At 36.7% G+C, this 123,629-nt stretch overlaps 17 protein-coding genes across 34 annotated transcripts; 4 read left to right on the top strand and 13 right to left on the bottom strand.

The window, feature by feature from the left end:
* Positions 1-8,507: 8,507 nt before the first annotated feature.
* LOC100245804 (ferredoxin-thioredoxin reductase catalytic chain, chloroplastic) lies at positions 8,508-14,871 on the top strand. The gene is made up of 6 exons (XM_002280617.5): positions 8,508-8,828; positions 9,734-9,846; positions 12,771-12,820; positions 12,969-13,040; positions 14,272-14,332; positions 14,735-14,871. Exons 1-6 carry the CDS (start codon positions 8,732-8,734, stop codon positions 14,777-14,779), a joined length of 438 nt encoding a protein of 145 aa, XP_002280653.1. The 5' UTR covers positions 8,508-8,731; the 3' UTR covers positions 14,780-14,871.
* A 1,413-nt stretch (positions 14,872-16,284) lies between these two features.
* Positions 16,285-22,111, top strand: LOC100250700 (uncharacterized). 2 transcript variants are annotated; one of them, XM_019224881.2, is made up of 9 exons: positions 16,285-16,485; positions 16,625-16,980; positions 17,905-18,035; positions 19,042-19,073; positions 19,173-19,524; positions 19,603-19,708; positions 20,797-20,877; positions 21,146-21,208; positions 21,769-22,111. In XM_019224881.2, the coding sequence occupies exons 2-9, from the start codon at positions 16,936-16,938 to the stop codon at positions 21,826-21,828; spliced, it is 870 nt and encodes a 289-aa protein (XP_019080426.1). In that variant the 5' UTR covers positions 16,285-16,485; positions 16,625-16,935; the 3' UTR covers positions 21,829-22,111. The 2 variants fall into 2 exon arrangements, with proteins under 2 accessions (XP_019080426.1, XP_002280628.1); XM_002280592.5 differs by having other exon boundaries at positions 16,287-16,485; positions 19,173-19,708.
* Positions 22,112-22,375: 264 nt separating this feature from the next.
* Positions 22,376-25,284, bottom strand: LOC100245574 (zinc finger AN1 domain-containing stress-associated protein 12). 2 transcript variants are annotated; one of them, XM_010662668.3, is made up of 4 exons: positions 25,238-25,284; positions 25,093-25,157; positions 23,071-23,195; positions 22,376-22,951 (listed from the first exon to the last, which is right to left on the bottom strand). In XM_010662668.3, the coding sequence occupies exons 3-4, from the start codon at positions 23,173-23,175 to the stop codon at positions 22,487-22,489; spliced, it is 570 nt and encodes a 189-aa protein (XP_010660970.1). In that variant the 5' UTR covers positions 23,176-23,195; positions 25,093-25,157; positions 25,238-25,284; the 3' UTR covers positions 22,376-22,486. The 2 variants fall into 2 exon arrangements, with proteins under 2 accessions (XP_010660970.1, XP_059598884.1); XM_059742901.1 differs by lacking the exons at positions 25,093-25,157; positions 25,238-25,284 and adding an exon at positions 24,055-25,049.
* Positions 24,693-27,906, top strand: LOC100255877 (U-box domain-containing protein 40). 3 transcript variants are annotated; one of them, XM_019224880.2, is made up of 2 exons: positions 24,693-24,772; positions 25,850-27,906. In XM_019224880.2, exon 2 carries the CDS (start codon positions 25,906-25,908, stop codon positions 27,547-27,549), a length of 1,644 nt encoding a protein of 547 aa, XP_019080425.1. In that variant the 5' UTR covers positions 24,693-24,772; positions 25,850-25,905; the 3' UTR covers positions 27,550-27,906. The 3 variants fall into 3 exon arrangements, with proteins under 3 accessions (XP_019080425.1, XP_019080424.1, XP_002280597.2); XM_019224879.1 differs by lacking the exon at positions 24,693-24,772 and adding an exon at positions 25,107-25,201; XM_002280561.5 differs by lacking the exon at positions 24,693-24,772 and adding an exon at positions 25,585-25,671.
* A 4,144-nt stretch (positions 27,907-32,050) lies between these two features.
* On the top strand, positions 32,051-33,394 carry LOC100852925 (uncharacterized). Its single transcript, XM_059742900.1, has one exon. It carries the CDS (start codon positions 32,215-32,217, stop codon positions 33,082-33,084), a length of 870 nt encoding a protein of 289 aa, XP_059598883.1. The 5' UTR covers positions 32,051-32,214; the 3' UTR covers positions 33,085-33,394.
* A 28-nt stretch (positions 33,395-33,422) lies between these two features.
* LOC100261249 (peroxidase 31) lies at positions 33,423-35,029 on the bottom strand. Its single transcript, NM_001405848.1, has one exon. The coding sequence runs from the start codon at positions 34,784-34,786 to the stop codon at positions 33,815-33,817; it is 972 nt and encodes a 323-aa protein (NP_001392777.1). The 5' UTR covers positions 34,787-35,029; the 3' UTR covers positions 33,423-33,814.
* A 2,786-nt stretch (positions 35,030-37,815) lies between these two features.
* LOC104881677 (senescence-associated carboxylesterase 101) lies at positions 37,816-41,137 on the bottom strand. Its single transcript, XM_059742415.1, has 4 exons — positions 40,965-41,137; positions 40,706-40,745; positions 40,268-40,601; positions 37,816-39,944 (listed from the first exon to the last, which is right to left on the bottom strand). Exons 2-4 carry the CDS (start codon positions 40,735-40,737, stop codon positions 39,312-39,314), a joined length of 999 nt encoding a protein of 332 aa, XP_059598398.1. The 5' UTR covers positions 40,738-40,745; positions 40,965-41,137; the 3' UTR covers positions 37,816-39,311.
* A 1,305-nt stretch (positions 41,138-42,442) lies between these two features.
* On the bottom strand, positions 42,443-44,908 carry LOC104881678 (senescence-associated carboxylesterase 101). The gene is made up of 3 exons (XM_010662660.3): positions 44,638-44,908; positions 43,485-44,531; positions 42,443-43,344 (listed from the first exon to the last, which is right to left on the bottom strand). The coding sequence occupies exons 2-3, from the start codon at positions 43,989-43,991 to the stop codon at positions 42,529-42,531; spliced, it is 1,323 nt and encodes a 440-aa protein (XP_010660962.1). The 5' UTR covers positions 43,992-44,531; positions 44,638-44,908; the 3' UTR covers positions 42,443-42,528.
* An 820-nt stretch (positions 44,909-45,728) lies between these two features.
* On the bottom strand, positions 45,729-53,719 carry LOC100266391 (senescence-associated carboxylesterase 101). Of its 5 annotated transcripts, none has more exons than XM_010662664.3 (5): positions 53,682-53,698; positions 53,423-53,462; positions 52,985-53,318; positions 46,892-47,443; positions 45,729-46,745 (listed from the first exon to the last, which is right to left on the bottom strand). In XM_010662664.3, exons 2-5 carry the CDS (start codon positions 53,452-53,454, stop codon positions 45,930-45,932), a joined length of 1,734 nt encoding a protein of 577 aa, XP_010660966.1. In that variant the 5' UTR covers positions 53,455-53,462; positions 53,682-53,698; the 3' UTR covers positions 45,729-45,929. The 5 variants fall into 5 exon arrangements, with proteins under 5 accessions (XP_010660966.1, XP_010660963.1, XP_010660964.1 ...); XM_010662661.3 differs by lacking the exons at positions 52,985-53,318; positions 53,423-53,462; positions 53,682-53,698 and adding exons at positions 47,767-48,100; positions 48,205-48,244; positions 50,117-50,720; XM_010662662.3 differs by lacking the exons at positions 52,985-53,318; positions 53,423-53,462; positions 53,682-53,698 and adding exons at positions 47,767-48,100; positions 48,205-48,244; positions 48,463-48,576.
* Positions 53,720-54,382: 663 nt separating this feature from the next.
* LOC100244055 (senescence-associated carboxylesterase 101) lies at positions 54,383-58,784 on the bottom strand. Its single transcript, XM_019224878.2, has 4 exons — positions 58,701-58,784; positions 56,393-56,659; positions 55,518-56,069; positions 54,383-55,375 (listed from the first exon to the last, which is right to left on the bottom strand). Exons 1-4 carry the CDS (start codon positions 58,782-58,784, stop codon positions 54,572-54,574), a joined length of 1,707 nt encoding a protein of 568 aa, XP_019080423.2. The 3' UTR covers positions 54,383-54,571.
* Positions 58,595-62,890, bottom strand: LOC100249226 (senescence-associated carboxylesterase 101). The gene is made up of 6 exons (XM_059742742.1): positions 62,778-62,890; positions 62,592-62,647; positions 61,306-61,384; positions 60,693-61,026; positions 59,905-60,453; positions 58,595-59,764 (listed from the first exon to the last, which is right to left on the bottom strand). Exons 1-6 carry the CDS (start codon positions 62,888-62,890, stop codon positions 58,949-58,951), a joined length of 1,947 nt encoding a protein of 648 aa, XP_059598725.1. The 3' UTR covers positions 58,595-58,948.
* LOC100254323 (uncharacterized) lies at positions 62,657-83,721 on the bottom strand. Of its 2 annotated transcripts, XM_003633787.4 has the most exons (18): positions 82,997-83,721; positions 82,417-82,608; positions 82,111-82,266; positions 79,922-80,215; positions 72,672-72,889; positions 72,494-72,568; positions 72,250-72,316; positions 71,518-71,843; positions 68,433-68,666; positions 68,147-68,334; positions 67,263-67,404; positions 67,058-67,166; positions 66,164-66,266; positions 65,864-66,053; positions 64,645-64,743; positions 64,500-64,558; positions 64,057-64,162; positions 62,657-63,110 (listed from the first exon to the last, which is right to left on the bottom strand). In XM_003633787.4, the coding sequence occupies exons 1-18, from the start codon at positions 83,232-83,234 to the stop codon at positions 62,946-62,948; spliced, it is 2,961 nt and encodes a 986-aa protein (XP_003633835.1). In that variant the 5' UTR covers positions 83,235-83,721; the 3' UTR covers positions 62,657-62,945. The 2 variants fall into 2 exon arrangements, with proteins under 2 accessions (XP_003633835.1, XP_010660969.1); XM_010662667.2 differs by lacking the exon at positions 82,997-83,721 and having other exon boundaries at positions 79,922-80,226; positions 82,106-82,266; positions 82,417-82,552.
* Positions 83,722-83,819: 98 nt separating this feature from the next.
* On the bottom strand, positions 83,820-86,568 carry LOC100259439 (gibberellin-regulated protein 14). The gene is made up of 4 exons (XM_002280183.4): positions 86,434-86,568; positions 86,306-86,338; positions 85,772-86,192; positions 83,820-85,666 (listed from the first exon to the last, which is right to left on the bottom strand). The coding sequence occupies exons 1-4, from the start codon at positions 86,488-86,490 to the stop codon at positions 85,482-85,484; spliced, it is 696 nt and encodes a 231-aa protein (XP_002280219.1). The 5' UTR covers positions 86,491-86,568; the 3' UTR covers positions 83,820-85,481.
* A 2,336-nt stretch (positions 86,569-88,904) lies between these two features.
* LOC100264617 (uncharacterized) lies at positions 88,905-91,250 on the bottom strand. The gene is made up of 4 exons (XM_002275240.5): positions 90,816-91,250; positions 90,212-90,265; positions 89,529-89,588; positions 88,905-89,223 (listed from the first exon to the last, which is right to left on the bottom strand). The coding sequence occupies exons 1-4, from the start codon at positions 91,245-91,247 to the stop codon at positions 89,095-89,097; spliced, it is 675 nt and encodes a 224-aa protein (XP_002275276.3). The 5' UTR covers positions 91,248-91,250; the 3' UTR covers positions 88,905-89,094.
* Positions 91,251-91,986: 736 nt separating this feature from the next.
* On the bottom strand, positions 91,987-112,182 carry LOC100242330 (uncharacterized). Of its 7 annotated transcripts, none has more exons than XM_010662654.3 (10): positions 111,982-112,162; positions 111,410-111,540; positions 104,446-104,604; positions 103,906-103,986; positions 103,254-103,352; positions 102,329-102,421; positions 102,094-102,237; positions 100,093-100,200; positions 92,363-92,414; positions 91,987-92,277 (listed from the first exon to the last, which is right to left on the bottom strand). In XM_010662654.3, the coding sequence occupies exons 2-10, from the start codon at positions 111,506-111,508 to the stop codon at positions 92,246-92,248; spliced, it is 867 nt and encodes a 288-aa protein (XP_010660956.1). In that variant the 5' UTR covers positions 111,509-111,540; positions 111,982-112,162; the 3' UTR covers positions 91,987-92,245. The 7 variants fall into 7 exon arrangements, with proteins under 7 accessions (XP_010660956.1, XP_002280233.2, XP_010660957.1 ...); XM_002280197.5 differs by having other exon boundaries at positions 103,254-103,349; XM_010662655.3 differs by lacking the exon at positions 100,093-100,200 and having other exon boundaries at positions 111,982-112,182.
* Positions 112,183-112,798: 616 nt separating this feature from the next.
* LOC100247466 (ankyrin repeat domain-containing protein EMB506, chloroplastic-like) lies at positions 112,799-117,644 on the bottom strand. 2 transcript variants are annotated; one of them, XM_002275198.3, is made up of 8 exons: positions 117,522-117,644; positions 116,501-116,908; positions 114,877-114,956; positions 114,596-114,694; positions 114,417-114,515; positions 114,225-114,323; positions 114,047-114,145; positions 112,799-113,334 (listed from the first exon to the last, which is right to left on the bottom strand). In XM_002275198.3, exons 2-8 carry the CDS (start codon positions 116,886-116,888, stop codon positions 113,230-113,232), a joined length of 969 nt encoding a protein of 322 aa, XP_002275234.1. In that variant the 5' UTR covers positions 116,889-116,908; positions 117,522-117,644; the 3' UTR covers positions 112,799-113,229. The 2 variants fall into 2 exon arrangements, with proteins under 2 accessions (XP_002275234.1, XP_010660955.1); XM_010662653.3 differs by lacking the exon at positions 117,522-117,644 and adding an exon at positions 117,312-117,491.
* A 1,094-nt stretch (positions 117,645-118,738) lies between these two features.
* LOC100266457 (multifunctional methyltransferase subunit TRM112 homolog A) lies at positions 118,739-120,455 on the bottom strand. Of its 2 annotated transcripts, none has more exons than XM_002280133.5 (2): positions 120,303-120,455; positions 118,739-119,379 (listed from the first exon to the last, which is right to left on the bottom strand). In XM_002280133.5, exon 2 carries the CDS (start codon positions 119,368-119,370, stop codon positions 119,002-119,004), a length of 369 nt encoding a protein of 122 aa, XP_002280169.1. In that variant the 5' UTR covers positions 119,371-119,379; positions 120,303-120,455; the 3' UTR covers positions 118,739-119,001. The 2 variants fall into 2 exon arrangements, with proteins under 2 accessions (XP_002280169.1, XP_059598748.1); XM_059742765.1 differs by having other exon boundaries at positions 118,739-119,618; positions 120,303-120,454.
* Between the last annotated feature and the right edge of the window lie 3,174 nt (positions 120,456-123,629).

Below are 123,629 nucleotides of genomic sequence, written 5' to 3'. Positions count from 1 at the left end.
GCATGTGGAATCTCAATAGCATGTGGGTTGGGCAACATTTTGGGTGACCCGCAAAATTGTCATAGAAATTGTTTTCTGAATATAAGAATTCAGTGTTTGACTCTATGGCAATGCTGAATTCATCTTTCCCCATATGTGCTTGTTCCAAAAAGTCCCGCTAATGAAAGTAATTTGGTAGGCTTTCCTCGGAAAATTTGAACGTGAGAGTAATTTCCTTTGGTGGGTCCACAATTTTCATTTGAATTGCTTTCCATGCTTTGTCAAACTGAAACTTCCAAGTCTCAAATCATTCTGACATGACAACACAAATACAAAAAGTGTTGTCGTTGATTTTGTAAAATGATTTGTCTAAGCATGCTGGCAGCCCCAACTGATTGAATTTGATCTATGTATGAACACAGAGAACTCAAGTTTGACCTGTGGACAACACCGGCCATTTAAAAATATTTTTCATTTTATTTATTGTTTGTTTGAAAAACTATTCTCCAAAATTATTTTTAAAAACGTTTTCTCAAGTAAAAGTTTTTGAAATATTTTTAAAAAATAAATTTTGTATGTAATTTTTTATTTTCATTTATTCTTTACATTTATCTTATTATTTTATAAAACAATTATCAAAAAACAAATGAAAATAACTCAAATATATTTTAAAAAATACCTTATTTTCTACTTTTTTTTTTTTAAGACAATTTATTTACTATTATTATTTTTTAATTATTAAACATGTTTGTATATTTTTTCTCAAAAACAATAATTTATTTTTAATTTGTTTTTCATGTTTTTTGTTTTCTTCTTTTTAAAATCAAAATTTTCTATATAAAAAATAAAACTCTTACATAAAAACATATAAATTAATCCTGTATCATTAAAAATCACTTAAAAAAAATTTAAACAATTATTAAAATCATTACTTTCTTAATATAGAAACTTAAAAATTCTTAATATCTTATATACCTATTAATATTTTTTTTATTTATAAAATTTAAATCAAGTAATTTGCAATTTCATACTATTTTTACAATAAAATCAAATAATTTAATTTTTTTAATTGCCTTTTTTCTTTCTTTAATGATTTTTCACGAGTCAAAGAGATTCGGAGAGATGGTAAAGGTACTTCTGAGGTGCCCAGACAGACTGACCACCACGTACTTAATGGGTTCGAATTGAGATGAGATCACGTCCACTAGATAATGAGCAGGAATTGGGCAAAATGTTGAAAAGGTTGTAGTGCCCAAAAATAGGCTTCATTTATGGCGTCCAATTTATTCTCATTGAAGATTGGAATTAATCACATATTAGATTCGATGAGTATATATTTTAGATTTTATTACTTTATATGTTGAAGCCTATGGAGTTGTTTTATACTTTACTTATATTATTTTATAATTTACTTTTATTTATAAATTTGTTATATTTTATATCGGATATGAGAAAAAGTATCTGATATCATCGACCGATATTCATGTTAGCTTCTTTTAGTTACAAAGATATGAATTTTTTAGAGTCAGGGTCCAAATAATATCTAGATGAGGTTTTTATATTATTAAAATAAAATTTGAGTAAATATGAATTTTTATAAATTGAAGGTAGAAGAAGGCAAGGAGTTTGGTGCATAGTGGTTGGAGGGAGAGGACAAAAAGAAATTATTTACTTTAGCAGATGTGGGGGGTGCAGAGGCAATGAGGCCAAAGTTAGATACCGATACAAAGGCTGAGGGCAGCAGCAGCCCAGCACCTGCAGAGGGAGACCCTTGTGCAGCTGCAGCGCTGCAGCCGAGAGAGGGCTCCATCTTATCACAAGGCGTTATGATTGTGGTCGGCCTGGCCTTTTGGCCTTTTTCTTAGGAAGAAAAGAGAAGCTCCCGCAACTCTTTTTCTCTCTATTGTCTATACATATTACTACTCTCAAATTAATCAATCAACCCTCTCTCTCTCTCTGGTGTGCCACTACAATAAGAACAAAAGTAAAGGCTACACAGCCAACCCTTAAAAGTTCAATGTTTCGCTGTGCACAGCACTTCCATGCCTCTTAGACTTTTACTTCCTAAACACCCACTTTCTCATCTGCTGCTATTCCTTGGGAAATTGGTGAGAAAAAGGAGGATGAGCAAATGCTTCCATGGCCCTCATTGCATGGGAGCAAGTCTTCTCTCCTCTCTATTTTCAACCTTAAACCTTCAACCTTACTTTATTGCATTTAGGAATGATAACGGGACGGGTTCGGGACGAGTCGCCCTCATCCCCACCCCGCCCCCTTTGTTCAAAATAATTCCTATCATCATCCCATTTAAATAATTAAACAGGACTTGGACGGGACGAGTATGATAAATTCTAATACCCGTCCCGTCCTGTTCGGTTTAATTTTTTTTTAAAAAAAATACTTTTAAAAGTTTTAATTATATTAAAATAAATATATTTTATAAATAATTAAATAATTATATTTTTTATAACTTATTTTATTATTATCTATATATTAAAAATAGTAAAATAAAAATTTTAATTTAATTTAATTTAATTTTAAAATTAAATTTATATATAATTGGAGTGGGGTGGGGCGGGACTGGGCAATACCCAAATCTGTCCCGGATTTAAAAAAAAATCTCAAACTTGTCTCAAATCCGTTTATTAAAATTGAACCATGTCTCATTAGGGATGGGACGGGACGGGACAGGACGGATACCCAAAAAAACCTATCCCATTGTCATCTCTAATTGCACTCTTTAGTTTCCATTACATAAATCAAATATTTACCCACAAATTCAAATTAGCAGGTAACAAGAGCCCAATGATGCAACCCGACATGCAGCAGATAAGAGCACATTTTGGAAGCTATGTTTATTTTTTCAAATTCTTACATATACTTTATTATAGACAAAAAAATTATAATTTTTTATGACAACATTACCAAACAAGGCTTCACTTGCTGTGTAACGTTGGGTCACCTATTTGGATTTAACGTTGACATCCATACTAGACTCCCATGTTACAGATTGTTCCTTGCATGTGTTTCAGCAGGGCTGCAAAGTGATTGGATAGTAAATAAAGTCTTTTTTGGCGAAGTTAATTCTTACCCTACAAGAAAGAATATATAAAGAAGAAAAATCTCATGAATCTACCGGACAAAATTTGGCATAGATGAAGAAAATGAAAAAATGCTATGGAGATGGGGGCAGTAGGGATGCTGTGGTATGTTGGTAACGGTAAGCAATGACTCAAGAGAAGGGCAAAAAGTCTATGAGTTGATCACTGTTGTGTGTTAGAACTTAGAAATTAGGATGCAAATTATTCAAGATTTCACATGGATGAGTCGATGACTTGAGCTTTTAGCGGCACGCGCTGTGAAGTTGGGGTTGGAAGTAGATAACAGTGAGTACCAAATCCATATTTTAATGTAAAGATAGTCTTGGGGTTTTTTATGTATTCGGGAATGATGATGATGAGTGATAATTCTCTCTCTCTCCCTCTCTCTCTCTCTCTGAAAACTTGAAACTCCTTCCTTTCTTTCAACGCCAGCAGAGCCCAAAAGCAATCATCATGTCGTCCCTCTCTCACCACCTTACCTTCTCAGTCGCCATCATTGCTCCCACGACGCTACCATCTCCTCCACCACCACCGTCATCATCACAGACCACCCATCATCATTATCTGCGACAACAGAGGGGAAAGAACAAAAAGAAAGAGAAAGAAAGATGGGCATGTGTTGGGTGAAGAAGCAGAAGATGAAGTAGAAGTAGGAGAAGGGAAGGGAAACCCCCCTACACCTTTCACTTCCGTGGCTTCCCTTTTGGGTTTTGAGTGAAGGGTCTTTCTCCTTTTCAACGCTTCGAAAATCACTTCTTTTGGGGAATCAAGCATCTTGGTCCGATCATTTGTTACTTCTCAGCCTTTTGCCTACATGGGTTTTTCTTTTTATCGTTTTCTCTTTACATAAACATCATAGATCTCTCTAGTTATATAAGGGTTTTTGATGGTTTTGTTTTTTGGGTATGCTTTTGGGTTATCAAAGATGAGATGGCTAAGAAAAAAAAGCCACTGTAATGGAACAGCTCTCCTTCTCTGATCCTTCTCTCTCTCTTTCAGAATTTTCTTGCCTGCTTTTGTGTCGTTTTCCTTGTTTGTTTCCATACTGTGTTGGTGCAAGTTCACTGCTAATTTGGAGGCTTATGGATCTAAAGCTTCATACTTGTGATATGAAAATAGATGTTGTATATCCTTGGAGATCATGAACAATCTTTTATTTTGCTGGGTTTTCTACGCTTCGATTGTTGAGACATATCTTAACTGCATGCCTTTATCAAGCAGATCTGTACTATACCACATCTGTATGGCTAGGGTTTTGCTGTTCTCTTGGGTTGGATTTGCTTGCTTACCATCTATCAGATCATATGATTCTATGCAGGAAATGGATTCTAACACAGAAGCTTTCATCTCTATGACTCTTGATATGTTTATTTTGAACTTGAGCTAGGCTCATCAGACAATCTCCCATTAACATGAGTAGTTTCTTCTTCCACTAACCCAAACACCGAGTGCCCAGACTGGTTATCTCATGAAATAATAATATTAATGGTAATAACAATAATTAATGTTCTGATAATGATGATTGTGTCTGCCAATAACATCATCACCAAGAAATCCTCCAAAATTCTCCTCTAATTTTATTTTATTTTTTTATGCCAGTGTACTGTGTTGTAATCCCAATATGCATGCAAGCTAGCAAACATTGATTTTAGGCTTTTTGCAGTTCAATATGACCAGTACAAGTGCCTGTATTCACACCCACAAATGGGGTTTTTGAGAAAAAACAATTTGGAAGAGAGCTTTGGGTTTCTTTTTGGCCAGGAAGATGCATACTACACCAGAAACAAATGTATGGTTCTTTGCATCCTGGCTTAAGATCTAACAAATCGAATTTTTTTTTCTCTCTTTAATATTGTTGCAGCTATTCTGAGCATTCTTAAGTGATTGCAAATCTCCAAGGAAATTAAGATCAATATGCTGAGGATGAAATTAAAGGAGAAGATGAAGTCTGTGAGCTTATACTTTCTATTTACTGGGGATCCGTAAGATCTAATCATGACACCTTTAGAAGATTCACCTTTTGCTTGGCATATTAGAAGTACTTTTTTTTCTTAAGTTCTTGCTTTTTGAGAGTTGAAATCATGACAAAGCAATTTCAAAATGCTAAACCCAGAAAGGACCTTAGTGTAGTTGGGTTATCTCCGAGTTATATCAGAACTAAGCTAATGTTCATGATTATTGGCTTTATCAATGAGCTGTTCCACCATGATTTTTTTACACCAGAAACTCCATCTGAACTAGCAATTTTTTGACTGCAGTCCTCTTCATAAAGCATTGTCTTTATCCTCCAAATACTGGGAAAGGAATTGATGATACCGACTGTATTGTTCTAAGTTGATGGTTCACCTAGAGTATATACATTACACAGTGATAGAGAAAAGGGGCGGTTCAACATGAAATGAACCTTGGCCTAAAATTTTCACATGTATAAGGAAGGGAGATGCAGTTAAATAAGGTAGAGAGTTGTTAATGGGCATATATACCTTTTAGCCTTTGGGGAATTTGTTGAGCTTTTTAGAATTTGAATTTTAGTTTTTACTTTTCCCTTCACCTTTCATACTATTTTCTAACATTTTCATAGCTATGAAACTTAAAAAATGAGGGTCCAATCCTCTATGATTGGTAGCTAAACCAATTTTATTGAATTGATCTATATTTTCATAGCTAAACCAATTGGCAGCTATGAAACATTTTGATCATAACATTGTCAAGAAACCAATCAAAATCCTCATCGAATCATTTAGAAAGTTTTTAATAAAAATGGTATGAGCAGAAAAGCAAGCTCGGAAGTCAAGGAGGCAGAAGGATTTGTAGGGCTATGGAAATCTGTTGATACGGAAAAACAAGTTCCAAACTGGTTAAAAACTGGGGTAATATGTAGCTAGGTTATGGTTAAATTTTCATCCACAGAGCTTAAAAACTCACCTTCGGAACCATATTTTCAAGGGGTTCATTCATTGGCTTCTTTGGTGTCAGCCACGTATGGGCAGCTCAATGCACCAATGGCTTGGTTTGTTATCATAGGAAAACACCATATAGGTCATGGAAGATTTCTTACTAGCACTGCAAAATTTAATTAAGGGTCAGGTTTGGTTTTTGTTAAGCTCATCAAATTATAATTAATAAGGTTTTTTTATCCTTGAAGAAATGAGGTGTTATTACAAGATTTTCCCCATTCAAAGCGGACACAATGTTCTTATTGTATTCTACAAAAAGCTTAAAACCTCACCTTAAGAACCATGTTTTCAAGGGGTTCACTCACTAGCTTCTTTGGTGTCAACCCATATGGCAGCTCAATGCACCAATGGCCTAGTTTGTCTATTATTGGAAAACATCATGTAGGTGATGAAAAATTTCTTATAAGGACTATAGAATTTAATTAGGGGTTAGACTTGGTTTTTGTTAAGCTCATCAAATTATAATTAATAAGGTTTTTTTTTTAATCTTTTGGAGAAAAACGATGTTATTATAATATTTTTCTCTATTCATACATATACAACATCCTTATCGTGTTTCACAAAAAACTCATCTTAAGAATCATGTTTTCAAGGGTTCACTCATAGCTTATTTGGTGTGAGCCCATATGGTAGCTTAATGCACTAATGACATGGTTTTGGTTAAGCTCATTAAATTATAATTAATAAATATACATATTTTTATTCTATGGAGAAAACGGATATTATTATAAGATTTTCCCTTATTCATACAGATACAATATCCTTGTTCTGTTCTATAGAAAGTTTAAAAACTTACATTGAGAACCATATTTTCAAGGGGTTCACTTATTGACTTCTTTAGTGTCAACTCATATGACAGCTCAATGCACCAATGATCTGATCGATTTGTCAATTATCAAAAAACACCAAATAGGTGATGGAGGATTTCTTATGAGCATTATAAAATTTAATTAGGAGTTAGGTTTGGTTTTTGTTAAGCTCATCAAATTATAATCAACAAAGTTTTTTTCTTTTATCATCTAGATAAAAGGGATGTTATTACAAGGTTTTTCCCTATTCATGCAGACATAACATTCTTGTTGTGTTCTATGGGATTATGAGAGATCAAAATCATTTGGATATTATTCATTTTGAGTTTAAAAGATTTTCACAGCTTTAAAACATATTTACTTAGTTAAAAAAAACATATATATATATATATATATATATAATATTATAAACTTTTTCTTCTATTCAATGTAATACATCACACCAACTTCGGTCGAAGCCAGATGTACACAATTAAGGCTTGGAAATTGACTTCAACTTATCACAATAGATCTTTAGAATGCGTTTTACCATGTGGCTAGGCAAACTCTAGAGATTTTGAGTTAATTTTCATGGCTCTAATTCCCACCCTTTCCTTTAATAATACCCACTTGTCCTTTTTAAATTTTTTATCATCCAAGACTAGCACGCCACCCTCTTCTGTAATATAAGACTGTTCATTCCTGAATCTACAACTCATTAGCATCTAAACCAACTGCTCATTCTAACCCAAAAAGATCATTGATGGCTTACTTGCTTACTCTTTTCTTTAATTATTTCAAAGTCAGGTTAGATCCAAATCTTGTCTGAAAATTATTGCACTTTTTTTATACTCTTTTTCAACCACAAATCTCACAAGAACCAAGGTCAAGCCTCCTAAGATCTCATGTTCATAGAATATTGGATATGAAATGTGTATTTTAAAATATCATTTTTAAAGATATAGTATATCCTTCAATATTATAAGGTAATATGTTATATTATGTTAATATTTAACTTGTAAAATGAAGAAAAAAATGAAATGGAAGATATATTATTTTTCAATATTTGATATTTATTTAAAACATAAATTATATTGTATTTCAATATTTGTTATTAAAAAATATGAAATTTCTTTTATATTTAATAATATTCATGATTAAAATATTTAAATTTTATATTATGTGATTTAATTTATAAAAATAATTCATTTAAATTAAATAATACATATTAGTATTATTCTATAATATATTTTATAAATAGTTTTTAAATTCCTTTTTAACCAAAAATTTAATTTTTATATAATTTTTTTTTATTTTATAAAATAAGTAATATAAAAAAATAAAAATCAATAAAAAGATAAATTTACAAAATGTCAATTTTCAATCGAAGTTTCAATAAAAAAATAAAAACTCAATTACCAATTGTAGTTTTATTTTTGAATTGAAATCTTAATTGATAATTACGATTTTATTTTTGAACTGAAACCTTAATTATTAATTGAAGTCTTATTTTTGTGGGATGAATATAAAATTTAGAAGGGCTTTTGTGAAGGACTATTTTGACCAAAAATTCAAATGAGCAACTACTATAACTAATAGTCTCACTCTCCCACAAAGGCTGAAAGTTAGTTCTTGGGTTTACCATGAGTTTAGATATTCCTTTTCAAGTCCAATTCAAAGGTGGGTTTAGTTGGTTGAGATGAGGCCCGACCCGGGTAAATCGGGTGGCTAGCCGAGTGGTTCAGTAAATTTCTCCCAGAAATCGCCGATATTTTAAACGAGTGGCGGGCAGGGCTTTAAAATAATAAATAATAAATATCAGAAATTAAGAAATTGAAAATAAAAGGAGTTTCTCACAGAAACAGAGGTTTTCCGCAGTTTGGGTGTTCCAGGAATCGGTTTCAGAATGAGTCTTCAGGCGTCTTCTTCCTATGCCTTTGGCATTTCTTCGTTCGTATCTCCTCCCAGACGTGTCCGCCACGTCCCTGAAATCCGAGCCAAAGGTGACAGCAGCTCTCCTTACCTTTTCCCCTTTTTTTTTGGATTGTAGGATTTGAATTCGCAACCCTAAAGTTCAGCTGCTGAATTTCAGTTTTTGTTTTTGAATTTAATGCCTTTTTGGGATTTTGTTTCTGGGGTTTTCATTTAAACATTTTGGATTTGTTTCCTATGTGGGGCCTTTCACATTGCAATTTTCTTTTCTTTGCTTTTCTCTTTTGGCTTATTTTTGTGAGGATTGATTGATGATTATACAGTTTAAACATGAGGGTGGGAGCGGAGACAAGTTTTGCTGTTGGAATAGTAAGATACTGCTAGTGGGACAAAATTTGTGTGAGAATTTCACGGTTGATGTAGGAAGTTCTTCAATTTGGCTCTTAGAGAAACTGAAACTGAAAATTAATAAAAATAGTCATAGTAATGATCGATGGGTGCATTTTAGGATTGGTTTCTGGGGAAAATGATATAAAATATAGTGAGCTAATGTTTTGTGCAATTAGTGGTTCTTTTTTTATTATATTTATGTCTTCTTTAACGAGATGATTTGTTTTGAAAATGAAAGAATTATAGGAATCGTAATTGAAGTTTTATGTATATATATTGGAAGACTACTCTGTTTCAGCTATAAATGTATCATATGGCACACTGAAATAAACACAGGAGATTTTTACTAGCATGTTGCAAATCAATTTTATACTTGTCAGTTCGGACGAGATTACTTGAGTTTTACAGCCTGTACATGGCGACTTAAGCTTCTTCTGCTTTGCGGAGTTTTTATTTTTTTGGATGTTTTGGTTGTTAAGATTGCATCTTATATTTTTTATTTTATTGCAACACTCTTGTTTTTCTCCTCTTCAGTTATAGGGATAATTGTTACATAAATTTAAGAGCCTGTTGTTTGTTCTTTCAGTGGAACCATCGGATAAGTCTGTTGAGATAATGAGGAAATTCTCAGAGCAATACGCTCGTAAGTCAGGAACATATTTCTGTGTTGATAAAGGAGTCACTTCTGTTGTCATTAAGGTATCCATCTTACTTTGCAGTATGAAACCGTGGTTAATAATATGCTTGTTATTAGCTTACTAGCCTGTCAATTCTGTTTTCAGTCTTTTTGAAGAAATTCTTAGCAGATAAGGTATCTTCAAACTTGAGGCATGGCTGAGATTGAGGAGTTGTTTAATGATTGAATGTAGTATTCTGCTGTGTAACCATTGGAATCATCACCTGTGAATATCTATGTTGTTTTTTATTAACATTTCTTTCATGGCTGTAATTACTATAATGTATATATATAGCTAGATTCTCTTGACAATATGGTCAAATTTCAATAATGAATGTCATGTCCATGCATGTAGGTGCCTGATTTCTTCTATTTTAAGATATGGGGACTAGACAAAGTTGGTTTCTAGATACACATTTGCACTCTATGCCTATACTTGAGTCTAGGCATACTTTTATTATTTTCGAGAAAATTAAGGGGAATAATCTTCTTTGGCAGGATGTTTGGAAGCTCCCACCTATTCATTAGCATCATGCCTTGTTTGTTGTGGTGGTATTTAGGGAACCTCTTTAGCCAAAACCATCCAGTGAATTAGTCATGGGCTTTTGGTCTGACATTTTCTTTTCGCTAGAGAAGAATGTGAAATACTTTAAAAGAAAGGGATGGGCTTAGGCGTGTGCCATTTGCAGGGGTAAATGAGTGTGGAGAAATGTCTTCTTTTTGAGAGGATCCAAAAGAATAGGATTGAAATGGTATATATGTAATGAATTTTAAGGAGGTTTAAAAATGAGGGAAACATTGGAATGATCTAGTGGCCTATGGGCAAGGCCATCCAAAGTGACCTGGTGTTTGTGGTTAGAAGGTCAAGCCACCTCACATCATGTTAATAGAAAGGTAGTGTTATGTGTGATGCAAGGTACTAATATGTCACATTTATATGGGGGATGGAGTTTTAGCATCCATAGTGACTCTTCCTAAAATATGAAGCATGACTCTTTTTGTGTTCTAGTTTTGCTCAAACTAGCTTGCTTCTTATAGTTGAGGGTTTATTTAAAAAAAAAATATCTTCCTCATTTTCTTCATTCTAGTTATATTAGTTGTCATATACCTGAAAAAAACAATGTGAAGTAGATTGTGTATGCATGGAACTGTTGCACCTTGGTGGTGGGCTTAGCCATCCCACCATTGAGCTCTTGAGATAGGTTGAGGGCCTTAGTTTGGCAGATGGAATTGGAGGCTCGTCGGGGTAGGATATATTGTGTATGCATCAAACCCATTTCAACTAGATTGAGAAGGGAGGGAGGGGAATGTCACCATTGAGGGACTCACTGTCATCTAGTGCCACATGGCACTGTGAGCATAAAGATGTTGGTACAAGAGTTGGTTGACACAAATTTGTGGAGGCCTCGCATTAGTTGAGCCTCACTAACCAATGAGGTTCAACATTGTACCTCTATATAAAAGGTACAAAGGTTTATTTATGAGGAGAACAAGAAGAGGAGGACTAAGACCTTTCTTAGTTTAAGATCCCCAAGAGCTCATTTGCAAGGGTCCCTTTGAAGTGCTCCTTATTGCTCCATCCCTAACTCTGTAACCCCCCTAGTCTTCTCCACTTCCCCCTCAAGCCTCAACACCTCACTATTTGTGGCTTACCTCCTATCCCACTAAGAACCCACCATTAACTCTTTCAAACTTGTTATGAGTTCAAAGCATATCAGCCTATTTCCAATATCTTAGTAGCTCAATATTATTAGCCTCACAAAAAGATAGTGTTATTTGCAAAACAGTAAATGCAAGACATGCAACTCTTCTCCCCCCTCCAGCTTCTACCATAAACACACATAATAAGCCTCCCTGCATAGGTTTAGAGATTCGGCAACTGAAACGCTCCATAACAAGGATAAACGGATAAGGGAAAGACAATACCCCTACCTTAAACATCTAGAGCACTGTACAGGTGCCATTTACTAGAACAGACATTTTCACTAAAGAAATGAAAATTGGATCCACATTAACTATCTCAGCCCCAAACCCGTTTTTCCCTGATCAATAGAAGGAATCTCCAATTTATGTCATCATAAGCTTTTTTCTATATACAGCTTGCACGGTAAACCAAACCTAGAGGTTTTTTTTTTTTTTTTTCCTTTTTTCACTTTAGATAGATTTGGCAGTATGCTGTCTTTCTTTCTTGGTTTTTATTTCTTCTCCTTTATTTATTTATTTTTTAATCAATTTCCACTCTAAGATAAAACTTTTGAAATCTGAAGGTGCAGCACTGAAGCTCTATCAAATATTTTATTACATGTAGTTAGAGTATGCATGTCTAATTCCTAAGCATCTAAGTATGAACAAAATTGATCAAGAAATGAGAATTTAGAAAGTATAATAGCATATTAGCATCAAGTTTGTTCTTTCAATTCAGTGAGATTCTAACATCAAATTGGCATGGTGGACGGTGGGAGCTTTTCATATATTTATCATATCTGCATGGTCATGGTAATGGACTGATTGATCATTATATGCTTCTCAATGAACCACTTGCTGAATTTATGTACTTGACATTGCTAATTTCTTATTTCTAAAAACTCATAGCAAAGGATCATAGATCTTACATGTTCTCTATTGATGAAGTCCATGCATTTTTGTAATTGACTTTGCCTGACTGTTCTCCTGGATGGTGAAACTCAATCTTGCTTGCAAAGGATCATAAATCATTAGCTCTATTGGTGAATGCTCCTCCATGCATTTGAGTAATCGACTCTGCTAAAGTTTTGATTCCTACTTGATAACAATGCACATGATGGAACATAAATTATGTCTAAAGCATTTTTTTTCCTGAAATCTGATTACATAATGTTAGAAATGGGTTCTTTCCTTATTCCTAATTTTATTGACATTCATTAGATGTCATTCAAGGGTAACTTATACTCACCTTGGATGGAAACAGGGATTGGCTGATCACAAAGATTCATTAGGTGCACCGCTTTGTCCTTGTAGGTAAATATTTCTTGTGATCTATTTTTCACCCAAATTTCTTGCCTTCATTTAAACTTGTATTTAAATTCCAAAATGGTGAATAGAATCAAGTATATTTCTATATTCATCTTTTCTCTAGTTTTCTAAGCTTTCATCCATTGTATTTCAGGCATTATGATGACAAAGCAGCTGAGGCAGGGCAGGGCTTTTGGAACTGTCCATGCGTTCCCATGAGGGAGAGGTAGATATATCCTTATTTGATGAAGTGAATGCAATATTATTGTAGATAGTGCACAAATTTTTCTTGGATGATGAGCATGGTCAAGGTTCCCTTTTCAGTGTGAGGATAAGTGAAGAATATCATGAAGTTGTTTGTCATGCAGTTTCTTCGTTTCATTGCTAGTTTCTAGATTATGCCATACTGACTTGCAAAACTAGAAGTAGCAATCTTGACTCAAGATTGTTGTTATTGTGTTGTTGAGACAAAAATTATATGGTGTATGTTCATCATAGCATGTTACCTTCTACATCATTGGGTGCTATGGACAAACTGTGTGTTTTGCACCTTCAGGAAAAGCATAGTTCTCCTTTTTATTGATGTCTATGCAACCAGCTGAACCTTGGAATGCTAAGATTATGCAGGACAGGCTTGGCAACAAAAAGGAACTTGAATTTGTCATTGTTAATTGTAGGGACTTCATAGCTGCAAAGGTGGGGGCCTTCAATGAACTAGTATGACTATGTAGTTATATGGTTTAGTTTGAGGATGTGATGGCGGCTTGATGAAAGCTAAAAAGAATATGGGTTTAGGTAGAAAAAGAAAACAGATTGGCTTATGATTTTATGGTACATGTGGCCCTAAATACATTAAACCATGCGGTGGGATGCCTATGATTGAACTGTAAGGATGAAGATTTGCTGACTAGAGTTTTCTTGTGAAAATCCTTGATGAACCCTTAAAGCTAAGTTCTCAGAAGTAAAAAGCAAGGAAGCCAGACTATCAATCATTAGGATTTCTGATTTCTGTAAATTGTTGTGTGTAAAACTAAAATGAAAACAAGGGAACCTGTGAGTCACAGAACTCAGGATACTTCAGTACTATTTAGGGCTACAAGGAACGTTGTTGCTTGTCCTGTCTGGATGTGTTACAAAACTTATTTCATGTTGGTATAATGCCCTTGACTGAAATAATAGAAGTGATATATGCTGCTGAGGTGGGTTTGGATGAGGTACTAATGTAGAATACATGTGAAGAATGCTTAATCTGTTCCCAAAATGGAAGATGAATGTTTGGTGGGTCTGAGTGTGGCTTCATAATTACAATATTGTTAAACTCATTTGAATCTTTGTATGTGAAGTTTGAGTTTTTTTTTCTTGTTTGCTAAATCATCTATTTTCCTCTTCATTAATTGCAATATCATTTTTATTCAATACGCGGATTCATGTTTCAATTATCATATTGTTTTTGGCAGGAAGGAGTGCCACTGCATGCTTTTTCTCACTCCTGATAATGATTTTGCTGGCCAGGATCAGGTAACTCCATAGCCCATTTTCTCATTTTAGCATATTTACTTAAAAAAATTTATGAATAAAATTGAACGAAAAGTTAGCATCACAATTTAGTAGAGATCTTATGCACTCCCACTGTCATTCTACTTCATGATATGATGTTGCATAATCTCATATTTATGGAATGGTTTCTCGTCATCAAGAAGTCATGAACTTGGGAAGTGATGTAGTTCTATGCGCGTCCCATGTATGAATAATGGATTAGAGAGAACTGAACCTCCCTGTTGTTTATGTGCATATATTTTGTTGAAGAAAAACCTACCAAATCCTTGCAACTGATCTACTGCATCAATATTCCATGTTGTTGTTGAAGTTTTACTGTGGTTTTCCCACTACTTACAAGTGCAATGTTCTCTGGCTTTGCAGACCATCTCCTTGGAAGAAATCAGAGAATCAACCGCAAATATGTAATGCTTAGTGTATTGAATTCTCACCTCTTTTAACAATCACCACTTGTATGTATGTTCATATGCTATGAGGAACCGATTCTGGTTTTTCTCCTACATTCTACATTTTCTCTCTTTCCTTCATTCCTCATTTGCTCAGAGCTCCTGTCATGGATCCCCAATAATACCTTTGGAAATGGCAAATAACCACACGATCTGCACAGCTTCTACATATCCTCTGGAAAGGAATGCAATAGTCAGACCCCATCAATGAAATGTATACTAATTTGACTTGATTCTCTCTCAAACCTCCCAGAGAAGAACCAGCAAATTTTTTAGCAGTGTTTTCGAATTCAAGGTAGCTGAAGCCATGCAAGGCCTCTGTGGAATGCCTGAGTCAAAGTAGAGGTAGCTGAAACTGTGTTTGAAGCTTGTGATTTTGGTAGTTGCAACAATCAATTTTGCAATGGTTCTGGATTTAGAACATTTGTTGTCAAATTCTCATTATGTTTTGCGAAGTAAAAATTACATCATCTCTTACATCATCAGATTCAGCAGAATATATATATATATATATATATATATATATATATATATATATATATATATATACCAGAGTGCATTTATTATAATTTATGCCAGAAAAATAAAATGAAAGAAATAAATCTTACCTTTTATATGAGATATGAGAAAAAATGCCGAAAAAAAAAAATCTTCCTACTTTTGATGAGAAAAGTTCAAAGAACGAGTTGTTTTCAAAAACAATTTTCTATTTTTGTTTTCAAAAACAATTTTCTATTTTTTGAAACGTAAAATCAAGAAAACATTTTTGATAATCTTTTATGTTCTTAAGAAATATAAAATACAGTGTTTTCAAATAATGTATTTTAGTTATTTTTTATTGTTTTCACTTATTTTTTAAGGACTGTTTTAAAAAATAATTATATAAATATATGTAATGAAAATACTATATATAAAAATTACTTTTAAAACATATTTCAAAATATTTAAAATAGGTAAAATAAAATAAAATAATTTAAGTTTCCAATTAGACTTTTATTCTATAAAGCATAAAAAAAAAAAAACAATTTCAAAAACATTTTTTTAAAACTGTTTTAAAAATTTTTTGGATGTACCTCATTTTTTTTGCTTTTAAAATTAAAAACTTTTCTATAAAATTATAACATCTTATCCTATCATTTTAAAAAAATTTAAAATCCGTGGAAGTAAAAAAAAAAGAAAAGAAAAGATATTTTAATATTTTTAATTAGTTTTTAAAACCCTTATTTATTACTATAACTCTCCCATCACAATTTCTATATCTTATATAAAATTAATACTATTTTTTATTCTAAAACCAAAAAATAGAAAATATATCCCATTTTTTAAAAAGAAATATTTTTATTAACATTAAAATAAGGAAAAAAAATTGTAAACCTTAATTTCTCAGAAATTTTCTCACTCTTTCCTTTGCATGTAAGTTTGGGAAACAAAGTCACCTCTAAAATTTTGCTTAGGCCGCGGTTTCAACTTTCAACACTTCTAATCAAATTCTTTTCCCTGCAACTTTCAAAGAAAAAGAAGTCTTTCATGAATCATTCCAGCCGTTTCCACCACCAAGACCTTTCTTCTCCTCCAAGACTCCTTCCATATTTCCTTTTTTTCATAACCAAAAACACACTTAGCACTACGTTTGGTTTATGAAAAGAATCAAAAGAAAGAAAAAAGATAGTAAGAAAATTAAATTTTTAATTATATATATATATATATTTTCTTTCCCTCGATTTTTTTTCCTCGTATTCTTCGTAGCCAAACACAAACAAATTCAGAGATGATATCATTTTTAATCAGATATTATTTTGGAGTCTAGGAAGGGGGAGTGATATGATGTCATATTCAGACATGGGCTCCTCGGAGGCATTTTGACGGAGTTGAGAGACCTGAGAGGCGGAGAGCGCGTAGCGCGTGGCGCGTGGCGCGTGCTAAAGAAAAAAGAGGCGTGACCCGGAGCCCACAAGGAAGCCGACGCTGTTCTGCTCCTGCATCATTTCCGTAGCTAGGGTTTCAGCTACTTTTCCAAGGCGGTAACCCTGTGATTTTCTCCCCCAATTTTCATTCCTTCCATACATATAATACTAGATTCTCTCTCTTTCCCCCGGATCGAGTTGGGTCTGAGGAGAAATGTCGAAGCCTCAGGTCACCATAACCCTTGGCCGCACTGGACAGGTACATTCTCTCTGGATTTTTTTTTTTTTTTTTTTTTTTGTGATTCTTTTTCCGTCTGTTTGGTTTGGTTGTCGAGAAAGCTCAGGGGGAAGAAATGAGTCGAAGATAAAATTTTGAAATCTACTGGTTATTCTTTTTCTGATTTCGGTTTTAGGTTCCGTTGGGTGGGGAGATTTGTTTTGGTCAGGCTCCAGAAGAGGGAAATTTCTGAGATTCGGAAATTTGTGTGTTTCTTTTCTTTTTGTGGTCCTGTATTTTGCTATCAATTCTAAGGTGAATTTAGTCTTCAGTTTGGTAGGGTTAGGGTTTCGTTGATGGAGCATTTTAGTTTGGTTAGCTAAGTTTGCGGTTAAGTGCACGGTTGTAAATAGTTTTTAGTTTCTGTTTGTTTTTTCTTTGCTTCTCTGCAGCAAAACTGAGCATTCAATATTCTCAGATCAGTTAAGAGTTTTTTTTTTTTTTTCATTTGGGGTTGGGATTTTGGTGAAGGGGCCAATTTGGAACCACTTGTTTTAGACATCTAATTATTCACATAATCGATGGTTGTGTGATTTGAGTCTGCAAATCAGGCAATTTCGCCATAATGCTACTCTATATCATGCTGTGTCTGTTTTGAAATCATTCCTGGTCCTTCGAGCTGAAGTTTCACATAAGTACCTTATTTTCTGGCTTCAATACATTTTTAGCAGCTTTGTTTGGTTGCTGACATGTGAGGGGTAAAAAAACAGAAAAGAAAAAGAACCCAATCACTGTATTTTCTGCTGTTCTGGTCTGTAAAATTAAAAAATCAACTCAACTACCATTTTTCTTTGGAGCAGGGTTAAAAATGATCAGAAACCCAATTTATTTATTTTCTTTTTCTCAGTTGTATCAACAACCAGAGTATAAAATAAGTGTGCATTTGTATTCTTTTTCAATTTTTAGAAAGTGGTAAAGAGGGGAGGAGCAATATCTGATGATGTTGATGATGATCGGAAAATGTCTGGAAGCAAACGGTCAATAAGAGATAGATTGGGGAGTAATGTGGATTCTTCCTCGTTGTCAATGAGTAAGAGGTGCGTTCTTCTGTTTGTCAGAAGTAGCTTAATTTAAATAATGTAATTTTGGTGCTCTAATAGTTGATCATACTTCATAATTCTGATATATGCATTCTCATTTTCATTGAACATTATTGGATATTGAAGCAGATTTACAATTTCTGGATCGTGGAACATTTAGGGGTGTAACTTGGACGAGTTGGCCCAACACGCCCCAACCTGGACACAATCCAACATTTGGGCGGCTTTAGACAATTATTTTTAATATTTGGGTTGAGCTTGGGTTAGATTTTTTAAACCCAAACTCAATTTGGGTTTGGGCTTAGGTCAAGGTTCGGACAACCCAAGCCCAACCGAAACTTGATTTAATGTTTTTATAATATTTATAATGCATATTATCTTATATAATAATATTCATTTTTTAATATTTTAAGAAAAAAATATCAAATTATATTACATTGTATATATTTTTATTTTTTTAGGAAATATATAAATTTACGTTTATTTTTTGTTGCTATCTTGAATATGGTCCTATTTACTATTTAAATTTCATATAAATATACAGAAAAATGTTTTAAAAAATATCATGGATGAATTTTGAATTATGTAATCCAACCAACCTGATCAACCAGAGTCTTAACTTGAAAAACCTAAATTCAACATGAGTTTAGAAAAATGAGGTTGGGTTGAGCTTGGGTTAAGTAGCTTGGTTTAGAGGTTGGGTAGGGTTGAACTTGGGTTGATTGTTTCTTAATTTGAATTGCATTTGGGTTAGTCATTAACCCGATCAACCCACCCAAGTTGCAGCCCTAGGAACATTATGAGATTTTAATCTATGCATTTTTAGTTTTGGAACACATCTAAGCTTTGTAAATAAAATCTAACACAGAAATCTCTTTTCTTTCAAACAGAAGTAAATGTTTTTGATTGTGGTATCCTTAATGTGAGTGTTCTTTTTGTTTGTAATTGGTAGTCACAAGATGTTCTTTGATTTGATATTGATGGGTTGAATACCATTTTCCAGACACCGAGGGGATGAAGGCACGCGGAGTGCAGGTAAGGCTGGAGTGGATTTTAAAAGCTGTAGTTATGTTTTATAGATTTTTTCCCTTATGTGCTTTGCTAACATTGACTTTGGCAACTTAATAACTGAAGATTTCCATGCTGGTCCAAATGACCTCCGATTTACATTGATGCGCAAGAAACAATCTAGGCAAACAAGGGGTGATGTTGAAGTGCATGAAAGGATGGACTTGCGTGAGAACCTGTCAAGAACAGTTCGGCCTGCAGCAAACAATAAAATGATGCAGCAAAGGTCTGAACCAAATGGAAGCAGTCTTTTGAGACGGACTCCCCGTGTCGGAAGCGCAGATGATTTGCTCCAGGTGGACTCTTTGGGAAGATCTTACTCTTCTTGGAGCAGGGATGGATTCAGATCTAGATCACCAGAAAGAATTTTCAAAAGTTCTAGGGGGCTGTCACCACCAAGGAATATCGATAAACTGAGGCAAGTTTCATCAGTGAGAGCAATTGATGCTTCAAGAACTGGACGGTTTTTGAGTAGTAATGTTCTTGATCCTCCTAGATCGACAGGCTCAGCCCCACTTACAATGAAAGCAACCCTTGAAACTACAAAGGCAGCCACTCGACTTCCACTAGCAGGTGGCGCCATGCCGAAAAACTCATATATGGTACTAGTATTTTCCTTTTGTTAACTAAAACTTTTTTTGGGCTCAACAATCACGTTGGCTTACTGCTAATACAGCAGGCTGATAGGGACAATATTTGTTCACATTTATTGGTTTGGTTTAGAAATTATACTTATCAGGTTTTGATATATCAGACACAAGCAATGCTAATGATTTGAATGGAATTGTCATTTAAACGACACTCCTCTAGTTTATGCTACACCATTTTGGTACTTTTTATACATGTTTATGCTTGTGTCATACTTAATTGAAAATGGATTCTTCTTTTTCCAGTTTTATGATCTTGATAAACATTGGATCAGATGATTTTCTATATAGGATCGATAATTAACATTGGGTCCAATCTAAGAGATCTGCATGTGGAAACTAGGTTAATAGATTAATCATTGGTATTGACGCAACTTTTTCTTTTTTTCTTTATTTTTTTTGATAGGCATTTGACACTACTTTTTCTTTTGGAGGACAGATTTCATGGAATTACCTGTTTTTGTTGATTTCCAAGACAGTATCTCTCATCTTAGATACATCTGATGTTGGGTTTTGCACTGATGCTTAAATGAGGCGTGGCCTAATATAATTCCAAATGTTATTGTACTTTTTGGCACTAGTTCTTTACATCTTGCATGCTGTATACTTATGGATGATGAATTGTTAAGGTGTTTATGAATTTTCTGTTTGTCTGTCAAAACTGAAACTAATATGGTTTGCAACTTGGCTCAGTGAGGATTAAGTATGAATGTTAGCCTGGTAGCACTTTGGCCTGGTGTTTTTCCTTTTTTTTTTTTTTTTTTTCCATTTTTCTTTTTTGATAGGCAATTTGGTCTAGTTATGTTAAGATGACATTGTTTACTTCCCTGTTAAGTTGATTAAAATCAGCTGGATTTTTAGCTTAGACTAATTCCTTTGTTGCTTTTCATCTTTAGATGATCTAAATCATACCTATAATTGACGAATAGATGGAACTCTTAATATGCCAGTATGATGTCTGTGGTTGTAATATTTTTGTTTTGAAATGTTACCTTTGAGCCTCTTTATTCTTCTTTTCGTCATGTCTTTTTTGCTTATTACAGGGTAATGAACCTGTAAATGTCAGTAGCTTGTTGCATTCACTTGGTTTGGAGAAATATGTCATTAATTTTCAAGCTGAGGAGGTAAGTAATTTGCTTCTTTTGTCAGATGTCCGAAAAAGATGATGATTGGAGATGAATCTTCCATAGTAGGATTTAGATGCCTCTCTTATGGGGGTTTCATTTGAATAAAATATAAGCTGCCATTTCTGGACAAATGGAAGAGCACATAGTATCTGCTCTAGTGTTTATTCTTTAATATTCATGATGTAGCAAAGCTCCCTAGAAATATAAATATACCATCTTTTCCTTATTGTCAGTGGATTTAGGAAATGTTTCACAAAATTTGCAGGTGGATATGACTGCTTTGAAGCAGATGGGGGACAATGACCTTAAAGAGATGGGAATTCCAATGGTATTTTCATTTCTGAATATTTCTACTGTTCTATGAAACTATTATCATCCCTTTTTTTTTTTCTGGTTTATCCTTTTTCCCATTGTGAATATAAATTTTATTGCCGAGCTGGTGTATTTCATCTGTCCACAGTATCATGTGTCTCATGCAACTATCTAATTGTCAATTGAATATGCATTCATTGTCTATTTAAGTGTCATTTGAGCATTATGAAGGCCTGAAATTAAGCAATAGGCTCCTTTGTGGGAAGCAAATGTGGTCCAAGCTTTTGAATTTCATTTTCTCTTCCTGAAAGCCATGTGCGGACAGTGGCAACTGCTATGTTAGCTGCTTATCATTACTCTAATCTTGTATATCTTCCCCATCCATCTATCATGAAGTGGTGAGGTATCATTCTCATTATTAGTATATGTATCAGTTTGAATTGCCACACTGCACTGCATGCATGACTTCCTGCCAGCTTGGTACCATGAAATGCTAGGATATTACAAGTTAATACATAGTTTTTCCCTTGGGGACGAGTTGGGTATCTGCTGCTTACAGGGCTGTTTGATTTGCAGGGTCCAAGAAAGAAGATTCTTCTTGCTCTCTTGTCACGTTCTAGACGACAACCCCCATGACTCCATAACTCAGCTGCATTTGTAAAGAGCTACTTTTTCTTGTGTCTGTACTCTTGAGAGAAGTCTGATCCAAAAATTGGAATGGGTGTATTCCTTTTTGAAGTTAGGGTTTAAAAGGGATTGGATGTTGTATCAATTGAAAATTTCTGTCCTTACAAAAATTCAATTGCTTTGAGAAATTAATGCTGACAAGAATGTATGTGAATTGATTATTTGGAACAAGGTGAAAAACAAACGAGGCATTGAATTGTAGCTTTGTAAAAGATCATTTCATTGTTGTCCACGGCTCATGATTCACATATTTTATTTGGTCTCCATAGCCCATGCTCTACTGTTGAATATACTTCCTCTACCTCCCACTTGGTGAAAGGAAGAGAGAAAATTGCCTGGATCCCAGGTGCATGAATGCAAAATGCATGTAAATTCAGTCTGCGGTTGAATCTGGATGATTCATTTTGTACATGTCTTTGGTTTCTGAAAATTTTCATCTATATGATAAGTGTCAGATTCTAATGGGGCCTTTCATATAGTGCAGTTGCTTACCATATAATACCATAAACCTTCATCTTGTTGAATTCAACATTGGTTCCAATATAACATCTGGTGGTAACAATGCATATAAATTATAATCAACAAAATGTACAAATCATATAAAATCTCAACACGCTTTGACAGGATGACTGGTACCAGGTGGGGACACCGTCCGCCCACCATTCTTGGCGCAATCGTTCCCAATCCTAGCCCCCAACGCCGCCAAGAACTTGTCGCTCCACCGCTCTTTAGCCCCCGTTGTCGAGGATGGCAACCGTTGCTTGCAAGCATGTTCAATGGGGAACCGATGCTTGAGGCAGAAGTTGAGTTGACAAGTTTTGCAGGTACTTGTATTTGAGAAGGTGAGTACCTCCTTGCACCTCCGAACTGGGCAAATTGGCTTCTTTTTCTTTGACGGGTCGCAGTCCCCTGACTTCTCATGCCTCTCTAACATGGCCTTCTCTTCTTTTTCATCTCGCCCTGTGGTTTCGATCGATGTCGAACAGGTTTCGCACACCACCACCTTCCTGCTGTTGGGTTCTGGTTTGGGGCACTCGTGGGACTTGTATGTTCTGTGTTCTAAGCAAAACACCTGCATATAATGTATTCCCATGCATGCGATTTCATTCAATAACCAATTAGGCATCCAAACTTAAACCCTCAGATTTTCTCAGCAACCAAACGAGAATAATATGGAAAGGAAACAAATACCTGGTGACACCCATCACATTTGAACGGCAGAAAATCGAGTTGATTGCAATCTGAACGTTGACAGTGTCTTCCAAGATCTGGAAAAGCCTCTGTTCCTTCTCCCATCTCTCTCCTTGTTTTTCAGTCTGAATAATGAATGAAAATATTCATCCATTAGCTACGTAAGTTTATATGGGTTTGGGGTTTCTTGGCGCCGAAGCCAAGGCCCAATCCTGACTCTTCTCGAAACTTCCATCTGTTTCTCAGCCAACCCTCGGACGGTAGCCAAGCAACGGGTCAAATTTGTGGGCCAATATTCAATCCACACAAATTGCGCCCATAACGCATGGACCTGGGCCCTGCACTCTCTAGGCCCAACTTTGTGCGGGCCCTTATATGTAAAAGTGGGGAATCCAATTCCCTCTGTCTACAAAGTAGGAGAGACCCCACATATAATAAGATTTAAAAATAACAAAGTAAATCAAGGAGGCCCACAAAACTTAAACCTTAAAAAAAAGAAAAAGAAAAGGTGTTCACACGTGAAACAGTGTGAACGCACATTTCGTTCATTTGCTGCGTGATATTCTATATATATAAACCTTCAAATCACCACTTTTCATCATAGCCCGTGATAGAAATGAAGATAAGAAGGATTGAACTCAAATTTCAAACCTTCAATCGTGTTCACAATAGAAGACTATTACCAACAAGAGACCAGTAAAACTTACCTTCAATCATATTCATGATAGAAGAGTATGGTTGAGAAGCAACCAAGTCCACAATAAAAGACACAACTTGATGGCCATAAACCAACCCATTCAGTACATGGCAAACATAAGGTATATGCCAAAAGTTATTAATATTCCTTCAACTCTTTCAAAAAGTTCCAAGGAAAACAAAAATTATAATTATTGCTTTATATATTTAAAAGAAAGAAAAGAAAAGAAAAGAGAAAAATCAGAGTGTGAACATAAAGTATTTATAGGCTGAAAGATCAACACCCACTTGTGAATGAAGCTGACATTTTACGGTGTCCAAATCATCCCTGCTGCCCACTGAGTTCCATGGCAGTATCTGCCATTATGATGTCAGTATGCTTTAAGGAGTAGAATAGAATGTGAGGACTGAGGAGTGAGGCCTCCAACTGAAGGGCAGGTTTAGGGAAAGAGAATCACTTTTGTGAAAGAAAAGGTAGGTATCAGCCAGCCTAGAAAAACCCACAAAAGATAATGTCCATTCTAAAAGATCCCTTAACCACTAAGCAAACTGTTGCAGCTAAAAAATTTCACTTTAGTCTTTATCATAATTTTCTCACTTTAGGTGGTAATTAAATGCTTTTTTTTTTAATCTTTATTTACATTCAATCATTGATTCCTATTGATTAAATATACGAATTTTTTTTGTTTTTTTTTTTAAATTTTAAATTTTCTCTCTTTTTCAATTTCCTTTTTCTTTTTATATTCAAGTTCTATCCTCTCCACTTATTTTGTGCAACAAAATTTCCATAAAACTCTATCTACTCATCTTCTATAAATGTGATATTCTAATCACAAAAAAATTAAATAATAAATAATAAATAATAAATAATAAATCCCATTCTGGTTAATGTCTCTTTACATGTATGCAATTTACTAAGTTTGTCGTTGAAGTTCAATTTAATGGCTACCCAATTCTTTTGCTGCCATTCATCTATGGAGAAATGGATCTCTCTCTTGGATTAAATGTATGTTTCTTTTATTATCATTTTTCCTTCCTAGGGTTTTTACGATGTTTCCTCCTGGTTTTGTTTTCTGCAACTCATCTGTGATGGTATCTTTCACCTTGCATGTCCATTGCAGGGTGGTCAGACCCATTCTTCCACTCAAAATTTTAGGAAAAAGGGACAACTAATTGCCTCTGTTCTTTGAACTTTTAGAATCAACAGGGTCTCTTTATGAGATTGATTGGTCCAGAGCCTGCAGACAAAGCCACATACCCTCCACATAATAAAAAGCCTCTTTTTCAAATCACTGAATGAAACCTTTATTGATCATAAGAAAATACCTTTTTCTCCATGAAGAATTCGGCACGTCTATGCCAGTATGCCAATTCTCATCAAGCAGCTCCCCCTGAACGTAGAAATTCTTCCTCAGTCATTTACCATAAATAACAAGTGAGTACAGCATTAACCCATTAAAGAAATGCATACCAAAATGGAGATGAGGTCTTATGAATGGGGATTTGGGGATTTGGGCATTTGGGGCTCACCCATCCTCCAGTGGGTTGCAAAAACCCAATTTTGCGGTTATCAATGATTGCTTCATGATCATTCCTCTGAACTGATCAATATTTGTGGACTCGTTTTCACCTTTTAACTGTTTCAATTTGTCTCATTCTCTCACAATTGAGTGATTTGATTATGGCCATCAAATAAAAGGAAATCGCTTTTGAATAGAGTTCTTCATTTTAACTTTTTAAGAACAATTTAGGGTTTTTTTCTAAACTAAATTATTGGAGATATAATAATAATAATTGTAAAGAACGTCATCAAGGTGACGAGAATGATGGAGCAGTGAGGGGGGCAGTGAATTGATCTGAGATAATTGCAAAAGGGCCAATGCCAAAGGAGGAAAAGAGGGAGTGGTTGGTTCCCCAGATTGTCAGGGCTTCTTTTTCGTTGGCTGATTTTTTCCCGAAAGTAGAACTGAATCCAAATCTCTTTTGGACTCAAATGAACTAAAACCCTATTTCTCCGCTTTGCTTATCCTCTTTTGACATGGGCTACAGCAACGTTCACCATGACCCTTTTTTTCTGTTTCAGGGACTACAACTATACTGCTTCTGTTATGATAGTTGGGAGAGTTTTTCAGTGAAGTTATGGAGTTTCAGGAGGCTTTGTTGAGGTATTTGAATAAACCAGAGGAGGGGAAAGGGGTTTGTGGAAAGGAAGGTCGTAAGGAGATGGGTAATGGGAAGCAGAGGTGGAGGGTGTTTTACAAGTCGTCTTCTTCTTCCAATGCGTCAAAACGCCAGTCCAAGGAACCGCCCAAGGAGTTTCTGTGTCCCATTTCTGGGTCTCTAATGGCTGACCCAGTTATCGTCTCTTCCGGCCAGACGTTCGAGCGTGCCTGCGTTCAGGTCTGTAAAGCTTTAGGGTTTAACCCCACTCTCTCCGAGGGTTCTTCGCCTGATTTCTCCACAATCATTCCCAACCTCGCCATACAATCCACCATTCTAAGCTGGTGCGACAAGTGTTCCGTGGACCGACCCAAGCCACTCGACTTCGACTCTGCAGAGAAGGTCGTCCGTACACTTATGGCGTCCCAGAAAGCAGAGAACAAAAGCGAGGATTCGGACAAGGAGTTGATCAAAGCGGTTGGAGAGACTCCTCCTGTTTTGAAGTTCGCTCACGCCATCACTGACTTGAATCGCCGTTCCACTCACTTCTACTCAAGCTCGCAGGAATCGGTGACCACCACCGGTTCGACTCCGCCTCTGCCCCTTGCGACTCGGCCGAGTTGCTATTCTTCTTCATCCTCTTCCGAGATTGAAACCCTAAACCCCGATTCGCCGGAGGAGGACGAAGGCATCATCGCGAAGCTCAAGAGCCCTCAGGTTTTCGAGCAAGAAGAAGCTTTGGTTTCACTGAGAAAGATCACCAGAACCGGCGAAGAAACTAGGGTTTCTCTCTGCAGTCCTCGACTGCTCTCAATGCTACGATCGTTGATCATCTCGAGATACTCCGGAATTCAGGTGAACGCAGTAGCAGTTCTGGTGAACCTCTCCCTAGAGAAAATCAACAAGGTGAAAATCGTACGATCAGGGATCGTTCCACCGTTGATCGACGTCTTGAAGGGGGGATTCCCTGAAGCGCAGGACCACGCTGCCGGTGCACTCTTCAGCTTAGCTCTAGAAGACGCCAACAAAACCGCCATCGGAGTTTTAGGCGCGTTGCCGCCGCTTCTCCACACTCTTCGGTCTGAGAGTGAGCGAGCTCGGAACGACTCAGCACTCGCTCTCTATCATCTCTCACTCGTTCAGAGCAATCGAACCAAATTGGTGAAACTTGGGGCAGTTCAGATCCTTATGGGCATGGTGAATTCGGGTCATTTATGGAGTCGGGCCCTGCTGGTGCTCTGTAACTTGGCTGCTTGCCCAGATGGGAGGACAGCTATGCTGGATGCGGGTGCAGTGGAGTGTTTGGTGGGGTTGTTGAGGGGGAATGAGTTGGACTCCGACTCAATTCGGGAGAGTTGCCTGGCAGCGCTATATGCACTGAGCTTTGGTGGGTCGAGGTTCAAGGGGCTGGCGAAAGAGGCAGGGGCTATGGAGACATTGATGAGGGTGGAGAAAATAGGGAGTGAGCGGGCGAGAGAGAAGGCCAAGAAGATCCTGGAGATAATGAGGGAGAAAACCGAGGAAGGTCTGGACTGGGAGGCATTGCTTGATTCAGGGTTGGTGAGTCGAACAAGGTATTGGCCACTACAGGACAGGTCCAGTGTGAACTCATCCGAGTTCTAAGATCAGTGGTTGGGATTTTTGGTTCTTTTGTGGATTTGGGGTTGTAATTATTTTTTCCAGGTTGTAAGTATTGGTGGTGCCCTTTGTTTGTGTTTTTGCGCTCCAGTAGTTGATGATGAAGGTGCAAATAAGAGCTTCCAAGAGTTGGCCAGTGTGGAAAATTACTGTTCAACCGGTGGCTCATCTGCTGCCTGCTTTGCTCGGTATGTGGAAGATGTTTATATGTTTTTGTCTTTAGCATTGTATTACACAGCGAGACAGTTTTGTTCCTCACAGACTAAGATTAACCATTACTGTGAAAGAATTTAATTTAATTGCTCCAATTTTCATATTGGTATGAAAATGTTTGTTCTGTCATCTCTTTGTTGATGTTTTCTTCCTTATGTTAACAGCTGAACAATATGACATTAGGAAGATTTTTATAGTGAAGTAGAAGGGAAAACATGAAATTTGGAAGAAGTTAGGCTGAAGTTTTAAGAAATGAAAGCCATTTTTTGTTGTTTCAGGGGAATTTGGATATGACTTGCTCTGTTTTCCAGTTTGTTCTCTTAGCATAGGAAAAATCCTCAGTGGTCAATAGTTTGTGTCATCCCTGATAAGGCAAATAAAAACATCAACAACAAATTACGTTCTTGTTGAGTGTAGTGTAAATGTTGAATGTGGCAAGTTGAGTTGAAGTTGTGGAGTAGATGATGGGAAACAGATTGAGGGTGAAGATCTCAGCTTCAAAACCTAGGATGGGAAAACCATTGATCCAAAAAAAATTGGGAGGAAATTTGAAGTAGTATTGATCTAGCACCTTATTTCTTTCATTAGGGTACACATTTACTGCCGAGGACCCAACTTCCATTGTCATCAGACTAGTTTTTCTTTTCTTTTTCCTGTATTTTTTTTGGGTTTCTTGATAATATATGATTCCAATCAATCTTTAAGATGACAATAAAACTAAGCAAGACCTACTAAACAGGTTCAGAAAAAGAAAGATGAAAAGAGAGGGGGGAAGGAAAACTAAATAGTCCTCTTGCAATATAGAAAATATTGGATTATCCGGTAGCAAGATAAAGTCAAATATTCTTTTCGATAGGCAAACAAGTGTATATAAGAAGTGTCAATCCAAAAAGAGGGGGGCGTATCTGACGTACATGGGAGGTATGCAAAAAGATGCCTAAACACCAGGAAAAAAACAATTGACCTCATACATGCACACAATCGCACACACTCCCCCTATCTAGCACTTGACCAATCGGTGAATTCTAAAAAGGATACAATGTCATCTTGAATATGTTGATTAGTCCATTGGAATAGGGTACAAATAAAGGAGTCTTTTATTGGTTGATTTGAACATTGAATTCTATCAAAGGATCTTCAATTTTCTTTTTGCCAAACTATCAGAAAACAAGCAAAGAGGAGTTGTCCTCCAATTCTTCCTTCTATTTTTGCTCATGAAACCCCTGTGTGATCTCTTTAGCAAATGTTTCATAGAAGAAGGGATGAATCGAAGAGAAAGCAAAAAATGCCAAAGCCCCTTGGCTTTTGACAATGGATAAGCATGCAGTTTGTTGATTCTTCTGAACTCTTACATAAACAACAATGATTACCCAACAACCATTCTCTTCTCTTAAGCTGATCTAAGGTCAGCATCCTTTCCCACATAGCCTCCCTCCCAAGTAAAAATACCCACTTTTAAAGGGGCGCAAGAGCACTATACTACCTTCAAGGGAAAAGACACACCCCTCCATTCGACTCCAAGATAGAATAGAAGGATTTCACTAAGAATTCCCACTATTGTTAGCCTTCCAAATCAGCTTATCTTCATCCTCAGTGGACTCCAAGTTAATCAGCTTATCTTCGTCCTCAGTGGACTCCAAGTTACCATTAACAGCATGTCAAAAGTCACAAGGTGGTCTGGAAGTTGTTTAATTTTAATATCCATCAATATGAGGAACTTTGTTGGTACTTGGGTGCCTTTCTTGAAGGAATACTTATCAGGAAATAGGATGAAAGAAGATCATCTTAAAACTCTCAATTATCATGCAGAAGAGCAAACTAAAACAGAATTCACAAAAATCAAAATCTTTGCTCGACTTCCCCTAGTGATTTAAACTTTGATTAGTATCAATTTGTTAAACATTTCAAAATAGTTTTACTGGATATTTCCTGGGCCATGGTTGGAATAAATATAAAGAGTTACATCTTAGAGGTTTTGAGCCTTAAGATGGTTAAACCATAAACGAGAAAGCAAAACCATAAATGAGAACTGCTTTGAAGATAATAATTGTAGGATTTTTATTACATGTTTAGTTATATCAACAATGAGATAGATTATAGCTGAAAATTTTGATGTACATCTTATGCTTCATGTTGCACTTTTAGAGAATGTTTTCCCTTTTTCTTCTTTTACTTCAATGGAGGAGATTGATTATACCGTAAAACTGGTTGGATAAGGATCAATTCTTTGCCTGGAAGATCTCAGGTGTTGGCTACAAGGAGAGGTCACATGTTAGGATTTGTTGGTTGATAAGGCCTAACTCAGCATGTTCCATTTGTTTGGGCCTTTCGTCATATTGATTGGATTCTTATCCGAAGGAAATCATATGATGCTGGGAGTTCTTATTGATTCTCAGCATCATTTTGATTGTGATCATGGGATGGTAGTTTTGGTGTTTCTTTGTTTTATTTGATTAACTGAATATAATCAGCATCTTTTTGGTCTTATTTTTATCAAGTATTTACTACTTGCTTGGCTTATGCAAATCGAGCCTTCTTAAAAACTATGATGCAGAAAAAAGGGGAGGTGGTGCAGTTATCTTGTCCAAGATGCAATGTTTCCATCAATATGTGTGGTCGTTTGATATATAAGCGATGATATCTCAATGAACTTCATTGATTGTCAATCATCAGATTTTGAAGCTGTGGGATCTATTTGCGATTTGAGTTGAATGACTGAAAGGGAGTAAACCAAGATGTATATGTTGGACTATTTTGATTTCTAGCTTCCCTAAGTTTTGTGGCTTTGAAGAATTGTTTTAGAACTTGGTTCTATCAAAAAAAAAAGTATTGTTTTAGAACTTGGTTAAGCCAAAATAGATAACTGTTGAATTAGGTAGAATTTAAAAATCTTGGAACTTAGACAGGGGTGTCTTTATGAATCATGATATCATCACATGGTTTAAAGAGAGAATCGCTAAAGCTCAGTGGAGACAATAACTTCTGTGGAAGCACAGACAACCAAGAGAACTTAAACAAGGACACAGAAAGCCAAATTCAATGGGGATGTGAATCAAGGTCCTAAATGATACTAGTGGCTGACCTCCAAAGATTTGGGGTGTCGTGCCTTCCTCTTCTTGAAGTTGTTAAAACTTTGGCCTTAGGCCAATTTTTTATGCACCCAAGAGCTGAGATCTATTAGATTGACTTCCAAAGGTGGAATGGAGAACGTAGGCTTGAGTGTTAAAAAGGTTGAAATCAAAGAGACTCCCTAGTCATAGATGAAAGGAAGGAAGAACCTCTGAGTTAAGGCATGTTAGAATTTATCACTGTACTTTCCTGGGCATTTCTTGAGGCACTCATTTCTGGCAAAGTCTAGAGCAATCCTTGTTGTCTCAAGAGCTATGTGGCACCAGATATGTGGAAGAAGGCCACCGATGGAAAATTTAATTTGCAGGCAACGCAGTGGAGTAGTTGTCCATAGCATGCCAATTTGTTCCAATAGTTGGCTCCAATGAGGACATCCCGCATAATCTTGGCTTTCTAATTTTATAATGTAAACTGAGGACTCAATTCAACTGTAAGTATATGCTTTTGGATGTAAAATATAGCTCTACCTTGTCTCAGTTGGAAGATATGCTCAGATCTATGAGGAGACCCTGATCAGTATATATGCTTACATCAGTCCCACTCCAAATATTCCCTTGTCTAGCCCCTATTTCTGTCTTGTTTCCTTTGCCCTTTTTCCTTCTAGTGACAGGATCAAGATCCAAAGTTTTCTAAAGCTCGTTTGTAAAAAATCTGGTGGAGCTGTAGTTACAAAGGAGCTTTACTCAGTGCCAGATAACCCACCAATATTACACAACATTATCAATGCTGTGTGAAAGCGTTTATGGTTAATGGGACGCAATATATTCTTTTTTCCTTTTGTTGGTTCTCTTTCGGTTCTTAGGTATTCTCCCCACCGCAACTGGGGCTGGGGCTCAAACACAATTCACACTATTGTGTGATACCCAATATTCCTTCCTCAGTACTTGGAACCATGGAACAATGTTCCATGTGAAATTTGAGTCTCTCTTCGTGCACCTGCAATTCGAACTTATAACCTCACAGAAACATTGTATCAATCCATTAGAATGTCTGGTTTTTCACTTATCTCGTGTCCTATACTTATTTGTTGCTATGAAGATAAGAGTGGAGAATGATGCAATCGAATATGGTGAGAGATTTGTGGCAAAGTTCGAGATCTTACATTCAGTGGATTGCATTCCCACATTGTTTGACCTTTGTCAAATGCTATGTCATTTCCCCCTTTGTCAAGTATGGAATATGTGTTTTTATTTGACAAATCGCACGTAAAAAGACATTAATCCATTACCCGTGTTATCAGCCATCATCGGATTCCTTTGTGATCAGGTCCATAGGGGATCATATACAGTATGTAAAAGTTGGCCTTCAATGTCTGGATCACACGGCTGCTTCTTTAATCTGACTTCTTTATTCCTTAAATTGTGTCCAATACGTCATTGCCTTTGCCATTATTCTAGTGATAACCCTGTTTCAAGTGGAAGTGCTCCACTGGATAGGAACAAACTCACTATAAAAATGGAGGCAGCCGCATTGTTTCTCCAAGATATAGCAATACTCCCAGAGATGGAAACAGGTGTGCTGGAGCATAGCCTTGCTGCTTCCAATCCTTTTTCTTCTAGTTTTGGAGATGAGGGTTTCTACTCTAAAGCCCTAATCAAAGGGAAGAAACTCAGATTGTTTGGCTTTGACGTGAATCCATGTGCAAATGATGGAAAGCGTTCAGTGGAGTCAGAGGAAGGAGATGAAAGTTTGAGTTCCTCTAACACACCTTCACCTTGGAAGGAGAAAACTCTCCAGGGAAAGAGTTCAACAAAGTTGCTGAAAGAGAGGAGGTACGCTTGCCAGTACTGTCGCAAAGAGTTTGCAAACTCGCAAGCGCTGGGAGGCCATCAGAATGCCCACAAAAAGGAGAGAGTGAAGAAGAAAAGAATGCAACTTGAGGCAAGACGGGCAAGCATCAACCAATATCTTCAGTCTTTCCAATCCCATCCAAGGTTTACCGAGCCCTCTTTCAGCATTCCAGAGTACAGCGTATGCGAGTCTCCCAATACCCTCAACCTCATCCATCACCAAACATATCTCAGTGACCCCCATGATCTGGATTCATTTGGCCAACAAGTATATGTTCCATTCCAACATGGAGATATGTTAGGCTGGGCAGATGGAAGCAAGTGTTCCAGGGCCATGCCTGGTGTAATAAAGCCATTACCTTTGCGCATTTCCAGGCAAAGATTGTAAAGATAAGATTCAGACTAGGCCGCCTAGTGACATAAACAAAATATGCAGCCTCTCCTGAAAATGGGTTGCATCATATGTAGACAAAAATGAAATTATTTCTCTGGTGTTTCCAATTCTAAAAGAGAGGAGGTTGGTGGATCCAACAATAGCAATTAACCCCATGTGTAAAGAACTTCCGGAGAAAGTTTTTCTTCCTAATTATATGCTAGCTGTAAAGACTGAATACTGATTACACAAAGAAAGAGACAAAATCCAAGTCACCAGCATACTAATTTATGATCAATAAACTAGAGTCATATTCCAGAGAGGAAAGCATCTTTCCCTTTCCTTTGTTCATTATCATATTCTTGAGTTGCCCAATTAACTACAGAAAACACTCAGCCCAATGATTAATATAATCAAACGATCAAAGATGAACCACTCTTAGTTATTACCACTATCAATACAAACACCATGAGACCAGAGAAGGCTGACCAACATCACTATCGCTAACAATGGCAAAACCCTAAGGAGAAAAGTTTAAACCCAGAACCCCAATATGAATAAACATGTATATTGAGCACAAAATCATGGTGATACAAGCATGTATAAATACTATCTCATATTCTCAACAACAACAAAAAAAAAAAGAATTCAAATGAAACCACCCCCTCACCATCAATTCACCTTGATTGATCATCACTACGGTGGGAGTTTGTAATGCAAAAAAAAAAAAAAAAACCTTAAAAACCTAGTTTAAGGCATCACACCTGCGTCGAATCTCTCCTCTTCGCCCGGTCTTGATCCCATAAAGGCCAAGCTTCTCCATAGCTCGACCAAATGCCTCAAAGAAGGCGCTTTGATTCTTGGCATACAAATCCGTAAACTGCCTCGTCCTCGGATCGGTAGCCATGGTATGGTCCGTCGCCAATAGCCCCAAACCCTTGGGCAGATTCTGGAAATACATGTTATCGAACTTGTTGGGAGTCATTATATCGTTGAACACCGACAATGTAGGATTCTTCTGGTAATCGCTGCAAGCTTTTCTCAACCCCTCTGCGAATCTAGGGTTGTAGCTCGGATTGGACTGGGAACTGCGGCTGTAATTGTAGATCCCGCTGCTGAATTCTTTACAATGCGAGAACCCAATCGTGTGGGCACCACTCAGCGCCACCATTTCTTGAACCGAGAACCCTCTCACAGCGAAAATCGAAATTATCTGAGAAATGGACATCGTGGGTCTTGGAAGGTTACCTTCAACCCTGTTCGCCCGGGAGACCAGCCCATCTCTTCTCCCCAGCGGGACCTTGTAGAAGGGACCTCCCACCATGGTGACGAGATCGCGGGTAGCGACGGCGAGAATGTCGGCACAGGAGACCACACCGGGGCAAGCGAGCTCGAGGGCGGTCTTGGCGCGGACAACGACGTCGAAGCCGTCGCCGGGGAGGGAGAGGTTCATGTCGGCATCGCGCTCGGCCTCGTTGAAGGGGGTCGAGGAGACAAGAACGGAAGCATCGCAGCCCTCAATGAAGCAGTCGTGGAAGAAGAGGCGGAGAGTGGCCGCAGCCGTGGTGGGGCTGGTGATTTGCTTGTTGGTGATGGTATCCTGCATGATCTGACTGAATCTTGGGCATGATTTTTGGTAGTAGTTGACACTCAACCTGGACTCCGAAGGGTTCACTAATCCCAGAAAGAATAGTAGAGAAAAGAGGATCAATGCCATTGTTTCTCAGAGCTCAAAGCTCAGAGACCTGAGCAGATAAATACAAAAATAAAAAAAAAAGCCAGTGGTAGTGGCAGCAATGGAGAGTGTGTGGGCTCTTACTCAGAAGCCTTCACCGCTAACTCCACTAGTTTTCGCTCAGTTTTGCGTCAAATAAGGATCTTACATGTTACACCATTAACATTTTTATTATTTTTAATTATTTTTTTAAAAATAAATTAGATCGATTTCAGTGGCAAGTTGATTTCAATGCCGTAAAATAAATAATCACAGTAATTAAAACGTTACGGGGGTGTGCACCCACTCTCTTAGCAGGAGTACGGGTCGATGCAGGAACTCCACGTGACTCAAATAATTGAGGGAGGGTGCATGGGCCTTAATGTCGATAGATCTGATTTTTAGTGGTGGTCTTTTTTAAAAATTTTAAAATTAAAAATTTTGCCGTCATTTTCGAAGATGCAATGAGGGAAACCGGGACGCCTCCGGCGAGACGATTCCGATTCCGATAATAGTGTCGGCGGCGGGAGAGGGGTGGGAGGGGTGCAGGCTGTGCAGTTGCACTGCCAGTATGGTGTGTGGCCCACCAGCAGGGACGGTTCAGATTCGTGGGCATTCCAGCTCTGATTTTAGGGATACGGACCCACTCGGAGCAGAAGAAATGATAAAGTGAAGTGATAAATTACACGCGCTATCTCTCCACCCCATCACCGATTCACCACCACCGTCAATCACGCGACACAACCTGCCGGGAAAAAAAAAATAGTTTTGTTTTATTTAAGTAATTTTTCAATTATTTACCCACTTGAAGTCATATTATATTTTGTACAAGTGCATAATTGCCTTTAATTTTGCACAAAGTTACAAAATAATATAATATTATTCATTATGAGGGTATAAAATAATATATTTATAACTAATTATATTTATATTGAGTGTATTGCCAAATATTTTAATAAAATTATCAAAATATATTTTTATATCAAATTAAAGACATCAATTATTTAATTTTATATATTACTATTATTTAAATAATGAGATCAATTAAAATTAAATATTTTTATTACATCACTTACATATTTTTAATCAATATAAAATCAAAATAATATAATATTTTATTTAAAAAAATTAAAATTAAATATATATATATAAAATTAAAGTTAAAGCGGTTGGTGACTACAGCTTTGACTGTTTTTAAAAATAGTCAAAGTCGTAGTCACCAACTACGGTTTTAAACTTAAAGTTAAAACCATGGTTGGTGACTACGGTTTTTATTATTTTTAAAATGTAAAATCGTAGTTACCAACTATGGTTTTATAACATGGTAATTTATGTGACACCAACACATTAGATTGGACATTATTTTGAAAATGGGGTAATTTATGGATTTTTTTTTTAAAACAAAGCTCAGGAAAATGTAGGTATTGTTATTATAAGAAAGAAATGAGGGAAGGTGCGCATACCTGCATGTGCTTGGTGGTCCCATGTTAATAGTCCACATCTACGTTGACACTTCCTCAGCCTCTGCCTCTCCCAGCTGGAAAGAAAACTTTTTTTTCTTTTTTGTTGGGTGTGGGGACGAACATGATGGCGTTTCTTTGACAGCTGATTTTGCATTTGGGTAATGGCCTAATGGGTATATGCAAAGCTTTGCCTACTTTGTTCATGTGGGGCAATCGCCTGTTCATTTCTATGGATTGTGACCGGATATTTAAGACAAGCGTGCTGATGAACAGTGGCCAGGGCCAGGGCCAGGTCCATAGGGTCTTAAAGCACTACTTTTCATTTCGAGTCTGTTAAGCATAAACCTTTTGCCCCAGCTCTCAATTCTGAATCCTTATTTTAGAACAATCTGAAATGGGATTTGAGAAATTCCGACACTGTAAGTATCTATGCCATACCTCTCCATACTTCATGAAGCTCCTATAGCAAGTATCTATGACTTCTTCCAACTCTTTCCACCGTTTCATGAAGCTGCTCGGGTGGGGGTCGACACTGCATAGCTTCCAATCAGTTCAATTATATAAATAAATCCTCAAACTTAACCAGATCACTCCATGATGATTCTTTCCCTTCAGGAGTAGGTTCTGAGCTCTGAGAGCAATTTGCATGAGAAGACAAAGTCCCCTTCTCCTCTTCATTGCATCATTGCTCCAATAGCATGTAATGTTTAGATCCTCCATTGGTTATGTAGTTTCTTCCACCCTCAATGTGGTAGGCAGCATTGTCAAGTGGTTCAATTTGAATTTGAATTGATATGCAAAAAGATAAGAGATATATTTTTGAAACTTAAAACCTTAGTTTTGAATTTGAATTGGTCTTAAAACTTAAATTTGATCTTAGGTTAACTTTGATCCTAAACCCTACATTGTATAATACTCTTTCCTACAATAGGTTTGATGCTAAGTTATGAAATTCTCTAAATTGTTATTTATTTATTTTTAAATATATATATTTTTTATATTTTTGTCACTATTTATTTAAACAGGGTTTCAATTACCATATGTAATAATTAATCTTATGTATTGACTTGGATATGCTCATTAGCAAGAGTAGTTAGTTGAATGTACTTCATCATCTAGAATGAGTGTAGTCTCTTGTATACGCTTATTGGACCTTAAAAGGTGTAAATGGCGAAATGATTGAACAATTTGAATTCATGCACAAAGGGCTTGTGGCACAAGTTACATTAAGGGACCATGGTGTACAAGAGGACCGTGGTAACAAGGAAGACGTGACACAAAGGATGTGATTTAGATTTAGGCAATTGCCTTGATGCTGGCGTGTATCAAAAGAGTCATGTGCAAAGATAAAGGCATGTGTAGAAAAGAAAAGCCATGCATACAGTAGACACATGTATCACGACAGCACGAAAATATGACTTGATAAATTATTGGAAAGTGTTTCAAATTCGTATTCCTCTTAGTAAAAAAATATTGTATTGGATATTCACATATCAAGTAATACCTGCAGTGCATATTTCTAGTTCTGAGGATCTTAGCTGAAATTCGTGCTCAGCTTAACTTAAGATATCATGACAAATGGTTGATGATTTGCAAATAATGATAACAGGAAATTCCAATCATGGATGAGTCCAATGACCTTTCTATAATTGATCAGGGAAAATCTGGATAATGTCCCATGGGTCCATACCTCTCACAAACAGGCAGTGAGCAGTTATAGGCAGTAAAATTGAAAAATGTAACAGAATGAGAAGCTGATTTCATTTCCATAAAAGCCGATGTAAGAGTATAAAAAATGCTCATCTTTCAGGAAGGAAGGCAATTTGACTCTGGTGCTGAAATCCCAATTTCAAATGACCTACAATGCTTTCCTAGAGGATGGTAGAACAGATCTGGTCTGAATGTCTCTTGTGTATATGTTTGTGAGGGCAAAAAGCAATAGCACAAACACAACTTGTGCGCTATCGGAATTAATGTAATACATGGTGGCAGTGAAACTCACCATTGGAAAAGCATATTAGAGCGATTGGCCGGGGCTCAACTGCGAGGCACGTTAGCTTGAGCATCACCTCTAATATGAGGAGTTGGGACAAACCACAAATGAACTTCTTTGGTCATTGTTGAGTAGCAAGTCCTTGGAATCTAATCACCTTTTTCATACTCAAGATCGACGATGTTAGTTTGTGTGCAATGCTGAACATGTTCTGAGTCGGAAGGAGCACACCACTTCAATTAAAATAGTCTCCATCAAGGGTCCTATATATGGTCTCATCATTTATCTTTCCTGATTTCTTCGAGATGATCTATATATTTTATCTTTTTCATTAGGTACCATTTTTTTTTTTGAAATTGAATAATTCCATTCTACTTTATCTTATAAAAAATTTATGTGAAAATTTGTTAGCCACTACAATATATATATGATATTTGTTGAATTGGCTGATAAGGAAAATAGAAAAACTCATCATAATGTGTAATTTATGACAAAATTTTTTTTATCACAAGAGTAAAAATTGTAGCCTGTTGAGAATAAAAATATTTATAAATATTATATTTTGTTATTAACAATTAAGTCATTGGTAATAAAATTGATATTACTAAAAAAAACACAATTTATGATTCAAAATATTATCATAAAAGTTCACAAAGTAGTGTCATTCATTCCTTACAATAAAAGTTGTAAACATTTAGATTATGTTTGGTTGCAAGAAAATTTGGAATAAAATAAGAAAATATAAGGAAAAGAAAAAAATTAAAATTAATAAAGCCTTACTCATTTAGATTTTTTTTTTCATTTATAAAAAAATAAAATTAAGTTTACAAACATGTTTAGACAATGTTTTTCTATTTTCATTTTTTAGAAAATTGAGTTTAAAAAAAAAAAGAAAAAAAGAAAGAAAGAAAGAAGTGAAAACACTAATATTATATTTTCAAAATTTGCCAAAATTTTCTTAAAAAAAAGAAGTGAAAACGATTTTTAAAAAATTTAGAAACAAAAAGGAAAATAAAATGGCATTAAAAAATGAGTCTAGTTATGGAAGATCCCAAAGAACAAGAAGGTAAATCTAAATAGGGCAGTTGTTGCAGTATTTAATGAGGTGTAAACCATGTTCCATAACATCATTAGATGGGAGAAAGCTGTTTACCTTTGTTTCATTAAATCCAATATTTGTCTCAAGTTCCATGATGATCCCAGCTGCAAATGGATTTGCAAACCTTTCACCCACCTGCGGAAGTCCCTTGCAGATTGCCCTCTCCTTGAGGTTTCTTAAAATCTTCCTGTAATCAACATCCCGCAATCCTCTGGCAACCTCTGATGATATGACTTTCAGCAATTCCAAAATTAAATCAGAGTTGTCAAAACAAGCACAACCAAGTTCAGAGCACAAGAGATATGTCCCAAAGGGCTTGTAACCAGTAGTTTGTGAATGGGAGGATGTGGGAGGAGATCTGTCGGATGGGAGGAAGAGTCCGGGGACTAGATCTTGGTTGGACACTACATGCAAGAAGAAAGAATTCCAATTGGAGTGTTGGAGGCCAAAGTCGCCTATGAGGGGTGAACCAAAGGTGATACAAATGGGGCGGCATTTGGGTTTTGATAAATTGATGACTTCTAACAGGCATAAGGTGAAGAGAGAAGCAACGGATCCTCCCATCGAGTACCCAGTGATGATTAATCGACCTTCAATCACAGTCAACTGCAAAACAGGTAACCATATGAAATCCATGTCAGAATAATCCCATTAATCTCACTTCTAAACTTTCCCTTTTTAGCAACAAGATACATATAAGCTGATCTAAAAACAGATACCAACACCAGTTCTACTGTCTTCCTATTAAGAGTTGAATCACAACCGATCAATGGGTAATGCGATGATGCAGCGCAGATGGATATGTGTAACGTCTTCTTCTTCTTCAGGTAGTTTGACTCTATGAGAGAGATCTCATGGTCAAGCTGTTTCATGTCTCACAATTGTTAACAAAAAGGAAACGAAAATAAAAACAACTATCATATTTTGACCTGAGTTTTTAGTCCAGAGAGATGATCGTGGAGAGAGGTAAAGAGGGTTAATGCAGCTCTGTTAATGGAGACGGACTTGTATTCTTCGGTGCAGAGGAAGTCAAAGAGAGGAGAGGGAACTAAATCTCCTTGTCCAGGAAGAGGGTTTTGAGTGCAGTCAGGTGAAGAGACAAAAGCTACAATTGTGCACTTGGGAGATGGATAAAAAACTCTGTATTGAACGGGGGAAGGCAAGGCTGTTTGGTCTCTTTGAAGCTCAAGAATTTTAGTCAAAGCAGAGTCGATTAGATTGGAGGTCACAATTAAATTTCCCAGTTTTCTTGCAGAGCTAAACCTGCAATCAAAGACCCAACAGAAAATGGAGAAATTAAAGCAAGAACTAAGCAATGATTCGATTCAAGGATTGAAAAAAAAAAGAGCAGAGAAATTGATTCATACAAAGGAACTTGATTCATCCTCCTTCCTCCCATGGAGATGCCTAGCCACAATGCAACAAGAACAAGACCAAAAACAATATTATATAGGAGGATGAAGGGAATTCAGATAACTTGTAATTGTTAAAGAAAGACTACAAAATCCAGTCTAAGAGCAAAGATTCTTCCTCGGTTCTCACACGGTATGATGACAACGATTAAGACTTGAGTATGTGATTTCTTAATTCAGGAAGCAGTGCTGGAAATTTCATTGCAATACTCACCTACCTACTTCATACCCCACTTGCTCATACTACACCAACTATGGCTACAAGGCTGTTCCTAGTTTTGTGACTATGTTTATCGGCTCATGAAGATTTTCTTAGGCACATGTATTGGGCCACTATCTTTTGGGTGTTTCTCAACCCAAATTCTGGCATTATTTGGTTTTTTTTTTTTTTTTTTTAAGATTTGTTTTTCTTAAATGTACACCACAAGAGAAAAAATGATAAAAAAATAAAAATAAAAATTAAGGTTTGTTTTTCTCAGCAAAACTCAAAGGTGATTACCATGGTTTACCAACCTTTTGGAAAATCTCTCATGGTATGGTCTCTTCATACTCTCTTTGTTCTTTGTGTTTCTAAGATTATGAATTTCCATCTCAAATATTGATATATATTTCCTTTAGTTTTCAAGATAAAAGAAACCGATGAGGAAGAAATTTTCTTTGTAATTTTCTTTTTTCCATTTAATTGGTTTAAGAGATATATTTTTGAAATTTAAAACCTTAGTTTTGAATGTGAATTGGTCTTAAGACTTAAATTTGATCTTAGGTTAACTTTGATCCTAAACCCTACATTGTATAATACTCTTTCCTACAATAGGTTTGATGCTAAGTTATGAAATTCTCTAAATTATTATTTATTTATTTTTAAATATATATATTTTTTATATTTGTGTCACTATTTATTTAAACAGGGTTTCAATTATCATATGTAATAATTAATCTTATGTATTCACTTGGATATGCTCATTAGCAAGAGTAGTTAGTTGAAGGTCTACAAATTGAATATGAATTGGAGTATATTAGGGAATCCTTGCCTTCAATGTTGTTAGCAAAACCTCGTATTCATAACTCAACTACTTCATCGTCAAAAGAAAAGCATCAATTTAATCCATATATTTTACCGGAGTCGCTCTTCCATCGAGACCATAATATTCATTAACCTTTCTTTAGGTGAAGTCATCACTCACGGTACCAAATGCTCTAACTATTTTTCTTTTTCCTTTTACATTTTCACACATATATAAAAGTCAAATACTATATTTTTATATTTTTACAAAGTACGAGACTTTTGTACTAAATATACAAGACATTTACACTAATTGTATAAGTTTGTCCATTGTAAATATATTTGTATGTTTTTCTTCGTTTTCTTCATTTGTTTTTTATATCAAACTATCCAAAATATTGCTTGTATACAAACATAAATGTTGAATATAATTTTTTTTGGTATTTTCACACGTAATGTATAAGACATTTACAATAATTGTACAATGTTTAATGTTCAGATCTTCCCTCGGTTATGTTGTTTCTTACACCCTCCCTGAAGTAGGCAACAATGTCAAGTGGTTCAACCATTGATCCTTCCTTCCGAAGCTTCCTCTCTACTTGTTCCACCATGGCTTCCCAGTATACTCTTGAGGTTTCCTCTCAAAAAATTCAATTTGTAATGTCTCTTTTAACCCCTGGTTTCTAAAGTTGTCATAAAAAGGTCACGCTCTTTCTAGTTTTATCTATTGAATGCTCACAATACAATAAACACAATACACAAACTGGATTGCCCTCTAACCATACAGTCTATAACTACGGTCCTTCATAAAGTTGATCAATGGTGACCCATAGAAATTATTGGAAGCATCTATGTAGTCCTCATACACTCCCCACCATTTCATGAAGCTGCTTTCCCCCAAGAAAATCTCAGGGGACACTGCATAGTTTCCAATCTGTTCCATTACATACTCCCCAAACTTAACCAGATTATCCCATGATGATTTTCTCTGCTCAAGAGTAGAGTTTGCACTCTTGAGCGATTCGCATGACAAGAGAGCCTCCTCCACATGTGCCCAAAACAAAGAATCCTCAGTTAGGATACCAGACACCTTTAGTTTCTTGGAATCGAGCTTATCTCTGGATGGGGGCTTCACATCTTCCTCATACCATTGCTGCAACAGCTTGTAATGAGGAGATCTTCCATTGTTTATGTAGTCTGTTCTACCCTCTCTGTAGAAGGCAGCAATGTCCAGTGGTTCAACCATTCTTCTATAAGTTGTCCCTGGATAGAGCCAACTGGTTCGAAATGATGCTCCTTCCTTCTGGGGCTTCCTCTGTACTTGTGCAACCATGTCTTTCCAGTATATTGTGAGGTGTCCCCTATACTGTTCAATTTTAATGTCCCTTTTTAACCCCTGGTTTTTGAAGCAGTCGTAGTAACCCTTGTTCAGATCTTTTGATTTCTTCTTATACCATTCTAGCTGGGCCATGTGTATTTTTATGTCATTCAGTTTCTTGGCATCAGAAGCTTTATTTTTGTGGGCTAGGATTCTGGCTTCCGCTCCCAGTATCCTTATCACAGTGTTGATATCAATGTTGTGCCGCAACAGCTGCCATGGATTTAAAAAATGAGAAGTTATAGAAGAACCCAAAGAACCGGAAGGCAAATCTAAATAGGGCAGTTGTTGCAGGTTTTGGTGAAGTTGAGTGTAAACCATGCTACATCATTAATTGGGAGAAAGCTGTTTACCTTTGTTTGATCAAATCCAATTATCTCAAGGTCCATGATGATCCCAGCTGACAAGGGATCTGCAAACCTTTCACCCACCTGCTGAAGTCCCTTGAAGATTGCCCTCTCCTTGAGGTTTATTAAAATCTTCCTGTAATCAACATCCCGCAATCCTCCGGCAACCTCTGATGATATGACTTTCAGCAATTCCAAAATTAAATCAGGGTTGTCAAAACAAGCACAACCAAGTTCAGAGCACAAGAGATATGTCCCAAAGGGCTTGTAACCAGTAGTTTGTGAATGGGAGGATGTGGGAGGAGATCTGCCGGATGGGAGGAAGAGTCCGGGGACTAGATCTTGGTTGGACACTACATGCAAGAAGAAAGAATTCCAATTGGAGTGTTGGAAGCCAAAGTCGCCTATGAGGGGTGAACCAAATGTGATGCAAATGGGGCGGCATTTGGGTTTTGATATATTAATGACTTCTAGCAGGCATAAGGTGAAGAGAGAAGCAACGGATCCTCCCATCGAGTGCCCAGTGATGATTAATCGACCTTCAATCACAGTCAAGTGCAAAACAAGCAACGGTGTGAAATCTGTCAGAAAAATGCCACTATTCTCACTTGTAAACTTTCCTTTTATCCACAAGATATATATATATATATATATATATACGTGTCTCACAATTGTTAACGAAAAGTTAACGTAAATTAAAACAAGTATCAGATTTTGACCTCATCTATTAGTCCAGAGAGATGATCGTAGAGAGAGGTAAAGAGGGTTAATGCGGCTCCGTTAATGGAGACGGAAGGGTATTCTTCGGTGCAGAGGAAGTCAAAGAGAGGAGAGGGAACTAAATCTCCTTGTCCAGGAAGAGGGTTTTGAGTGCAGTCAGGTGAAGAGACAAAAGCTACAATTGTGCACTTGGGAGATGGATAAAAAACTCTGTATTGAACGGGGGAAGGCAAGGCTGTTTGGTCTCTTTGAAGCTCAAGAATTTTAGTCAAAGCAGAGTCGATTAGATTGGAGGTCACAATTAAATTTCCCAGTTCTCGCGCAGAGCTAAACCTGCAATCAAAGACCCAACATAAAATGGAGAAATTAAGCAAGAACTAAGCAATGATTCGATCCAAAGATTAAAAAGGAAAAAAAAAACAGTAAAATTGATGCATACAAAGGAACTTGGTTCATCCTCCTTCCTTCCATGGAGATGCGTAGTCACAAAGCAACAAGAACAAGACCAAAAACAATGGTGTGGGAGGATGAAGGGAATTCAGATGCCTTATAATTGTTAAAGAAGGACTACAAAAGCTCGTCAACGAGCGAAGATGCTTCCCCGGTTCTCACCCAGCATGGCGTTGACGACCAAATCTTGGGTATGCGATTTGTTCGTTCAGGAAGCAGTACTGGAAATTCCATTGCAATTCTCAGCTACTTCCTTCGCAGTACACATGCTCATACTAAACCAACCACGGATACAAGATTGTTCCTAGTCTTAGCTTAGGCCCATGAGGATTTTCTTAAGCCCATATATTGGACTACTCTCTCTTGGGTGGTTCTAAACCCAAACACTGGCGTCTATGGTCTCTCTCTCTCTTCTTTTTTTTTTTTTTTCGGGATTTTTGATGAAGAAACTAGTTAGGAATTGCATTCTCATTCTCATTTCAAAATTTGAAGAAGTTTTCTTTTTAGTTTTTTACATTTAATTGGTTTAAGAGATCTAGTCTCCAAACTTAAAAACTGCAAATTGGTTTTAAAACTCAGATTCAAGTCGACTTTGATTATAAACCTTAAATTTTACATGTTCATCTTCGTAATAGATTTGACATTAGATTATGAAATTCTCTTGGAAGGGTTTCTTTTGTTTTATTTATTTTATTCAATCATTTTAGAAATTCTATGTTGACGTGCATGGCAATAGTAGATTTACATGTTAAGAATGTTTCTATGAATAGTCTAAATTCTGATGGATGTGTTGTAAGATGGTTTCTAAAGCTGTCATAATAACCCATTGTGCTCATCTTTTGATTTCTTTTTTGTACCATTCTAGCTGGAACATATCTAGTTTTATGTCATTCAAGCTTAGAAGGAATTTTTCAATGGGAAGTTGTTGCCAATTTTGGTGGAGTTGAATCTACCCAGCTGTGGAAGTAAACAAACATGTCCTTTTTTTCCCTTGCTTTAAAAGGAACAGACTCTTTGAAGTCTTATTTGATTTTCTTGTTTACATTTATTTGTTTAGGATATGAATAAAACACAATGTAATGGAACAAAAATGAAAGTGCATCCCAGCAACATCATAATATTCATTTCTTAAGAAAAAACTGAGGAAAAGAAGGAAGAAAATAGTGCTGAGAATATGGGCAGCAACTAGAAGAAAAAAAGGAAAAAGGTCACACTCTTTCTAGTTCTATCCATTGAATGCTCACAAAACAATACACACAACACACAAACTGGATTACCCCTCTAACGATACTCTGTATAACTACCGTTCTTCATAAAGCTGATCAATGGTGACCTATGGGAATTACTGCGAGCATATATGTAGCCCTCATACAGTCCCCACCATTTCATGAAGCTGCTTTCCCCCAAGAAAATCTCAGGGGACACTGCATAGTTGTTAATCTGTTCCATTACATACTCCTCGAACTTAACCAGATTATCCCATGATGATTTTTCCTGCTCAAGAGTACAGTTTTCACTCTTAAGCAATTCGCATGACAAGATAGCCTCCTCCACATGTGCCCAAAAGCAAGAATCCTCAGTTAGGATACCAGACACCTTTTGCTTCTTGGAATCAAGCTTATCCTTAGAGGGGGGTTTCACATCTTCCTCATACCATTGCTGCAACAGCTTGTAATGAAGAGATCTTTCATTCTTCATGTAGTCTGTTCCACCCTCTACGTAGAAGGCAGCAATGTCCAGTGGTTCAACCATTCTTCTATAAACCGTCCCTGCATAGAGCCAACGGGTTCGAAATGTTGCTCCTTCCTTCTGGGGCTTCCTCTGTACTTGTGCAACCATGTCTTTCCAGTATAATGTGAGGTGTCCCCCATACTGTTCAATTTTAATGTCCCTTTTTGACCCCTGGTTTTTGAAGCAGTCGTAGTAACCCTTGTTCAGATCTTTTGATTTCTTCTTATACCATTCTAGCCCGGCCATGTCTTTTTTTTTGTGATTCAGAATCTTGGCATCGAAAGCTTTATTTTTTTTGGTTGGGTTTCTGGCTTCCTCTTCCATTGTGCTTATCACAGTCTCGATATCAATGTTATGCTGCAGCAGCTGCCATGAAATTAAAAAATGAGTCTAGTTATGGAAGATCCCAAAGAACAAGACGGCAAATCTAAATAGGGCAGTTGTTGCAGTATTTGGTGAAGTGTAAACCATGTTTCATAACATCATTAGATGGGAGAAAGCTAGCTGTTTACCTTTGTTTGATCAAATCCAATTATCTCAAGGTCCATGATGATCCCAGCTGTAAAAGGATCTGCAAACCTTTCACCCACCTGCTGAAGTCCCTTGCAGATTGCCCTCTCCTTGAGGTTTCTTAAAATCTCCCCATAATCAACATCCTGCAATCCTCCGGCAACCTCGGATGATCTGACTTTCAGCAATCCCAAAATTAAATCAGGCTTTTCCAAACAAGCACAACCAAGTTCAGAGCACAAGAGATATGTCCCAAAGGGCTTGTAACCGGTAGTTTGTGAATGGGAGGATGTGGGCGTAGATCTGCCTCTGCCAGATGGGAGGAAGAGACCGGGGACTGGGTCTTGGTTAGACACTACATGCAGGAAGAAAGAATTCCATATGGAGTGTTGGAGGCCAAAGCCGCCGATGAGGGGTGAACCAAAGGTGATACAAAAGGGGCGGCAGTTGGGTTTTAATAAATTTCCATCTAGCAGGCATAAGGTGAAGAGAGAAGCAACGGATCCTCCCAGGGAGTGCCCAGTGATGATTAATTGACCTTCAATCTGAGTCAACTGCAAAACAGGTAACCATATGGAATCCATGTCAGAATAATCCCATTAATCTCACTTCTAAACTTACCTTTTTTAGAAACAAGATACATATAAGCTGATCTAAAAACAGATACCAACACCAGTTCTACTGTCTTCCTATTAAGAGTTGAATCACAACCGATCAATGGGTAATGCGATGATGCAACGCAGATGGATATGTGTAACGTCTTCTTCTTCTTCAGGTAGTTTGACTCTATGAGAGAGATCTCATGGTCAAGCTGTTTCATGTCTCACAATTGTTAACAAAAAGGAAACGAAAATAAAAACAACTATCATATTTTGACCTGAGTTTTTAGTCCAGAGAGATGATCGTGGAAAGAGGTAAAGAGGGTTAATGCAGCTCTGTTAATGGAGACGGACTTGTATTCTTCGGTGCAGAGGAAGTCAAAGAGAGGAGACGGAACTAAATCTCCTTGTCCAGGAAGAGGGTTTTGAGTGCAGTCAGGTGAAGAGACAAAAGCTACAATTGTGCACTTGGGAGATGGATAAAAAACTCTGTATTGAACGGAGGAAAGCAAGGCTGTTTGGTCTCTTTGAAGCTCAAGAATTTTAGTCAAAGCAGAGTCGATTAGATTGGAGGTCACCATTAAATTTCCCAGTTCTCTTGCAGAGCTAAACCTGCAGTCAAAGACCCAACAGAAAATGGAGAAATTAAAGCAAGAACTAAGCAATGATTCGATTCACGGATTGAAAAGAAAAAGAGCAGAGAAATTGATTCATACAAAGGAACTTGATTCATCCTCCTTCCTTCCATGGAGATGCCTAGCCACAATGCAACAAGAACAAGACCAAAAACAATATTATATAGGAGGATGAAGGGAATTCAGATAACTTGTAATTGTTAAAGAAAGACTACAAAAGCCACTCTACGAGCAAAGATTCTTCCCGGTTCTCACACGGTACGACGACGACGACTAAGACTTGGGTATGTGATTTCTTAATTCAGGAAGCAGTGCTGGAAATTTCATTGCAATACTCACCTACCTACTTCATACCCCACTTGCTCATACTACACCAACTATGGCTACAAGGCTGTTACTAGTTTTGTGACTATGTTTATCGGCTCATGAAGATTTTCTTAGGCACATGTATTGGGCCACTATCTTTTGGGTGTTTCTCAACCCAAATTCTGGCATTATTTGGTTTTTTTTTTTTTTTTTTTAAGATTTGTTTTTCTTAAATGTACACCACAAGAGAAAAAATGATAAAAAAATAAAAATAAAAATTAAGGTTTGTTTTTCTCAGCAAAACTCAAAGGTGATTACCATGGTTTACCAACCTTTTGGAAAATCTCTCATGGTATGGTCTCTTCATACTCTCTTTGTTCTTTGTGTTTCTAAGATTATGAATTTCCATCTCAAATATTGATATATATTTCCTTTAGTTTTCAAGATAAAAGAAACCGATGAGGAAGAAATTTTCTTTGTAATTTTCTTTTTTCTATTTAATTGGTTTAAGAGATATATTTTTGAAACTTAAAACCTTAGTTTTGAATTTGAATTGGTCTTAAAACTTAAAATTGATCTTAGGTTAACTTTGATCCTAAACCCTACATTGTATAATACTCTTTCCTACAATAGGTTTGATACTAAGTTATGAAATTCTCTAAATTGTTATTTATTTATTTTTAAATATATATATTTTTTATATTTGTGTCACTATTTATTTAAACAGGGTTTCAATTACCATATGTAATAATTAATCTTATGTATTGACTTGGATATGCTCATTAGCAAGAGTAGTTAGTTGAATGTACTTTATCATCTAGAATGAGTGTAGTCTCTTGTATACGCTTATTGGACCTTAAAAGGTGTAAATGGCGAAATGATTGAACAATTTGAATTCATGCACAAAGGGCTTGTGGCACAAGTTACATTAAGGGACCATGGTGTACAAGAGGACCGTGGTAACAAGGAAGACGTGACACAAAGGATGTGATTTAGATTTAGGCAATTGCCTTGATGCTGGCGTGTATCAAAAGAGTCATGTGCAAAGATAAAGGCATGTGTAGAAAAGAAAAGCCATGCATACAGTAGACACATGTATCACGACAGCACGAAAATATGACTTGATAAATTATTGGAAAGTGTTTCAAATTCGTATTCCTCTTAGTAAAAAAATATTGTATTGGATATTCACATATCAAGTAATACCTGCAGTGCATATTTCTAGTTCTGAGGATCTTAGCTGAAATTCGTGCTCAGCTTAACTTAAGATATCATGACAAATGGTTGATGATTTGCAAATAATGATAACAGGAAATTCCAATCATGGATGAGTCCAATGACCTCTCTATAATTGATCAGGGAAAATCTGGATAATGTCTCACAAACAGGCAGTGAGCAGTTATAGGCAGCAAAATTGAAAAATGTAACAGAATGAGAAGCTGATTTCATTTCCATAAAAGCCGATGTAAGAGTATAAAAAATGCTCATCTTTCAGGAAGGAAGGCAATTTGACTCTGGTGCTGAAATCCCAATTTCAAATGACCTACAATGCTTTCCTAGAGGATGGTAGAACAGATCTGGTCTGAATGTCTCTTGTGTATATGTTTGTGAGGGCAAAAAGCAATAGCACAAACACAACTTGTGCGCTATCGGAATTAATGTAATACATGGTGGCAGTGAAACTCACCATTGGAAAAGCATATTAGACCGATTGGCCGGGGCTCAACTGCGAGGCACGTTAGCTTGAGCATCACCTCTAATATGAGGAGTTGGGACAAACGACAACCTTGGAATCTAATCACCTTTTTCATACTCAAGATCGACGATGTTAGTTTGTGTGCAATGCTGAACATGTTCTGAGTCGGAAGGAGCACACCACTTCAATTAAAATAGTCTCCATCAAGGGTCCTATATATGGTCTCATCATTTATCTTTCCTGATTTCTTCGAGATGATCTATATATTTTATCTTTTTCATTAGGTACCATTTTTTTTTTTTTTGAAATTGAATAATTCCATTCTACTTTATCTTATAAAAAATTTATGTGAAAATTTGTTAGCCATTACAATATATATGATATTTGTTGAATTGGCTGATAAGGAAAATAGAAAAACTCATCATAATGTGTAATTTATGACAAAATTTTTTTTATCACAAGAGTAAAAATTGTAGCCTGTTGAGAATAAAAATATTTATAAATATTATATTTTGTTATTAACAATTAAGTCATTGGTAATAAAATTGATATTACTAAAAAAAACACAATTTATGATTCAAAATATTATCATAAAAGTTCACAAAGTAGTGTCATTCATTCCTTACAATAAAAGTTGTAAACATTTAGATTATGTTTGGTTGCAAGAAAATTTGGAATAAAATAAGAAAATATAAGGAAAAGAAAAAAATTAAAATTAATAAAGCCTTACTCATTTAGATTTTTTTTTTCATTTATAAAAAAATAAAATTAAGTTTACAAACATGTTTAGACAATGTTTTTCTATTTTCATTTTTTAGAAAATTGAGTTTAAAAAAAAAAAGAAAAAAAAAAAAAAGAAAGAAGTGAAAACACTAATATTATATTTTCAAAATTTGCCAAAATTTTCTTAAAAAAAAGAAGTGAAAACGATTTTTTAAAAATTTAGAAACAAAAAGGAAAATAAAATGGCATTAAAAAATGAGTCATGGAAGATCCCAAAGAACAAAAAGGTAAATCCAAGTAAGAAAATGCGCCGAAAAATCGTGTATCGAAGGGTTTCGACACTATATTTTGGTATTTATCGCGAGAAATCGGCGATTTATTGGTGATTTGGCGATAAATCAGTGATTTTTCTCCGATATATCGTGTAGTCAATGCGGGTCAACGAAAGTCAGAGTCGCTACAGTGATGCTACAGTGCACGTGCTACAATGCCTCACATTGGGGTTCACTCGCTTACCACTTGGGCTAAGTTGTCCTTTAATATATAATATGCAACAACTATATATATACTTAAATTCATTATATAAAGAAAATATAAGAATATTTTAAAGAGTAAATTAATTATAATTAATTTATAATTAAATGCAAAGTCTTTTAATTAATTACCAAAAATTAAAAAATTATATAATTTTCTTCATAATGTTTTTAATATCATTAATAATTAATTAAATATTAAAAAATTATATATATATATATATATATCATTATTTATTTTATATTGTTTAATACAATTGAATTAAATGGATCATATTTTAATACTAATATATATTTTAAAATTAGACATATTATAATCAGATATCATAATATTAGGTGTAATTTAATAATAAATGTACACTTATAAAATTCATATTTTTATCGACGCATACGATATTATTATCAAATATGATAAATCATGTTATACATATATCAAAATTTTCAATAAAATAACTTTAAAATGTCTATTATACTTTTAATTATATTATTATGAGATTTTCTTATATTTTCATGAGTTTTTAACAATTTTAAGCTTGCCGATATTTTTTTTCAAAATATCTACCGATATATCTCCGATATATCCGATATATCCGTAAAATCGAAATACTGATATATCCGTGATTACTGATATTTTCATCATTGCCCTAAATCTAAATAGGGCAGTTGTTGCAGTATTTAATGATGTGTAAACCATGTTCCATAACATCAGTAGATGGGAGAAAGCTGTTTACCTTTGTTTCATTAAATCCAATCGTCTCAAGTTCCATGATGATCCCAGCTGAAAATGGATTTGCAAACCTTTCACCCACCTGCGGAAGTCCCTTGCAGATTGCCCTCTCCTTGAGGTTTCTTAAAATCTTCCTGTAATCAACATCCCGCAATCCTCTGGCAACCTCTGATGATATGACTTTCAGCAATTCCAAAATTAAATCAGAGTTGTCAAAACAAGCACAACCAAGTTCAGAGCACAAGAGATATGTCCCAAAGGGCTTGTAACCAGTAGTTTGTGAATGGGAGGATGTGGGAGGAGATCTGTCGGATGGGAGGAAGAGTCCGGGGACTAGATCTTGGTTGGACACTACATGCAAGAAGAAAGAATTCCAATTGGAGTGTTGGAGGCCAAAGTCGCCTATGAGGGGTGAACCAAAGGTGATACAAATGGGGCGGCATTTGGGTTTTGATAAATTGATGACTTCTAACAGGCATAAGGTGAAGAGAGAAGCAACGGATCCTCCCATCGAGTACCCAGTAATGATTAATCGACCTTCAATCACAGTCAACTGCAAAACAGGTAACCATATGAAATCCATGTCAGAATAATCCCATTAATCTCACTTCTAAACATTCCCTTTTTAGCAACAAGATACATATAAGCTGATCTAAAAACAGATACCAACACCAGTTCTACTGTCTTCCTATTAAGAGTTGAATCACAACCGATCAATGGGTAATGCGATGATGCAGCGCAGATGGATATGTGTAACGTCTTCTTCTTCTTCAGGTAGTTTGACTCTATGAGAGAGATCTCATGGTCAAGCTGTTTCATGTCTCCCAATTGTTAACAAAAAGGAAACGAAAATAAAAACAACTATCATATTTTGACCTGAGTTTTTAGTCCAGAGAGATGATCGTGGAGAGAGGTAAAGAGGGTTAATGCAGCTCTGTTAATGGAGACGGACTTGTATTCTTCGGTGCAGAGGAAGTCAAAGAGAGGAGAGGGAACTAAATCTCCTTGTCCAGGAAGAGGGTTTTGAGTGCAGTCAGGTGAAGAGACAAAAGCTACAATTGTGCAGTTGGGAGATGGATAAAAAACTCTGTATTGAACGGGGGAAGGCAAGGCTGTTTGGTCTCTTTGAAGCTCAAGAATTTTAGTCAAAGCAGAGTCGATTAGATTGGAGGTCACAATTAAATTTCCCAGTTTTCTTGCAGAGCTAAACCTGCAATCAAAGACCCAACAGAAAATGGAGAAATTAAAGCAAGAACTAAGCAATGATTCGATTCAAGGATTGAAAAAAAAAAGAGCAGAGAAATTGATTCATACAAAGGAACTTGATTCATCCTCCTTCCTCCCATGGAGATGCCTAGCCACAATGCAACAAGAACAAGACCAAAAACAATATTATATAGGAGGATGAAGGGAATTCAGATAACTTGTAATTGTTAAAGAAAGACTACAAAATCCAGTCTAAGAGCAAAGATTCTTCCTCGGTTCTCACACGGTATGATGACAACGATTAAGACTTGAGTATGTGATTTCTTAATTCAGGAAGCAGTGCTGGAAATTTCATTGCAATACTCACCTACCTACTTCATACCCCACTTGCTCATACTACACCAACTATGGCCACAAGGCTGTTACTAGTTTTGTGACTACTTCATATTGGGCCACTATCTTTTGGGTGTTTCTCAACCCAAATTCTGGCATTATTTGGTTTTATTTTCTTAAATTATTGGAAGACAAAGTCCCCTTCTCTTCATTGCATCATTGCTCTAATAGCGTGTAATGTTTACATCCTCCATTGGTTATGTAGTTTCTTCCACCCTCTCTGTGGTAGGCAGCAATGTCAAGTGGTTCAACCATCTTTCTATAATTCGTTCCTGTACAGAGCCAGAGGGTTTGCAAAGCTGCCCTTCCTGGTGAGGCTTCCTCTTTACTTGTTCTACAATGTCTTCCCCTCGGTTCCATTTTAATGTCTCTTTTACACCCCAGGTTTCTAAAGCTGTCATAATAACCCATTGTGCTCATCTTTTGATTTCTTTCTTGTACCATTCTAGCTGGAACATATCTAGTTTTATGTCATTCAAGCTTAAAAGGAATTTTTCAATGGGAAGTTGTTGCCAATTTTGGTGGAGTTGAATCTACCCAGCTGTGGAAGTAAACAAACATGTCCTTTTTTTCCCTTGCTTTAAAAGGAACAGACTCTTTGAAGTCTCATTTGATTTTCTTGTTTACATTTATTTGTTTAGGATATGAATAAAACACAATGTAATGGAACAAAAATGAAAGTGCATCCCGGCAACATCATAATATTCATTTCTTAACAAAAAAACTGAGGAAAAGAAGGAAGAAAATAGTGCTGAGAATATGGGCAGCAACTGAAAAAAAAAAGGAAAAGGTCACACTCTTTCTAGTTCTATCCATTGAATGCTCACAAAACAATACACACAACACACAAACTGGATTACCCCTCTATCCATATTGTCTATAACTACGATTCTTCATAAAGCTGATCAATGGCGAGCTATGGGAATTACTGCGAGTATCTATGTAGCCCTCATACAGTCCCCTCCATTTCATGAAGCTGCTTTTCTCCAAGAAAATCTCAGGGGACACTGCATAGTTGTCAATCTGTTCCATTACATACTCCTCGAACTTAACCAGATTATCCCATGATGATTTTCCCTCCTCAAGATTACAGTTTTCACTCTTGAGCAATTCGCATGACAAGATAGCCTCCTCCACATGTGCCCAAAAGCAAGAATCCTCAGTTAGGATACTGGACACCTTTTGCTTCTTGGAATCAAGCTTATCTCTAGAGGGGGGTTTCACATCTTCCTCATACCATTCCTGCAACAGCTTGTAATGTGCAGATCTTTTATTCATGTAGTCTTTTCTACCCTCTCTGTAGAAGGCAGCAATGTCCAGTGGTTCAACCATTCTTCTATAAACCGTCCCTGCATAGAGCCAACGGGTTCGAAATGTTGCTCCTTCCTTATGAGGCTTCCTCTGTATTTGTGCAACCATGCCTTCCCAGTACCCTGTGAGGTTTACCCTAAACTGTTCAACGTGGATGTCCCTTTTAGACCCCTGGTTTTTGAAGCAATCGTAGTAACCCATGTTCGAATTCTTCTTATACAATTCTAGCCGGGTCATGTCTATTTTTATTTCATTCAGTTTCTTGGCATCGGAAGCTTTATTTTTCTGGGTTAGGTTTCTTGCTTCCGCTTCCATTGCGCTTATCACAGTCTCGATATCAATGTTATGCTGCAGCAGCTGCCATGAAATTAAAAAATGAGTCTAGTTATGGAAAATCCCAAAGAACAAGAAGGTAAATCTAAATAGGGCAGTTGTTGCAGTATTTAATGAGGTGTAAACCATGTTCCATAACATCATTAGATGGGAGAAAGCTGTTTACCTTTGTTTGATTAAATCCAATTGTCTCAAGTTCCATGATGATCCCAGCTGAAAATGGATTTGCAAACCTTTCACCCACCTGCGGAAGTCCCTTGCAGATTGCCCTCTCCTTGAGGTTTCTTAAAATCTCCCCATAATCAACATCCTGCAATCCTCCGGCAACCTCTGATGATATGACTTTCAGCAATTCCAAAATTAAATCAGGGTTGTCAAAACAAGCACAACCAAGTTCAGAGCACAAGAGATATGTCCCAAAGGGCTTGTAACCGGTAGTTTGTGAATGGGAGGATGTGGGCGTAGATCTGCCTCTGCCAGATGGGAGGAAGAGACCGGGGACTGGGTCTTGGTTAGACACTACATGCAGGAAGAAAGAATTCCATATGGAGTGTTGGAGGCCAAAGCCGCCGACGAGGGGTGAACCAAAGGTGATACAAAAGGGGCGGCATTTGGGTTTTAATAAATTTTCATCTAGCAGGCATAAGGTGAAGAGAGAAGCAACGGCTCCTCCCAGGGAGTGCCCAGTGATGATTAATTGACCTTCAATCACAGTCAACTGCAAAACAGGTAACCATATGAAATCCATGTCAGAATAATCCCATTAATCTCACTTCTAAACATTCCCTTTTTAGCAACAAGATACATATAAGCTGATCTAAAAACAGATACCAACACCAGTTCTACTGTCTTCCTATTAAGAGTTGAATCACAACCGATCAATGGGTAATGCGATGATGCAACGCAGATGGATATGTGTAACGTCTTCTTCTTCTTCAGGTAGTTTGACTCTATGAGAGAGATCTCATGGTCAAGCTGTTTCATGTCTCACAATTGTTAACAAAAAGGAAACGAAAATAAAAACAACTATCATATTTTGACCTGAGTTTTTAGTCCAGAGAGATGATCGTGGAGAGAGGTAAAGAGGGTTAATGCAGCTCTGTTAATGGAGACGGACTTGTATTCTTCGGTGCAGAGGAAGTCAAAGAGAGGAGAGGGAACTAAATCTCCTTGTCCAGGAAGAGGGTTTTGAGTGCAGTCAGGTGAAGAGACAAAAGCTACAATTGTGCAGTTGGGAGATGGATAAAAAAACTCTGTATTGAACGGGGGAAAGCAAGGCTGTTTGGTCTCTTTGAAGCTCAAGAATTTTAGTCAAAGCAGAGTCGATTAGATTGGAGGTCACAATTAAATTTCCCAGTTCTCTTGCAGAGCTAAACCTGCAATCAAAGACCCAACAGAAAATGGAGAAATTAAAGCAAGAACTAAGCAATGATTCGATTCAAGGATTGAAAAAAAAAAAGAGCAGAGAAATTGATTCATACAAAGGAACTTGATTCATCCTCCTTCCTTCCATGGAGATGCCTAGCCACAATGCAACAAGAACAAGACCAAAACAATATTATATAGGAGGATGAAGGGAATTCAGATAACTTGTAATTGTTAAAGAAAGACTACAAAAGCCAGTCTACGAGCAAAGATTCTTCCCGGTTCTCACACGGTACGACGACGACGACGACTAAGACTTGGGTATGTGATTTCTTAATTCAGGAAGCAGTGCTGGAAATTTCATTGCAATACTCACCTACCTACTTCATACCCCACTTGCTCATACTACACCAACTATGGCTACAAGGCTGTTACTAGTTTTGTGACTATGTTTATCGGCTCATGAAGATTTTCTTAGGCACATGTATTGGGCCACTATCTTTTGGGTGTTTCTCAACCCAAATTCTGGCATTATTTGGTTTGTGTTTTTTTTTTTTTTTGAGATTTGTTTTTCTTAAATGTACACCACACAAGAGAAAAAATGATAAAAAAATAAAAATAAATAAGGTTTGTTTTTCTCAGCAAGACTCAAAGGTGATTACCATGGTTTACCAACCTTTCGGAAAATCTCTCATGGTATGGTCTCTTCATACTCTCTTTGTTCTTTGTGTTTCTAAGGTGGTGTTTGTTTTTTTACTTAATTCTAAATAGAACCTTAATACTTAATAGTATTAAATATTAAGATGTTTGTTTTTGTAGTATTTTATTTCTATTAAGTATTAAAAAGTAAAAAAAACCATTGTGTTATTTTTTCTATTTAGAAAAAACCACATATTTTGGTTTTTTCTATTTAGTAAAAAGTTTATTATAAGTCATGAAAAAGTAAAAAAAAAAAAAAACCTAAATTCTAAAACTAAATAGTTTTCAGCAAAAAGCCAAAAAAACAAACACCACCTAAGATTATGAATTTCCATCTCAAATATTGATATATATTTCCTTTAGTTTTCAAGATAAAAGAAACTGATGAGGGAGAAATTTTCTTTGTAATTTTCTTTTTTCCATTTAATTGGTTTAAGAAATATATTTTTGAAACTTAAAACCTTAGTTTTGAATGTGAATTGATCTTAAAACTTAAATTTGATCTTAGGTTGACTTGGATCCTAAACCCTACATTGTATAATACTCTTTCTTACAATAGGTTTGATGCTAAGTTATGAAATTCTCTAAATTGTTATTTATTTTTTTAAAAATATATATATTTTTTATATATGTGTCATTATTTATTTAAATAGGGTTTCAATTATCATACGTAATACTTAATCTTAATTAATCTTATGTATTGACTTGGATATGCTCGTTAGCAAGAGTAGTTAGTTGAAGGTCTACAAATTGAATATGAATTGGAGTATATTAGGGAATCCTTGCCTTCAATGCTGTTAGCAAAACCTCGTATTCATAACTCAACTACTTCATCGTCAAAAGAAAAGCATCAATTTAATCCATATATTTTACCGGAGTCGCTCTTCCATCGAGACCATAATATTCATTAACCTTTCTTTAGGTGAAGTCATCACTCACGGTACCAAATGCTCTAACTATTTTTCTTTTTCTTTTTACATTTTCACACATATATAAAAGTCAAATACTATATTTTTATATTTTTACAAAGTACGAGACATTTGTACTAAATATACAAGACATTTATACTAATTGTATAAGTTTGTCCATTGTAAATATATTTGTATGTTTTTCTTCATTTTCTTCATTTGTTTTTTATATCAAACTATCCAAAATATTGCTTGTATACAAACATAAATGTTGAATATAATTTTTTTTGGTATTTTCACACGTAATGTATAAGACATTTATAATAATTGGACAACGTTTAACGTTCAGATCTTCCCTCGGTTATGTTGTTTCTTACACCCTCCCTGTAGTAGGCAACAATGTCAAGTGGTTCAACCATTGCTCCTTCCTTCTGAGGCTTCCTCTCTACTTGTTCCACCATGGCTTCCCAGTATACTCTTGAGGTTTCCTCTCAAAAACTTCAGTTTGTAATGTCTCTTTTAACCCCTGGTTTCTAAAGTTGTCATAAAAAGGTCACGCTCTTTCTAGTTTTATCTATTGAATGCTCACAATACAATAAACACAATACACAAACTGGATTGCCCTCTAACCATACAGTCTATAACTACGGTTCTTCATAAAGCTGATCAATGGTGACCCATAGGAATTATTGGAAGCATCTATGTAGTCCTCATACACTCCCCACCATTTCATGAAGCTGCTTTCCCCCAAGAAAATCTCAGGGGACACTGCATAGTTTCCAATCTGTTCCATTACATACTCCCCAAACTTAACCAGATTATCCCATGATGATTTTCTCTGCTCAAGAGTAGAGTTTGCACTCTTGAGCGATTCGCATGACAAGAGAGCCTCCTCCACATGTGCCCAAAACAAAGAATCCTCAGTTAGGATACCAGACACCTTTAGTTTCTTGGAATCGAGCTTATCTCTGGATGGGGGCTTCACATCTTCCTCATACCATTGCTGCAACAGCTTGTAATGAGGAGATCTTCCATTGTTTATGTAGTCTGTTCTACCCTCTCTGTAGAAGGCAGCAATGTCCAGTGGTTCAACCATTCTTCTATAAGTTGTCCCTGGATAGAGCCAACTGGTTCGAAATGATGCTCCTTCCTTCTGGGGCTTCCTCTGTACTTGTGCAACCATGTCTTTCCAGTATATTGTGAGGTGTCCCCTATACTGTTCAATTTTAATGTCCCTTTTTGACCCCTGGTTTTTGAAGCAGTCGTAGTAACCCTTGTTCAGATCTTTTGATTTCTTCTTATACCATTCTAGCTGGGCCATGTGTATTTTTATGTCATTCAGTTTCTTGGCATCAGAAGCTTTATTTTTGTGGGCTAGGATTCTGGCTTCCACTCCCAGTATCCTTATCACAGTGTTGATATCAATGTTGTGCCGCAACAGCTGCCATGAATTTAAAAAATGAGAAGTTATAGAAGAACCCAAAGAACAGGAAGGCAAATCTAAATAGGGCAGTTGTTGCAGGTTTTGGTGAAGTTGAGTGTAAACCATACTACATCATTAATTGGGAGAAAGCTGTTTACCTTTGTTTGATCAAATCCAATTATCTCAAGGTCCATGACGATCCCAGCTGACAAGGGATCTGCAAACCTTTCACCCACCTGCTGAAGTCCCTTGAAGATTGCCCTCTCCTTGAGGTTTATTAAAATCTTCCTGTAATCAACATCCCGCAATCCTCCGGCAACCTCTGATGATATGACTTTCAGCAATTCCAAAATTAAATCAGGGTTGTCAAAACAAGCACAACCAAGTTCAGAGCACAAGAGATATGTCCCAAAGGGCTTGTAACCAGTAGTTTGTGAATGGGAGGATGTGGGAGGAGATCTGCCGGATGGGAGGAAGAGTCCGGGGACTAGATCTTGGTTGGACACTACATGCAAGAAGAAAGAATTCCAATTGGAGTGTTGGAGGCCAAAGTCGCCTATGAGGGGTGAACCAAAGGTGATGCAAATGGGGCGGCATTTGGGTTTTGATATATTAATGACTTCTAGCAGGCATAAGGTGAAGAGAGAAGCAACGGATCCTCCCATCGAGTGCCCAGTGATGATTAATCGACCTTCAATCACAGTCAACTGCAAAACAAGCAACGGTGTGAAATCTGTCAGAAAAATGCCACTATTCTCACTTGTAAACTTTCCTTTTATCCACAAGATATATATATATATATATATATATATATATAAGTTGATCTAAAAACAGATACCAACACGGGTTTTGACTCCATGAGGGAGATCTCATGGTCAAGCTGTTTCGTGTCTCACAATTGTTAACGAAAAGTTAACGTAAATTAAAACAAGTATCAGATTTTGACCTCATCTATTAGTCCAGAGAGATGATCGTAGAGAGAGGTAAAGAGGGTTAATGCGGCTCCGTTAATGGAGACGGAAGGGTATTCTTCGGTGCAGAGGAAGTCAAAGAGAGGAGAGGGAACTAAATCTCCTTGTCCAGGAAGAGGGTTTTGAGTGCAGTCAGGTGAAGAGACAAAAGCTACAATTGTGCACTTGGGAGATGGATAAAAAACTCTGTATTGAACGGGGGAAGGCAAGGCTGTTTGGTCTCTTTGAAGCTCAAGAATTTTAGTCAAAGCAGAGTCGATTAGATTGGAGGTCACAATTAAATTTCCCAGTTCTCGCGCAGAGCTAAACCTGCAATCAAAGACCCACCATAAAATGGAGAAATTAAGCAAGAACTAAGCAATGATTCGATCCAAAGATTAAAAAGGAAAAAAAAAACAGTAAAATTGATGCATACAAAGGAACTTGGTTCATCCTCCTTCCTTCCATGGAGATGCGTAGTCACAAAGCAACAAGAATAAGACCAAAAACAATGGTGTGGGAGGATGAAGGGAATTCAGATGCCTTATAATTGTTAAAGAAAGACTACAAAAGCTCGTCAACGAGCGAAGATGCTTCCCCGGTTCTCACCCAGCATGGCGTTGACGACCAAGTCTTGGGTATGCGTTTTGTTCGTTCAGGAAGCAATACTGGAAATTCCATTGCAATTCTCAGCTACTTCCTTCGCAGTACACATGCTCATACTAAACCAACCACGGATACAAGATTGTTCCTAGTCTTAGCCCATGAGGATTTTCTTAAGCCCATATATTGGACTACTCTCCCTTGGGTGGTTCTAAACCCAAACACTGGCGTCTATGGTCTCTCTCTCTCTCTTTTTTTTTTTTTTTTTTTTGGGGATTTTTGATGAAGAAACTAGTTAGGAATTGCATTCTCATTTTCATTTCAAAAATTGAAGTTTTCTTTGTAGTTTTTTACATTTAATTGGTTTAAGAGATCTAGTCTCCAAACTTAAAAACTGCAAATTGGTTTTAAAACTCAGATTCAAGTCGACTTTGATTATAAACCTTAAATTTTATGATGTTCATCTTCGTAGTAGATTTGACATTAGATTATGAAATTCTCTTGGGAGGGTTTCTTTTGTTTTATTTATTTTATCCAAAAATTTTAGAAATTCTATGTTGACGTGCATGGCAATAGTAGATTTACATGTTAAGAATGTTTCTATGAATAGTCTAAATTCTGATGGATGTGTTGTAAGATGGTTAAGCTCCAATGTGATGGCTAGGGCCTCTTATAGGGGTCGGGATGAGTTAAGGCTCTGATTTTTTGTATCGGCTCAAGAAGTAAGCCAAGGTTGTGTGTGTTAGGGATTTGGAGCTAGTGAAAACTTTCATGCCACTTATGTAGGCAAAAGCTTCAATTCTAACATACTTGGTACAAAACACAAAGATAAAATCAATCTCACACATAAAGGGATACGAGTCTTCAACATGGTTCCTTTCATTAGAATGTACTTCATCATCTAGAATGAGTGTAGTCTCTTGTATACGCTTGTTGGACCTCAAAAGGTATAAATGGCGAAATGATTGAACAGTTTGAATTCATGCACAAAGGGCTTGTGGCACAAGTTACATTAAGGGACCATGGTGTACAAGAGGGACCGTGGTACACAAGGAAGACGTGACACAAAGGATGTGATTTAGATTTAGGCAATTGCCTTGATGCTGGCGTGTATCAAAAGAGTCATGTGCAAAGATAAAGGCATGTGTAGAAAAGAAAAGCCATGCATACAGTAGACACATGTATCACGACAACACAAAAATATGACTTGATAAATTATTGGAAAGTGTTTCAAATTCGTATTCCTCTTAGTAAAAAAATATCGTATTGGATATTCACATATCAAGTAATACCTGCAGTGCATATTTCTAGTTCTGAGGATCTTAGCTGAAAATCTTGCTCAGCTGAACTTAAGATATCATGACAAATGGTTGATGATTTGCAAATAATGATAACAGGAAATTCCAATCATGGATGAGTCCAATGACCTTTCTATAATTGATCAGGGAAAATCTGGATAATGTCCCATGGGTCCATACCTCTCACAAACAGCCAGTGAGCAGTTATAGGCAGTAAAATTGAAATATGTAACAGAATGAGAAGCTGATTTCATTTCCATAAAAGCCGATGTAAGAGTATAAAAAATGCTCATCTTTCAGGAAGGAAGGCAATTTGACTTTGGTGCTGAAATCCCAATTTCAAATGACCTACAATGCTTTCCTAGAGGATGGTAGAACAGATCTGGTCTGAATGTCTCTTGTGTATATGTTTGTGAGGGCAAAAAGCAATAGCACAAACACAACTTGTGCGCTAACGATTCCAAAATGGCTGATGCTGTTACCAATTTCCATCCAGCTTCCCGTATTTCGAACCTGTTACCCATCATAATGTTATCAGCAAGCTTTCAGAAACATGTAATAAGATGCATGTGTTCATATTTCCACTCAGCTAACCCCAAACCAACCAGTCAATAATCCTATTGCCAACTATTTGGTGGCAGCTTTAGGAATCAAAGCATGATCCACAAAGGCTAAAGACTCTTTTATGACCCAAACATCCCACTTCCCAAAAAATATGAGAAATAAAAATTACAAGCTTGATTTCTGATATTCACTTGTATTTACAAGAAACTTTGGTGGAACAATGTTATAATGGCTGATCTAAACCCACACAATAAGTGGACGATTTGGTGAGTTTGCACCATAAAAATAGTTGTTTTTTAGATTTCAGTAGGTTTGAGTTGAGATGACCCCAGAGAATGCTACTGGCATTCTTTGGAAACCACAGCCACATGCTAGATTCCCTCAAACTTGAATGAAATCTCTGTTAAAAGGAAAGAGGATTTGTTTGCAAGATTATTTTGGGCCAAAAAAAATTAGAGAAGCACCATTTTGTTTGATGCCATCAAATTCAAAAAGGTGAGCTTGCTTTAAAATTGGAAGAGCCTGTGAGATTTTTGTAGAAGCAAAATGAAATATTTAAAAGAATAGACTTTGCCGAGGAAGTGAATACAAGGCCATATAACATACTCATGCAAAAAAACAAGTGTCAATCAAACACATTTGGGTTTTCACAACAAAAAGAATATGCAGAACAATCACACGCTTATAGATACAAAGAATGAAGATTTCACATCTTTTAACCACAATTGTTGAAAACTAGGTCAGTTTATCTATGTGAGCTATAAAATGGAACTGTTGCAAAGCCCTTTTAGTATGATTGGGAAAAGGAACCATGAGACCAAGGTTTCATTCAAATTAAGGAAGAAATAAGAATGCAGAGAAATAAAAGTACCCATGGAGAATACAGTGAACTTACCAGGAAGAAGAAGTGGATAGTCATCACATCTGAAAATAGTATAACGAGGAAATAGCATCCCAACCGTGGAATTTGAATTAGTTTGGTTATTGCACTAAACACGCATCTGCATTCAAATTTACCACATGGAAAATATGAAAACTGCTATTTTTAAATGTCCAAAATAAGAACATAAGTGAATATAACAGCACATAACATGGGCATAAAATACACCCATGTTAGTGCAGAATCACAAACAATGTAAAATAATGAGAAAAAGAATTGGATCTAATGCAGTTCTCATAATAATATGTAGATTCTATAAGTCAACTTCAAAAATTTGAAATCTATGCCTGAATCAAAATGTCATAACAGATTATGAGTCTTCAAACAGAAGAATAATCTTCAAGATATATAGCTAGCTAATGGCTATGAGATATAATAAACATTGTAATTTCACTTACATGACAAGCATGAATGGTATAAACAACTTGAAAATAAGTAGGGCTGCCATCAGAAATGGCTGCAATCAGAAGTAATAGTGTCAGATCAGCACTAGATGTCAAACAAGGACAAAAAATTATCTTCAGATGTTTAACCTTTACTTACACTGAAGATTGTGATGAACCGATAAACAGAGGAAATCTCAAAACTTGCAATACTTGCAAAGTTACCCGTTCCAAAAAATGCAACATTAAATAAGACCATCTACAGAGGGAAAAAGGCCATTAGAGCTGTATAGATGTCATGACTATGTGAACTTTCAATACAGTTTTAAAATAAGTTATTCAACTTATTTACATAATTAGACCTTTACACAAATTTGTCAATGGTGGTGCATATTGTGATTTCAGCAAAATACTGTAGAAATTCACGAAGAGGCACTTGTGTGTGGAGGTTAAAATGATCATCATAAATGCAATTAATGATGAACCTTTTTTCAGATTGTAAATAAAATGCTGGTCCTGAGCCTCAAATCCCCCGAATACTGTAGAAATTCATGAAGAGGCACTTGTTTGTGGAGGTTAAAATGATCATCATAAATGCAATTAATAATGGACTTGTATTCAGATTGTAAATACAATGCTGGTCCTGAATCTCAAATCCCCCCCACATAGTTTTAACAGGTGCACTTAAAGCACGCATGGGCCCAAAGTGCAACCACTCACTAGTTATAGGGCCTTGCTTGCCAAGACATGTGCCTTGTTCAAGAGGCACAACTTATCTACTTTATTTTTCCTTTTTAAACACCTTTATTTTTTAAATTTCTAATTATATATTGAAATTTATAGAATTTTATTACCTCTTTTGCTCAACACTTTTTTAAAATATTTGGAATCTTAAATTTTTTATTGATTGGATTAGATTTTGGATCATATATTAATTTATATGCATCCTAAGTTAGATTTCGCTTCACTCACATGTGCACTTGGTGTTGCACCTTGCGCCTAAACTATAGAAGACTTTTGAGTCTTAGGTGCGCCTTGCACCATTTAAAACTATGATCCCCTCCATCAGTTCAGTTAGTATTTGATGTAAGAAAGCTCTAAAAGAGAAGTTCAAAAACCAAATATGTCAAATAAGAAAATGAACTCTTCTGCTAAAAGAAAAAATGGAAATTGAGATAAAAAAAAATAAAATAAAAATGAACAGATTTTAAGTCATGGTACAGTAGATATAACTGAGGTGTATGAGCTAAAATCCAGACATAGACCCTAGTACTTCATGCTGGTGTTTTTGTTACTAATCCGATGGGGGGAAAGCATGAACAAGATGAAGTTCATTAACTGATCACAGACTAGAAAAGGGGGAGCAGGATGTGACTTACAAAGATCAATGGGATTCTCACATCAAACAACTGCAAGCATCTATCATCATTGTCAAGGATGACTTTACCCTCCATATTTTTCATGGAAGCAGAGGACATTTTCACCTTACTTAAATAGAGAAGTGTATTTTCAAATAGCATCCATGCCATAAGTACAAGAGCAAGTGCACCATAGAAGACAGCTTCGTATCTGCATGAGTTTTACCAAAAGGATGTCATTTATTTGTATCTGAACATTCTGCATGTCCACTAATTGTTAAACCAGTAATAGCATCACAGTGATCTAGAAATTAGAGATACCCAATTGATAGAAGTAGGAATGTGGGTGCAAAGCCAAGAAATATAGAAGTCAGTCGGGACAAGAGGCCACTTGCTGAAAACAAAGGGAGAACCATCGAGAAACCTGAAAAACAAATTAACAGGATAAGTTAGACATGTATCCTTATTAAAATCATAAATAGTATAAATAAATAAACAAACATGCAGCCATGACTGTTTCAAGCTGATGAAACTCGGCATTGAATCATACAAGGTTCAAAAAGGAAAGAGTAAACATACAGAAACAATGAGCATCTCTACCCAAAAAAAAAAAAAAATTAATGCATGTTTGTCAAAATAAAAATCAGCAATGCTTATAAATAACAAAGAAACAGACTAATGATTCAGGTACTTGAATTACATGTGTGTGATTATATTCAATCTAGAAATATGCTATGTTTGTGCAGTTGTAGTGCTATAGGCCTAATGATCAATGTACAAAATGTAGTCAGACAATACATTGTAAGCTTGATATGAAATTTTTCTGAAGATGTAGTTCTCATTTCCATTTTTAGCTTAAATAATTTCTCTTCCAGTATGAAATGCCATTTTTGCAGATAAGGTTTCTTAACAATATTAGTCACTTACAGTGCACTCAATCAATCAAAGCAATGTTCTATCAGTAAGCACATGGTTAACACAAAGAAACGGTATGCTAATTATCAGTGCCAGTTGGTACAGTACAAAAAAAAATAAAAAAAAGTTAGTACCATATAAAATGAAATGAACATTTTGAGTATTTTAGTTAATTATTGAAAAAAAAAAAAAAAGAGGAGAAAGAGAAAAATAAATCATTTGATAATCTAAACTGTATAGGAAAGCCCTGAATAGCATTGGTAAAACAAAGCAGAAAAAAGGGATATGCCAAAAGTATACCAGCAATAGACCAGTTAATCAACTGGTGCGCTGGAAGCAGTTCTTGCTTTTGAGTTCTGTGAGACGTTGATAATGACACCATCAATGATGACAACCCAACCAAAAGTGCCTAATTTTAATGTAATGAAAATACTAATTTCAGATTGTTTAGTAGCAAAAATTTTTAAGATTCTAATATCTGGAGAGTAAAAGACATATTCTGCACCTGTAAGTGGAAGAGCATGGGGAACCGGTGTTTCTGCCTATCATGACTAAGGATGCATAGCCAATATTTATTCCTTTCAGTATGCATATCCAGTATCCTTGCAGCTATTCCTATCATGATAATCATAATTCCACTTGCAATCCTACACAAAAATAATTGTTAACTCACAAGTCATGATCAACTCACACATAACAACCAATTGAACCAATATCCTCAATTGATGCTACAATTTTATAATCCTGTTAATGATATAATAGTGTTATATATAAATAAACTTCAGTTTTAAACTAGGAAGGCCAGATACTCCATGAGAAAGAGGAGGCAAACTAAATGTAGTTTCAAACACAATGTACAATCATCTTTTGCAAATGTAAAGCAATTAACTAATCAGACATTCATCCACAAAGGCACTAACATAGTGTAGCTTAATCCCACACACGTAATTTATATAAGAGAGAATTTTAACTTCTCGTCCTATATTTTCCACAGCAATTCAACCATAAAAATAAAAATAAAAATAAAAAAGGACTCACTAAATGGAAGAGGTTCCTTGTCAATGATTGAGCATATGACCTTAACAAATGTTATAATTTTTTGGGGAAAAGGATGAATTTGAGTATTCACAACAGGGAGAGCATTTATTTTAATATCATGAAGTTATTTGATGATATTTCCTCTTCTTATGGCTTTTAAGTAATAAAATTTGGGACAGCCAGACATTTTTTAATTACCCCTTGGCTTCCCTATGTGACAGTTTGAACAATTTGGAACATCACTAACAATTATGGCAATCATGATAACTGTCTGGTCCTATAAAAAGCTTTGACATTTCAAGGGATCAAAATAAGGAATACAGAGGGACAAACTTGAGTGAATTGACTTACACTAGTTGATTATTATCAGGAATTTCTGCTGGCATCAAAGTGAAAACAGACAAAAACCAACATGCAACCCACACAAAAATTGGTATCCCAGATCTCCATGGAATTGATTTAAAAAGAAAAACAGAAGCAACAACTCCCACTACTAGAAAGCACCAAGTGTAGAGCTTCCTCTCAGTGAAGCTGTTCACCTGCACAATGTGCCAATTAAGACAAATTAGGATGCTCAGAAGCCACTTCAACATGGATAATCACAGAACAATTGTTGATAAGTTTGATCCCCACATACCAGGAATTCAAGAATGAATATTGAAACAGCACAAGTTGCAAGGAGTTTAATGATATAATCATATTTACTCCGACGTAAGTGTCTCCATAATCCTTTCAAAAACCAATACTCACTAAATATTTGTGTCCAGAGAAATACTGTCATAGCAGTGTATGCATGGTAAAGGGGAGGAGAGTGCTCCAGGAACAGCAGAAGACAAAGCACTCCAATCAACAGATATCCACAAAGATATACCTGTCATAGATAAGAAGAAATATAAGAAATATAATGCATAATTAGACACAATGAAATTAGATGATGAATGACACATGATGGAGAGTAAATGGTGGTAGTGAAAAAGAAGCCTGCTACAGAGCTCTGAAAAGATGTGAATGAGCAATGCTTTATAAAATATAATGTATAAATTAACTAAATTAAAACAAATACAATATCTTGGATTTTTTTTATCCTTTTTTTTTCTGAATCAGAAACAAGAAAATATATTGCATTGGATTTCTATTTTTCTTCACTAGAAACAAGATAATACATTACATTAAATCTCATCAAGTTAAAGAAGGATAGGACTCTTTCCAAGATTTACACAAAAATGAAAAAACTGATAAAAAAGGGTCGATATGTCAATCTCATTAAAAAAGAGCAAAATAAGCAGCACGACTTATGAAGGAAACCAAAAATACAATCCAAAGCTACAGATCATAGCTCAAGGGGGTAAAGTCCCCGACAAAGAATGCTAAAAGTGTTTGGCCCCTCACTTGGCTAAAAAATCCACTTCTTGGTTAGCAATGTATGGAGCCAAGAAAAAGAACATCTCAAGTGTCTAGTAACATAAAAAATTTGACAGTTCCACCATCATACTTCCATTCCATAAACTTCTTTTCTTTAGGCTAAAATGAAAATGGCGTAGTCACCAACAACCCACAAATCTGAAGAATAAAAGCTTTAGGCTGCAATAAACCCCACTAACAGAGGTTGTATATCTGCCTCAATAGCAGTAGCAATACCAATACCAATATATGCTCTCCACTGGTTTAGAAAGTGCTTTGAGTACCACACAATTATCTTCTAACATTCCTCCAATCCCAAGCTGTCATCAGTTAAACTGTCATAGGTTTCCCAAGGAACAACCATCGAAATTAAATTCTATAGAGCTCACTGGAGGTGGAAACCACTCAGGTTGAGTCATTGCCTAACTTCTTGGTTCTACAAATGTGATACCAATCCGATGATAACAAGGGCATACTAGCAAAGGCATCAGTGGTAGAAGTATACCAATAAGTCAAGTCCTGAAGAGTTCCCGGTAGATCTTCACTTGTCTTAAAATATCCCAACCTTTCTCTCTTGCCAAATAGTCCAAATCACAGTGAGGCTAGCCACATACCAGGAACTCAACCCCTCAAAAGATCTTCAAAACCCCTTAAGGAAATTACCATCATCTCTATCACACTTTTGGGAGAAGCCAAATCAATCCTAGCAAGTTTGAACAGCTTATGCAATAGTCCTGAGAAATGCCAAAAAAAGGGTCAACTGTTTCTCCCCTCTTCAACCAGATAATGCACCAATCAGGGCAAAGGGCTTTGAAAGGCCTCCTCTTTTGAAGCACACTATTGGAATTAACTTTCTTATTTGTTACAAGCCATGCCAAGGCTCAGCTCTACAAGAGGCTTCAGAGTTCCAAATGAAATTTAGTAGAAGGAAAATGACCATATTAACAGAAATAGACAAAGCTTTAAAAAGGAAACTAACCAGGAATATGCCTAAGGAACCCAAAGATCAAACTCTCACATCTCAAAAAGAAGGCAAAAGATAAACAAGGAAGAGTGAGGATATGGGACATGCAAGCTCCCCAAATTCTTGATTGGAGATGTTGAAAGAAACTCCAGTTCTCGCTCCTTGTATGTTAGTTTTTCATTTTTTTCTTTTTTCTTTTTTCTTTTTTGACCAAGTGGTGTGTAACACTAGTTGTAAAAATTGTTAAAGAAGAAATCTAACTACTTATAACCTGTTTTGATCATAAGTGTCATCAACATGTTTGGAACATTTGTCATTTGCCAAGTAAAATTTATGTGGTATTCCTCATCCATCAACCCATACATAACAGAGGGGGAAGACAGATACCCACCACAAAGAAGCAAATAAGGCACAAATAGAACAACCAACAAACAGAAAAATAGATCAGCAAGGCTGACATATAAAGTGCAAGATGGCATGCTTTAATGGTTATATAGCATTAGCTAGCCCAGTTGGAATAGAAAAAAAAAACGCGCATAGTGGGGGGGCACATAATCAGCCAGGAGAACTTCTGTTTAGAGTTCAAACAGATGCATTAGGCAGCAAATATATAATCAGGGGGACTTTTGATTAGAGTTTAGAGTCCAGCAACTCAAACTAATTCTTTCATTTGTTTCCTATTTCCTTTCGTTTTAAAAAATGTTTTTACTAACCATATTAGTTATTGCATTTTACCGCAAGTTAAACTAACATAAACATTACTTGCTTGGATTGTTTCTCAATTGAATGTTCTCTGATGACATGCTTACTCCTTTTCAAAAAGGTTCAGACATGATTGCAACACAAGGAGAAGGAAATAAACTACCAACCAATTCCCACAAGAATCCACAAGTAGCTACATTCTTAATTAACTCCTATTTGTATCTCATTTTTACATTGCTATAAATTCACAATGCAAATGAAAAGAGAGTATTGAAAAATACAAAGGAGGCATTAACTTCAGGTTTCCACAGAACTCAAAGCACCTGGCAACAAGGGCTTCAAACTTCATATGTTTGGACAAATGTTTCTTAATTAACTCCTATTATATCAAAGTTTTCAAGAGATACACGTTCAAAATGCAAATAAATAGGAAGTATTGAAAAATACAAAAGAGGCCTGAACTTCATGCATTCACAGCACCAGGCCACCACAATTGGGGAGATGGGGGGGTGGCATTCAAACTTCATATATTTAACATGTCTTATCTCACTCTCCCTCTTCATTTCTTTCTTTCTTTCTTTCTTTTGGTTTCCTGCTCTTTTTCTTATTTTTGGACAAATGTAATTTCAAGAGTTTAAGTTGATATGAACATTACCTTTCCAGTGTAATTTCTTAGATGGACTGCTTGCTCCTTTCTGAACATATTTTCTGGCAAGGAGGTATAATTTTGTAGCACATGGAGAACAAGATATACCATCCATCCAATGTAACCAAGGGTAACTACAGTCATCAGCATCAACCAATCGTAAGTTTGGAAATAATGAAGCCCCTCCAGTGCCAAACTTTTGAGATTTTGAGCTACTCTCATTGCAGCATCATAGTCTTTAACAGATATCAGATCTTCAATTTGATCCAATACTGAGGAATAATGAGCCAGGGGCTTGAAAGGCTTGAAATTTAACGAATTTGACTGCTTTATTTCTGAGCTTGTCAAGAAAATTAACAGAAAATAGCAAAGTTATTCCCTGCTTCTTGCCCTCCTATCCCCCATATCTCCAGAAGGTTTAAAATAATAAATGATGAAGAAATTCTTAGACAGATGTAACTAATGAATAACAGCCTTTTTATGTAATGGGCAAATGAATAACAGGATCGAAGTAATAGATGATAGACAAAATAAAAGCATGAAAAAATAATATGTACCCATTGAAATTTTGAAAACAGAACAACTATGTTACATTTTCAGAGAGCAAGGAAAAGTAATTCAATAAATTTAGAGAGATGCAGAAGAAAGTCAATAATCTTCTACAGAAAGCAATGGGGAAAAAGGGAAGCAATGCTTAACGCCCACAAAACTAAGAAATAGTTTGATATATAAAGAGGATACTTGACTTGCGAAGGAACTGATTGAGAACTTGCTTTGTATTAGCGAGCACAGCTTCAACTTCATCTGCCTGGACATAAAAAATAAAACAAAATAGATGTCATATTTTCACTCATTCATTCTCAATCTGGAACAACTCAATTCATAAAATGGAAAACAAAACAAAATGCATTCCAATATCCATGACAAAACATGCAATCCTTCATTAAAACTAAGAAGTGAACTACTGATCAAGGGTTGAACTCACCTCTGTCATGTTAATGTAGCCGAGGGGTAAATTGCCAACAGAGTTAACAGGACATGGAGAACCAAGAAGTGTTGACTGCCAAAAGTCAATAAGCACACCAGAAAAATAAAATAAAAAAGGTTTTTAAGTAAATAATTAAGCTTCAAAGAAGAAACCTGAGAAAGACAAACTGTACAACCATTAGTGGTGCAATATCAGCTTGATTAACATCCACCCTTTCCAAGTCATTCAGACCCCATTCTATAGGTGTCGGTGTGTCATGCATATGTTCATCCACAAAACGAAAACCACAATCAGAATGGTTGCTTTCAGACATTGGTCTAGGATGTTTAACGCCTGCTCCCCAAACAACAAGGGGTGTATCAGTGTTTGAAGGATGCCCATCTCCATGACTTCCTATCAGCAAAAGCATAATAATTTGAATCTCTCAGTTGCAAAATCCACTGGATAAAATGAACCATTGAGAAGAAAGAGATATTTAAGAGTATCAAATAAACTCAAGAGAAACCAAATTTTTTTTTTTTTTTTTGATAAGTAAAGTGAAGTATATTAAAATGAAAGAGGAAACACCAAACTAGTGTCCTCTAGGTATACAAAGAGTATACAAAAGCAGCCCCTCGACACTACACCAAGGAAGCGAGCCAAAACCCCTACCTATAACAAAAGCCTAGCCACTCAATAAAGCTAACCAGAGACCGCGGGCTCAAAACTATAAACATCCTCACCCATGACCACAAATTACATACAAAAGAATGTTTCAACCTTTGGATTGACAACACCTTGTTCCCAAAAGCCAACGAATTTCTTTCCTTCCACACTGACCAAAATATACATAAGGGGGCCATTTGCCACGCCTTTTTACGGATTTTCCCCACAAACGCTCCATGCCACCCCAGGAGAGTATCCTTAACTGTACCAGAGAGAACCCACTCCACACCAAAGAGAGAAAAAAGAAGATTCCACAATGTCCTCGTCATAACACAATGGAGTAAAAGATGATCCACCGTTTCTGCTTCAGCAAGACAAAGAAAACACCTATTTGCCAAAGAATAGCCCCTCCTCTGAAGTTGGTCTAGAGTTAAGATTTTGCCCCAAGATGCTTCCCACGCGAAAAAAGCAACCTTTGGCGGCACACTCGCTTTCCAAATACCAACATAAGGGAACATAGCTGAACCACCAGGCTCCAAAATAGCGTAGAGCGACTTGACTGAGAAAACACCACTTTTAGATGTTGTCCACACTATCTTGTCCTCGTTCACCCTTTGCACCCTAAAAGCTTGGATTTTAAGCATAAACTGTTCCATCATCTCAATTTCCCAATCATTAAGCGCCCTTGAGAACAAAGGGGTCCAACCATCGCCTACACCATCTGGGTTCCACACTTCCGAAACCCACGCGTCTTTAGCCTGAGAAATGGCAAAAAGAGAGGGGAAGGATTCGTAGAGAGGCTCATCTCCGCACCACTTATCCTTCCAGAATCTCACTCTTCGACCATTGCCCACACGGAAGGCTAAACTGCTATACATACCCAACCATTCCTTTCTAATAGCTTTCCACAGCCCTACACCATGCCTCCCTCTTTCGGCCCGAGTACACCAACCCCCCTCCTCTACACCATGTTTGTGACTGATCACTTTCTTCCACAGCACCTCTCTTTCAGTGGCAAAACGCCAATTCCACTTGCCTAAGAGAGCTTTATTCATCAACGCTAAGTTTCTTACCCCCAAACCACCTTTCTTCTTTTCCAAGCAAACCAGAGTCCACCTAACCAGATGAGGCCTCTGTTCAAGAGCACCTCCCCCCCACAGGAAGTCCCTCTGAATCTTCTCCAACCGCATCCTAACTTTTCTGGGCAAAAGGAAAAGAGACATGAAGTAAACCGGCAAACTGGAAAGAGTGCTCCGAATAAGGGTGAGTCTTCCCCCCTTGGAAATATACTGTCTCTTCCACATAGCCAACCTTTTCCTAAACCTCTCTTCAACACAATCCCATACCACCTCTGATTTGAAAGGTGCCCCCAAAGGCAAACCCAAATACCTAGAAGGCAGACCCCCCACCTTACAACCTAACTCCAGAGCCAAATCCTCTATATCAGTCACCCTCCCCACCGGAATAAGCTCACTCTTCTCCAAGTTAACTTTCAAACCTGAGCAAGCCTCAAACCACATGAGAAGCCAACTTAGATACGTCAACTGATCCTGGGACTCCTCACAAAACACCAAGGTGTCGTCCGCAAAGAGCAAATGGGATATCATAATCCCTTCTCCACCCCTGCCTCTAATCCTCCATCCAGATAGAAAGCCCCCACTGATGGCCCTTCTCATTAAGCAACTAAACACCTCCATAGCTATCACGAACAGGTAAGGGGATAGGGGGTCCCCTTGCCTCAGACCCCTTGAGCTTTGGAAGAATCCGGAAGGAGAGCCATTTATCAGAACGGAGTATCTAACAGTTGAGATACACCACTCTATCCACATAATCCATCTCTGCCCAAATCCCATTTGCTTTAACACAGTCAACAAGAACTTCCAGCCAACATGATCAAAAGCCTTCTCTATATCCAATTTGCACATTACGCCCCCTTGATTGCTTTTCAATCTGGAGTCCACAGCCTCATTAGCAATCAAAACTGCATCAAGAATTTGCCTACCCTCCACAAAGGCATTTTGGGGTTCCGAAATCACTTTTCCCATAACCTTCTTGAGTCTATTTGCCAATACCTTGGCCAACAACTTGTACAGGCTTCCCACAAGGCTAATCGGTCTAAAATCTTTCAAATCTTCTGCCCCTCCCTTCTTAGGGACTAAAACCAAGAAGGTTGCATTTAGGGATTTTACAAATCTGCCCCTTTCATGGAATTCTCTAAAAAATCCCATAATTTCAAACTTCACCACATCCCACCCATAAAGCCAGAACGCCATTGTAAAGCCATCCGGCCCCGGGGCTTTGTCTTTGCCTAGGTCCGTAAGAGCTGCTAACACCTCTTCCTCCACGAAAGGGATCTCCAACCCCTCAGCCTCACTGATATCTAACCTCATAAAAGAGATCCCGTCAACACTAGGACGCCACCCCTCTTCTTCCTGGTACAGCTCTTGAAACGCCCCCACCACACTGTTTCTTAAGTTATTTTCCTCTGAATGCCAACAACCATTAACTTTCAACTTGGACAGCCAGTTTCTTCTACAATGAGCATTCGCCATCCTATGAAAGAATCTGGTATTATTATCCCCCTCCTTCAACCACAACTCCCTAGACTTCTGTCTCCAGAAAATCTCTTCTTTTATCACCCAAGACTTGTAGGCCTCCCTTGCTCCATTTCTTGCTTCACAATCTTCCATATTTAAAACATCATATTTCTCCTTTTCATCCCAGTACTCAACTTGTTTAAGAGCTTCACCCTTTTTATCCTCAACTAACCCAAACTCCTCCTTATTCCAAATCTTCAAAATGTTTTTAAGGGCCCTCAATTTAGCATCTAGAATGTAGCTGGCTGACCCAGTAAACTTTAAACTCCCCCACCACGTCTTCAACTTGTCTTTAAAACCCCCCTCCTCCAACCACATGTTCTCAAACCTGAAAGGGGAAGGACCCCTCTTCAAACCTCCTCCTTCCAAGAGAATGGGGAAGTGATCCGAGACAGGTCTCGGGAGAATGCCCTGTACAGCACCATTAAACATGTTATCCCAATTATCCGTCACTAAGAACCTATCCAGCCTAGACTGGACCCGGTTGTTCAAACCCCCTCTCCAAGTAAACGGACCCCCCCGCAATGGATAGTCCCTGAGCTCCAGATCCTCAACCACTTCTGAGAATCTCCTCATAGAAGCTGTAAGACCACCTCGTCTGCTACGCTCCTCTGGAAACCTTACCAAGTTGAAATCCCCTCCCACACACCAAGGGTCCCTCCATAGTCCTTTAACTGAACCAAGTTCCTCCCAAAACTCCTCTCTATCACCACTGCAAACCGGCCCATACACCCCAGTGAACACCCATACAACACCATCCACACAATTTTTGAACCGGCACGAAATTGAGAACACTCCTTGTTCCCATCCCACCAGCTCCACCACCCTGTTGTCCCAGAACACCAAAATACCCCCAGCTGCTCCCCTAGAGTTGACTGCTCTCCACTCTATATTTCTTCCCACCCCCAAACTTCGAACAAGCCCCGTAGACATTTCTTTAATTTTAGTTTCCTGTAAACACACCACGTCCACTCTCTGGGATTTAATAACTGACTTGATGATCCTCCTTTTATCCCTATCATTAGCCCCTCTAACATTCCATGACAGAATTCTTATCTTCATTTACACCCTGATCCTGAAGCCCCTCCAGAAAACCCCGTGCTAGATCCCATTTTCGCCTTTTTGTAACTAACCGTCCACTCCAGCTTCTTGAGTTCCCTACTGGATTTTGAAGATTTTAGGCTCTTCTTCCTAGTCACCCCTTCCCTGCCCTTTTGCTCCATTCTCCCCTTCATTCTTCTTAAGAGATATAAGATTTCCTCTTCGAAGCCTTCCGTTGGCATCCCCAAACAGTGGCTGAATCTCGCAAGGCTACTAGTACTCCATCCTTCCCCACTTTCCCCTTCTTCTCTGTGACATGCTTCCTCTTCCTCACAAAGACTCATAACAAACTCCCCAACTGGTACCAGAGCTAGCTCATTTTCTTTTTCGGCATCACCCGAGTCCCGAAAAAGTCCACTCCCATCCCCGCAAGCCGACGCGGCATTGATTCTCCCCAAACTTATCTCATAACAGTCCAACTCCCCTTCCGCACCAACAATCACCCCCTCCGAAGTCCCGACGGCCTCGGCGATGCCCCCAAAAGAAGAAGAAGAAAGGTGGGAGTGTCCCCGATGCCCCAGCTGAGAAAGAGGAGAAGGACCAGCATCGTACCTGGAAGCCTCCTCCATTAGAGCCTCGTCGGTGCCTCTCCATCCACGCGGCGTCGACCCGACGGCATTTTCAGCTTGGAACACCCTGAGCTCTGGATCCAACCCCTCTTCAGTCTCCGCGGGAACAGAGGAAGCCCTAGCCGAGGAGGACCGCACCTCCAACTCCTTTCCAGAAGTGGGCTTAGAAGCCCACCCCCAGCCTTTCTTTTTAAAACTAGCGGGTAGTGGGCTTTTGGCCCAAAACCTGTCCTCACTTAAGCCCAAGACACTCATGCCTTTATATGCCTGTCCCTTCTCTTTACTGGGCCCAAACCCGTTGTTTAAATGGCCCAGATCACCTGCGAAGGGCCTCCTTCCCTCATCCACCCCTGCAACTGCCGCCTCACCTTGCTCTCTGCCACACTCAACCTAAATCCCTGACGCCTGAACCTGCAGACCACTTTTGCCATTTTGAAAACCTCTCACGCTACCACTGGCGCGTGATTCTCCCCTACCCTCATCCCTGACCTCCCGCCTCTCTACCACCTCCGAGAACCATGGGGGATTTTCCCACCAAAGACTCACCGTCCAGCAGCATTTTCCGGCTATCACCTGTAGTGTACCCTGTTTGATCTTTCCCGGAGCTTTCACCAAAATGCGAGCCCACTGTAGCTCGGAGAAAAAGGCTGTATCCTCATCCACAGCTATGAATCCCCCGCATCTCTCTCGTATACTCTTGAACACTTCTCTACTCCAAAGATGAAGTGGTAGTCCGACTACTTTCACCCACACATCCTTTGGGTGGCTTCCATTTCTGCAACAACCCACTTCAGGTCCCCATTTCTGCAAGAAAAACTCTCTCCTCTGGAGCCTTCTACTACCCCTTAATAGCACCCATTCCGCATCCACTTTGTCTTCAAATTCGAACAACACTAAGGCTCCACCCAACCGGGAGATTTTTAAACCTCCCTTGAGAGACCAGCTATCATACGCCCATTCTTCCAAAAAGGACAAAGGCGGAACATCCTCCACACTATCACCAAAACATCCTACCAAACAGCGGCTAAGCTGCACTTCCCTTCTGGTCAAGTCTCGCTCACCAACATCCACCCATAAAGCTTCCCCTAAATCTCCTTTCTCCACTCTTTCAGCATCTGGAATAACTCCTTTCCCTTTCTCTTTTCCTTTACCTCTATAATCTTCCTTTACAGAGGTGGAATTACCCAGATCAAACTTCTTCATGGGTTGAGAAGTTATTCCAAGGGCTCTGAGCTTCTGAGCCAGCATGAACCAACCACCTACTAAGCCCTTACCTTCTGGGAAAACCAGACAAAACCTCTTTGCCTCCGAGTCCCTCACTGAACATAGCAGATACCTACCTGCAGCATTTGAACGACACTCCAACCTATATTTCCTTCCTCCTTCTTCCCAAGCTCTAAGGCTCCTTGAACTTGATTCTTCTCTGCACCACTCTTCCACTCCTTCCAACAGAGAACTGAGGCTCTTTTCTCCAAATTTTATCCAGGAAGATAAGCCTTTGCTTCTCTCCAGAATAATCCCCCTCAGTTTGCCTCGAGTCTCTTCAATAGAGATCTCAAAAGTCTTTGATTCCACAGCAAACCAGCACTTGCCCCCCTTCGGAGCTCCTTCTCCCTCCGAGAAGGCAGCCATCCCTTCTTAAGCTGATCCAAGAGAAACCAAATTAAACAGTATCTTAAGTAAATAGACAGGAAATATCATATTTCATGTCTGAGCAGATCATGTTAGTAGCATTCAAATCTAAGGAACCAATGCTTCAAAGTTTGAACACTACTCTAGCCATTGAGGAACTGGCAAGGTTGGTCAAAATGGTTAACCAGGTGGGTCAACTGTTCCAATGGGATAATGTCATATTAAATGCATATTATATGCCTAATTCAGCCACCCAACAAGAAGTTTCTTCTTCATTTATTTTTTCAGTAACACACAATCACTTTTTGCTCCAAGGTAGTATAGATTCATGGATTCAAGTAGATTACCAAAACCTTTGAGCTCAACCAATTATATTGCTATAAGTTAAGTGATTCCTTTTATTCACTTCTTTTTGTTCCACTTTTCTGGAAGGGTAGTCATGGCGGTGGATGTGAGGTCGGTGCTTGGATTATGTGAAACTTTTGAGGCTCGAACAATTCAATAGCCATCCAGCTAAATTAACTAGTTAAGGAGATCACCATGGACATGTGGAGGTGGACTAAATTCCTTAAATGATTCAAGTAAAGAATCAGGCTTGTTTAGCTTGCTTCCCTACCATCTATAGAATGTTGTCTGGTCAAAAAAAGCAAAAATTGCTCAATAAACATAATGCATCATCAAATGTTGTCTGGTCAAAAAAGCAAAAATTGCTCAATAAACATAATGAATCATCAAATGCTATGGAGTGCTTGTGACCACTATTCATGCATTCAACAACATTCAAGCTTTGAGCAGGTTACACAAGACAAAAACCTGAATGAGAGCAATGAAACAAAAGAAATTCAAGTTCCACTAATATACATATTCTAAAAGCTTCATACCTTTGTCACTCATTCCATGATCAGCAGTAAAAATAAATGCTGTCTGATTGTCCTTGAAAAAGTCTTCAACAAGATTATAAACATTTTCAGCAATACGATCAACAACCTTAACATTATTAAGGTAGATAGATGAATAGGGCCGATGTGCATGACCATTCGAATCACAACCAAGTAGATGCAGGAATATGACGAGGTTATCCTGTAGAAGTAACTGCTTCAATTTTGGATCTTTATTGGAGCTATTCAGAAGGCTCTGGAATTGATCAAAGGACCACTCATCCAAAAAGGATGCATCTGCATTAACACTATTAAATCAGGAAAGCATTGATTCAAGTGAGAACTACAGAGGTTGATATATAAAAACAAAAAAACTTGGTGCCCACAATATTATTAGAAAATTTTTACTTCAGGAAAATTAAATTTCCAGTAAGAACTTTAGCACTACGTTACAACTGATGGGAGGAAAAAGTTCAGTAAAAGTCTATAATTCCGACTTCAGACAGATATACAGAATGCCAACAAGCACAGATGAGATGTTGAAAACTGAGAAAACACACCTTAGTTTTTAGGATAGAAAAGTATGATGTTGACATGGGTGAGAAGTACCCAAGATTACACATTTTTTATTCTTTAAGAAAGACATAAAAGAAATACAGAACTTTTTATCAACAGGGAAGAAGGATATAACAAATGAGGGTGAGAAGTATTTAAAACATCAATAAAAATAAGGCATCCCAATTTATAAGACCACCATCCAGATTGGGAGACATGATATTATATTATTTGCATATATAGATAACGACAGTTGCACCAACCATAGAGCTCTAATTATATACTTAAGGTTTTGTTACTCAAAGAGAGATCCATAAACTGAAAGACTACGCCATGAAGAGAGAGAGAGAGAGAGAGAGCCGTTCATTACACAAAAAAAATTAAGCTATAACATCTTTATTTAGCAACTATACAAATGAATTTGCGAAAAACATTTGTGGGTGTCTAGTAGAATTGAAAATTACACCATTAACATATTACTTATAGCCAATAGGCCATTGACCATAGTAGGTAGTAATAAGTCATTTTTTATTTCTTTTTTATCACACATTGACACACATAAATGCATATGCAGAAAAATTTAAGTGCCACATTTTGGCTTAGTCTAAAAAAAATTAAACTAGACAAACAACACAATTTTACTCTTTTATGTAGTTCAAAATTAAACTCCATTCAACTTTAAAGTCAGCCCAATTGGCTTAGAACTCATTTACTTATACAGACACCAATAAAAGAAGCTATACTATTTTTCACCCTATAATGAAGACTAAAAAAATTATGTGAAACACATGAAAAATAGAAAAAGGGGCAATTCGCAGAGCACTTTGGAACTCAAACATGTGAACTAAGACCATGATCTAATTTATAAATAATTAATTAGCAGACTCCAACTCCAGTAAGTTAGATTGAAAGTGAGCTGCTGCTGAGTCAATAAAAAAATTGACTGGGACAAATTACTTTGATCAAGTTTAAGATAACTTATTGAATTTGAAAACAATGCTTGTTACTTATTGAATTTGAAAACAATGCTTGTTTTGAATAGTTTTAGGTTTAGTGGCAACAGTTTCTGATATCAAGATAAGAAATTAGAAATATAAATCATCACAGCCATTTCCAGGGAACCTCAAGCATGTTCAGCAGGTTTCCTCAGTGTTATCAAGGATAGCCACCAGGCATCCAATAGTACCCATCAGGCATATCACCCCTAATGTTATTTGACAAAGCATTTTCAATTAAAATTATATTATCAAGATGTCAATGCAGGCATGTATCAGAATGATGAGACACCACAGAGTAGTTTACTAAACAGGGAGTTCATACATTAGCCAAAACCTAATGAAATGATTGATGTTAAGACAAGCATAACAAGTGGAAAATATGAGGGATGCACATGGTCATCATGCATCCAATCTAGTCAATGAAAAAAAAAAGCATACAAAAAAGTTAAAGCAAAATGTAAATATGATGAGAATGAAAGAGCTTTTAGACGAGACAGTTAAACCATAACAGTTTCTATCGAACTTCCTTCTGTTTTGGAAGAACAGGAAATAGGGCTTCTAACATCCAATTTAAATATCCATAATGGAGAATAAGTTTCTATAACCGGAATAACTAGTGTTAAAAGAATAGTACCAGACCAGTAGCAAAGTCTTCAAACTCATGAGGATATGAATTCCAGGTACTGTGTGGCAGGGCACTGCAAAATATTGGAACAATATCTGGACTACCGAAAGCAAATGTATGCCGGCTTCGGTTAAACACAGAATCGAACTCAACTGGATTAGCTTTCCATCCTGCAACAGAATTTATCTTTGGTAAACAGAATCCAACAGCATAAAATCATGCATTCTACAAGTTATAAGAATTACTTCCAGGAAGAATAGCAGTAAAAGACTGAACCAGAGAGTTTTTCTTAAGTTGGTAAAAGAAGACAGAAAAAACACCTTTTGTAACTGCACTAGGATCCTCATAGAAACCAGCTATTATAGCAACATGTCCAGGCCTTGACTCTGTTGGAGGACGAGCATGAGACACACCCCACCGACCTTGCTCCTTAATTATGCTCCTCAGAAAAGGTGCTCTGTAATTTCCATCAGAGTCTGGCTCAAAAAACTTGTCAGCCCGTAACCCATCCGCTGCATTTACATTCCAATTTCAAAATTTTAAGAAACTCAGGGTTGAAAACATTCCATCAACAATAATATACAGAAAAAGTAGTTCAATTTTCTAACAAAGAACCTATCGGATTTCAGCCAACGAAGAAATGCTAAAGTGGTTGCAGTGGAAATCACAGAACCAGGTGTTCAGTTTTAATAAACCACAATGATTCAATGCAAAAAATACCCAAAAAATAAATAAATAAATAAAGATCTTTTAGAATGCTCGAAGCAACCAATTAGTCCCTACTATCAAATAAACAACCAGCAATACAAAACTAAACGGACCCACTTTACATCCAATGCCAATAACTCGTGAAATTAGCTGGATCAAATCAGCGAATAGATGGTGCTCTAGAGACCGTACCAACCAAAAGCACGAGACGCTTGGCGGGAGCCTTGAAGCGAGGAGTGACCGGGTCCATGCCATGGATGATTGGGGTCTTGAAGTAGATATCGAAGATACTGAGCATGTAAACTGCGTGTAGAACCACCCCAAGAACCACAAGCCATCTCTCTCTCCTCTTCAACCACCTTCTCTTTCCGCTTGTAGCTTCTTTGATTTGCTCAACATCTCCGAACCCCAAGATCCCATCTCCACCCATTCTGTGACTCCGCTCTCGCTATGCTCTCTTCTTTTCTTTAGGCTGAGACGTGGAAATTGAGAAAACCCCACCTGAAAATAACTAAAAACCACCTCTAATTTTCGAAGCCAGACACCAGCCAACGGATCACTCTAGTCCCAAATCACTAATGAAAGCAGCCTGGTTTGGCTGGCATAAACGAGAGGATCTTTGTTCTGAGATTGGCACCGTGGCCCTTGACCAATGTGGCTCGAAGGCTTTGGTTCCAAAGAGTCCTTTTGTTTTTGTTGGGGGTGGGGGGTCACCTGCCAAGCCAAATGTTAACCAATGTGGCAGCACCCAGCTCATGTAATGACAGGCCCATTTCCAGCAAAAAGTGATGGGCTGGCTCTATTTTTCCGCTGGCTGACCTCTTCAACTATTTGTCCAAAAACATATCATATATATAATTTGGTTCCAATGTTTTTATATTTCACTTGCGTCCCATTTGTTTGTATGTTGCTTGATGTTTGATTTGTTTGTAATTGTACCCTAACCACAATTTCATCATGAATTTTTAAGGATCCTGACTGCAAGTTCTGTTGATACTGAATCAGTGCCCTAACATTTTCCAAGATAGAAACAGATCGGAGATGATATTTCACTCAATCAAGGGTTGGTACACAATAGGACAGGCATTACAACATTGTAGTAAATCAAGGGGGAGGACTTGATACAAGTGCATTATTCATAATTTTGTGCTAGATTGTGAGCTCAATAACATCTCCAGTCACAGAAACATGGTGCAGAAAATACTGAAAGAAGCACACCAGAACAAGTAGAGTTGAATGGGGGAGCTCAAGCCACAGATTTAAAGAAAATAAAGGAAATAGCAACACCCACGAATCCCATCAGCATTGCCTGGAAAGATGCAAGTGGATTTGGCGCCTGAGATGGGGAGTTGGGGGCAGGTGCTTCAAGTGCAGCCACGGCCAATACTGATAAAACAAACCAAATTGAGAAAATGACAGCATACTTTTGGAAAGCCATAGTTTCTGATCTCTTTGTGAAAGCAACTAGGTGGTTGGCAGCCTGCTATATCATCATGTCCCGGTATCCCTCCTATATATATAGGCAGAGATACATGTAGGAATATACTCATGACCGTTCGATACGGGCATTGATATCTACGCTTGGTGTCTTGTCTTTTTGGATAGTCACTGTCATTCATAGCTACAATTTAATGTGCTGGCCTGGAAGCAATTCCAAAGATTTTTGAGGCATCTTTGTCGTTTGCTTCATGATGGTGGTGCAGGACAAGCCAAAGCTGCATAGTGAACCTGCTCCATCGATTCCAGCTGTTAGATTGACACACCATGGTAACTTCTTCCTTTATAGTTTATTCTTCCAACCTACTCCTCATTGCTGGTCCCGAGTTGTAAATAGGTTAACAGGAACAGCCAAATTATCCTTTGGTCGGTCACTGGTGGAACTCATTATCAGCCACTTTCAAAACCCTAAACAATTAACCAAGTCGGTCATCACAGCTCCAACTTGTTCGTTATCAATGATGAAAGAATTTATATGATCACACTGGAAATGTAGGGACATTGTGGCAGACTTCTCCAATCATACTGCAATGTCCTGAATTATTCTGCAGCCTCTAGTCTGCCATTAATGACAAGACTTCTCTTGAGTCCCACTTGCTGCTTGACTCAAGGGGAATGGCTTCTATTCCAATATGTTTAAAGAATGAAACTTGTGCCAGCTCCTTCATTATTGAACTTAAAAACGACTAGTTCAAAGGTTGGAAAAGTATTGAGCATTACATCTATACTTACGGAGCCCTTTACACTAGGCTTCTTATATATGAAATCATTCTATGCTACCTAGCATCAAACATTGGATTCGGATCCACCGAGTGACAGGTCCAATTCATTAAAAGTCAGCTTAGTTTGATGATCTCAAGGATCTAATTTCAGTTTGGTTCTTTGGACGGACAAATTAAACACGAATCCTTTGGAAAAAAAGAATACTCACTGAAAAAATCACAGAAGAATCAAGAACCGGTTCTTGTAAGGAGAACTTTTAACAAACAGTAGCAAGGGCAATTCACAATGGGGAAAAACAGTACAGACCATGAAAAGATGAGGACTGGCTAATGATAGTTGAAGCCGGTGGAAGAAAGATCCCTAGAAACGATTTACTTCTTACTTTCCTCTTCAAGTTATTACATCTTCAGTCAACAAGACTCGCACCCGACAAAGAAAACCATGATTCTAGTCCATTTTAAGGGCACTTGGGTTTGTTGCCGTGAGTGGTCATGTCAGTGTAGCACTTGCCACACTTCTCCCTGTTACCATACGTTCCTGGTGGAACACATTTGCAGCGGTCACAGCATGTCATGCATGCTCTCACACATATGTTCTTCCTTGAATGTGCTTTACACCTCTGATCACATAGTGGGATGCAGTCTGCAGACGACAATCACAACACATTCTCAGAATATTAACCAAGAAAGATGAAAAAGATGAAAAAGGCTCAGCAGATTTTATCCTATCATAGGGAAGAAATAGTACCCAATCTTGCCCTCACTGGGGGCATTGGTGCTGTAGTAGGAGGCGTGACTGGTGGCACAGGAGGCTTTGGTGCAACAGTGGGAGGCTTCACTGGGGAAGCAGGTGGCTTGGGGGTAGGAGGGTTGACAGGTGGAGAAGGGGGCTTGGGCACAACGGTAGGAGGCTTCACTGGGGGAGCAGGTGGCTTGGGAGCAACAGTAGGAGGGTTGGCAGGTGGGGTAGGGGGCTTGGGCACCACAGGAGCAGGTGGCTTCGGAGCAACAGTAGGAGGGCTGACCGGTGGAGCAGGGGGCTTGGGCACAACAGTGGGGGGCTTCACCACAGGAGCAGGGGGATTTGGAGTGACAGTAGGAGGCTTGACCGGTGGTGCAGGAATGGGTGTCTTCACTGGAGCAGGTACTGGAGCTTTGGCATAAGTAGCCTGTAAAACAAATTTGTCAAGTTTGACACGATAATAAGTTTTGAGGGCTCAAAAGAGACTGTTTCAAGTCCTTTAAACAAGAAAATGAAGCCATGGCATTGTCTTGATATTACCTGTACGCCGAATTCTTCATCATTGGCCGAGACCTACAAAAGCAAAAGATATTTACAAAATTCAGATACCCAATTAACCAAAGAACAAAAAAAAATACAAGAGTTGCTAGAGAGAGTGAGACAGAGACCCTTTTTGTAACTAAAAGATAAGAGGCAAGAAGGAGGAGCAGGATTTTCAAAGCCATTGCAGAGCAGGGAGAAAAGAAAAGTCCAGGGGTGAGGAGCTGCTACTGAGTGACCATTCAAGCAGGATGAGTGTGGTATAAATAGTAGTAAGTGGTGGAGGTAGAAATCATTAGGCCTTGGCACCATCAATGTCACTGCCAGCTTGACCTGATGAATGAGACATTAGTTATGGGCAGCTGTTCTAAATCTGACTTAGAGCTCAATCCACATGCCTCAAAAGGACAGTGTCTGCTAAACTAATATATCTATGCTCATCAGAAACCGTGCTACTAATTAATTATTAACCGGGCATGCGAAGATCTACTTTTTTTAACACCTTGGAGAAGCAAGCCTACATTTCATGGCTTAGCTCATGACTGACAGCAAACCATTGCCATCCTGGCTTTATAGGTTGACTCAATTGCCCAAAGAGATTCAGAGAGAGACTAGACTAGTTCCAAGATTAGTTCAAAAATAACCATGAACATTATATGGGGAGTATTGCTTCATCCAATAGCATATACATGTACTTGAGCTCAGGGATGGGTTCCGATCAACCAACCCCAAGGTCCCCCAACACTACACATGACCATGTAGGGGCGGTGGGGCTGGTCTGGGCTGTCACCCTATCTGAAAGATGAGGTAATTTCATTGTTTTACTCTTTTCATTTGTTGATAGCTGTACTGTGGCTGATGTTACATAGTGGTCAGTCACCAAAGATGAGCTACAATGCTATAGATTTGAGTGTTCCAACATGCAGATACACTCTTTCTGAGGATTTAGGCATAGAGTTCTATATTATAATGCATAAGACTAGTTTACTGTCAATGACCAAACAATGTGAAACTGATTTAAAATGACTAACCAATTTGGAACCCTAGACTGCAAGTGGCATAGAGTCCTACTCCAACTACAAATTAAATAAGATTTAAGCAGAGGCACCAGGATTCTCTCTCCTACTCTTTACATGTGATGTCACATGTGCTAAATTCATTGAGTTGAGAATCGAACTAGGAAAGTTCCACTAGCATTTGCCCTGGGGATTTTGCTTCTGGTTATAGAAATTTGGATTAGCAGACAGAGATCAAATGATGGGGCTTGTTCTCCTCAGTGGCATTGGCATGGAAAAGGCATCACAACTTTTTTTCTTTAAGGACACCAGTCCAGCCAACCTTCTGTATCTTTTGTCGGTGGAGCGTTTCCATTTAGGTATGTCCAGCAAAATATCTATCACACCCCAATTACCGATGGGGTCATCACTCACAAGTTTAAAGTGAATCCTTACTTCAAATGTAAGTGTTCAATTTTGCATAACTGGTTTCGGATTAGGTGGTGTTTTTTTTTTACTGAATTTTAAATAAAATCTTAATACTTAATAGTGTTAAATATTATGTTTTTTGTTCCTATAGTATTTATTTCTATTCCGTATTAAAAAATAAAGAAAAAAATCAATATATTATTTTTTATATTTAAAAAAAATTACATATTTTTTACTTTTTCTATTTAGTAAAAAGTTTATAATAAATCATAAAAAAGTAAAAAAACAAACAACCTAAATTCTTAAAACAAATTACTTTCAATAAAAAGTCAAAAAAATAAACATCGCCTAAGTTTTAATAGCCATGATTTATATGCCCACAGGCTTATTAGAGATGAGTAATCTGTGCATGCTTCCGCTTTTCACCTGATTAATGATATTTTAACAACCTTGGTTTATAATGCCCTCAGGAATCTAGGATCAGGCCATTAGAATATGGCCAAAGAGATGGAGCTGCTATGGTAAATTGGCTCATTTTTCACTAAGATTTCCATGCATTGGATCTTATACCATAGCCAACACTCAGCTGTACAGTTTCTTTATTTACCAAACTTCATATTCAGACCCATATCCCCCTATCCCTCAAGAAGAGGATGACATCAACATCCTTCCAAGAGGGTTCCTGCAAGTCTGCAACTACTATTTGATTACAGCGGAAGTCATAATTATCAATGATGTGGGTTTAAGTCCATGTTTTGCAGAATTGTTTACACAGTAGATTCCTGGTTCCAAGGTCATAGTAATCTAATTCATATTACAAGGTAGTTCACTCCTCTTTCAAGTATATGATTTAGGATTGGAGATAGGTATCTATGAAGCTCTGTTTTTTTTACCTGCTTTTCTCTTTCTAGTATAAGATCTAGGATTGAAGATAGGTTTCCATGAAACTCTGTCAAGTGGCCTATGAAGAGATCCATTTGTGCATGTATATAGAATTTTCTTCCTTGCCAAACACTAAATCAAATCTCACATTAGGAAGACAGTTATTCATGGATTCAAAATTCTATTTTTCATGCCAACGATGGATGCCTCAGTGGGATCACCACACAATAAAGTAAAAAGGATGGCTGGTTATTGGATCTTGTAAGAAGAAAACAAGTTAGGGAAACAATGGCTGAGGATATAAAAATGATTTTCAAATAGTATATAAACTACCAAATAAAGGATGCCTTTAAAAATTGACAATGGTTGGTAAATACCATACACTTTCCAGCATCTGCTGACAGGATAACAAGTTTTTCAGAAAACAGAGCAAAAGGATACATCTTTTCCCTTGGATTTTGACAATAACTCAGCCTACAAGATCTACTCAATGATGTCCTCTTCATCCTCAAAACTCAAATTCAATGTCTGTAACTTGAAGCCTGAACCTTGTATGGTCTCAACCAAACTAGAAGCCACGCCAGTAGCTTGTACTGTCGTCTGTTTTGTTAACTACACAAAGAAAAAAGGATCATCTTTCAATATAGTTAATTACATATAGAATTCACACAAAAAATATGTAACAGACATGACAAACAATTAGTCATAAAACTCCCACCATGCCATCTATGCAGCCACCAAATTCAAGAGGTGGTTCCCTGCTTAAAGGGTTAAATTGAAAAGTTGACAGATGGAGAGGTGCATAGCCGCATTATCAGGATCCAAGTGGGGGAAAAAAAAACCAACCATATCATGTATGTTTTATTTACTGCAATGCAGTTGAAGTATTTGGCAGATATAAGAAGTAATGGTCATACCGCAACACTTGCAATACCCTCAACAACCTGAACCTTCAAAGTGGTAATGCCTTCTGTTTCCTACAATATGATAAGAATGATTGGTAATTGCAAAAGTTGACAAATAAACAGTATCAAACTTTTAGTCAATATGGCAGACAATATTTGAGTGATTACTACTCCCATAGAGCCACCAATCCTTGGGTCCATTTGGATAAAAATCCAATCATGCTATACTTTCAACTTTTATAACCACTAATATTTGTCTTTTTAAACCCAAATCAATCATACATGTCAGAATCTGATTAAAATCTGTTTGAACTTAGCACCTAGCTTTGTCCAATAAAGGTTTGATTTAGATGCTGCATAGGACCAGCAAAACTTCACTTCAAACTCAGATCCTTGATACATCCAATTGATCCAAACTTGAATCCTGGCAGAGCACTCTAAGTTCAACTCACTCATTCCCCCTCCTGCCAATCTTCTTTTTCTCATTTCTTTTTGTTTAAAGTTAGATGACTACAGAATAAAATTTTAAATAATAAGAAAGTGTACACCTTTCCATTCTTTCTAAAGGCTTATCTTATGCATTACTGGTAAGATCATCTTCATAAGGCAATGAAGGGAACAATGTGATGGGAATAAAAGCACACACATCAATACAGCCACATAAAGAAAATTTTGAGGAGAATGCCCTGGTTTACCTCTAAAGCCTTGGTCACTGTAGGAATAGCTGTTTCATTCATGGTCCCTTCAGCCTTACATTTGAAAAGAGAGAACATCAGTGATATGTTAAGAAGATACAAATCAACCAGGCATAAAATAAGAACAAACCGAGACACACAATCATTCAGATATTTATCAGCATGTTTATCAAAACCCGAAACCTTAAAGTGGAACAAGGATTAAGCATCAGACACTCAACTCCACAAAACCTTAAACCCAACTAGTAAAGAACAGGTAACCACATACATATATTAAATGAATCACAAGCGTTCACGCAAACTCAAGACCCCAAATGCATGACCAAACCCTCTAAAAAGGAATTTTCTCTCTAAACCTAGAAACAAACAAAAATCACCCACATTGTGAAAATTGAACCCGATCAATGTATTCAGAAATCAACTCAATTGATAAATACTACAAATAAAGCCAGAGCACGGAATTGAAGTTCCATAACTCAGTGTTCAGGACCTGCAAAGAATTTGTCAGGCTCAGAAATTAAACTCAACGGGTCTGTTAAGACTTCGGCCCATTCCCGAAAAATCCACAACCATATAATGAAAAGCTTATGACAGGGCAACCCACCTGAAAGAACATGGTGAGGATGTCAGAAGGCGAGACCGGGACCGAAACGGGCTGGTCGACCGATGACCCTTCTTCTCCTTCTTCTCCTTCTTCTTCTGGAACTAGGGTTTCTTCTGCCACCGACCTAATCTTTCTGCTTCCGTGGGACCGGTTCTCATTCTTCACTGTTAAACGGCCGAAACAATTGGCGGCACAGTTTCTGTGAACCGGAAACTTCATAAAAGAAGAAGAATGGCGGGAAGCTCCATGGCAGTGGATGCTGGTTTTGCAGATTGAAGATAGAGACGAAACTGCAGCAATCGTAGCCATTGATTTGTGGGCTTCCTCAGGATTTTGGGAGGGTTTTGCGTTTCCACAGTTGGGGTTCGGTTTATTTCCCTCGCTATCCACAAGCTTTGGGTTATCACGTTTATGGTTCATCAACGGGAACATTTAGAGTGTGAGTACTCGTACCAATTCCAAGCAGTGAGATAACTCCACGTGTCCCACCCAAATGGGTTGTTTTTTCTTCTTCTGTTCTTGTCCCTTTAATAAATCTCGTCACTTAAAAATAATAATGGTAATAAAAAAATAATTAAACATATATATATATATATATATATATATATTTTTTTTTTTTTTTTTTAATAACAAATGCCTATTTGAAAATCTAAAAATTCTCATTTTGTATTTTGTCTTCAAATATTTTTTTAAAATAATTTAAATCTATAATGTTTTATTTTCAATGATTATTCATATTTATATAATTATTTTTTGAAACAATCTGCAAAAAACCAAGTGAAAACATTTACTATCAAACATATTTTCGAGTTTGGAAAATAGTTCCAAGTACTCAAAATTTCCTAAGATTTTCTAACCTAATCTATCTACATTTTGGAAGTAGGCGCAACACGATAATATCGAGTTATTGGTAAGCATAAAATCAAAGAAAAAAACCATCATGCTTCTACCACAACTGAATGCAGAAGTTAAAGGCCATCAAAGCAGGCTTTAAGTACCCTTAATCTTGCACAAATTTAGAAAAACATGGCAGTGCATGTAACACTCAAGTGAGCTTGGGCATTGGCCAATTAGAACCATTTCTCAGTTGCAAGATCACCACAATTGGCCCAGAATATAAGGCAAAACATAAGGGAGGAAGAACCACTGAAAGGAGAAGAAAACATGCACATGCACTAAAAATCTACTTAAATATATTCATCTATTCATGGAATTCATTGATAACATAATTGAACCCCCAATGCCCAAGATGCAGGAATTCAAGAAGGATTCATAACTTCGAAACCGGAAAATGATAATTAGAGTAACAGTGCAACATCAAGGGCTGAGCAGGTCGTTTCAAGATATTGTTTTAATTTGTTGCATTTGTTAATCTGTTTGATATTAGAGCAGCAGCTGTAAAACCTCTTCTAAGCAGTAGCCCCTTCAAACTACTTTTTATATTCCTCTTGAACTTGACCATCTGAGTAAGCATAAGATCACATCAGTTATTTGCTGAGAAAAAACTCAAAGATGCCAAAAAATAAAAAGTGCTCGACAGCTCTCACTCGTTAGATTTACAGCTAGATTTGCTTGAGCATCAGCTTCAGAGTTGAATTCCTTGAAAAGAAACAGATATATGTCAAGATGAAACCAGAACTGGCATGGTGGAGAAAAGAAAATTGGTATTTGCAAACAGCAAAATAAAAGATAGCAGCATTGACAATTGATTATAAACAATAACATTGTCGGTAGTATTTGCTTGACAATGCACATTGATTATTGAAACAAATAAAAACTTATATTATCCACATTTGAGGGAAGCAGAAATGAAAACCAAACCCAATGGCTTGCCAACCAGTGCATTCAACTGTTCCAAGAGGTTGCGGCAACAAATCATGCAATGCATATTGTCCAGATTGTAGCAATGATATTTCAGCAACAGAGCTCAAAATATGCACAGCATGAACCCATAAGAATTAAAGCATACTAGATGTTTATAAGCATTGATTAGGTAATAATTGTACTCAAAGAAGTTCTGGAGAGCCCAACTAAAGGGGTCCTGTCAACTCAATAGACATGATGACTGCATGAACTTGGCTTCATGATAGGGAGCATAGGACCAAGAAGTTGTGGTGCTAAAAGAGTGCAGACTAAGCTTCAGATCATAGGGAACCAAATAATGGTTCTTTAAAAATATGCAATAAATAACTATACTTGAATCTCATACATTGTGGCTTTCTGACTTGCCTCTTGGACACAAAATTCTACTTCTGCCTCTCTTTCCAAGGTTGCAATAGGCTTATTTGGCTTATTAGAGCATTAAAATGAGTAGGTTGCATATTCCATATAAGCTCAATTCTTTAATTTTAATAAATAACATGATTTACAATTTTCATGATCAAATTCTGCTAAAGAAATATTTACACTGCTATTGTTCTTATTCTGTTTTACCTCCATTCTAAGTGGTGCACTTGTGTCTTCAAGGGCTACAGAAAAGAAAATGCAACAACTCCATTTCAACATACCTCTGTATGTCTATATATTAGTTACTACCTAGATATCACATAACTGAGTCCACATATCCAAGACACTGATGATATAAACACCAGAACGCACAATAAGGTTCATTAATGGTAAAACATTTTTAATTCATAGGTGAAACAATTCATAAGAAACAAAAACTTATTCATGGAATATTATAGTCCTCACAAACATAGTTGTTAACTCGTAAAACATATCGTGGTCCAAATTGTTTATAACTCTAGGCCCTTCCTCTATTATTGATTTTGTGGATTGGATAGGGTCTTGTTGAGGGGTGCCCTTTTTTGTTAGTCCCTCTTTTTTTTTTTTTGGTGACGCTTTAAGCGCCCCTTGTATACTCCTTATGTATTTTGGGGTGCTTTTGGCGTTCCTCATTTTTAATACACATTTTTTTCTTTACCTATCAAAAAAGAAAAAAAAATCATTTTTCTATTTTTTTGTATAGTATATCGTATCATATCATGTATTGTAATTTTTTTTATATAGCGAAACATAAATAGAATATATATATATATATATATATATATATATATATATATATATATATATATATATGTGCATGCATATGTATTGAAAGTATAAAGTATGAAGTACAAAGAAATATATAACCAATTTTATGAAAGATGGCAGGATCTAAAGAGTTAAATTATATCATATAATATGAAAGCGTTTAATATTAGATTTTTGACAAGTCCAAATTAATAAAATATGACTCTAATATATAAATTCATCACATAATCCAAAAAATAAACTTCTTCAATTTTTAGCTATGACTTTTAGTTCCAAATTCTAACCAAGCATAAGCACTTATTGTGTTGTTGATTGATTGATATATATTTATATATATACACATACTTCAAAGTTCCAACTTTATCATGTTTGTTATCATTCCTTCCCCATCAAAAAAGAAATTAAAAAAAAACTAATATATTAAGTAAAAAAATTTCTTTACTAATCACCATCATTTTCAACATCAACATTCAAATTATTCAAATGAAAATTCTTCAATACTCATTGTAAAAATAAATTTACTTGACTTTTAATTTAACATTTGACAACAAGAACGTACTTTTTCATATAAGATTATTTTACCTATTTCTCCTTTTTATGTTCAATTTTTAATTTTTTTAGTACATTTTAAACAAGCAATATAGTAAATTCTTTTAAGAAAAAAAATTGATTTGAATAGTTAAAGACTCATATATTGTTGTATCATTATATCACATATAGTATTGTGAAAGAAGTCCAAAGAGGAAAGCTAAGGCAAGGGCCTTAGCCAAAAAGCTTACTAGCATAAGAGCGCTCACCCTTTTTTGTTGGCTTTGAAGAACTTTTAATTTAGCATTTAACAACAAGAATATAGCTTTTTATATAAAATTATTTTACCTATTTCTCCTTTTTATATAACAAATTCTTTCGACAAAAAATAATAATAATAATTTGACTTTTCTTAAAAATTATGGAAAATAGTTGAAGATTTATATATTGTTATATTGTTATATCATGTATAATAGTGTATTGTAAATATATCGTAAGAAACACTTTAAGATAAGATATGGATTGTGATATGTATCGATTTCCATAAAAAAGTGTATTGTATTATTGTATTTGTTGAGAGAGAGAGAGAGAGAGAGGAGAAAAACCTTATTCACATTCATGTAATGTCTACTTACAATTGAGAGATATATATATACAAGGCTAGGAGTCCTAACTACCATACATGTGACCTATATTAACAAGGAAAGATAGTATACTATACATACATTATATTCAACACTCCCCCTCAAGCTGGAGCATATACGTCATATGCACCAAGCTTGTTACAAATATATTTAATCCTAGGACCTCTGAGAGATTTAGTGAAGATGTCTGCTAGTTGATCATTTGAATTGACAAAACTTGTAGCAATACATCCTGATGCGATCTTCTCTCTAATGAAATGACAGTCAACTTCAATATGCTTGGTCCTTTCATGAAAGACTGGATTGGATGCAATATGTAATGCGGCCTGGTTATCACAGATGAGTTTCATCTGTTCATCCTTTCCAAATCTCAACTCCTGAAGAAGATGTCTCAACCATATGAGTTCACATGTTGCCAAAGTCATAGCTCGATACTCGGCTTCAGCGCTAGATCTGGCCACTACATCTTGTTTCTTATTCTTCCAAGATATTAGATTACCTCCAATAAAAACACAGTACCCTGAAGTGGAACGTCTATCTGTGGGTGAGCCAGCCCAATCTGCATCTGTGTAACCAACAACTTGAGTATGACCTCTGTTCTCGTACAATACACCTTGGCCTGGTGTACTTTTGATATATCGAAGAATACGGATTACGGCATCCCAATGGCTATCACATGGTGACTGTAGGAATTGACTGACAACACTCACAGGAAAAGAAATGTCTGGACGAGTAATGGTGAGATAGTTCAATTTACCTACGAGCCGTCGATATCTCCCGGGGTCTCCTAAAGGCTCCCCCTGTCCTGGTACAAGTTTGACATTCGGATCCATAGGTGTGTCTACCGGTTTACAGTCTAACATACCGGTTTCTTCCAGGATGTCTAAAGCATACTTCCTTTGGAAAAGGACCACACCAGAACTGGATTGAGCTATCTCAATTCCCAAGAAATACTTGAGTTTCCCCAAGTCTTTGGTCTGAAAGTGGGTAAAAAGATGTTACTTTAGTTTCTGAATACCATCCTGATCACTGCCTGTAATGACGATGTCATCCACATAAACAACCAGATAAATACACTGCCCCAAGGAGTTATGATGATAAAAAACTGAATGGTCTGCTGTACTGCGAAGCATGCCAAACTCTTGAACAACAGAACTAAAACGGCTAAACCATGCTCGAGGAGATTGTTTCAAGCCATATAGAGAACGGCGTAACCTGCACACTAAACCAGACTCCCCCGGAGCAACAAAACCAGGAGGTTGCTCTATATAAACTTCCTCGGCAAGATCACCATGAAGGAAGGCATTTTTAATATCCAACTGATAAAGAGGCCAAGAACACATAGCAGCCATGGAGAAAAGCAAGCGGACAGAAGCAATCTTGGCAACAGGGGAGAATGTGTCACCATAATCAGAACCATAAACTTGAGTATAGCCTTTAGCAACTAAGCGGGCCTTAAAGCGATCAACCTGACCATCAGGACCAACCTTAACTGCATAGACCCAACGACAACCAACTGTAGATTTACCAGAGGGTAAAACAACAAGATCCCAAGTGCCATTAGAGTGCAGAGCAGCCATTTCATCCACCATTGCCTGTCGCCAGCCTAGATGGGAAAGAGCTTCATGGGTGCTCTTTGGAAGAGAAACAGAGGATATAGCAGAAACAAAAGCAGAATAGGGTGAAGATAATCGATGATAACTCAAAAAATTGTAAATAGGATGAGGATTACGAGTAGAGCGAGTACCTTTCCGAACAGCAATGGGTAAGTCATTAGGAGAAGGCAGAGCCGGGGCAGGTGAAGCCGAAGGGATAGGAAGTGAGTCAGCAGGCGCCTCAGGAAAAGGGAGAGGAGCAACGACACGAGGGCGACGATGATAAACCTGAAGTGGTCGAGGGGGCATAGCATCAGGTGGGGAGACAATGGGAATGGGCAAGACTTCAGAAACAGGAAGAGACTCAGAAGTGGTGGAAAAGAATGGTGAGACCTCAAAGAAGATGACATCAGTGGAGATAAAGTACCGATGAGTCTCAAGGGAATAACAACGATAACCCTTCTGAAGTCTAGAATATCTCAAGAAGAGGCACTTCATGGCTTTGGCGGAAAGCTTGTCCTGTCCAGGAGTGAGAATATGAACAAAGCAAGTACAACCAAAGACACGAGGAGGAAGGAAATAAAGTGGTTGGTCAGGGAAAAGAAGGGAGTGAGGAATCTGATCGTGTAAGACAGAGGAGGGCATACGATTAATCAAATAACAAGCGGTAAGAACAGCGTCCCCCCAAAAGCGAAAAGGAACGTGACTATGGAGGAGGAGAGTACGAGCTGTCTCAACAAGATGTCGATTCTTGCGTTCAGCTACCCCATTTTGTTGAGGAGTATGAGCACAAGAAGACTGATGAAGAATCCCATGATGAGACATAAACGAAGTAAATTGGGCTGAAAAATATTCCCTGGCATTGTCACTGCGTAACACACGAATAGAAATATTGAACTGGGTTTGGATTTCAGTATAAAATTTCTGGAAAATAGAGAATAACTCAGCTCGATTTTTCATTAAAAATAACCAAGTACATCGAGAATAGTCATCAATGAAAGTGACAAAATACTGAAATCCTAAAGTAGACGCAGTCCGACAAGGACCCCAAACATCAGTGTGGACAAGCTCAAAAGGAGACTTTGCCCGATTATTCAAACGCTTTGGGAACGAGACACGAGTATGTTTCCCAAGCTGACAGGACTCACACGGAAGCGACGACAAAGTGGAAAAACGAGGAACCATCTTCTGGAACTTGGAGAGACTAGGGTGGCCCAGACGATTGTGAATGAGGAGAGGAGCATCAGTGGAAATGCAAACTGTAAGAGATGAATCTGAGGTGAGGTGATAGAGGCCTTGAGACTCACGTCCTATGCCAATCGTCTTCCCCGTACTCCGGTCCTGCAAGGTCACAAATTTATCAGAAAAGGTAATAGAGCAATTAAGAGTACGAGTGATTTTGCTGATAGAAATAAGATTAAAAGGACATTCAGGAGTATAAAGGACAGAAGTGAGAGGTAGAGAAGGCAGAGGAAGGGCCAAACCAATACCTTTAGCCACAGTTTGAGAACCATTAGCTAAGGTAACAGTAGGTAAATCAAAGGTAGTAGTAATAGAGGAGAAAAGATCCTTATTACCAGATAGGTGATCAGATGCTCCAGAATCTAGAATCCAGGGTCCAAGAGAAGATGTGTGGGTAAGGCAGGCAGAGGCATTACCAGGCTGGGCAACAGAGGCAATAGAAGCCTGAGATGTCTGAGATGCGGAGGAGCTCGGAGGCTGAGGCAACGGAGAATCAGAGGACTGGGCCATATGGGCAGTGCGAGGAGGTCTTCCATGTAACTGATAGCAACGATCGCGAGTGTGGCCAAGTTTATTGCAATAGGTGCAATGAGGACGTTGGCCTCTACCTCGGGTACCACTGCGTCCTCCTCGAGAGGTAGTTTGAGAAACTAACACAGAAGAATCTGAAGCGCTATCAGATGGCACAGTCTAAGTGGACGAGATACGGAGGAGGCGAGCAAACACATCATCCAAGGACGGAACTGATGAACTACCAAGAATCTGATCACGAATAGGCTCAAGATCCGGACGGAGGCCAATAAGAGTAAGGACCATGAAGAACTTGTCAAGCTGTGTTTGTTGAGCCCCAACATCAGGAGTAAGAGGCATCACAGTCAAGAACTGCTCCTTAAGAGAGGCAATCTGACCAATATAAGTAGATAGATCCAAGTCCTGTTGGCTGAGATGGACAATAGCAGAAGCCACCTTATAAAAACGCTGGATATCATTTGTGTATAATCCTTTGGCCTGAGTCCAAAATTTAAAACAAGTTTTATAGGCCTGAAGATGAAGAAGAATTCGGGGATCAACCGATTGCCATAATACACTACATAACTGTGCATCTATCTTCCTCCACTGTACGCGGTCAACCTCAGGGATATCTGCCTCCTGGGTAACCAAGTGATCCTCATATCCTTGACCCATAAACCAAAGTTCAACAGAGGCAGACCAGGAGAGATAATTCTCACTGCCAACCAATTTCTCTGAGGTAATCAGAGGAGATCCAGAGATAACAGAGGTAAAGATTTGATTTTTGGTGGGCATATTCACGTATTTGGATCGAAGAGAGCCCTAAGATGGGTTCAGATTTCGGCGGAGAGAGAAAAACAGTGAAACCACGGCTGTGAGAGGTGCAATCAATGGAGAAAAAAAGGTTGTGTCGTGCCTGGAAAGGAAGAGAAGCAGCACCCAAGCCTCGAAGATGGAGGGGGAGCCCTGTCGGAGGTGGCCGGAATGGCAAGAAAGCCAAAAACAAGGAAAAAATGGAGATGCAGGGCTCGGGGAGGACTGCCGGAGGGCTAGAAGGCCAAGACGGCGCCGGACGAGCCTGGAGAGGTGTCGGAAGTGGGCGGAAAGTGAGCCACGCGCCGTCATGCGCCGGCGCGTGGGTGACAGTCCAGAGGAGAAGAGTGGCGCGTGGGGGCGCGTGAGATTCCGGTTGCCGGTGGGGTTTCCACTGGCGTGTAGATCAGCCTCCGGCGTTTCGGAATATGTGGTCGTTGCCTGGAAAAGAGGTCGCCGGAAAATTTTGCCGGAAAAGGTTGCCGGCGTGGTGGAGATCTGACGGCGATGAGGTTGTCCGGGGTGGTTCGGGAAGAGAATGAGGGGACCGGAGTGAAACACGGTCACTGGACGGTTTGCCGGAATTGAGTACACGGCTAAACCGAAAAAAAAATTAGGTTTTCTCCTTTGGCTCTGATACCATGTTGAGAGAGAGAGAGAGAGAGAGGAGAAAAACCTTATTCACATTCATGTAATGTCTACTTACAATTGAGAGATATATATATACAAGGCTAGGAGTCCTAACTACCATACATGTGACCTATATTAACAAGGAAAGATAGTATACTATACATACATTATATTCAACAGTATTGTATCGCGTATCGTAAGTTTTTAACTATGCTCACAAGATTATACGCAAGTATCTAAAGATCAGTGAAGAGCCTCAAAATAAGAAGTATCTGTACGTACCCTAAGGACATGCTCAATCTGGAATGACAAAAACTTTTTGCCGAGCTCCTTGGCCTCTTCACAAAGGTCAGCCATGTTTTGGTTTTTAGTTTTCCATAACCCTTGAAACTGTTCCACGAAATACTCACAATAAATGCAAATAAAATAAGAAGGAAATAGAAATAGACTAAATAGCAACATGTGCCCATTGCTGTAAGAGTAAAACTATAAAAATAAATAACATGAGACAGTATGAAGACATCAGAGTATTAGACAATACTCCTGACATCAGAATAGCATCAAGAAGGAAGATGAATGAAATATAGGATAATTACATCTGATCAAGGCTAGAGCCTATGAACCAATCATTTCAAGACAAATTTCCAGTGCATCACCATAGCAGCAGCAATACCTTTATTGGCACAATAAAGCAGAATGAACAAAAAGGAGACACATTCAATTCCCAACTTATATGCTCTTACATGTGAATAACAATACTATGTCACATAAAATGGTAAAGTCCCATGTGAAGCTGTGGGGGGCACCCTTCTCTTTACAGAAGATCTTCATGAGGGGAAGAGAATCCACCTTGATATCAACTTTTCTTGGAAGCTCTTCAAAGAGTAAGATCACTTAAGAGCATGTAAACCCTGATCAGATCATATTTCTTTGTTTCCCTTTTCTTCTGTCTTGGGTTGAAGATGACCCTTCCCACTTGGGAGAAAAATCCACTGAGTCCATGGTACCACACATGTAAAGGCTGAATTTCAACTGTAAAATTGGCCTTGGAGTCCAACCGTCTGGGACATTATTTCCAGGAATCTTAGCAAACTATAAGTAGCCTTTGTCACTATCTACCTTCTCCTATTGAAGGCATCTTATGGTATGTACAAATATACTACACTAGCACATGATCTTAATCTTAACCACCTGTAGCTGTGAACATGAACCTAGCCTAACTCAGGCTGTAGGCATAATCTCAGCTTAGGACATTTACTTTCATCCACTGAATTACTTCATCAAACAGATCTCACCACCCAGTAGATTAAAAATATAGGGGACTCAGCACAAAATTGATTGGGCAGATTTGATTTTTATCTACATCAATTTCAAGAGCCTTGAATTAGAACCCATTTGTTAACAAGCCCAACTGTGGTTTATAATTAGAATCCTGATTGGATATTAGTGATTAGCCCCCATATCCATTAGCAAAAGTTAGTTCAACATCCAGTTCGATAATTTCGACTGGTAGGACAAAAATATGAAGTTCATGAGCATTAGAATCTAGTCAATGTTGGATACCTTGGGGGGATAACTTTGAATGTAACAAAAGGATACCAGGACATAATTCAGAACCAAAAGTGGATCTAGTTCTGGACAACACAGGTAGGAGCTGAATCAGGTAAATCACCAATCAGATGGAACCCACAGTCAAAGCGCTTGGACTTTCAACTGGTCATAATTCCAGGTTTTTAATCCCTGTCTTTGTAAGCAACTTCAGTAACCTATAAATTATTTGCAAAGAATATTTTTAACTTTATGATGAAATCATCTAATGACTATACAAAATAAAATTTATTTTAGAATCATTTGTCATTAAACTATATTTTACTAATTTAGCATGAATTCATTTTTCTTTTCCATTTCATCATTTTGTGGCATACAGCAATCTATGGGCCAGACAGCCAAAACATTCAACCATGAACCAAGCCAATCTTAACAACTGATGCTTGATGAAACAATGGTGAAAGGCTTCCAAAAGAACCATTATTGGTGGCTACTAAGGCTTGATTCAAGTGGTAAGAGGTTGGGGCGGGAATGTGTGAGGTTCCACCTTTAAGTCCCAATAGGGCTAAGAAAAAAAAACACACACTCACATACATGACTTATCAAAAACAAATAATAAAATAAATAAATATATATATATATATATCAATGAAGCAAATTAAAGCAGACAATCACAAGGAAATTAAAATAAAATAAAATAAATAAAAAAAGGAAACGAAAGAATAAACAACAAACCTGCATACAAACAAGTTGAGAGTCTCCCCGGGCACGTATGCGTTTAATGCCTTTCTTAAGAGCATATTTCATTCCTAAAATCAAGGCTCGATATTCAGCAACATTATTGGTTGCAATGCCAACACCTTCACGCAAATGGATAACCTACCAAAGCTCTGGTTCAGAAAGGGCTACATTTTTTGAAGGATACAGTCACCTCTTAGCATGATGTACAACAATTCAAGAAATTGCATACCGCACTTCCATCATCAGCTCGCAGCACCGCTCCTGCACCAGCTTGTCCAGGATTTCCTTTTGAAGCACCATCAAACTGAAGAAGCCAGGAGTGCTGTGCATAATTATAAACATGAATTAAGTATGTTACTGTCCCACAAAGTCTCAGAAACAAGTGACAAATTTATCATTCCATGCAACATAATTTTGTTTTGATGAACACCAGATATACCAGCACAAAACAATCACCAGCATTCAGGAGAAGAATTTACCAGCTTGCTTGGCACCCTCCCTTTAAAATTAGAAACTTAAAAAAACTTTATAAAAGCTTCTTGTATAAAAGTTTCCAATAAAGAAGATCTCCTAAATTCTAAAAATGAATCAAATAGAAACTTTAGAAAATGAGACTTTTAGAAAATAAAAAGTTTACAAATTCAGAAACTTTTTTTAAAGAGAAATTTTCAATAGAAAAAGACTTTAAATTCGAAATGAAACATCAAATTTTCCAAACATACACTACCATTGCATTATATAGCATGTCATAGAGTTTAACTTCTGATAAATATGCATTTGCAATCAATCGGTAACAAATTAACAGAATTAACAATGGGTATGAAATAGCAACACATAATTATATAGGCACTAGGGAACTAAATAGTCAAAATAAAAGCCCTAACATTCTAGCAAAGGGATAACTAGTTTCCGATTCAGATTTTCCTATCCTGATAAGAAGCCTAAGAAGTACCTAAACATAGTAAGCTCTGTTGCAGGACTTAAGAATCAGGAATAAAGTGCTAGATATTCAATACAAATATCTCTTGAAGAATGCAGTAAGTGTCTCGAGAAAGTAACTGATACAATCAGGAGAAACGGTTTAAGCTTTGGTACAAATCTCTAATTTGATAGGCTTGTACATGAATAGTAGAAATCTCAAGACAGAAGCTTACACAATTCGAAGACATTGCTTGAGCCTCTATACAGTTCTCTAACCTAGAATGTTTTCTCTGACAATTTGTTGAAATTGACTTTGGTCCAACTGCTCCCTGCTGAACAACAGAAACAACATATTTAGATGGTAATGTTATTAAAGCATAATTGGGCCAGAATGTAAAACTACAGAAACTAAAGCATAATTCAGTACCTAATAAATCATGGAAACTATCAAGTCTAAATTCTCAAACATTTTTTTTTTTAATGAGTAAGTCTCAATTCTCAAACATGTCTTATCCAAAGCAACATTCTATAGACTACAACAGCAGCATCCATCATGAACCATTTCTTTCTCTTTTTTTTTTGGATAGGCAATCATCATGACCCATTTCTAAGCATTAAAACGTGGGAAAAGAAAGACAACATGGATATTTTAGACCAAATTTCTACATATTTGCCATAGGATAGAGTATCGCTTCATTGTGAATTTCAAACTTCATTTTTCTATTTCCAAAAGTGATTGAAGATCTTTCAATTGCTGAAAATGCAGAACTGAGAAAAATTTTAACTTAATCATGTGTTTCTTTAATGTGAAAGTCGAAATCTTTCATGCAGGCAGACCATTCTACACAGTTTCCAATGCAGCAAATCTCACAAGTTGTAACTTACGAAATTTATAGATTCAATCGCTTCATGCAATCTCTTTTGTGGGAGATCCTGGCTAGATGTTCCCTTAGAAGAACCTGGTTGCTGAAAGTAGAATCAATATTCGTAAATATATGACCAGTATTGAATAACAAGAATTCTTTATTGTTGCATAGTAGCTAATATTAAATACTTCAACAAGCTAAATTAAAGAGAGCAAATTAAAAAGAGAGCAAAAAACACAATTATGATAACATAATATATAGATCAAATAAAAGGTTTGTACATCTCACATGGTTTTTTATAATAGGTAAAACCAGTGCCTGAGAAAGGATGCACCAAAGTACACATCACATAGTACTAATAAAATTCCATAATCAGGTTCATATTTGTTTCTGAAACAACAAGCCATACTCCTGAGGATTTTCAATAAGGTAATGTTCTTGATCAAACACCACTTTGAAGAAGTCAAAATAAAAAAATAAAAATTATTATGGTAAAAAACTTTTCAAATGAAAAAACAGTAATCATTAGCATGTGACATAGGGAGCTTAATTATCCAACCTGGAAAGGGCAAGCCTGAAGTTTGCCAAAAATATCACCTTTCACATCAGCAGCATTGATTACATAGGATGCATTCTTAAGCCCATGTGAGGCAAGGAATACTTCAGCATCCTTCGGCAGACAATATCCTTTGTACACACTTACGGAAGGATCACATACCTATAAAAGAAAATAAAACTAAAATCATTTGCGCACTCAAAACAAATATAATAAATTAAACAACATATATTGGGAATTCCTCAAAAGCGCCCATATGGCTATGTTATAAGAGAAAGACACTACTATGGCAAATAACATTAAGATGACCTCAAAAGCACTCCTAGACATGCTTATAGGTCAACTTGGATTTTGGTTGGCCTAAGCAAGATTTGAACAGGTTTGGGCCAAGCTTGGGTTAAGAAAATGTCAACCCATAACTATTAAGATTAGCGTGAGATAAAATGCAGGTAACCCAATAAAATCAAACCCGCACATTAATATTTATTATTTTATTTAATATAAAAAAAATTAATGAAAAAAGCCCTAACTTTTCTCATTTTTAAATATATAAGATTAATAGATTTATCATTTTGTTTAATTGTTTAAATTATCTTTGAATGTTAAAACTTGGGTTTAGAAGTCGTCATTTACATTAAATTAGTGACTATTGATATATTTTATGGCTTTGAGAAAGATTTCGCCTTTTTTTTTTTATAAGTAAAGCAATTGTATTAAAAAAGTGCCAAAAAAAGCACCTAAAGTATACACAATGTATACGAGGCCAAAAAAGGAAGAAAAGACAAAAAGCAACACCCTCACTTCACTTACAACCCAACCAATCTATGAAGTCAAAAAGGGACAATAAACTAGACTCTATATATACCCTGACTCACTCCAAAAACATGTACATAAAGGAGCGTAAAATAGCGTGGTCTGTTAGTTCAAAGTCTTTAAAGGCTCTTCGGTTTCTCTCCTTCTACAAGGTCCAAAACAAGCACAAAGGAGTTGCTTTCCAAACCTTCTTTCTTTTCTTCCCAACAAAGGCACCTTGCTAGCTAATGAGAGCAGGCTAAATTGAGAACAACATCACCCACTGTACACCAAAAATAGCAAAAATAAGGTGCCATAACACAATTGCCTTAGGACAGTGAAGGAGAATATGGTTTGCTCACTCCACTTGACCCTTACACCAATAACATCTGTTTGGAAGACTCCAACCCCTCATTCTTAACAAATCCAAAGTTAGAATTTTTTCTCAAACTGCTTCCCAAGCAAAGAAGCTAACTCTCATGGACATCCAAGGATTTCATACCATGCTTATGGGGAAACCTTTCAGGTAACAACCTACTAAGGAGGAGTAGAAAGATTTGACTAAAAAAGTGCCTTCCTTTAACAATCGCCAAACCATAACATCTTGTACTCTTTTGATTATTTGCCTTTGCAACCTTCTAAGCAACCCTTCCACCTCACCTAATTCCCAATCATTTATCTGTCTTGTGAACACTAGATTCCAACAACCCACTTCCACAACCTACTCCCACATCTGATCTACCCAAACTTCTTTATCAGTGGCAATTGAAAACAACTCTAGAAAAGTCATAGCTAAGGGTTCCTCCCCACATCGCCTATCTTTTCAAAACCTCACCATCTTGCCATTTCCCACCCTAAAGCCATTCCTGTCATTGAACCCCTTCCACCCACACCGAATCGCCTTCCAAAGACTTACCCCATAGCCTTCCGTTGAAGTTCTAGAACACCAACACCCCCCTCCCCCCTCCTTTTTTTTCCTCTCCATACTTCCCAACAACCACTTATTTTCAAAAGGAATCATTCTCAGAAGCAAATCTCCAACACCACTTCTCAAGAAGGGCCTTATTTAGAAAAGATAACTTTCTAACTCCCAGATCCCCTTCCTTTTTATTCAAGCCAACATTTGACCAACTTACAAGATGAGGCCTTCTTTAGAGCTCTTCCACCACCCCACCCCCCCAAAGGAAGTCCCTTTAGACCTTTTCCAATCTAAGACTCACCTTACGCCTTATGAGGGATCATAAATAAAGACATGAAATATATTGGTAGACTAGATAAAGTCAATCTCCCTCCTTTTGACAAGTATTCCCTCTTTCACAAAGCCAGTCTTTTTTGAAATCTTTCCTCTGCTACATCCCAAGCTTGAATGGATTTGAAAGAGACTCCCAAAGGGAGGCCCAAATAAATAGAAAGGAGAAAGTCCACTCTGCAACCCACCACCAAAGCCAAATCCTCTATATTAGAAACCCCCCACACCGGGATAAGCTCACTTTTATAAAAAATTAATTTTTAAGCTAGAAACTGCCTCTAACCACATGAACGTCCAACTCAAAGCCTCTAAATGCTCCTTATTTGATTCACTAAAAATCAGAGTATCATCAGTAAAAAGAAGATGGGACACCACCCTACCCACACCACATCTCCCACTAGCCAAAAAACCTTGAATGGAGCCTCCTTCCATAGCCTTCTTCAAAATACTAGAAAGCACCTCCATTGTCAAAATAAAAAGAAAGGGGGAAAGGGGGTCTCCCTATCTTAGACCTTTGGAACTTGCGAAGAAACTAGCAGAAGTTTCGTTAATCAAAATCGAAACACAAGCAAAGGAAATGCACCACCTCATCCACCTAACCCATTTAGCCCTAAAGCTCATTTTTTCCATGACTACAATTAAGAACTCCCAGTTCACATGGTCATTTTTTTTTTTATCAATAAGCAAAATAATTGTATTGTAAAGAGGCGCTAAAATAGCAACCATAGAATTACAGTATAAAGATACTCACCCCCTTACAAAATGACCTAAAACAACAAGGAAAAAACAAAAAACCTTCTCCCTCATCGCGAACCCACCCAATCTACAAAATCTATTAAGGTAGAAGGACCATCTTTTATCCACAATTTGGTTTCTGACCAAAGTAAATACACAAAAGAAGCTTTCAGCCTTTGGATGGACAATACGCTATCTTCAAAAGCAATTTTATTTCTTGCCTTCCAAATGACCCAAAACAAGCATAACGGTCCCACTTGCCACACCACCTTCCTTTTCTTACCCACAAAAGAGCCCCTCCACCCCTAAAAAGGTTTCCTTTACCGAAAAAGGGAACACCCAAGATACTCCAAATAAAGAAAGGAGCAACATCCATACTTCCCTTGTTTTTTCACAATGAAGGAGAAGGTGATCAATCGACTCCTCACACGTTTGGCATAGAAAGCATCTATTAGCCAAAGCCCACCCCCTCTTTTGCAAATGGTCCAAGGTTAGAACTCTTCTCCACGAAGCCTTTCAAGCAAAGAAACTTAATTTGGGCTGCACACCAGAGTTCCAAATAATCTTCGAAGGGAAAGAAGCAAGAGAAACCGGCTGCAAAGTCCTATACAAAGATTTTACCGAAAAAACCCCATCCTTTGAAGATATCCACCTCATCCATACTAACCTTCTTCCCATCCAAGCAACAAAACAACCTTTCCACCTCTTCCAACTCCCAATCATTGAAAGGTCTATTGAAACGAGTACTCCAACTTCCCCCCTCTTTCCCCTGCAATTGTCCAAACTTCATTTACCCAATCCTCTTTGAAAGTTGCTAGAGCAAATAAGGAAGGGAAAGCATCGCACAAAGGGGTGGTTCCACACCACTTGTCTTTCCAAAACCTCACCTTCTTTCCATCACCCACCATAAAGTCAAAAGAAGGGGTTACTATATGTCCCATCTTACTTATTGCTTTCCACAACCCGATTCCATAGGCCTCCCTAGCCTCACAAGAGCTCCACCGTCCTCTTTCATCCCCGTATTTCCTTCTAATCACTTTGTTCCAAAGGGTCTTTCTTTCAATTGCAAAGCTCCAAACCCACTTGCCAAGGAGAGCCCTATTGAAAGTCCCAAGACTCTTAACCCCCAGCCCTCTTTTTTTTTTCTACACAAACAATCGATCACCTTACTAAGTGCAGTTTTTGCTCAAGAGCCCCACCACCCCACAAAAAATCCCTTTGAATTTGCTCCAATCTCATTTTAACCACCCTAGGCATTACGAAAATAAACATAAAATAGATTGGCAAATTGGACAAAGTACTTCGAATAAAGGTAATCCTCCCCCCTTTTGAAATGTATTGACGTTTCCACATAGCCAATCTCTTTCGTAATCTTTCTTCTATTCCATCCCAACCGGCAGCAGCTTTAGAAGGAGCACCCAACGGCATTCCTAAGTAGGTGGAGGGCAATCTTCCCACCTTATATCTGAACTCATCAGCCAGCTCTTCCACATTCCCAACTCTACCAACAAGAATCAGTTCACTTTTTTCCACATTCACTCTTAACCTAGAAATTGTCTCAAACCACATTAACAACCAGCACAAATACGTCAATTGTTCCTCCTTTGCCTCACAAAAAATCAACATATCATCAACAAACAACGAATGAGAGACCTGGACCCCTTCACCCCTTTTTCCCCGAACCGAGCAGGGCGACAAAAAACCTCCAGAAACTGCTCGCTTCAGCATACAGCTAAAAGCCTCCATCACAACTACGAATAAGTAAGACGAAAGGGGGTCTCCTTGCCTGAAACCCCTTGAACTTTGAAAAACACCAGTAGGGCTTCCATTCACCATAACAGAGAAACTAGCAGTGGATGAACACCACTTTATCCATCTACGCCACCTTTCCCCAAACCCCATCTTCTCCAACACCGCTAAAAGAAAAAACCAGTCCACATGATCATAAACCTTCTCAATGTCCAATTTGCATAGAATCGCTTCTCTATTGCTTTTCAAAATGGAGTCTATTGCTTTATTAGCAATCAGCACTGCATCCATAATCTGTCGCCCCTCCACAAAAGCATTTTGAGACTTTTTTTTTTTTGATAAATAAGCACGACATATATTGTCAAAAGGCAAAAAGCCACAAAGTATACAGGGAGTATACACGGTAGCCTAAACCTCAAAGAGCAAAAAGAGAAAACAACAGCCTCACCAGCCTTTAAGTGGACGCTAACCACTCCAAAAAGCCTAAAAGCGAAGAGGACTCCTCTCCAATATACACCCTAGCCCAACTCCACAAGTTACATGCAAAAGAATTTTTGAGTTTCTGAATATCTCGGGACCCCCCCTAAAAGCTAATCTATTCATTTCCTTCCAAACTGTCTAAAAAATACACAACGGAATGAAATTCCAAATCTTTTTTCTTTTTTTACCCACAAAAGGGCTCCTCCAACTAAATAACACCTTTTTAATTGTTTCTGGGAACACCCACTGAATACCAGTCAAAGCAAGGACGATCTCCCAGAGGACTTTGACCACTATACAGTGTAAAAGAAAAGCATTTTGAGACATTAAGATCACCTTAGCTAACACTCTCATCATTCTGTTAGCCAACATCTTAGCTAACCACTTGTACAACCCTCCCACCAAGCTAATTGGCCTAAAATGCTTCAAGTCCTCAACCTCCCATTTCTTAGGAATCAACACTAGAAAGGTTGCATTCAAACTTCTAACAAAAGTCCCAGACTCATGGAACTATCTGAAAAAATTCATCACCTCCTCCTTTACAAAATCCCAAGAAAACTGCCAAAATGCCATTGAGAAACCATCAAGACCTGACGCTTTCTCTCCGCAGAAACCCGACAGCGCACCAAAGACCTCTTCCTCCGAGAAAGGCTTCTCCAACCCCTCCACATCCAACCTCTCAAAAATCAAACCATCATAGGCCTTTTCAATGTCCATTTTGTAGATGATCCCCCTTTATGAGCTCTTTAGCCTTAAGTCTAAGGACTCATTTGCTATGAGGACTACATCCAAGATTTGCCTACCCTCCACAAAAGCATGTCAGGAGTTTGCACTACTCTCCCAACCACTCTTTTTAACCTGTTAGCCAAAACTTTAGCTAGAAGCTTATAAAGGTTCCCCATCAAACTAATAGGGCAAAAGCCCCTCAAATTCTCTGCACCCCCTTTCTTAGGAATGAGCACAATAAAAGTGGCATTAAAGCTTCTCTTAAAAAGACCCGACTGATGAAAATCAGCAAAGATTTGTAATAAATCTTTTAATTATAAAGAACTTCTCTCTTAGGATTTTTATTTGATGACCTGTGAGAACATGTATCAACCCGATATGTTGGCGGACTTGACGTGGGTTGGGAATTCCCAACCTGACCTTGAGGTGGGTTTGGTACAAATTGGACATTGATAGGGGATTTTTGTACAGGTTAACCTTCTAACCTACCCCAAATGCAACCCTATTGATTAACGTGAATTCAGTTGCTGCACAATTTGAAATGAATAACCCAACCAAACTTGGCGCCTTTTGACCATACTCCCAATAAGCCAACAAATGGATGACATATAAGAGCATGGGATGCTAAAGAAGATATTATCCTTAAAATATAGCATTTTCATTTAGCATTGTAACCCTAATAGACAATGTTATTTCATATGCCAAATTTGGCAGTGCCATTTCATGTGCCAAAATAATAGTAGCATTATGTTTAGCATTGTGCATTGGAGTCATGCGCTAAATTTAGCACTTTTATTTTAGCATTTGCATAGAAGAGCAATTGCCAATGCCAAAGCATAACTTTAGCATTTTGCATTGGAGATGCTCTAAGAGGATAAATTTGCCAATTCACAACAGCAAATGGCAGTTACAACCAAAATTATTGAGATAGACTATAGTTGGTATTTTGCATCCAAAGGGATGTCCATATGAAGGCCCATCTACCTGAAGTAGCCTCAAGGAAGCCACCCCATCAAAGGCATTATAATTTTGTTCTATCCATGAAATTTTGCATGGACCACCCTGTCCTAGACTCCTAGCAAGAGCTCATGATGAAAACAGTTGAATTCAAATATAGTGATCATAGCAAACAAAAAGTCTCTTTGTTTGATGCAAGAAAAAACAACATAGCAAGAAACTTCACTTACAAACAAGGATTAACATTTGAAAATAGCTTATAAGGTAGAAAACATTTACGGAAAATCCAGCTTGAGCTTGGCATTCACTGAAACTCTTATACAAGCCAACAATATCTCCCTTTCGGACTACATAGAAAGCATCCTTCTCTTCCTCCATTATGATCCAAAACCAGCTTTGAAGTCCTGAGACTGCACCATAACACAATCCCATGAAAAATCAAAATTCATTTGATTTGCTACAAAACCCCTATACTATACTCCTTCACACGACTGACAATGCTGAAGATGAATTAAAAACCCTAACATTTAAACAACAATATCGAAACGACTAGGGTTCATTTAAATACTCACAAACAGTACCATATATAGTGATATTATTTCAAAATCCCTTTAACACAAAATAAGGCTCTTGGTGTCAACAAAAACATAGCATATTAATCTCTTGCATTATTCACGATTAACAGAACACATGCAACAACTAATGATTTCATTTTCGTTTTCTCAGCATCCAAACGGTGGATAAAGATACTGAAAAAGATCATCGACGTGTTAATAACAAGGTGAAAGAAGTTGAAACGAAACCCTAAATATGATCGATGAAATTAAAAGGGAAAAAAGGACGATCTTTACCCCGGGAAACCGAGGCTGAAGAGACAAAGAAGGGAAAGAGGAGGATTGAAGAAGCTTTTAGCCTGTGGGCCTTTGCCTACTGCCTGGGCAAAACTCTGATCGAAACGCTGCGTTTTGATCTCCAGCGCCATAAAAACGGCGTAACTCTATTTTTTCCGTTTCATTAGCTTGGGTTTGCATATCCCCAAGGCACACCATTTACCCATTTCCTAGCTTTCTAGACATGAACTCTTTGTCCAACAATCTTTTTTTTTTTTTTTAAATATATTTTTAAAATTAACAAAATAAAAAATAATTTGTAATAGCCTTCTAAAATCCCAATTTCAACTTCTAAAGTAAAAATTAGGATCTGTTTGACGATCGTTTTTTAGAACAATTTTATGTTATCTAAAAAAAAAAAAAATTCACACATTTGGCAACCAAAAATTATCTTACAACAAAAAACAAAATGTTTTTAAAAAATATTTTTTTTTTTACATATTTTATATTATTTTCACTTATTTTTTTTAAACTATTTTAAAAAACAATTAGACTAGCATACAGAAGAATTAAAAATAAAACATTGAATATAAAAATAATTTTTAAAACATATTTAAAAATATTAAATACAAGTTATCCTCAACAAACCTTTGTTTTACAAAACATTAGACAATAATTTTTAAAAATTGTTTTCAAATCTGTTTTTAAAATCAATTACGAAACATGGCCTTAGCACTTTCACATATATTTTTTCACTGCTGAAATCACTGCATTTTTCTTTCCCTTCTTTTAATTTAATATTAATATAGCAGCAAAATCAAAGAACCTCTATGCAGTATTTTCGAAAACGGAGGAATTCTCAGTTTCACCGTTTCTTCTTTCCTATTGCAAAATACCGTGGCCTGGTCTATTACACTCAGTTTGGCACATCCAAAAATCACAATCATCCCTCGCATGCAATTTCCAACTAGAATTACAACCACCTGAATCTCACACCTGTGCATTCCCAGCTTAAAAGGACATTTAATTTGTACAATGCATTGAAAAAACCCGATACATTTCACATTGACAGCAACCCCAGCATGCTTCTCCTGGTAATGATACCAGAATACATATCGCCCGTCTCCAGAGGGTTGTTCACATCAGAAAGAGGCCCAATGATGCCATGAAGCAGAGGTGAATCATAAAGACTTCATTATCAAGGAGGGCTCTCACCCAGTAAACTGCAATGGCAAAAACAATTCAATGTTGTAGAGTGGGCACTGTCTGTCAGAGATCTCTATTGGCTGGTACAAGCTTCAGTAACTTGGCAAGTTCATAAGACTTGAAGTCTTTTCCATAACATAAGCTTAGATCGAGAGGTGTTTTCCCATCCTGAAACGGTAAATGAACAATGTTACATTCATCTTTTCTGAAAGCATAAAGGAGAAAACTCTTGTCTTCATCTTTCTCTTTCCTTCAGTACAAGTATTGTTCATTATAAGAAGTCAATGGAATAGTATCAGCTAACTCTAGAGCGATTATATAAAGGATAATAGCAAAAGGATGAGTATGGTCAGCATATATACTTTTCTATGTTCTTCTTATAACTGTTGTTATTTAAAAAAGAAAAAGAGAAGAACGTAAGGGAACCAATCCTTGACAACTTGGAAACAGGTCGATCAGAAAATGGGCAGCGTCTGGCACATATACGTCCAACATTATCACAATCTTTGCAACAATAACTAATTTCGTAACATAGTTCAATATTTTTTTAAGTAGTCTTAAAATTCTTGCTGAACTCAGTTGTTAGTGATATTTTCCACTTTATTTTCATGTATTATCCCAAATTATTCCAGAAAACCAAATTTGCCACTATAACCGTGATTTGGATAAAGGGTGAACCCCACATTAAGGGAGTAGCTCTAAATAAATGAATTCAAAGAACTCATGGAACTTTGAAGACTCAATGAGAAAAAAATCGACATGCAGACCCTCAAGGCATAGAAGATAACAAGTCACACAGATCATCATAAAATGAAAGCTAATAAAGTATGACATCTTCATGAAAATAATTTGGCAGTGAAGTGTAGTTTCCCAATTTTACCTGATTTCTTCTGGTCTTATCCGCACCATTGACTAACAAACGTTTTGCTATAATTCGATTTCTACTTTGTATGGCAATGTGCAATGGAGTCCACCCTTCCTGTAAAAATATGTTCTAAATATGGAATGGAACAAAAGTTGAACAACTTGGATGGGGAGCAATTAAATTGTGATCTCACATTATCTGCCGCATTAATGTCGACGTTGTACTTGATCAATAATTTCACAGTCTGCATAGCACCAACTTGAACAGCATAATGGAGCGGAGTAGCACCATCCTGTAATGCAGATGAACACAAAACCCATGGTTAATAAACTAAATAAAAAAGGAGAGAAGAACAGATTTGTGCTAAGAATAAAGTTATCCTTACCCGATCTCTGACATGAGGATTTGCACCTTTTCTTAAAAGATGACTAATGACAGCCTCCTTTTTACCAATAATTGCCCTATGAAGAGCAGTGAGACCATCCTGTTTCACCAAATCAAACTTACTTATGTTGCTTAAGGTAAAAGAGAACCCCACAGAGAATATTAAAGACATGGACATACCTTATCAACATTATCAATATCAAGCCCATTTGCAAGAAGCTTGTCCATGGAATGTATCTGCCCTGATAGTGCAAGAGTATGGAGTGGGCTCCATTTTGCCTGAGAAACCAAGTTTAAAGGATAAAAATCAGTCTTCCAGACAACAAACAAATGAATATGCATTCTCATCATCACAGCTAAAATGATCTAGCAAGTAGAAAGTAGAAATGATAAATGTGATAGTCACGAAAGAAAGTGAAAAACTAACATAAATAGAAATGTTCAATGTTCTGAAAACTTACGGTTGATATTTTTTCAAGGTTAGGAGCAGCATTCTGTTGCAAAATCTGTCTTTCTTCTGGCCCCAATAGCTGTACAACCTCTGTATAAATTATTGAATGTTAGTGCTGTTGTTTGATCATTCCCATGAGCCAAGATAATGCACTTTCATACATGTGTATTGGAATCACAAAACTAAGACTGTCATGAAGGAGTTCTGGACTATAAAAACAAGGAAAATTTCACATGATGCACCACAAGCTCAAAATATAAGCAACCATGGAATTTCACCAGAACTAAATTTATTATTAATTATTCTAGTTAAAAACTAAATGCAAATATTTAAGTGAATAAGGCAGAAAAAGATGCATGAATAATTGACCAAAAAATAAAAGAATAAGTTATAAGTTTACATCTTTGTTTTTCATACGCACATTAACGGCATGGACTTGACCAAGCGCATTAAACAAATTGACATTTGGTATACCACATATTTTTTTCCACTAAAGCAATAAGGTCTCTAATTTCATTTTGCACATGCATCCAAGAAAAGGGAAAATGGATGCTGAACTTTCACATTCATAAAGTCAATTGCATCAGTATTTAAACTAAAATGCTGCATATTATTATCAATCAATTCCACATTTTTCACTAATGTTCTCTCACAATTTTGTATAGGATGCTTAGTTTCTCAGTCACTGATTAACTTATCATCATGCAAGGACAAATGAAGAGTGAATATTTCACTTATTTTCACAAATAGGCATCACAGGAGGAGAAGAAAACAAATAGAGATAAAACCTTTGTATTATTCTCCTATAAACCAAGCATCAAAACTCTAATGAATAACAATCAATAGTCTCATCATAGGGTTCCATCAATATCACCTGAGAATGAACTTAAAAACAGATAAACTCTCTTATTCCATCAGCAGGTTTTCCAGAAAGGTTTGATGGTAAAGTGAATTAGGGAGTTCAGAAAGGAGAGTTTGGTTGTTGAAATATATTTCAGGATAGTCAGAGGGAATAGGAAAGGTAGAAATACTTTGCAGCTGAACTCAGGTTGCATAGAATTGGATTTGACTTGGAATTGCAATTGTCAAATTAGAACATCTTAATTTCAATACAAGCATTGTTCTTCTTGATTTGGTGTTTATAGAGTCTAAATTCAATTCCAAATTCATTTGGTTTGAATGCAATTATGCAGTGGAATTAGAATTGTCCCCTCCAGTTCAAATAACAAAGACCCAATTCCACACAACCTAATTTCTATTCTTTTTCTTTCTTTCTTCCATTTTCCTTTTCTTTCCTTCTTTAATGCACAGATGTGGTGTTGGGGATGCTAAAAAATTTCGTCATTGTCTTTGTAAATTCCTCTCAAGTCAACGTAATGCTGATCAAAGATAAAATACACAAACAGCCAACACCAAATAAACAATGTTCCAATAACAGATTATCTGAACTCTGTTAATGATCAGTTATACAAATGCAAAATTATTAAGAGAAAACTATTCCTTTATTCTCAACCCTTATAATTTTAAGATACTTTCCACTTCAAAAATCTAAATTCAACCAAAAATAAAATAAAAAAATGAAAAGAACGAAATCACTTTTGAAAGGGAAAAAAAAGGTAAAAAGGGCTAAGAACCTTTCACAAGATCAGCCTCATATTTCCTTGCTGTGGATTTATTGACGCCAGTAACTGTAGCAGAAGCATCCTTTTCTTCTTCCCAATCACTTTCAAAATCCAAATCATATTCTTCCATTTCCTCATCTTCATCATCATATTCGCTTCCACTTCCATCATCAGGATCTTCCCAAGCTCTTGTGCGGGGTTGCAAGGAAGAAACCCGGTTTCGGTCAACCGCACAAATCCTTACTTTCAAGCATTCCACAACATGAGGAAAACAAAAGTGATTCCTCCTTGGAGTACTAAATTCCGTGAAGAGCTTGGTTGGTGCAGCAGCGGTAGTTGCAACAACAGAAAATGGAAAACATCTACTCAAAGGTGAAGGCACTGTGGCGCATGAGACCATCTTATTCTACTTCTCTTCAACTGTTTACATGGAAACTGAGTTTCAAGAAGTGACATCATAGTAGAGTTGAAGAAACATATTAATCAGAACAGATCATATTAGCAATATAACAGCGAGATGACTTTATTGGAATTGACCAACTCCTCAGGATAAGGAATTTAAAGTTCATGACACCTGAAAATTTCCAAATTTTCTTAATTAACTAGGAAAAATATGTATGTTCTCATTCCTACATTATTCAATTCAAGAATCAATTAGAGAAAAAAAAAAAAATCAAGTACGCGTGTACACCCACAAACCCAAATACCAGAAATTCCTGCGAAGCCATTACTAGACGCGAACTTTCCTTATACTCCGTTTGTTTCCCGAGAAATTATAGGAAATGAAAACAGTACCCCAAAAAAGAATTGAACTTTCCGTTACCCGTAAAAACCCCGCTTAATTGAGGTTTGCAGAACTATTTGACATAGTTGGGGTAGTTCCCCAATTACTGGAAACGGAAAAAAACATAGAACAATATCATATTCGAAAATTGTCGTCTACTTTCCACAATTCTCTCAGAACCCAAACAAGGGTTAGTATATAAAAATAAAAAATAAAAAATAAATAAAAACACTGGAAAATGCATTGCACCTGAAAACGAAGACGCCTACGGGACTTTCTCTTCAGGTAGTGTAGGAGTAGAAGCGGGCAGGCAAAAAGACGAACCCTTCGTCCGTGAAACGACACCGTTTCTCCAAAGCTAGAATCTTTATGGGTAATATTTATATATTAAAATAATTTAATTAACTAATTATAAATTGTACTAGAATATTTTATTGAATCTTTTTAAAATAAAAAATACAGTCATGATGTTTTTAATAACAATTTTTAATAATTCCCAAAAAGAGTGTCAAAAATAATTCCTAAAAAATAATTTTTAATAATAATTTTGAAAAATTAAGACTTGTTTGATAATTATTGTTTTAAACATGTTTTTATTATTCAGAACAAAAAAAATTTAAAAACATGTTTGCCAGAAAATAGAAAACACTTTTTCATTTATAAAAAATAGAAAATATTATGTTTTTATATAATATCTTATAATTATTTAAAAAAATAATTACACAAATACGAGGAGAATTAAAAATATAAAAAATAAGTTTAAAATTTTTCAAATTTTTGAATAGATATCTATTCTACAAAACATTTAACAACGCTATTTGACCTAATATATTTTTAACATATTTTTTATGTTTTTAAAAGTAACTTTTATATGTAAAACATTATATTTAATTATTCTCCATAATTATTTTATAAAATAATCCTTAAAAATCAAGAAAATAATTAAAAGATTTTCTTTGAAAACTTGTTTTTCATTTTTAAGAACAAAACATTTTCTAAGAATAGAAAATTATTTTTTATTTGTCAAATATATTTGCTTATTTTCTTGTTTCAAAAAATAGAAAATTGGTTTAAAAAATGGTTACCAAACAAACCCTTAATTTTTAAATACATTTCTAAAATAATAATTCTTAAAAAAATGTCTTAATTTATTTTTGGAATCAAATTTTGCTCAAACTCAAATATTAAAAACAGTCTTCTCTATTTACTCTATTATAAATTTATAAACAATAACTTTTTTTAATTATTTTCTATTATTACTCAGAATACTCTTAAGAAAAAGACTAAAAACAGCTCAAATCAGTCCTATAAATAACCTATTTTCAGAACAAATTGGGATAACCTGTTTTCTATTACAAATTTACCAAATGTGTGTTTTCTAAGTTTAAAAACTATTTTTTAATTCTAAAAAACAAAAAACCATTTTCAAGAACATTATCCACATTCCCCCACAGCTGAAACAATGCTTAAGCAAAAACTCCCCTGAAATCCCTCAAATCATATATGTATATTCTTCCTGTTTCAAGCATCCTCTGACCCAATCAGTCAGGAGATATCTTCCATGTAAGAGCAAAGAAGCTACTCCATTTCTTCCTTTTACAGTTAACACAAAATACTTGGGCCAAAAGAGCCTAATATGTAACTTCCTCTTAAACCCTTTCATAAAATTCCTAATCTTCACTTCAAACAGACAGATGATGGCAAAAAGCGATATTGAAATGGACCTCACTCAGACCTCATCTTCATGCAGGAGCATATTGGGGATACCCTTGTTGACAGGAAAACGTCGGCCAGTTTCAGGGCAGATTAGGGCGCCCTCTTCAAGGTGGAGCTCAAGGAGGGCATGGTGAAACTTCTTCAAGAACTCATCAGAATCAAGCATGGATGACTCAGCCTCTGCAGGGAGATCTGTGTAGCCCATGGTTTGGGCTGCATCAAAGAGGGCCTTCCACTCAATTTTTGTGAACATGTTCTTAAGGAAGTCAGCATTGAAGTCTACTTGCTTTTCAACCATTTTCTCTACTTCGACGCGCAGAGGAAATCCATTAGTCACACCCTTGATGTTGGAGGATAGCATGTTGTGAGTTAGAAGCCGCATCTCTGTACCCTGAAGGCAACACAAACCCTGGAACATTACTTGTTTTTACATTTAAAAGCACTAAACATTTACAAGACAAAACGGGCTCTTAATAGTGTTATTATGGATAACTTTATTGTCCTTTTCTGGAAGCCTAATTCTACAAATTTAGCAACAAAACTTTTCGAGTGTCAAGTTTTCAATTTCATCACTGCACAATGCCCTCAAGCTAAGCTTGCACAAGATACCAAAACTTCCAGAAAAATGCCCTAAAACCAACAGAAATCAGCAAGTAAAAGAATCAATAACTGGAATCATAAATTAGAGAACACCAAAGGTATGGTGTGATATATTCTTCAACCATGCTTTTCAATATGAACAAACAGGCATTTTTCCTAGAAAACCAATTCTCAAGATGCAAATTCCATAGAACTAGATAATGGTATGGTTTCTGAGATTGTCATAAAAACCCAGCAATTTTGGTAAGAATATAAAGCTTCCCCAGTTTAAACTTCATTTCTATAATTATACCCTTGGTTTTTCTACTCAAACTAGAATTAAAACCAGTCAAGTTATTCGAGCAAAATGCTTTTAAACAACAGTTGAAAGGAAAAGTCCACCAAATTGCTAGAGCGTGACAATTCCTCGAACACTGAACATGCGATGCTAACCAAACTGTCCTAACAGATCAAAACCTCTACCATTAATTTAAACTAAATTTTATAAATGGACATTATACTATGCAAGAACGTTGGAATCACATAAAATACCCAGTCTAACCTTCAAGAAAAACCAGTTTTTATCATTGCAAAGGTATAAGACAAACCTAAAAGTAGGAGAATAGACCTTCTCGGAAGGACTGAGAAGACCCATTTCCTCGTTATGCCAATCAAAAACCAAATAGAACTTCAAAAAAACAAAAAAAAATTGAACTACAAAAGAAATTTGTATACCTGAGAGAATAGAACCCTCAAGTGTATTTTCTGTATCTTCTTCTCCAAATCTTCGATAATTGGTCTATGGAGACTAGGGTTTCTTCTCCCTCTGTTCCCAAAGTAGTGAAATATTATCAGAAGCAAACTCTCAAACCCTAGGGTTTTGACTACGTTCGGGTTTCCAGTTGGGCCCGAACTCGATTTAGGGCCGAATATTGGGCCGGGCCCATTCGCACCTCCGATGCCTGATCGAGTGATGCAAGAGAAAACGACAAATTTTAGAAAACAAAAATAAAGAGTAAGGGCCTGTTTGGTTGCTGTTTTTGAAAACTGTTCTGAAAAACAATTTTTGAGAACAGTTTTTAAGAATAGTTTTTGGTGTTTTTTAAAAAAAAATTGTGTTTGGAAACTGAATTTTGAAAAACAGTTTTTGTTCTCAAAAACAAAAAAACATGTTTGGTTGAGTTAATAAAAAAAAAATTTAGAACAAATAAAACAAAAAACATGTTTGAAAGATTTTTTTTTTCTTTTCTAATTAATAAAATATTTTCTTCAAGTAATTTTATATTATAAATTTATAAATAATTTTTAGATATATAGTTCATTTAAATTAAAAAAATTATTTATTTTATTAATTTAAAAATAAAAATATTTTTTATATTTTTTTAAAATAAATCAAACATAATAAAATTATTTTTATTAATATTTTTTTATTTAATCTTTAACTTTATTAAAAATTATAGCATATTTTATTAAGTTGAGATAAAATTGTTCTCATGATGTTAATTTTTTTTTATCTCTACTAAATCTAAAATTCAAAATGCCACCCACTTCTCCACCCACTTCTCTCATCGGGCATCAAGAAGCCCTTTTCTAAGTTGCCCTCCAGCCGAGAGAATCCGTAAAAGGCCCTATTTTCCTCTGCCACTCTCAATCCTCACAGGTACTAATCTAATCATGTTATTATTATTATTATTTTTTTTTGCAACCCCCGTTTGATTCCCAAGAAAATCCATCCCCCATTCGATTTCCGGGAAAATTCATCCTCGTTTGATTTCCGAGAAAATCCAAGCAAAAACCCTGCAACCCCCGTTTGATTCCCAAGAAAACCCATCCCCCATTCGATTTCCGGGAAAATTCATCCTCGTTTGATTTCCGAGAAAATCCAAGCAAAAACCCCAAGGAAAACCAAAAAAATGGATTTTCTTTTGCTCCCTGCGTTTTCTGGATCCGTTTTAGGGGTCTCTTTGCTATTGTGCGATTGGATTTAAATTTCACAAGAAACAAGAAGAGGCAAGCCACTGTGCTGGAGAAGAGATGAAAACGGGAAGAAAAAAAAAACACGGGAAACAGATTGTTTTTTTTGGTTTAATTTTGTTCTGTGAACAGTAAAAAAACAGGGAAAACAAGATTTTGTTGTTCTCTAAACAGTGTCATTTTGAGAACACGGGAAACAACAAAAACAAAAATCACTCTCTCAACCAAACGAGTTTTTGGTGTTTTTTGTTTTCAAGAACAGAAAACAGTTCTTGAAAACACTAAACAAATATGCCCTAAGAGTTGGTTGCTGTTTTTGAAAACTATTATCCGGAACAGTTTTTGAGAACAATTTTTTTGTGTTTTAAGAAAAAAAAAATTGTGTTTGAGAACTAAATTTTGAAAAACAGTTTTTGTTCTCAAAAAAAAAAAAGCATGTTTGGTTGAGTTAATAAAAAAGTGTTTTAGAATAAATAAAACAAAAAACATGTTTGAAAGTTTTTTTTTTTAATTAACAAAATATTTTCTTCCATTAATTTGATATTATAAATATATAAATAATTTTCATATACATAAGTCGTTTAAATTTTTAAAAAAAAATTATTCTATTTTAAAAATTTTACACCAGTTATAATTTTCTTAAACAAATGATGACTTTGTTACCATGTGTAAGTATATTAATTTCAATAATTTAAAGAAGAAGAAAGGGTTTGCGGATGAGGATGTGGTGGTTGAGTGGAGCTCACCTTAGTGCAAACATAAAAAACAGCTAAGAAAACACAAAAAGAAGGAAGAGAAAACACAAAAAATAACATATTCAAAGAATATATTGTTTTTTAGAATAAGTAAAACAAAAAACATGTTTAAATTTTTTTTTAATTAATAAAGTGTTTTCTTCCATTAACTTGATATTATAAATATATAAATAATTTTCATATGCACAAGTCATTTAAATTTTAAAAAAACATTATTCCATTTTGAAAATTTTACACCAGTTATAATTTTCTTAAACAAATGATAACTTTGTTATCATGTATAAGTATATTAATTTCAATAATTTAAAGAAGAAGAAAGGGTTTGCAGGTGAGGATGTGGTGGTTGAGTAGAGCTAACCTTTGTGGAAACATAAAAAACAGCTAAGAAAACACAAAAAGAAGGAAGAGAAAACACAAAAAACAATATATTCTTTGAATAGTGAAAAAACAATAAAAACATTTCTTTATTGTTATTAAAAAAGTGGTTTTTGAGAATATAGAAAACACAAAAAACAAAAACGCATCCCTTTCCCCAAACAAGTTTTTTGTATTTTTTGTTTTCAAGAATAGAAAACAATTCTTGAAAGCAGGAACCAAACAAACCCTAAGGGTCTTCAAAACTATTTTCGACAATAATTTTTTATTTTTCAAAATAAAAAAGTTAGAAAATACGTTTAATAATAATAAAGAAAATGTTTTCCATTTTCTATTTTCTAAAACAGAAAATATGAAGTCTATTTGGCAACGAGAACAATTTTCTATTATCTAAAACAAAAAAATAAGAAAACATATTTGATAATAAAAAGCTTTTTTTTTTGTTTTCTATCATTAAGAACAAAAAGTAGGGTGTTTTTGAAAAATATTTTTTAATTATTTTATATTATTTTCACTTGTTTTTTTAGAATTACTTTAAAAGACAATTGTACAAACATGTAGAATGATTAAAAATAAAACACTAGAAATAAAAATTATTTTTAAAACATATTTGAAAGTATTAAAAATAAGTTTAAAATATTTTAAGTTTCAAACATACTTTTATAGAACAATTTTCAAAAGTTGTTTTTAAAAACTATTTTAAAAAACATTTACCAAATAAGCCTATCGTGTTTTCAAACAATATTTTTTTAAGTTATTTTCACTTGGCTTTTTAGAATTGTTTAAAAAAATAATTATACAAACATGTATAATGATTAAATATAAGATTCTAGACATAAAAATTATTTTTAAAACACACTTAAAAATATTAAAAATAAGTTAAAAGCATTTTAGGCTTTCAAACAAATTTTTATTTTACAAAATATTAGTAAAAAGTTTTTAAAAAGAGTTTTGAAAA

Source organism: Vitis vinifera, chromosome 14 (genome assembly GCF_030704535.1).
Source record: "Vitis vinifera cultivar Pinot Noir 40024 chromosome 14, ASM3070453v1".
NCBI classification, from domain to species: domain Eukaryota; kingdom Viridiplantae; phylum Streptophyta; class Magnoliopsida; order Vitales; family Vitaceae; genus Vitis; species Vitis vinifera.
This window is presented reverse-complemented; position numbering and strand designations above follow the sequence as displayed.

Bases quoted from the DNA above. Each gene is read 5' to 3' on its own strand.
- LOC100245804 (XM_002280617.5), top strand. From the start codon at position 8,732: ATGAGTCTTCAGGCGTCTTCTTCCTATGCCTTTGGCATTTCTTCGTTC. The intron at 13,041-14,271 runs GTAGATATATCC...TGTTTTTGGCAG, and splicing joins TGCGTTCCCATGAGGGAGAG to GAAGGAGTGCCACTGCATGC. The intron at 14,333-14,734 runs GTAACTCCATAG...CTGGCTTTGCAG, and splicing joins ATTTTGCTGGCCAGGATCAG to ACCATCTCCTTGGAAGAAAT.
- LOC100250700 (XM_002280592.5), top strand. From the start codon at position 16,936: ATGTCGAAGCCTCAGGTCACCATAACCCTTGGCCGCACTGGACAG. The intron at 16,981-17,904 runs GTACATTCTCTC...TTCAATTTTTAG, and splicing joins CCCTTGGCCGCACTGGACAG to AAAGTGGTAAAGAGGGGAGG. The intron at 19,709-20,796 runs GTACTAGTATTT...TGCTTATTACAG, and splicing joins TGCCGAAAAACTCATATATG to GGTAATGAACCTGTAAATGT.
- LOC100245574 (XM_010662668.3), bottom strand. From the start codon at position 23,175: ATGGGAGAAGGAACAGAGGCTTTTCCAGATCTTGGAAGACACTGTCAA. The intron at 22,952-23,070 runs GTATTTGTTTCC...CATTATATGCAG, and splicing joins AATGTGATGGGTGTCACCAG to GTGTTTTGCTTAGAACACAG.
- LOC100255877 (XM_019224880.2), top strand. From the start codon at position 25,906: ATGGAGTTTCAGGAGGCTTTGTTGAGGTATTTGAATAAACCAGAGGAG.
- LOC100852925 (XM_059742900.1), top strand. From the start codon at position 32,215: ATGTCTGGATCACACGGCTGCTTCTTTAATCTGACTTCTTTATTCCTT.
- LOC100261249 (NM_001405848.1), bottom strand. From the start codon at position 34,786: ATGGCATTGATCCTCTTTTCTCTACTATTCTTTCTGGGATTAGTGAAC.
- LOC104881677 (XM_059742415.1), bottom strand. From the start codon at position 40,737: ATGGGAGGAAGGAGGATGAATCAAGTTCCTTT. The intron at 40,602-40,705 runs GTATGAATCAAT...CTTTGATTGCAG, and splicing joins AGGATGAATCAAGTTCCTTT to GTTTAGCTCTGCAAGAAAAC. The intron at 39,945-40,267 runs GTCAAAATATGA...CCTGTTTTGCAG, and splicing joins TCTCTGGACTAAAAACTCAG to TTGACTGTGATTGAAGGTCG.
- LOC104881678 (XM_010662660.3), bottom strand. From the start codon at position 43,991: ATGGGAGGATCCGTTGCTTCTCTCTTCACCTTATGCCTGCTAGAAGTC. The intron at 43,345-43,484 runs GTAAACAGCTTT...AATCCATGGCAG, and splicing joins TTGGATTTGATCAAACAAAG to CTGTTGCGGCACAACATTGA.
- LOC100266391 (XM_010662661.3), bottom strand. From the start codon at position 50,282: ATGTTCAGCATTGCACACAAACTAACATCGTCGATCTTGAGTATGAAA. The intron at 48,101-48,204 runs GTATGAATCAAT...CTTTGACTGCAG, and splicing joins AGGATGAATCAAGTTCCTTT to GTTTAGCTCTGCAAGAGAAC. The intron at 46,746-46,891 runs GTAAACAGCTAG...ATTTCATGGCAG, and splicing joins TTGGATTTGATCAAACAAAG to CTGCTGCAGCATAACATTGA.
- LOC100244055 (XM_019224878.2), bottom strand. From the start codon at position 58,784: ATGGTGGAACAAGTAGAGAGGAAGCCTCAGAAGGAAGGAGCAATGGTT. The intron at 56,660-58,700 runs GTAAGAAACAAC...CTGCTTTGACTA, and splicing joins TTGCCTACTACAGGGAGGGT to AAATTCTTGAGCTTCAAAGA. The intron at 56,070-56,392 runs GTCAAAATATGA...CCTGTTTTGCAG, and splicing joins TCTCTGGACTAAAAACTCAG to TTGACTGTGATTGAAGGTCA.
- LOC100249226 (XM_059742742.1), bottom strand. From the start codon at position 62,890: ATGAGCATTTTTTATACTCTTACATCGGCTTTTATGGAAATGAAATCA. The intron at 61,027-61,305 runs GTGAGAACCGGG...CTTTGATTGCAG, and splicing joins GGTCGTCAACGCCATGCTGG to GTTTAGCTCTGCGCGAGAAC. The intron at 59,765-59,904 runs GTAAACAGCTTT...AATTCATGGCAG, and splicing joins TTGGATTTGATCAAACAAAG to CTGTTGCGGCACAACATTGA.
- LOC100254323 (XM_003633787.4), bottom strand. From the start codon at position 83,234: ATGGGTGGAGATGGGATCTTGGGGTTCGGAGATGTTGAGCAAATCAAA. The intron at 71,844-72,249 runs GTATCCTCTTTA...TGACAAGCTCAG, and splicing joins TCAGTTCCTTCGCAAGTCAA to AAATAAAGCAGTCAAATTCG. The intron at 64,559-64,644 runs GTAAGTAAAGGT...TTCTGATTGCAG, and splicing joins GGTTCATCACAATCTTCAGT to CCATTTCTGATGGCAGCCCT.
- LOC100259439 (XM_002280183.4), bottom strand. From the start codon at position 86,490: ATGGCTTTGAAAATCCTGCTCCTCCTTCTTGCCTCTTATCTTTTAGTT. The intron at 86,193-86,305 runs GTAATATCAAGA...TTTGTTTTACAG, and splicing joins ATGAAGAATTCGGCGTACAG to GCTACTTATGCCAAAGCTCC. The intron at 85,667-85,771 runs GTACTATTTCTT...TGTCGTCTGCAG, and splicing joins CCCAGTGAGGGCAAGATTGG to ACTGCATCCCACTATGTGAT.
- LOC100264617 (XM_002275240.5), bottom strand. From the start codon at position 91,247: ATGTTCCCGTTGATGAACCATAAACGTGATAACCCAAAGCTTGTGGAT. The intron at 90,266-90,815 runs GTGGGTTGCCCT...TTCAAATGTAAG, and splicing joins TCCTCACCATGTTCTTTCAG to GCTGAAGGGACCATGAATGA. The intron at 89,224-89,528 runs GTATGACCATTA...TTCTTTGTGTAG, and splicing joins AGGGTATTGCAAGTGTTGCG to TTAACAAAACAGACGACAGT.
- LOC100242330 (XM_059742411.1), bottom strand. From the start codon at position 111,508: ATGGAGGAAGAGAAGGATGCTTTCTATGTAGTCCGAAAGGGAGATATT. The intron at 104,605-111,409 runs GTAAATGTTTTC...TTTCTTTTATAG, and splicing joins AAGCTCAAGCTGGATTTTCC to GTATGTGATCCTTCCGTAAG. The intron at 103,987-104,445 runs GTTGGATAATTA...TTCTACTTTCAG, and splicing joins TTCAGGCTTGCCCTTTCCAG to CAACCAGGTTCTTCTAAGGG.
- LOC100247466 (XM_002275198.3), bottom strand. From the start codon at position 116,888: ATGGTCTCATGCGCCACAGTGCCTTCACCTTTGAGTAGATGTTTTCCA. The intron at 114,957-116,500 runs GTTCTTAGCCCT...TAATTTATACAG, and splicing joins TGAGGCTGATCTTGTGAAAG to AGGTTGTACAGCTATTGGGG. The intron at 114,324-114,416 runs GTAAGGATAACT...TCTGCATTACAG, and splicing joins ATCCTCATGTCAGAGATCGG to GATGGTGCTACTCCGCTCCA.
- LOC100266457 (XM_059742765.1), bottom strand. From the start codon at position 119,406: ATGTTCCAGGGTTTGTGTTGCCTTCAGGGTACAGAGATGCGGCTTCTA.